At 37.2% G+C, this 144,179-nt stretch overlaps 6 protein-coding genes and 1 long non-coding RNA gene across 17 annotated transcripts; 1 reads left to right on the top strand and 6 right to left on the bottom strand.

Annotated features, from left to right (window-relative positions):
- Positions 1 to 4,728: 4,728 nt before the first annotated feature.
- On the bottom strand, positions 4,729 to 7,054 carry LOC132130609 (uncharacterized). The gene is made up of 3 exons (XR_009428744.1): positions 6,557 to 7,054; positions 5,400 to 5,843; positions 4,729 to 5,063 (listed from the first exon to the last, which is right to left on the bottom strand). It is a non-coding gene; the product is annotated as an uncharacterized LOC132130609 (long non-coding RNA).
- Positions 7,055 to 7,479: 425 nt separating this feature from the next.
- Positions 7,480 to 22,719, bottom strand: LOC132130970 (zinc finger protein 532-like). Of its 9 annotated transcripts, none has more exons than XM_059542871.1 (10): positions 22,654 to 22,719; positions 21,001 to 21,129; positions 13,466 to 15,716; positions 12,885 to 13,066; positions 12,046 to 12,222; positions 10,845 to 11,007; positions 10,371 to 10,676; positions 10,110 to 10,222; positions 9,828 to 9,969; positions 7,480 to 9,623 (listed from the first exon to the last, which is right to left on the bottom strand). In XM_059542871.1, the coding sequence occupies exons 2-10, from the start codon at positions 21,069 to 21,071 to the stop codon at positions 9,084 to 9,086; spliced, it is 3,945 nt and encodes a 1,314-aa protein (XP_059398854.1). In that variant the 5' UTR covers positions 21,072 to 21,129; positions 22,654 to 22,719; the 3' UTR covers positions 7,480 to 9,083. The 9 variants fall into 9 exon arrangements, with proteins under 9 accessions (XP_059398854.1, XP_059398852.1, XP_059398851.1 ...); XM_059542869.1 differs by lacking the exon at positions 22,654 to 22,719 and adding an exon at positions 18,715 to 18,967 and having other exon boundaries at positions 21,001 to 21,450; XM_059542868.1 differs by lacking the exons at positions 21,001 to 21,129; positions 22,654 to 22,719 and adding exons at positions 18,715 to 18,967; positions 19,063 to 19,229.
- Positions 18,565 to 28,944, top strand: LOC132130972 (gastrin-releasing peptide-like). Of its 2 annotated transcripts, none has more exons than XM_059542879.1 (3): positions 18,565 to 18,681; positions 27,653 to 27,936; positions 28,554 to 28,944. In XM_059542879.1, exons 2-3 carry the CDS (start codon positions 27,661 to 27,663, stop codon positions 28,605 to 28,607), a joined length of 330 nt encoding a protein of 109 aa, XP_059398862.1. In that variant the 5' UTR covers positions 18,565 to 18,681; positions 27,653 to 27,660; the 3' UTR covers positions 28,608 to 28,944. The 2 variants fall into 2 exon arrangements, with proteins under 2 accessions (XP_059398862.1, XP_059398861.1); XM_059542878.1 differs by lacking the exon at positions 18,565 to 18,681 and adding an exon at positions 26,153 to 26,486 and having other exon boundaries at positions 28,554 to 28,935.
- Positions 28,945 to 31,024: 2,080 nt separating this feature from the next.
- LOC132130425 (retinal homeobox protein Rx3) lies at positions 31,025 to 33,466 on the bottom strand. The gene is made up of 3 exons (XM_059542134.1): positions 33,117 to 33,466; positions 32,490 to 32,716; positions 31,025 to 31,696 (listed from the first exon to the last, which is right to left on the bottom strand). Exons 1-3 carry the CDS (start codon positions 33,340 to 33,342, stop codon positions 31,262 to 31,264), a joined length of 888 nt encoding a protein of 295 aa, XP_059398117.1. The 5' UTR covers positions 33,343 to 33,466; the 3' UTR covers positions 31,025 to 31,261.
- Positions 33,467 to 36,188: 2,722 nt separating this feature from the next.
- Positions 36,189 to 39,132, bottom strand: cplx4a (complexin 4a). Its single transcript, XM_059542239.1, has 3 exons — positions 38,638 to 39,132; positions 37,043 to 37,130; positions 36,189 to 36,477 (listed from the first exon to the last, which is right to left on the bottom strand). Exons 1-3 carry the CDS (start codon positions 38,799 to 38,801, stop codon positions 36,250 to 36,252), a joined length of 480 nt encoding a protein of 159 aa, XP_059398222.1. The 5' UTR covers positions 38,802 to 39,132; the 3' UTR covers positions 36,189 to 36,249.
- Positions 39,133 to 41,771: 2,639 nt separating this feature from the next.
- Positions 41,772 to 56,268, bottom strand: LOC132130370 (protein ERGIC-53-like). Its single transcript, XM_059542068.1, has 13 exons — positions 56,036 to 56,268; positions 53,186 to 53,340; positions 51,357 to 51,464; positions 50,667 to 50,728; positions 50,192 to 50,291; positions 49,806 to 49,929; positions 49,264 to 49,322; positions 48,960 to 49,092; positions 48,361 to 48,548; positions 47,926 to 47,996; positions 44,581 to 44,737; positions 42,701 to 42,822; positions 41,772 to 42,367 (listed from the first exon to the last, which is right to left on the bottom strand). Exons 1-13 carry the CDS (start codon positions 56,259 to 56,261, stop codon positions 42,331 to 42,333), a joined length of 1,542 nt encoding a protein of 513 aa, XP_059398051.1. The 5' UTR covers positions 56,262 to 56,268; the 3' UTR covers positions 41,772 to 42,330.
- Positions 56,269 to 65,855: 9,587 nt separating this feature from the next.
- On the bottom strand, positions 65,856 to 120,824 carry LOC132130047 (collagen and calcium-binding EGF domain-containing protein 1-like). 2 transcript variants are annotated; one of them, XM_059541664.1, is made up of 11 exons: positions 120,718 to 120,824; positions 120,502 to 120,582; positions 83,971 to 84,023; positions 83,000 to 83,134; positions 81,714 to 81,851; positions 78,713 to 78,819; positions 76,468 to 76,576; positions 76,239 to 76,378; positions 69,504 to 69,539; positions 67,548 to 67,583; positions 65,856 to 66,280 (listed from the first exon to the last, which is right to left on the bottom strand). In XM_059541664.1, exons 1-11 carry the CDS (start codon positions 120,807 to 120,809, stop codon positions 66,023 to 66,025), a joined length of 1,185 nt encoding a protein of 394 aa, XP_059397647.1. In that variant the 5' UTR covers positions 120,810 to 120,824; the 3' UTR covers positions 65,856 to 66,022. The 2 variants fall into 2 exon arrangements, with proteins under 2 accessions (XP_059397647.1, XP_059397646.1); XM_059541663.1 differs by lacking the exon at positions 120,718 to 120,824 and having other exon boundaries at positions 120,502 to 120,653.
- Between the last annotated feature and the right edge of the window lie 23,355 nt (positions 120,825 to 144,179).

The raw sequence follows: 144,179 nt of genomic DNA, 5'->3' as shown, positions 1-144,179 counted from the left end.
AATCCAAAGCTGAGTTCATCAAAGCATTTCATTGTCACGTTTAACATCTCCCACAGTTTACAAGTGTGTCTCTGGATGCAACAAATTTAACCAACATTCTCTGGCTTAGGGTTGGCACAGGTCGAGAAACCTTTAAGCTTTGCAGGCTGTTAAAATCACACTGAGGTTTCAGTCTTCAGAATGTGTTGCCTTATGATTGATCCCTGTGGGAACATAACGTCTTCACTCCTTCAGTGTCCTGCAAATCTCGAAGGGAATAAGCCCTTGACTCCAGTCTGTGTTCTGAGACCAGGTCATGAACCACACACACACACACACACACACACACACATTCCTATAAATGTGTCATTTGAGCAGACACCTCTCATACACTGAGTGCCATTACTTTACAAAAAAACATATATTATTGTAAACAGAGATAATTTGAGATATCGTGCAGTTTTAAAATGTGTTCAGCATTTAATATTCTTTCATTGATGGGTATTTTTAAAGTAGGTACCATAAAAAAAAAAAATTTATCTCACATCGTTATCATTAAAATGACTAGCACGGTCACATTTTCCACAGCAAGAGACATTACTGCTGACCTTCTAAATCTGAAGAGGTTGACAGCTTATGATCTGAGGTTTTGGCACCGCAAAAAAATAAAAATAAAATGCAAACGGACAATGTTACGTGATTCAATGTGTGTGTGGTGGATTATTTTATAACACTGATACATTGTGTTGGAAACAGGAACAGGTGTGGACAGGCAGTAGGTCTTCAACACAGCATGACCATTCGTGTGTGTGTGTAACAAGCCATGTTGATATTTTGTGTAAGTGTGTGTGTCTGGACAGTTGCTGGGCAGATACAGGCCAGAAAGACTAACAAACACACACGTCATGTTTTGAGGTGAAGACCCACCCAGTTATTTTACACTAATAAAATTCCAAGTGTCGCTTTGATCCCAAAACAGTTATGCAACCACACGCACCCTTCATCATAAACACTGATATGAGGACTTGTACGTCTTGTACTAATTTGTTTTCTTGGAGACTCGGCCTTGATGTTTTCACGGATCCTTCAAAATAGAATGTTGTACAGGTAGTTTATACTTTAAGCACTGTTATAGAAACTACGGTTTGTGATGGCATGCCACCATGGTATACTGATGGTATTAGATGGAAATACTATGGTACTTACATTATTTACAATGATAGTATGGTAATTCTATGTTACCATAATATCTATGTTGCATGCATATTCAAATGTTTTATTCTGATAAGGGATCATTTCATTTCGTAATCCCCATGTAGCACTGATATTGTGGTCTAAAACTGTATATGCTCTTGTATTCTTATCAAAGAACATAGTAGCACTTCACACTCAAAGCACTTCAGACACACACATGTTAAACAGTGTTAAAAACAGAATGTAAAGGGGTTGAGTGTAGACTTATGTGAATAGCCTTCAAATTTGTATCTAATCAAGGTTAATCTCACATCTAAAAGATTATGATGTTTTGTCATAAAAAGACAAAATATAAGCCATTTAAATATATATATATATTTTTTTTTTTTTATTTATAAAATTATAGTAAGTATTTACAAATTGCAGATCTGAAAAAATGTATCTGTTTTAATCTCTTTGGAGATATATAGATATAGATATGTGTGCTCTTGTTTTTGTGACATATCAGGACACAACTCTATAATGACATGGGTATGACACAGGTATTACAAGGAGAGGGTGACTTATGAGGACATAACCCTTGTCCCCATTATTCAAAACACTTATAAATCATACAGAATGAGTTTTTTGGAGAAAGTAAAAATGCACAAAGTTTCTTGTGAGGGTTAGGGTTAGGGTTAGGTGTAGGGTTGGTGTAGGGCCATAGAATATACAGTTTGTACAGTATAAAAACCATTATGACTATGGGATGTCCCCATTTTCACAAAAACAAACGTGTGTGTGTGTGTGTGTCTGTGTTTTTAAATACATCCATTCTTGGTGAGCAAACGAGACTTCTTTGAAAAACATTTGAAAAATTATGTACTAACCCCTAACTTTTGTTTCACATTCAAGTGGGCCTGAGGTATGTGCTTAATTTGATCATTTTCCCTACATACGTAAATGCAATCAGCACCCAGCATGGCAGCATTACACATGCTGAACACACAGACAGCCTTTCTATACTCTAAATGAAATCACTCATGAAAATCTGCTAGTTTAAAGGTTCAATTGTGCTGTTATTCCCAATCCAGATACATGCTTACAGATCTAGTCTTGTTTTGGCACAGAACCTTAAGCATTCGTGAGTGGAGATATGGAAAATGTCCAGAGTGTCAGCTTTCTGAAGTCAGTTAAATATAACCTCACTAGTATGTGCTGTTGCACGGGGCAACGTTACTTCTTGCTACACACTCTGAATAATTGTATATGCGATATACGTGCATGGTAGGGGGTTAAAAGAGGGCGAGAGGGGCTTCAACCGAAAGTAGGACAGCCTTTGACTTCATTCACAGGACGAAAACTTAGCAGACTCAAAGAAGGGACTCTTTGATGAAAAGCCACATCACAAATTGGCTTAAAAAATGTACTCACCCTCAGGCCATCCAAGATGTAGATGAGTTTATTTTAAAACAGATTTAAAGAAATGTAGCATTACACCTGCTAACCAATGGATCCTCTGCAGTGAATGGGTGCCATCAGAATGAGAGTCCAGATAAAAACATCACAATAATCCACAAGTAAATAATACAACTCCAGAAAATCAGTTTACATCTTTCGAAGTAAAAAATCTCTGTGTTTGTAATAAACAGATCAAAACATCATAATGATGGATTTGTTTATTACAAACATACAGTTTTTGCTTCACAAGATGGACTGGAGCCGTGTGGGTTACTTATGGATTGTTGTGATGTTTTTATCAGCTGTTTGTACCCATTCACTGCAGAGGATCCATTAGTGCACAAGTGATGTAATGCTAAATTTCTCCAGATTCTTTCCAATGAAAAAACAAACTCATCTGCATTTTGGATGGCCTGAGGGTGAGCAAATTTTTGTTTTGGAGTAAGAGTCTATCAAAATAATCTTCCCCTTTAAAAAACAACAAAAACAGCAACAAGAAAGCATATTCTATACTCTAATGACGTTTATATTGCTTGTAAAGTCAGAATGCATAGCTGGAAAGGCTATCAATGCAGATATTAAGTTTGTAAAGTTCTACCAGCAGGGGCTTACTGGATCAAACCTTGCTTTGAATTTGTCATTGGTCTATTCATTAATGCAACCACTAATTTTAATAGGAAAACTGGTCTAAAAAGCACCCATCAACAACTGGAAGACACTCGGACTAATAAAGTCGCCATGCAGACAGTTATAACTTTCTGCAGATAAGACAAATGACAACAGCATCTCAGCTCTCAAATAATGTTTAGGCTACTTAAGCATGACGTCATAACGTACAGTGCCAGTAAAGCATACTTTAGCAGCGGAGTCATGTCATGCTCATGACTAAAAGTGGTAATGCCTCCCTGATGATTCACTCACTCGTCATCATTCACACTTTCTGAATCAGTCATTATTTTAGTAACATGTCGCTATTCATTTTGTCCAAAAGGTGGCGCTATATTATAATTAAGACAAAACGTGGTGTTCTTAACAAACTCATTCAACATCAATAAACCTTTACTGAATCTAGAAATATCATATATTTTCATTAAGAGTCTCAAACAAGTACCTTTTAACCCTTTTAACGCGGGTAGTAAAGTTGGAGAGACGGATTCTTTGAAGCGAATGGTCGTTTTTAAATGAACCGGAAATTCATTCACCGATTGGTGTGAATAGTCGTTCATAAATGTCCCCAAGCGTAAATAATTATTTTATGATTCCAAGTGAGTTGGGAGAAATTCAAATCATAATAAGTGTAACAACTGATCTATATATGTTCTCTATTACAGAACAGTGAAGTGTAGCCTAACTCAGAATGAGTTGCATGAAGTTTTAAAGTAGTTCTGTAATTTCAAATAAAAAAAGATATAGGCTATCAAATAAATATTTATATATCAAATAGCTAATTGGTCTCTTGAAGAGTTGTTAGGCCTCGATGTTAATTGTCCTCTTATGATTCAGATTTTGTGACTTGCCTGATTACAGCAGGCACACAGGTGGGTAATAACATGTGTAACCACATATTTTAAGAATGTAGTATGGAGAGAATACATGGCAAACTCCAGTTATAACATACCTGTGTTTTAGACCATCTGGCAAGAATGTTTAGTGGCATCCCAAATAAAGATGATTAAAAATGTTTTAGGCAGTATTGTTACTTGAAAGCTTTTTTTGTGTTTTGAAATGACTAATGATTTGGGATTATTTTTTTTTACTTCAAAATGATGGATTGTTAAATGACTCATCTTTCACTTTCTGCATTTAAGATGTGGCCCTCTCAATTACACTTCAGATACTGATGTCTGGTAATTGTTTTATTGTTATGAGCTGTTATTTACGCTTGCGTGCGACATCAGCTCATCTCATGGATGACATTAATGTATTTATGCAGAGACCTTTGCATACCCTAAAAACAGGCTGTTGTAACATTAAGTACCATGGTGTTACCCTTAAATGCCATCATTATACTATGGTATCAATACAGTACATTGTTTTTAAGTTCTGTGAGTTACTAAAAACAGGCAGTGTCACTATATGACATCATACACTAATAAACTTTAGTTCATCTGTTAATTCTGTACATCAAATCATTTATTTAACGCATTCAAATAAGAACACCACAGGTCTGTTCACTCTTCATGAACAGCAATCTACAGCTTTCAAACAGAATGAAATGAGAAAACCGGGGAAAATGAATTAATAAATACACTGTACTTAAAATCTTCTTGTTTCTCTTAAATATATAAATATATTTCACTCTTCTTTTTAAATCTTCTCTTCATCTTCCAGTTTTAAGGTAAAGGAGCAGGACTCATCGTTTCGGCAGGAAGAGATACGGCTTTTCATTTAGCACAGTTAATATGTAACCAACAGACTGTCAACAGCAGGTGAACCAGAAACAGGTAGAGCTGAGGACAGAAAACAAGAGAAGACAGAAGGATAATTAAAAATGGCATTCAGAAGGAGAACATTTTTTAACTTAGCATTTACTGCCCACCCACAACACCCTAACAACTATATTAAAGTCTCAAAGCACCTTAGCAACTGCATTGCAATGCCCTTTAAACCACAAATACAACACTCTAGCACTGTGGCATGTACAAGTGCCATAAGTAAAAATAAGGGGCGTAAAAAAAATAAGCATGCAAGGAAAAAAATAATCTGTTTAATTAAACACCCATTGTAGGCTTGAACCCACATGTTTTGCACATGTGGTTGTAAGTATGTGTGTGCGTGTTACTCACAGGCAGACTATCAGAGACAGTTCTGCATGAGTGGAATCACTGAGGCAGTGATTTATGAATATGCAAAAGTGGAATTTGACATTAGGATTGAAGGCACAGAAGAAAGCAAAGAGATTTGTTTCTGCTCAAAGGCCTCTGCAGACATGAACACAAAAACATAGAAAGGTGAACATGATGTACATCCCACACAAATATTTTGAAGAAGCACTGTAGATTTAAATGTTTTGCTTTCAAATAAAATACACAAGGTTCAATAATTTGTCTAAAGCAATAACAAACATATTTTAAGGGCAGCGCAAGTTTTCAAAAACTGTTGGTTCTTTGTGTGGATCAGATAAATGTTAAACACAATGGTTTCACTCACCATAAAAAAACTAGCGTCTGGATTTCTGATTCTGTACAAGAGTCTGGAACACAAATACCCACAAAGTACTCCACCCTGTCCTGCATAACAGAATAATATCAGCAACACAAGCTTTCATCTCAACTTGAGACAGTGTATGGTTATTTAATCATAATAATTGCAATGCATAATTTGAAAATCAAAGATTAACACACACTGGCATAAGAAAAAAAATAAAAGAAAATGTACTAATGATGATCCCCCCCCCCCCCCCCAAGTTCTTAGTGGATCCAGGGCTCTTCACATTCCCTCCTTTAACATAAAAAATAAAAAAGCTAAAAATATCATTAAAAAAATTCAATATTGATAAATAAAACAATGCTAAAATAATAGTAATAATAATATTAATAATAAAGGAAAAATAAAGAAAAAAAATCAATAAATAATACAAAATATACACAACATTAAAAATAAATGTTAATAAACTGATAAACTATATATATATGTGTGTGTGTGTGTGTGTGTGTGTGTATATACACACAGTAGTCCTTTGAAGTGGATCAAAATCTTTCATCAAAGTTGTCCTAAAACCACTGCAAATGTTGACTACTATATACAAAAACAATTTAATAAAATTATATTATACACAATATTACAAATAAATAAACAGCTCTAAAATATTTTGAACAATATTTTACATATTGATAATATTGTTACAAATTTTTAATAAAAACTGAAACACAACTACAAAACATGACCCCCCCCCCCACTCCATTAAAAGTATGCTTTAGTAAAATCTGGCATTATTACTTACTCAAGACTGCATATTTGCTTGGAGTCTCTTTCTGTAATTCCATAAGGAATGCCGTTGTGTCCTCCTTGCATTTTAGCGACACATTCCAGGCACACGAGCCGTGGCAAACAAGCAGGTATATCAGTGCTGGCACTCCATGTTAACCCTAGCATCTTGTGCAGTGTTTCACAGGTTTAAATGTTATGAGATCAGGACACATGATGGGAGAAGAGGTGGACGTGTGACCTGTCGTACTCTCCCACCATCCAAAATGTCCATGCAAATCAAAACGCCACGCTCGCATGATTGTCTGGTCATCTCACTCAAACCAAACGCAGTCTGCCTTTTACCTCAGGGAGGCCACTGAACAACTCCACACAATTTTTGTTTTGATTAGGAAGTATTCTACTGTGTGATATCAAGATAGCTAAGTTTGAAAAACAAGAATAAATTATCTGTGCCATGCTATTCACATTGATTTTATAGTGCTATACTCTTACATAATGTCAACAGCCGTCCATTTAAGGACAAAGATGATATTTCAATGAAACCTAAGTAAAACCTCCATTAAGTCTAAGAAAGAGAAATATTTGCCAAGATATGAAGCAAAAAGATGAACATATATTAACATGAAGCACTGAGGAAACATGGACACTGAGAGGAAATTCTATAAAATGCTTAAAGATATTTTTTTCTAACATCCACCACCACCACAAAAGCCCCAGATTTAGAGTGAATAAATACAAATTTAAAGTCACTGTCTCCCTTGTCAACATGAAAGCACCAATCACATCGCTGCGTTCCACAGAGGTCCCTTATTCTGACTTTAAATTCCCTTGTAGCCATGGTGACCAGGCTGAAAGGAAATTGCTTTCAGGCTAATTAAAATGAAGCAAAGCGAGAGCTGAAGCACACAGACTTCAAACAAGTTTAGACATGTTAGATATTTTGTGTATGTATCATTTATTAATGATAATGTTGTTTGCACAGACATGGAACAAAGTCTACCGAACATCAGCAAGACATTCTATAAAACAGAACAACCACCCACCATGAATGGCTTCTTTCATGCAAAAACTGTATGCGTCCTCGAAGGTACTCATTTTCCAAAGGAAATGCAAAGCAAAATACGGAGTTGAGGACAAATGAAGATCTTAAACTAGTACTGAGCTCCTCGTGAAGTGAAACGTTGAAATTAAAAGCTGCAGCTGAGTTAGAGGGGAAAAAATGCAATTGTCCTAGAAAAACAAAAACAAAAAAAAAGATATTTTACAGTGCGTTCCACAATTTGACCAAAACATTCATTTATGGTGAAGCCCAAATTTGCTGCACTTTTTTTCCCCTTTTCACACTTAGCATGTGAGTCAGTGAAACACCAAACTAGAGACTTTTCCACGGTATGCTGCTCAAAAAAAAAAAAAAGACAAATTTACATTTTTAGTATACACTTTAGTACTTTAGTATACTAGCAAGACCGTGAAAACACGCAACTATTAGTGGGGCGTCCTACTTTGGAGATCATGTGTAAAAGAACTTTGGTTTTAAATAAATCAGGCTAAATGGACATATTCAGGATTCGTTTCAGTTGTATCTGCAGGGCAAAGTGGTTTTGCATTCAAATCACCAATAAAAGCTTCCCAAAGACCGTCAAAATCCAATGAGCATGAATCTGAAATGTGGTTCTTGATGAGTTGAGACACTGTAGTGTGATAATAATCCAAAACACAAATGCAATCAAACATAAGTTATGATTTGGAACAAGCTGCCCGAGAAGAAATGAAGTGAGGAGAATCGTCCGGCTGTGAAGTTAAAAATCACATATGTAATCAACACGACCTCTTGGCAGTGGCTGAGATAGGCTATATAAATTTAAATAACGACTTTCATGTCTTGTTCTTCCGTAGTGATAAATTATAGTAGTTTTGAATGGACGACTAATTCACAAAACAGAAATGCACGATAAAAAAAGCTTTCAGGCTCAATTCCACATCCAGTTCTTCAGTCAAACGCCATTCTCGGCTGCTTTAGGAGACGTTATTCCTGCTTGTGTTGTAGGTTGCGGACTGATTGTCCTTTTAGAGTGCAATATGTCTCACCGAGAGGTGTAACTGTGACATTCTGTGCACTTTGTTTTAGCAGCAGTTCGGAAACTGGGACCGAAAGCATCCCAAGACTGAGACAGCCGTTTGGACAGCATCTGTTCCCACGAGAAAACACAAGAACTCTCTAAAATAGAAAATAAAAAGGAATCTATAAAAAAGGTCTAGCCAACACGCATACAAACAACTATCATAAAGTATACAAAATGTTCTCATAGATAATTAAATACACATAAATCAGTTTTTTATATATTACACTTCTTTAAACACACATTCTGTGTATAGATTTATACATTTTGTATATATATATGTATATATTTATGTATATGTATGCACAACAAATGAGCATACAAAAAGGCCAGAATAAAGAAAAACAATGTAAAACGCTTCTATACGTTCTATATTACAACATACAGACAAATAAATAAAAAAATCCTTGCATCCATCCACTAGGGGGCACTACCTCGCTCTAACTTCTCAGCTGCACTCAGCCGTTTGGACTTAATGAAGGCCATTCCGTGTGTCCGCATGTGTGTGTTCACGGCTCCCTCTGTTTCAAACGTTTTTGAACATACTTTACATTGAGTATCTGGGATACCGTCGTTGGCATCCGGGTTGGGCGTGTTCTCTTGCTGCTCGTTGTGTCGCCCGAGTCCTTGGGGCTCCTTCAACTTGTGCACGATGAACAGGTGTCGGGCGAGGGAGTTGTGTGAGGTGTAGCACAGGCCACATTCGCGGCACTGGTAAGACGAAACGTCAGTCTTGTGCTGGGGAATGTGCTCGTGGAAATGCACAATGTCCTCTGTGGTGAAGCTACACACTGCGCATTTGTGTGTTTTGAAGACGTTGATCTTGAGCTTTTTTAGAGGTTGTGAGGATGAGCTCTTGGACCGCTGAGCAGAAGTCACCTCTCCTCTGGCCTCATCCACTTCCTCTTCCCTCTCAGCGTTGTCTTCTTCTGAGTGGAGCTTTCGTTTAGGACTGGGGACCTGAAGATACAAAATGCCATGTTTTATTCAAAGCTGCAATAAAGCGTTTATTAGACCTTTAAAAAATGTAGCTGCTAAATATTTTCAGACACTCGTAACTGATAATGACAGATATTATATTAAAAATCTTACTGACTGAATGGTTGTGTTATGCAACAGTCCCAGTCAATACAGATCCAAATGAGCAAGTCTGTTCACTGTTACCTGTTCTTTGTCTGGGGTGACCTCTGTGCCGCTGGAATCTGCCGGAAGCTTGGCCTCTGTGTCTTTGATGCCATGCATCAACTGAATGTGTTTCTCTAGCAGCAGTCTTTTGGTGAAAGTGCGACTTGGTTCTGGGCAGTGTCTGAGGAGACCCAAGAGAGATCTGTTTGACGCTCATAAGTGTTTGGGATTAGTTTTGAAGTAAAATGAAGTGCCTTAAGCTTGAACATGCAGAAGCACAGATGAAACTAATGGATGGGTCCGGAAACACATGATACTCACGGACATGAGTAGACCTTTCGTAGACCCTTGTGTTTGATTCGGTTGTGTCTACATAAACTGTGAGAGGAACTGAAAGACTTTTCACACTGTCGACACGGATGCTTTTTCAGTTGCTGGTGAAGCAGAAAGAAGAAAGATTCTTTATAATCATGCCGATATGTGTGCACTGATGTAAATTAATTCAGCATGGTGTCCTAAAGCCCTGAGTCTCAATCATGAGACTCACTTTTTTGAAACATTATTAAAAAAGCTGTATTTTACCTTCCCATGCTCTCTTTTCATGTGAGAGATGAAGACTTCTCTCTGTGTAAACAAGCGGTCACACTCCCTGCAGGTCCAGCCAGGGCAGGAGGTGGACAATGGGGCTTTTTTAGGAAGGTCTGTCCCATTACTATTCTTTTTTGTTGGGGATGTTGGCTTCCTCTCTCCCTTCTCAAGGCTGTCGATAGAGACGGTCTCTTTGTTGTTGTTATTCGGGCTCATGGAATTGGTAGGTTTGGAGCTGAGGGGAAGATTGATGCCCAGATTTGGAGGGCCCTCGATAGTCTTTAAGATGCCGTGCATGGACTTGAAAGGATAATAATAATAATAATAATAATAATAATTTTAAGATTAATAAATTGTTTTTTTTATATGTAATTTGATCATGTCATGAATAAATTTCAATGACCTGTTAATACAATATGTGATGGCATATGACAATTAATAATAATTTCCACTGATTTATTCCCTTACTTTAATATGATCCAACATGAGCTGCTTTTGGGCGTAGTGTAACGAACAGTCCGGACACTTGAAGACAGACACCTTCTGACTGGAAATGTGCTGGTCAAAGTGCGTGTAGAGCAAAGTCTGCTGGGTAAAAACGGTGTCACACATGGAACACTTGTAGATCAGCCTGCAAAACAACACATATCAGTGAAGAGACTACTTTCTAAAATGCTAGGTTGCTTGTTTTTGCTTGTGTAGGTGTTCATTCCTACTTCTCATTACAAGGTTCAACACTTCAGTCCGAACAAAACAAACAACATTTTCTCTCTCTCTAGAATAATTGTTGTGTTGAAGGAATTATGATTGTTGAAAGCGCCATACTGAACCTTGCATTAAAGGCTTGTGTTGTCAATAAGCCAGCTGATCAGGTTTCCAAAATGGTTATAGGTAACACTGGAAGTGCAAACAAACCATCTGGCCTTTTCATTAAAAAGTGCTGATGAACACAACAGGCCTTCTGAGGGCTGATGGGGTTCAAAGAGAGGACACAGCAAATTAAAGCCACTGTGCATAATTTCTTTCTGCTCCTGAAAAGGTCAGTAGCATTTGAGTTCTAAAGGAACTGATTTGACACACCTATTGAGTTTCCCTCCATTCTACTACTACTAAGAATTATTGCAAGCTTGTTTTGTCATGAAGATGGCAGTGTTTAGTGCCATGCATGCGTTTGCACCATAAGAAAATAACGTGGTAGATGGATAGTGTTTTATTTTAATCAAAAAAGCATAATCCACAAACCATAAATAGTTACCTATCAGTAACACCTGCAATGAACATTATTACACAGCTCTATTAAATACTTGATTCTAATTGATCAATCACTGCAGTCTGAGGTCAGACTGCTCTACTGTATAACTAACCATTTTCCAAGAAACAAAGCTGTGCAAGCTGCATGTCACAGTCTTTCATCTCACATAATACAATTACTTCAACTTAAATCAATATTTCATGTCTATATACTCATTTGATAAGTAATAAATAGAATATAAGATCTGATGATCCGGTTGGGATTATTTTGGTATAATGAAAGGCTATTTATACATTATCGCTAACTTAACCATCTGGTTTCTAAAATAAATTGGTTCCATCTTTGGATAAAGAAGAAGTCATTAATCACAAAGACACTATTTTATTAATTCTATGAATTTATAAAGAAAAGACTTACTTGGGCTCTCCAATTTTGACTCCTGGATGCTGGGTGTAGGCATGGGAATGTGTACCGGGGGCCGATTTAAAAGCCATGGGGCAGATGGGGCATTTGTAGAAGATTTCACAGTGGGATCCCTGAATGTGTGACTTGAGAGCAGCAACATCAGCAAAGATGACACTACAGTGAACACAGCTATAACCAAAAAAGAAAAAAGAAAGTGTTACTCTTGAATATAACCTGACCCTTTTTTTGTTTCCATAACCGATGGCAGTCACCTTTAATGCAGCATCAGTCATGGGCGAATGGCAGAATAATGACAGTGAATAGCTCCATGATTGCCGTTTTGAAAGCATGACAAATCTTCATTTCATGTTCCACTCAAAACCAATTAAACACTTAGGCACATTTTGTATTTCAGTGCACGTCTTATGCATAAATAGAAGCTTTTATGTCAACTCAGAAATAAGAACATAGACTGAGGTCAGTAGAGGTGGATACACTCATCTTAGAATTTGCTTCAATACTCAATACTTAGTTTGTGATTCGATACTCTCACAATATTTAGTTCTTGTAAAAGAATACCTGATATATCACAATACGTTTTTCATATCCACAATGCATGTTGTCACATTTTTTTTAAGTGTTTAAGTATTATAAGTAAACTGTGGCACGATGCATTGTTACACCCCTAGTGGTCAGTAAAGATAATTACACAGTTTTGCTGATCTCTGGTTATGGTAAAAATTCTCCAGTATTTAGCATTAAAAAAAATAAATGAACATTTCATTTACTTGCAAAGAGGTCATTTCTCAGAAGGTCATTCTTTTTATTTTAGAGAATCATACAATACTAACCGGTAGCCCACTCGACGTGTATAGTGCAGGCAGTTCTTGGTCACATGAGACTGAAAATGGACTGATCGACAGATAGCTCCACATTCAGGGCAGATATATGGAGACTTGTGCTGATGGATCCGCTGATGGGAAGCAAAGCTACACTGGTTTGGCAGTAGCATTTGGCAAATGGTGCAGGTTTTCTGTTTCAGTTGAAAGAAATGCACAAGCAAATTATTCAAAATGTCTTTAACACAACTTTTAACTACTTCTGTAAATAAAAGAAGACACCAGTATTGTACTCGAGACTGACCCTCTTCTGGGGCCAGTTGAAGAAACTGCTTAGACTTGTCTTAAAAAGTTAGCCATTTAATTTATTTTCTCCTAGACTGGTCATTACTGTTTAAAATCAGTAATAAATGTTGATTGGCCAAATGTTAATCAAAAAGGTAAGATTATCTCTTGGCCCCATGTCTTGGTCTTGACCTGAACTCAACCTGTCTCGACCTTGACTTAGAATCAAATAAACTGGTCTCGACTACAATGCTGATAAAGTTGATGACCATTTCAGCTCTTACATCACAATTAATCTGTGTACCCACCTGTCCACTGGATTCAGGAGCCTGCTGGTAATGCATTGCAAGAGATGACTCTTCTTGAAATGTCTCATTACATTCCAAGCACTTTAGACTCGATCTGCAGACCTTGGAGACATCCTTATCTAGGGGCATGGCAGCCACAACAGGGGCTGAAGAGGGTGCAGAGATCACCGTGGTTGGGTTTACTTTCCCTGGACTCCCCACTATGGAGGATCCAAGGTTAGCTGAAGAGGTGGGAGCACTGGAAGTTACTGATGGCGCAATGATCATCTGGTCAGCTGGAATTGGCTTCAGGATGAGATGAGAACACTGCATGACAACCCCTTTGTCTTTGTGGCCCCTAGCATGTGACAGAAGACTGCACTTGTTGTAGAAGACTAGGTTTTTGGCGCAGTGGTTGCAAGTGACCTCAATGCGGACACTTCTGCGGTCAAAATGTTGAGTGAGGCTTTTTTCCAGGGCAAAAGAATCACCACATTCCAAGCATTTGTATCCTCGGGATGGTAAAGATATACAGGCAGAAATCGGAGGGCTGAGATTTGGTACATAAACTGGCACAGGGTTAATGCTACTCAAAACTTTATTGAAGGCCTCTACTACTGAGCTCTGGGAGCTGGTTAGGACCTGGACCCGAGACACTTTCTTCTGTTGTTGCTGGGCCAACATGGCTTGCTTGATGGGTTGTTGGGGCTTGGTCAGAACCTGGTGGAGTTCAGCTGCTGATGCATTCTGAGGCAAGAGATTTAAGTTGGTTAGGTGGACAGTCTTTGGCACAAGTTTGGTGTTTGTTAGGCTGGAAGCAGGCACCATGACAGTTTGTTGCTGAATGGCAGTAGCAGCTTTAAGGATGGCACTGCTGGCACTCTGAACAGATGCCGCTGGTATGACAGTTGCCTTTACAGTCGTATTGTTGGCAAGTTTCAGGTTAATCACTTGGGAACCTGCGGTCTTAACGGCTGAGACAGGTAAGAAGGCAGTGGCTACGGGCTTGATGGTCATTTGTTTAGTTACCTCAATGGCAGAGCCTCCAGAAGTTGCCACTACTGTGGTCGGCAAAGTTCTCGTGGGAGAAGAGAAAACAGAAGGCGAGGTTGAGGAGGACAGCAGAGAAGAGACAACATTGGGTGAAGAATCAATACCTTTCTTTAAGACTTCAGGATCAAACTCGGGCAGAACTCTGGTAACTGTCCTCTTGATCTGCCCCGAAGATGTCTTGATCGTTTTAATGCGAACTTTGGGAATGACTGGTGTAGATCCTGCTGGAGATACAGGAGACTCTTTGCTGCTGCTTTCACTGGTAACACTGCAAGGACTCTCAGGCTGTTTAGAGATCACCTTCTTGCCAAGCTCCAGAGCTGACTCCTGCTCTGGTGATTTATCCGTATCCTTTGGGATCTCTTTAGCCTCTCTGGGTGAATCTCGAGATGTGGCTAGGGATTCTGGAGACATTGCTTCTGAGCTAGCTTTCTTTGCACTAAGTGCTGCAATTGCAGCAATGCAGGATGAGAGCTTTGCAGATGATTTGGCCTTGGCTTGGGAGAGGTTGGTCACATTCAACTCAACGACTGGTTCTTCAGGCTGTTTTGCTTGGGATCTTTCTTTGGAGTGCTCCTCAGTTTTTCTTGGTTTTTGAGATTCATAGCCATTTGCACTACTATTCTCAACTTTCATGTGATTGTAATTGCCATTTGTTTTTGGCCTAGATGGACCATCTGGTTTGGGGTGTTGAGAATGAGGCTCTTCCATTTTTGCACTCAGACCGGTTAGAGGGTTTGGTCTAATCTGTAAATTACTTTGTTTGTCAGCAGGGTCATCTACTTCAATCTTGTCATCATCATCAAACTCTTCTGCACTAGAGATGGGACTGAACTGGTTGAATGTGGAGAGATTTCCTGCCATCCCTTTTTGAAGCTTCTCACTCTCTTTGTTGTATCTGTTGGGTGACACGTGCAAAAAACCATTGTGCAGTCCATTTCCGACAGTGGGATGGACATCCTTTTCTGAGAGATGTTCAGTGGCATCAAAATTCCGGACGTTCTTAACAATAACACTAACCCCAACATCTGGACCAGAGGAGACATGTGAGTCCTCTTCATGGTGGGTATTATGTTTGAGTTGTGCCTCATGATCATCATGACCAGACTCAATGGCAGCCTTGGGATCAACCATATCAGGTATGTCAAAGGCCGCAAGCAGATCATCAAAATCTGGGGTTTTCATGTCACCCATGGTTTTATGAGAATGGGCTAAAGTCCTTTGAGAAACAAGGGAAAGACATTCCATATTACAATTCGCAAAGTAAAAAACTTCCTAATTAGATTGTATTGAAAGGACAGCAGCAAGAAGAGCTTAAAGCCTATAAAAATTATAACATTTAAGACAAGAAAGATATTATTGACAAAACTTACACAGTACTTATTACAGTATATATAAATCCAGGGTTTCCATTGTATTGATTTATTTGTGGCGGCCAATCACAATATCAACACGGACCACCACAAATAGATTTCCAAAATGCTTTGACTTTGTTGAATAAACATGAGCTCTGCATCTTTCAAAATCAAAACAAGGCATGGGTGTTTTTATATGAATTTATCATATTTGAAGAGAACTGATTAACTTTAGAAAAGTTTTGCTGTCATTTTCATTTCATCTTTCCTATAATGGCTGATAAAGTAGCATAGCTGCTTTGATTACAGCCGTCACTGGGGAAACCGCTATTTCTGCCACTCTTTAAGCACCTCCTGCTGGCAGAGAATGAATTTGCACTTTCAATAAGCCTGCTGTTTTATATCTACATTATATATTTCCCCCAGGGAAAGTGCCACCACACATGGGGTGCAAGTCTGTGGGAAACACTGAAATCCATTGCTCAGTGTCTTCAAGACACTACAATTTTGAATGTAAGAAGCTGCACAATGTTTAAAAAATTCTGTCAAACAGGCAGCATTTTAATGAAACTCCAGATGAAGGTAGCAAAACTCTTAAAACGCATCATCTGATCTACATATTCTTTTTCATCTGACTACATGTTCTTTATCATTCTCACTGATCTCCATCAAGCAATCAATCAATCAACATCCATCAATATGGTTTATATTAAGATTATAATTCACTTTGCATTAGAACCAAACATTTTTTTAAATGCCATTCAGAAATGTAGAAATCTCTTTATGTGAATGACTAATGTGTGCTATATTTAAACCTGCCTGTAGGTACCATAAAAAAGCACCTCATTGGAGACACAAATTTAATCAGTTGAATGCATGTAAATAAAAATAAAAATGTGAATTGTTTGGACATGGCATACTGTAAATAGTCTACCAGTAAATACATCTGTATATAAAAGGCTTGAAATGGAGAATGGCTCCAATACAACATGTAGAACATAAACTAAACATTAAAAAGGAGAGAAACAGAAAACTGTATCTTTGTTTTTATTTTTTTCCTAAAGAAAGTCAAAATGTTGAATTGATTAAGCCTGAGCATGTTTTGTCCTTTTTCTTTTGTTAATAAATTCATTAATTTGTATACTCTTAAAAGTATCAAATAAAGGATTTAAATATAGGAAATTAATAAAGGTTTTATTATATATATATAGTCTTATAGTCTTATATAATAAGACTATGTTGTGTGAGATATAATACATTTTGTAAAACATAATAATTTTTCCCCTGAATCATTTACTTTTGTGTTTATTTTTTACAGATTTGGTCCTCAGAGTTGATCCTACAATATTAATATTAACTAAAAACCCAATTACATATGAGCATCACTATTTTGCCATTTTTAAAATGAAATACTAAAGCACAAAGAAAATAAAGCTGTATCGTGTTAGTAAGGTTAGCCACCCCCCATTACTCCTGTTACTGCTGCTTTTATTGAAATGGAAGAGAGCACTGCAGTCCTGCCTCCATTACAGCTAATAACATCTGCACGCACAGGGTATGCAGGGCCAAGACGGCCTTCCCCACACACAATGGAGCCAATGGGGTAAGGCATGTAAGCAGAGAAGGAGCAGAAAACAAAAGACAGAAAAAGAAAGAAAGAAATAACACGGGGACAAACAGGACTTTAATGAAAGACATTAAGCTGTTGAAGCCAGTATGGGACCTAAACACATTTACAGCCGAGCAGCCTGGTTTCAAATCAGAGTATCGCTCTCAGGAAAACAACTGTGATTCTTGGGTCTCTATCCGAGGCCTTTAAAATTAGGCAACTGTATGACGCAGTAGTAATAAAAAAAGAACACACACGCACACACACACACACACACACACACACACATGCAAACATATAGAAGTTGAAACATGCAAATGAACCACTCCTCACCCTCTGTGTTCCGACAACTAGAGCAAACAATCTTGCTTTCCTTCCCTTCTTCCTTCCTTCCTTCCTCTCACCACCTCCACAACAAAACACCACCACCACCACCCTCCTCCTCCTCCTTTCTCCCTGACAGCAGAGGGAAAAAAAATCCACTTTTTGCACAAGGCAGGGCCCTTCAAGAAACAATCCACCAGGAGGAAAGGCACGCCAGAGACCATTCTAAATGGTGACCACCATGAATAACAGCACCTAGTGACCCACAGTCACCATATCTGCTCAGCTCCCATGGCTGCCTCCCGGCCCTGATGTGCATAACCGTCTGGAGGTGTGCAAAGACCGCCTCTCTAATGTCCCTGCTCTGGGCTGTATCACTCCTGAAGACCCCTTTGCCATTTTTGCTGCCATGAAGCAGTCAGCTATCTGCCTGTAGCACAGTAACTGTATTGTTTCCCAGGCTCCTCGTCTGCCTCAAACCGGTTTCAACCGGTTCCGGTCACCCTGCATAACGTGTGTGCTGCAGTGCAGCCACACTGGAGACACAGAAGCTGGCCGTTTCTTTATCAAATCTTCAATATTCCTGCAAAATATTCCTGTTTTGAGTGTGTGTTAATATTATCGAAGAGGTTTGTGTTCAGAATGCGTGTGCAGTTCACGTTGCCGAGCCGAATCAAATGCTAGGCCTGAAAAACACAAACTATGGAGGACATTTATGAAAAATACATGCACACCAGAGGCTGGTTTATATGGATGGATTGATGAATGAATTAGAGAAGGAAAAACTGAAAAGTCAAAAAGCAGATGCACATTCCAGAGGAACACCACAAGCACTGTGTAAACCAAAACCACAAGATGAGCACCGTTTCCTGACATAAGAAAACAAGACAGAGATAGTAAGTAGAATTTAAACAGGCTCGGTACCTGACCTCTTTTTGATTGTGCCTCTCGGTTTTACCCCATTCTGCAGCACTGGACTGCTTCTACTTCCTTCTCTGCCTCCCCTCTTCCTCTCTCTCTCTCTCTCCCTCACTCTCACACTCTCCATGGTCCCTGTTCCTCTCTTCTAGCCAGTGTCCCTGCTTCCTCCTCTCGCCTTTTCCCCAGAAACACGGATCTTTGTCAATTAAAATCGGCTGCTCGTCCCCTAATCCTCCAGCCCTGGGCAACCATGTCCGGTCTCTGCCAAGCGAGATAGAAAACAAAGGCCGTGACACATAGAAAAACACACACACACAGAGACACACAAACAGGGAAAAAGCAGGCTCTCGCCCTACCCCGCTTCGCCCCGGCTCTACTACCGGGAATCTTCGTGGAGAGGCTTATGCAAGACGTCAGTCCAGCCAGGCCCCATTCTGTATGAGTGTGATTTTTTTCCCCCTTCACTATGAGCCTGCTGGTTCCTGTTCTATAGGTCACTCTCTCCTCTGCAGATGCACAAGGCAGTGCAGGGAGGAAGGGGGCAGTGTTCTGACAAGCAGCCCTGGCCTTTTGTCTTTGCGTGCACTTGTTGGGGGGAGGGGGATGAGTCTCTGGCTCAAGACTGCAACCAGCTGCTGCGGCCAAAAAAGACAAGCAGATTCGAGTAGAGACAGACAGACAGAGAGAGAGAGAACCAGGCAGAAAGGAGAGATGGAGAAAAAAAAGGGAATATGAGACGGTACTGGAAGGAGGGGTGTAAGGGGAGAAGGGAATCTTCTGGAATGACGTTTGCAGAGAGACTGTGAGCAGGAAGAACAAAGGCCCACGATGGCATTGGCTAGCCTGCAGTCAAATCATGTATGTGTGTTGTTTTTTCATGCCGATGCATAGAGAATCATTCTATCCAATAGGCTCAGGCATATTTGTAGCATTTTTTAAGAACCTTTTTGAGACCAACAATAGCTTTAGCGACATTACAGTAATCATTCAATGCAGTGATGGTGTTGTTTTTTTAAATTATGGCCATGTGGTAATATTTACTATGCTGCAAATATAAAAATAAGCACTACATATTCTGGTTTCTGCAGTTTGGCTTTTGCCAAGCAAACAAACTAATCTGAGACACCCTAACAATGCAGAAAAATGCTAAAGTCAAGACCAATCAAATGCTAGACAAAACAGTCCATGAACTTATGAACTCACGTGTCACTTATCAGTACAAAGCAGATTGCATTTTTTAAGTCAATATGAATTGCTGTTGCTATTTTACTATTTTAAAAAGTCAAAACAAACTGCTGTTTGCAACCTTTTGCACTTCCCTTATCTGATGTGAAATGGAATATTTAATAAAATTTTATACATTGGTAATTGAGAGGACTGAAAGTATAAAACTGAAACGAATGCAAATTTACAAAACACAATGCCTCGATAGTTGTTTGGCTGTTGGTTAGCATTATTTACCTTTTTTTTTTTTGTGAAAAATCATTGATGATATGAAAAAAATATTGATAATCAAGATATAGGATCAATTTTGATTCCCTGCTGACTTGAAATAAAGAAAGCTGCATTTCAACAATTGGTAATTCAAATTTATACTCTAGGAAAATTTTAACAGACTATTCAATATTTAAGACTCAATTATTAAAAAACTGAGAAAAACAGGACTTGATCTTATCCAATCGGAATTGACTGCATTGTAAAAAAAAAAAGTAGGCAGCCAAACTGAATGCAAGTTTACAAAAACGTAGTTGTTTGGCTATTTGTCAAAAAATTATCCAATAGCGTTGCATGGCCTATGTGATGTCATCAACCGTAAAGTTGTTTCACAAGATAAGAAGGTTAAGGCATTTAGATTAAATATTAGATATAACAAACTACATATATTTTATGAATATACATTTATTATATATATATATATATATATATATATATATATATATATATATATATATATATATATATATATATATTAATTTTGGATGTTGTTCATCGTGGCCTACATGAGGCTTCTTTAGCCCTGGCCCCTGAACCATTTACAGGGCAGTGAGCGGTTCTGATAACTTCTGCAATGAGAAGAACATGAATGCATGTAGCTATTGCGCAACAAACTGACAGACTCAAAGTACAGTGAACGAAATCCCCCATTCAAACCAGAAAACCACAACGGCAGCAATGCTACGGACAATAAACGCATGTATGCTCTCCACTACACCCCATTATCAGCAACCCTCCTGGCCTTCCACAATGACAGCAGAAGGACCCATTCAAAGAGCAAAGAACAGATGCTGACCTACCTGTGGGTTATTGTAAGAAAGGGATGGGTCTCAATTCTCAGCAGGGCAGCAAAAGCAAATTTCAAAGACATGAAGGCCAGCCATGATTCTTGCTGCTGCACCACCAAATTCAGCTATGAACAGCACAACCTAGAATGACAGACATCATCAGTGTGCATGAAAGAGGGACTCAGGAATACATTGCAGTGCTGTCAAAAATAATTGCAAGACGTTGCTCATGGGTGCAAGCAGCCCTCATGACAGCACAGTACTAAAATGATCGAGAATGCATGGCTTTCCCCCTGCCGAACATAGCAGTAAGACATGGAGAGGGTGCTGCCCACCCCCCGAGATGTAAGCGCAGTCACATGACCGCCGGTGTCCTATTGATGCCATATATTGTGCCATGATACTGCCAGCTGCAACATTATTGTTACATTCGACTTTCAACACGTTCTATGACGTCACCACGGAGTTCTCGCAAAGCGCAGAGTATTTATCCGCTCTCATTAAAAGAACAAAGGTTTTTTTTTTTTAAATCGCTTTTGCTTTTCTTTCATTTCGGAAATGTTCTCTCAAAGATTGCACATGCATTTCTAAAATGTTTCGGTATGAAACAATTTACGTCATATAACCATGTGTTTTGTACTTGAATGCTTTAATACCTTGAGCTGAGATTTTTATTTATTTTTTTACTTTCAATCCCACAAACCCTTGCGATTGACACAGCGGCACGATTAAACGACTCAGTTCTTTCGAACAGCTCGTTTGTAAATTGATTCAGTGAATCTTTTACTACGCCACTGTATCGTGTGCTTCTGGCGTGGAATATAACGTGCTCAAAAAAAAAACTTCTGTGTAGTCATAAAGTGATGTTTTTTACGTTTTTATAAAGTTTTATTTTATGTGTCCTGGTGCATTTTGCTGCGGCCATGGTTTAAGTTTTCAAAAATAACTTAAATGTTCAAATTCATGGCTGAAAGGGATTTGGACGTTTTAATAAAATGTTAAATCCAACTCTATTTGTATTCATGCATCCAGCTGTAATCATATTTCCCTTATTTATTTAGAAATGTTATGTTGTTTGGCAATTTGGGAGTGATTTTTTACACGTATTATTCGCATCAATAGTCCAATTCTCTACCCATCACATCATCCATCGGTGGTTTGTTAGGAATTTAGAATTTAGTTAGGAAGTCAGTTTCAAACAATCTAAGCTACTTTTATTATTTGCACTGAACAAATATAATTACAATATGGCTGAGTCATACAACGATACATAAAATTTATTCCAAATAATCCGGACCACACAGTCCGATCGCGAATCGGACATGTCCGAAAGTTCTGTTCTCGGTTCTTTTGGACCACTGATTCGGGAACCATTCGTTCGGCCCGAACCGTGAAAGACCCGGAAAGACCGGTTATGTGAATCGGATCAACTGATTCATTGAAAAGATCCGACTCATAAGAACGATTCATTTTTCGCACTTGGAAAAGAAAATCTTCAGTTGGTATAAGATTTGAGATCAAACATCATTGATCGTTTTCTCAAAGCGAATCCGTACAATTAATTAACGTTCTCCCGTATTAACAACATTATTATGGCCAAATGATGGAACATTATTGACGATTCCCATGGAAATTAGTGGATTGTTGATATTGAGCCACACTTACCCATGAGTCACCGCGGTGATCCCTATTCCCTCCTTATAATCTTCAAAGTCCGAATGAATATCTAAACATGCTCCTATTAAAACTGTAAGCTGTAAAAATGTAAGATTTTTATTACAATATTCAGCTGTTTACATGTTTCTTAACCGCTTGTTACGTGTTTGTGGGGGGCAGCCATCCAGTTCAGCTCCTCATAAGACCAAACTTGATTCCCAGAAGTCTTTGCTGCACACATCAGCAATGTGCTGGTAAATAAACAGGAGTCTCTAGTAACATAAACAATCTAAACACATTATTTATATGTCTATAGGCCAAAATAATTGTGAATACCACGTTTGTGGACACAATCAATCAAAAATTAAAAAAATAAAACATTGAAAATGATATTACATATTGGTCATTTTTAGTCAAAATACAATATAGTAGCCTAAAACTTTGACAGAATTAAGGGAAACTTTACTTGGATGTCTTTAAGGCTAGAGATGTGTTGACCTCTTTTAATTTCTAACCATTTCATATTTGCATTTTTTTTACATGATGAAATTATTATAAATCATTAAACTGTGACTGAGCTTTTATTATTAAACGTTAAAGTGTCATATTTAAGTTTTTGTCCTTTTCTTGACATATCCTCTGGTCAACTGCAACCAGAGTTTGTGCAACAACCTTCAAACGAAACCAAATAGTTCCATCTAGTGGTGAAAGTCATGTTATGAATCATTTCAGGAATTACATTTTATTCCAGTTGCATGCGATTGAACACATACTACAGTTATGTCAAGTTTTAGACTAATTCTGACACTTTCAAGCTTTCTCGTTTATTGTTCTTGACAAAATTTCAGTTCATAAAGAAACAGACATTTTAAAGCAACATACTTTGCTTTGCAATGCTTTGATTATAATAATAATAATTATTTTTACTTGTTGCTATAAACTCATTTCTCTTTTGACATTCACACTTAATATCATGAAGAACTTTCGGTGATAATGAGGTAAACAGCAGCATGAGAAGCTCACCTCACCTGCCCTGCTTTGTGTTGTTCACAAAACTGACAGAACCTTCGAGGTTATGTCCATCATTTTCAGGCTTTGCTATCAGGGTCACATTATCTGGAAATAACATATCTTTAAATAGGATTACTCCAATAATATATCTTATGGATAATCATTACAGAAATTCACAGAAAGCCTCACATATTGCTTCATCTGCATGTGCCCATTGTTCACTTGTTGATTTTTCCATTCAGGTAAAACCAGAATCATCAAAGCCCATCTGTTCTTTCCGATTTACAGAACAAAACAAGCTTTTAGGAGGTTACCAGGGACTTTGCTTGCTGGGTGAGAGATGTGATAAATATAAAAATATGATGTGAAAAATATAACTTACTCTCCTATAGTTGCACATCTGCACCCAGCGCTTTACATTGACAGACAGAATTGTATGCTACTTCTTCTTTGTGGTTCAATCATATATTTTTTTAAGGGTGATTTTAAGCTTTCACTTCATTCATGTTCCTTTTTGATATTATTGCATGCTTGTTTTGCAGTCCTGAGAAATAACAGTAGATATAGATGTTCATGTTTGTGTCAAGTGTCAATAACAATAACAGTAAAACACCGCTCGGTACGAGGCTTTCGGTTCGGTACGCGGTACGCATTATGGACCGAACGGTTCGTTGGACTAATTAATTATATTTGGAAAATAAAAAAAATTGTGAAATATAATGATATGCGTTCAACAAGGTAGCCCAATAACCCAAACGACGTAGCAGGCAACGCCCCTGACACCCCCGAAGAAGAAAAAAACACCAACTTATATGTTTATGTTAGGCTACTCAGTCAGGCGCTCGCTCACTCAGTAATACACGCTGAAGGCTCGTTGCAAAATGGCCAATGCGTTTAACAGACCAGAAATAGAAGATCCTCCAATAACCAACAGGTCTGGTTTTTGGGTGCACTTTGGATTCCCTGTAAGCTATAATGGTGATGGCAAGAGAGTGGTGGATAAAAAAACAACAACGATATGTTGCATCTAGGGTACACCAGCTGAAAAAAAAAAAAAAAAAACCAGCGGGAATACTTGAAACATGTCAACTCATTTACGCCGACATCACCTTAGTGTGTCAGTATCTGGGAAAAGACGGAAAAAAGGAGAAACATACAAGCAACAAGCTATCCCCGCAGCATTTAGACAGACATTTCCAACGGATTCAAACAGATCAAAAACCTTACTATTTACCATTCATTCTATCATCACCATTATAGCTTACAGGGAATCCAAAGTGCACCCAAACACCAGAACTGTTGGTTATTGGAGGATCTTCTATTTCTGGTCTGTTAAACGCATTAGCCATTTTGCAACGAGCCTTCAGCGCGTACTGAGTGAGCGAGCGCCTAGGTTTTAAGAACATGCTTAATGTAATTGAGCCCCGTTACAATATTCCTTCACGAGCCCATTTCAGACAGACCGTAATTCCTGCTTTGTTCCAAAAAACATAAGCCCTATAGAGAACCAATTGAGTAAAAACACACTCAATATAAAGAGTTATAGAGTTCCATATAAAAAGTTACATCTTTGTATTTGTTCATAACTAATATAACATTTTCATTTTTTTTTATAAGGAGCTGTTTTTGTTTTATACAGTATGCTGCTAAGAAAACACCATAGAAGATGGGTAAAGAATAGCTCCATCATTGTTCAATGTAAAAAAAAAACATACTTTGTTAGTTTTAATAAATAAAACATTTTTTAAAAATCAAGGAAATTTATCTGCCAATTTTTTCTTTTTGCTGTATCTAAAACGTACCGAACCGTACCGAACCGAACCGTGACACCAGTGTATTGTATCGAACCGAACTGTGAATTTTGTGAACCGTTACATCCCTTATATATATATAATGAATATAGCATGCTATGGTTTCACACAAATTCTACGGCCATGAAATAATAAATAAACAAATAAAATAAAAAGAAGAAGAAGAAAATGATTTCTGGAGAACCAGCTTCTGTATGTATGTATAGTAGCTTATAATGTCAAAGTGCAACTTAAATCACTGGCTTTATGCTATCATCAGTGCCCATTACCAGAAACTTTATTATTCTTTTCCCTTCTGTAAAATAAAATAATAAAATATTTTTTGTCTTGATTCAAAGGAGTTTGGAGCATTATTTTAGCAGATCATGGACCACTTTAAATCAGTTAAGACCAGTCGCGAGACCTCTTTCTGTCCCTACTTTCCTGTGACATAAAGCAATTGGGCTCTATTACACCAACTGCACGAGATAACAATAACACTCTATTTTTTACCCCACATGTAATGAAATACTGATGACATTCCACATTGAATCTGTCTTGGGAAACACAATAGCCCGTGGCTGAGATAATGACAGGCTAGCTCAACATGACATTCTGTTTTTATGTCAAACCCACCAAGAGACTGACGCAGGACCCCTGGGAGGGGGCATTAAACTTTCAACGTCCCACCCCACACATCCAGACACTGGCACGACAGATTCTCTCTATAGCGCACGAAATTATCGCGTCATTTTCTTTCACTTTATAAGTGGCCGTCGTCACGGGAGTATATACATGAAGTGATTATCCATATGCAGCATTAAACGGGCCTCTACTAGCAATAACAGCCCTAGCACGAGCAATTACAGGAGTATCTATCAAAGAAGCTGAAGGGACTCGAGTCTCACCTAAGCGTTATGTGCCTCGTATGGAGATATAGATTAGTCGTTTCCATCATTCTGGTTGTGCTCTGTGATGTTTATGCATCAGACCCACAACCAATTGGAAAAGTTTATCCGCGCGGAAATCACTGGGCTGTTGGTGAGTTAAAATCAATTATTTAAATGTATTTTATTATTATTAAGCGGATATCCTGCATATTTTTATTTATTTTTTATTAAAAATGTATTCTTTATTAATTTTTTTAAAGAAACCTATAAAAATGTTTACAATATAACGAAAGTTGTACGATGTAAGTCAGTTTTATTTGTCAAATGTGCATCAACAATACTTGTTGACAAATGAAATGTATTATTCTACAAACTATAAAAAATACGTAGTACGTAGTATGTAGTACATGAACAGGCAGTAATAAAAAAATATTTAAAAAAGAAATAAAAATTAAATAAAATATCACATTTAAATTGATGTGTGCCTATACCATACATGAAAATTTTTTTTAGAAACTAATATGCTGGACTAAAGAACCTGAAATGTAACATCTAGAACTGTTGATCTCCATGAGAACCACAGAACTGGACAAACAGAGGGTTTGTTGCTGAACCTAAGGAGCTGTGAAGCATTAATGAGTATACATTAAATGAAATCAGTAACACTAGATATAAATCACTTGATTAAATGTAGGCTACCAGTGGTAGTTTATTTAGTACATTCATTAAGTATGTATCTGGAGTGCTTGCAAAACTCTCAAGTGTCACTTAAGCTTCAAGTCTGAAGAGGAAGTGGGAAGTGGATCCATGGGGTGAAATTAGCAGATTAACAAATTGGATAAAAATAGCATGCAACTGTTTGCATGACGAATTTGTTAATAAAAGGAAAATCTGGTAAAATATTATACTTTATTTTGATTTTAGAGATTGAGATTGAGTTCGGTGGGGCTAATGCTGTATTTTAAAAATTGCTCATAAAATTAATTGTGACATGGTGAATAGAAGGAATTGTGGATTATTTTGGCTTAGATTTGTATTTTGTTTGCACATTAATGCCAGACTAGATTCATCATTTGTTTAAATAACTAATATATATATGTGTGTGTGTGAGTGTGTGTGTGTGTTTGTGTGTGTGTGTTCTTGATTAGGTTGTACTATATACATCAATTGCATTGTTTTGACTTTGCACATGAAGTCTTATTTAAGTGTGGAGATGCTCTCCTACCTAACATAGGTTCAATTATATTTGTGTTAAATATATTCTTTTTACTTGAATCAGAACAAAAATCAGTCTATAATGATCTATATGTATTTTAGGGCATTTAATGGGCAAGAAAAGCACAGATGAGCGGGTAAGACCTGAGGATCCAGAAGGCAATGATGATACCTCTATGACGATTCTAGATCAGGATCAGCAGCTGGAAAGACACAACAAACATCTGCTGCTGCCAGTCCTGCATACGCTCGTGAGAGGACGGACGGCACCGGAGAGCATGCTGGAGGGCACAGAGGAGATCGATGCTCATAAACTACTCCAGCGCATGCTGGAAGAGAGACATCACTGGGAGGAAGTTCATGAGAGGGACAGACAAGTCAAACTGGTAAGAAACGGAAAGAATTCCTTAACATAATCATTATGATAATGCAAAAATGCATGCAAATTTATTTTAAGTACATATAGATGGATCTGATTTATTTTTTAATTACAAAACAGTTCTTCAATGTGTATAATATACAAAAAAGAAAACATTGTTGGACAAATAAAGAATCACTTTTGACCACAAAAAATACAAATGAGACACAGATAAACCTTTTGTAACCAGTGTTATTTTAGTGGCATTTTTATAGTTTTTTTTAATTAATATTTTGAATGTTTTTATTTTTATATTTTCAGATTTTTTATTTAAGTTAAAGTTTGTCTTTTTGTGTGTTTTTGTCTTTTTTTAATTTAATTTAATTTAATTTAATTTAATTTAGTGTTTTAATATGTCTATATAGTTTTTATTTTTATTCAGTTTTAGATGAATTTATTTAAGTACATCAAATTAAACTAATATTTAAACTATACTTAAACTAGGTTTTAATTTTAGTTAACTTTACTAGATTTAGTTAACCCTATTTGAAAAAAAAAATTAAGCTAACAATGATATTTTGTTTAAGGTCAGTTTCCTTTGATTCTTATATAATAATATTTCTCTTTTTTCTATTTCATATACAGGCTGAGGATGTCTTGTTACGGGCTTTATTAATGCAGGATGACAATGAAAGCTGAGGACCAACTGGACAAAAGACTATGGTTTGAAGTTCTTATGGTTTGAAGGCTTGATTGAATACAAATATCTTTATTTGACAACATATAAATAAGCATGTTATATTTTTTATGCCAATATCACTACAAAAAAAAATGCATAAACTGAGTGTCATTATTCTGTATATTTTATGTTATTGTTTTATAACTGAATTCATCTTCATGATAACTGACACCATAGTAACCATTGTTGTCACAGTTCAATTGATTAATATTTAATAAACTTAACTTGTTGAACTGTCTGCGGTTTATAAAAACAACAGTGTACTCACTTGCGCTTCATTTGAAATGTCTTAGCTAGAAAAAGACTATTAAAGGAATAGTTCACTCAAAAATGAAAATTTTGTGAAAATTTACTTACCCTCAAGTCATGCTAGATGAGTTTGTTTCATCGAGACAGATTTTGAGAAGTTTTAACCACTTGCTCATCAATGGATCCTCTACAGTGAATGGGTGCCTCAGAATGAGAGTCCAAACAGCTGATAAAAACATCATAATAATCCACATTAAATCCGGAAGCGTCAGTTTAAAGATAAATTGCCTTAATAATGGATTTGTTTCACACAACACACAACTTTTCAAATCACAAGGCATTAATTAATGGACTGGAGTCATGTGGATTATTGTGATGTTTTTATCAGTTGTGTGGCCTCTCATTCTGACGGCACCCATTCAATGCAAGAGGACCTATTTGTGAGCAAATAATGTTATGCTAAATTTCTCCAAATCTGTTCTGATGAAGAAACAAACTCATCTACATCTCAGATGGTCTGAGGGTGAATACATTTTCAGCAAACTTTCATTCTGTCCTTTTTCATTTGTGAGAGTTTAAAGACCCAGTCTCTTTCCAAAAGCTATTTGTTACAGGTTATGATCGATCTCTTGAGGGGGTTGGCCATAACCTGCTTATTAGTCAAGCAGTCACTTAACAGAGGCAGGCAGGTGACAGGAAAACTCTTCAGCGCACACTAATGACCATCTGAATAACTAAATCACAATCTCTGTATTGTCTGTGACAACTGGAATGGTTGACGGTCTAGCTATCTCACTGCTCTCAGCTGTCCGTGCACAATAATAGCTCCAATTATACACTCGGATGTTTCTAATAATGAAAGATGTCAACTGAAGCCACTTTCATTTACTTAAGCTCATCTAGTTCACACAGTTTCCATTCTGATGTTTGCTTTCCTCAACTGTCACAGATGAATATAATTGCATCATTGATAAAGTTACTGCATAAAAGGCGAACTTCAGATTTGGTGATAGTGGTGTGTTCATGTGAGATGACGGTTTTGGAAAAAGTGTACATGTTCCAACTGCTAATGCAAACAAGTATATGAAGGAATTTAGCTAAACTGATGATCTGCAATCTCAATCAAATAAAATTAATAAAATAATAATAATTATTATCTTTATAAAAGTATATCAGAAATATTTATAATATCACACCTATAGGCCTGGTTTCACACACAGGGCTTAGCTTAAGCCAGAACTAGACCTTAGTTAAATTAAGATATTAAAGCGACTATTACAAAAATGCCTTAGAAGAAAACATTACAGGTGTGCATCTTGACACAGAACAATGACACTGACATTTGTTAAGATATGTCAGAGCAAGATATTTTCAGCTGAGACAGTTCAAACATGCATTTTAGTCTGGGACTAGCTTAAGCCTTGTCTGTGAAACCGGGGGATTATGTATATATATATATATATATATATATATATATATATATATATATATATATATATATATATATATATATACATATATATAAGAAAAAAGTTGACATTGTATTTTACTTTGGCTTTGAAAATTTTTAGAATTCCTGACTCCAGATTTAGTTTAGTTTAGTGATGGTGAAATCATATTTCTAGATAGGAACACCCACAGAAACCTAAAAATACACCATTTGTAAAGATTGATTGTAAAGACTCAGGTCCAGAAAATAATGTTCCTGACGCAACCACTAGATGGCGGCGTAATCACGGAGAAGCGCCACACTGACGCTTCTTCCGCTGTGCGAACACAGTGCACGACAGTTTGATGATGACCTGTGAACCGGATCATCCTTTATTAATATGTTTAAATTATGCATTTAGAACTATTGGAGATAGGATGCAATTTATATTTTTCTGAGCTTGTTTTTATTATAAAATACAAAATTAATCAGTACAATGTGAAAGCACAGAACAAAATGTTATGGAAAGTGACCATCTGCATCATACAACAGGCTACTTCTAGCTTTGAATGGTCTTTTAAAGGTTCGATGGGGATTTGAAATTAGATGCATGCATTAATAATGCATTTTTTTATTTCTCTCTTTGAATGTTTTTCAATTTTTTTTCAATTTTTTAGAATTATGTCCAGTTGTGTTTGAATTAGCAAGGAATATTTATCAAATTAACTCATAATAAAGTAATAAAAATAAAAATGACAGAAATGTACAGTAAATTTGTTTTACAAAGCTTGTCATCCACAAAGAACAACTCTGGGAGGTTTCTGAACCACACGTGAAGATGGGAAAACCATTTCTCTTCAAAAAGAGTCAGATTTAGAAAGTTAAAGGGAGATGCAAACAAGTCTCTGAGTGTCTCAGTCCAGCATCATCCTCAGTTTACCATGTCTTCCCTATAAACTGGATGTGTTCCTTCGCTTTCATTCTTAGCGAGGCGATACTTGTGTTTCGTGGGTCTGACTCTTCTAGTGAAAATTTATCCATAAAGCCTGAGCACTGATAAGCCGGTGGAGGGGGGCACACCGCTCCTATATGGGGCAGAGGGTGGTTGAGTGTAGCTGAGCTGAGGAACTGTGGAGGGGTGTAGCTGGCTGGTACTCCCTGCTGAGGGGTGATGAAGCTGGGCAGGGACTGCAGGGGAGAGCTGGAGGAGGTGATCGGTCCAGTAAGCCAGGGATCTAATGGCAGACCGCTACCCAGAGACAGCGGCCCCGATCTGGGGATGGACAGCATGGAAGACTCCTGCAGCTTGATGGAGCTCACCTCCAGTTTCTCCTGACGTCGCCACTTTGCACGGCGGTTTTGGAACCACACCTGAAATTTGACATAGGAAGGATTTGATTTAGAATGCAAGAGTATCATATTCGCAAGTCCAACTGTGACGGAAGATGTTTTGTCAAAAACCCTTCAAATACATTTGCCAAAATAGCAAATAATTAAATAATTCAAATTGTAATAGTTTGCAAAAACCCTTCAAATACACTTGCAAAAAATTTGATATATATATATATATATGATTAAGTAGTCAAATATTTATATTATTTGTATATATTATACATAATGTTATATATTACAATATCATAAATTATTTTTGCCTGTTATGTACCAATTCCGTTCACATATTTAAAAACAAATTAGCCACATTTTATTAGCTGTCACTAAAATTACTTTCGAATATTTTCAATCAGAATAATAAAATCAAGAAGGCAGTGGTCAATTTTTATTTGGTAATACACAAGAAAAATCTCTTACCATCTATATTTGTCAAATTTGACTTTTAATGAATGGAATACAAGATAATTTATTTTTCTTCAAATTCACTTTAAATATTTCTAAAGATTTTAACATGATTTTTTAAAAGTAAATACCCAGTTGCTTTAAATAAACATTGCATTTTGTTTAAGTTTATTATATTTTATTATTTTTAAAACTAAAAATATGATTTCTTGCCTTAAATTTGAGCTTGAAATATTTGTTTAGCAACACTGCAAACTGAAGGGATGAACGTGCAAAATGAAAGGTTTTGAACAGTGGTGAAGTGATCCAATTGCTAGTAGTTGTCATCACTATACTCAAATACATGTAAATCCATCATGTGTGTGCTCACCTGAACTCGAACTTCTGGCAGGTTGACCTTGAGCGCGAGCTCCTCTCTGCTGTACACGTCAGGATAATGCGACTTCTCAAACGCTCTCTCGAGCTCGTGCAGCTGGAAGGTTGTGAACGTGGTCCGGTTCCGCCGGTGCTTTTTCTTGGGATTTTCATCATCCGATAATTTACCGCCATCCGCATCCAGCAGATCCGGACTGACCATGACGGCGGATCTACACACACCTGTAGAAGAAGAATACAGAGTTTTCATTGAGAAGGTGTTACGTGTATATAATATTTAAATAAAAATTCACGTATTTACATTTACATGAAAACAAGTTATTAAACTTTTAACATCGTCATAGCTGATTATTGAATTAGCCTATTTTAGACTTTTTCAAATAAAATGTATATATAATTTAACACTTCTGTTTTTTTTTCATTTCGTTTAAAAAGGTTTAATTAAAAAAAAACATTTCAGATTTCATATAGCCTTATATATCAATATTTTAATGTGTGTTATGTAGCTTAGCCTACTTGTAGATATTTATTTATGACTTAAAAAAAGGAAATGTAAAGTGCTGCCGAAACGTCTAGTTTTAAAACCAGATAAACATATCACTTTGCGAAGCTGTTAACTCACCTTCAAAGTTTTTGGAGTCCTTTTTGGGGGAAGACAGAAGCTCAGCGTCTTTGACCGGCTTCATATCTCGATAAGAAAAAGCCGTGTGGAAGATAGTCTCTCCTTTAAATCCCAAAATGGATTCAATGCTGTGGATCCTGGTTTGGGATCCAGGGTTGCGACCCAAGCGCGCGGACGGGGAGAGACGCTCTTCCATATCTTGGGACTGGGATCTAACAAGCCTCATCGAACGTTTTGTTTCAGAAGAAAAAGAGAGGAGAAGAAAGTACTAAGGATTTCCACTGTTTTCTAGGCTATTTCTTTCAGTACACTCTATTTCCAATAATCCAACAAAAATGTCCCAGCACAAGCAACTTGCAGTGGATGAGGATGCAGTGACCCTCAGGGGCCTTATATGGACCCCCTTCGACCGGGACTCTATTGTGTGAGTGACATCCCCTTCGACACGTCAAGACACGTCAGATTGGTCGGAATGAGGGATGTAGTATTGTTCCTGAGCATTTAACTCCTCCCAGAGATACTTGTGGGCATAATGGCAGCTTTATAAACCGCCTTACATAAATCTTAAATCATCTTTTCCCACTCCAGATGTCTCGATCCTGATGGCCTGTAGAAATAGGAGGAATTGGGGCTGGGATTACATCTCCGACACAAATCAAGATCTCTGCACGCGCAAAATGCCATTATAAATGTCAAGTTTGTAAAATGTTCTGTGGTACGCTACACTCGCGCCAAAATAATCACTTGTAGCGTACAGGACACTATTGTCATAAAAATAAATTAAAAATATAAAAAATAAAAATACAACGAGAAAGCTTTTTCTGACACTGTTGAATGAGATTTCATTTCATTTTATCATATCATGGTGAAATGAAATGAACACACACACACACACACACACACACACACACACACACATTCATATATATATATAGGCTATATATATATATATATATATATATATATATATATATATATGTGAGAGTGACCGACACACGTTTGGCCTATTTCTATAATTAACAAAATGCTTAAATTTTATTAGTAGGCCTCTTTATACTTGAAATTAGCTACTTTACACACTTTAGGTTGGAGATTTTAGACTAATTCGTTGCAGCTAAAATATAACACAATCGTTATAAAATATAAAACACAGCGTAAAGATAAAATAAAAAAAGTTATAAAATAAAATAAATACACTGAGTTACAGACATTTAGCCTAAACAAAATGTGTTAGCATAACACTCCGCGATTGGCAATGGTTAGCATTTTAAATGTTGTAGCCTAACTTAAAATGACTTAGTCTTAGCCAAAAAGAAATAAATGAAATATAAAAATAAAAATAAAGTAAAAAAAATGTCCTAATGTTATTGATAGTTTGTGAAGGACAAAACACTGAAATGAATTCAAATGTTACAAAACTGTTAATTGGTAAGGGTAGAATGAAATCATCCTGAGTTTTGGTGGTCAAACATTTAAGCAGCCTAACTAACTACTGTAATTACAACTCTGAAACACCGCTAAGAGCTAGGCTACTTCGAGCGTGGAGTGTTTTAGGGGATTTTGTTACACGAACAAAACGCGATCTCAAGCAGCAAGCGCGCGACCCCTGAGAGCGAGCCTACAATTGAGGTGCAGTTAATTGGAAGAATTTGCAGACTTCCTCAATATTGAATGGATACGTGTAATTAGCTCCGAACAAAGATTGACAGCAGTCTGATAATCCGCAGGACACACGCTGGTTTGAGGGGATTACACACTTTCCCCCTCTGTCCAAAACAGCACAATCCTTTCAACTGCTCGGCTTTTCCCTAATTACAACAGATAATGTTGGTATTTCCAGATTTATTCAAAGATACACACACACTCGAAAAACAAAAACACATCGCAAAATACAAGGATCGATGCTTTGAATGTGTTGATTAACGCTTTAAAATTTCATTAATTCGTTCGTTCGTTCATTCATTTAAATCTTATTTTAGCCTACTTTAATATACCGCTTTGTTCTCTAATTTTGATATAGGCCTATAACTATGATACAGTATTTTAGTGTTTGTTTTTTTAATTAGCTGTTTGTTTATTTTACTGTTAGCCTATTGGCGTGAAAAAAAAAGAAAAGAAAAAGAAAATTAAAAAAACAAAAGTTTTTTTTTATTATTGTGTTCTTGTGAAGCACCTTGGTCAGCATTAAGGTTGTTTCAAGGTGCTATATAAATAAAAATGACCTACAATGAGGTCACATAATGTGAAGGCACAACATTACAATGTTACTACAGTATGTCTAGTGAAGGCATTTAACTTCTCAAACATGAGCTTCTATTCATTTTATTTTCTCCTGTCATGCAGTAACACATTTTCTTAAAAAACAAAAACAAATGTTTTTCAGACCTTTTTTTTTATAGGATTTAGTCATTTTCTTGCTAATATAAATCTACATGGCATAAAACATTGACATAGTAAGATGTCATGGCCAAGAAAATCTCATAGACATGTACTTATTTTGATCACACATGCATGACAGACTCACAGTTTTTCAATCAAGTGTTTTATTCATGTGTTTAATCAGTTTACACATGAGACATCAATCCTATTCATGCCTACTTACCTCACATAAAAACTTCTGACTAAATAATCCTAATGTGCATTACAACATCATATGTCTCAATGTTAGATTGTCTGCTGTCAAAAAGTAAAAAAAGAAAAGAAAAGCAAAAAAAAAGAAGAAGAAATAACAGCATCACATTCATCTCATCCCTTGTGCAAAAAAGCAGGAGGGGGATTTAAACAGAGATTCTCCACCTCAGGCTCAAGTTAGATGTTTGTTAGATATATTTACAGGTAATATTGCATATTATACTATTACAGGTAATTAAAAAAAAAGGAAAGGGAAGGAATATACTACAATAATCCTTTATTCAAACAGATACAAAAGAAAAAGTCCAGCAGCAAAACTTGGAGCCAAGCAAGAGAATATCTTGCAGCTTTTGGGAACTAAAAACTTGGGTGACTTCGTTTTACATGCTTTCAAATGAAATTTCCTTTGAAGACATGTCAAAAACAAAGTCGCCTAAGTTTCTCAAAACTGTATTTCAAAAACCTGACGTGGTTTGTAGAGATGTGTGAATGTGTTAAACCACTACATGACGGAGCACTTCTCCTCAGCCTTGGACTTGATCTCTGTCAGTGTAGCACTGGCTTTCTCTTTTATCTGATCCATGTCCATGTTCTGTAAGTTCTGCATCTGTCCCAGGATGGAGTCCTTCTCCTCCTCCTCCGTGGCATCCTCATCCACCATCTTCAGCAGCTCTTCGGGGACATCCACGTCATCTCCTGCAATCTGGATCATGTTATCGTCCTGCTCACTCTGAGAGGTAAATACACACCATGTTATTTTCAAGCACAATTCCACTAATGTCTAAATGCTAAAAACAATGTGGACCAGTGGTGCATTGCACAGTTACATTGAACATCCTGACCAGCCTTACATCGGCCAATGAATTTGGGGTGGATCAGAAAGATCTGTACACTGTGTTACACAATAATAATAGACTCTACTATCTGTATGCTACTCTTTTGCAATATTGCATTACATTAAGGTTTTAAGAGAGATAACGAAGCTGTACAAAGGCAAAGAGATGTTAAGGAAAGCCAGTATGGTTGAAGGCTTGCACAGACCTCGGTTCACTCTCTTAATCTGGTTAGCTGATTTATCAGAAGTGCCAAGAACTCCGAGCCAAACAAAGCATCCCTATGGGAGAAGCTGCATTTGTGTATATGTGCGTGTGTGGAAGCCACAGCAAACTGGGCTTAGCAAACTAAATAATAACTGAAATCTTGAATGAAAAAATGAATCATTTGCCAACTGAAGAACATTTCCTTACTAAAATTGATTATTTTTGAATTTGAGAAGGGAGTAAGTAAGCTCTTACTTTAGGAAGTCTGTATTTTTCTCGTAGACAAACCCTCAGAGTCGCCCTCTCTGCTTTCTTGTGCAAGAAGTCTGCATCTCTTTCCATTCTGTGGATCAGAAATGATTTGACAACACTTTATCACATGCTAAGACAAATACAGCATATTAATCTATCTTAAAAAAAAATCTTGTGATTTTCATGTAAAAACAAAAAACAAAACATACCACCGTAAACATAATTCAGTGGAAAACATGCATTGCACAACGGGTTTGTTTAAAAATCCATGCGTGACAAAACAATGTAGCAGTCATATAAAATGATCTCTGGGGTTTATCTCTACAGCTTAATTCCAGTTGAAGTCTTTCAGGATGCTTATGGCATTGTTCAGGCAGTGCTATGGCTATACTTGAGGCAAAGCTCTTAGTTTACCAGCAACAACTAGATCATAAAATCCTATGGATGTTTGATCTGAAGCAACACAAACATCTTCAGATGTTTAGAAGTAATCTCACAGCAGGCATGTATGTTTACTGTAAGAATCATCTGTTTCTAGCCTAGGCATATTTCTACTTAAGTGAGCCTGTTGATGCGAGATGTTATCTCATCTCAGTTGAACATGAATAATAGCAAATCTTGGGATTAAACTTGCAATAGTTGCAATCATGCTTCAGATGTTTTTTGTCTGTAGCCTACTATTTGATCTTTACGATTGGTATATATATATATATATATATATATATATATATATATATATATATGAAATTGGGTTCAAAATGCATGTTAGTGCATATACTTTTTAGTACATATGCAAATGTTTTTATGACCGAAATAAATGCCATCATTCCATGTGTTAATCTAGTTATGTAGTCATGTTCCTTGTTTATAAGGAACTGTATACTACTGTATATACTGTATACTATACTATATACTGTATACTATACTATATACTGTATACTATAAACAAAATGGCTCCCAACTATGGCATGGTAAAATAAATATAAATAAATAAATAAATGTAGATTTTACATATGCAGAGGTCTAACATTATCCAATACTTTCATTACTCACTCTCTATCATGATTGCTTCTAAAAATAGCCTTATCCAGATCAACAAGGCCAGGATAACCCTTGCTAAGCCCGGCTCTTAGGACTGATTAGCAGCTAGCACCTGACGCTTACTTTCTGATACCAACATGGAGCCTGTTCATCTTTAATCACTGACATTATCAGTGTTTTATGTTTTTTACACTCGGAGATGGTGCAGATGTCCGCATGAATGCATCATAGAGGATAACATCAGATGTCTTTAAGATTTAAGTTTGCATCATGCTCTTGCTCTGATAACCTATGCAGCTCCCATTGCAATGGACAACAATGCAGTTTTTATTTTAATTACAGAATTTCTGTGATGTATCATAATCTTTAAGGATCCAGAACCAAACAGGCACCAGCTGGGATCAATAAAGCATTAATCTCACTAAGAGCAAAAATATCTCTAAAGAATACTGACTTAATATTCATGCTGGCATAGATTCTTCATTTACTTTGTCATGGTGATTAAATGCTAAGTATGTAAGCACAAATAGGACATGAGGAGCCCAAACCTTACTTACTTTTCCTCCACTACCTGTTTCTGGTACTCCTCATATTCTTCTCTAGTCATACCAGCGGCCGCTGCGGGGTCTTTGGGGGTCTCCTCCTCAGCCTTCTCCTCTCCTCCTCCAAATCCCATTCCCTTCAGTGGGTTCCCCACCATGCTTTTAATTAAAAAAGCCATTTTTTTACTATGTCGGAGTCTTTAGATTGATGTCAAGTTACGATTTTACTAAAATCTTTTGGTGAAATTCCTTAGTTTCCAGCAGAGAGGTCCCTCAGATGGATTGTTGGTGGTCTAATTGGAGCTAGGCTAACTGACCTGCCTGTCTGTTATCAAGGACACACTGTTGAAAAAAAAAAAAAAAACACGTTTATGCTGCAGCCATAATCTGGATTAAGATGCGGCCGTCTACACAGAGACAGATGGCTGTGGCTTTCTATTCCACACAATAAAAGTGAAAGAACTCAAATGCATGTATCAGTCAAAAGCTCTAACTAGAGGAAAATATTAATAGTAGGAAAATATTAATAGTAGACAACAATCAGAGAGAAAACTTGAAAACTATGAATTCTGTGTTTTGCAGACTAGGTCAGCCTCCGCTGTTGACGTCATGTTTGTTGCATCCACCCACTGACTGACCGCTAATCACATTACTTAAGGGACTGACCAATGCAACGTAACCAACCGTTACTAGATTTACTCATTTGTGAGCCCAGAGAAGATACGGGATTACAAACCTATTTATCTGTTTCCGCTGATGAAGACCTACAAATTCAAACACTGTATTTACCTGCAAACACCTAGGAGATTCTTCTGCAGTTCTTCAATTCTAGTCTGCTGAGAAAACTACAGAAAAACTGATAATAGTTACTAAACATGAAACTTCACTTGCCATGGATTTCTGATGGTTTAAAACAGTTAGCTGGTCTTCCAGTGTGACCAAACTGGTCTTCAGGTGGTGTAGTTATTCTCTCAATCTGGCAAAGATGGTGTTTGGCTGGTTTAGCTGGTCAGTGACTAGTCTTTCAGGCTATCTAGCTAACAAGTGCTCAAAACGTTTCTAAACTTGACCAGCCTGGTTCCCAGCTAAAATCAGCAAACCACCTTGGACTATTTTTACCAATATTTACAACGTCTAATTAACACTGCTTTAACAAGGAATGACTTAATTTGCCAATACGCATAGCATGTAGCATAGCATTCACACATGGAGCAGCATAAACTGTGAGTAATTACTAAAAGGTCGACTGAAATGTTTTCCATTCATACCTCTTGTGAGCCCAGGAAAAGCACATCCACAGGATTACAAACCACTGGATGTGAAGATGATGATGATGAGGTGGTACGATTTTATACACCATATTTACTTGCCAACTTCCAGGAGATCCAGCAGTTTCCAGTAGTTGTCAGCAGAGATGATTTAAAATAGACAGATAGTAATTATTAAACATGATGTAAAATATTGCCTGAAAAGAACATCACTCCTGAACAAGCTCACCATGGATTTCTGGTCATCACTGGTTTAAAACAGATGGTCTCTTAACCTGAACAAACTGGTCTTCAAGTATCCTAGTTGGTTTTCCAGGCTGGGGGTTGACTGATGTGGTGTGAGGTACCCTTGGATCCGTTCGCAAGAAGGGTGGGTGTCAGGGTGAGAGGTTTGTCCCCCTCGGTCCGTTCGCCGCAGTGCCCTCTCAAAATGCGATGTTAAAACCATCCTAAACCAGTCGAAGGTAGTGTACCTACGAACTCCCGCGACCCTTGTAAAAAAAAAAAACGAATTACCGAAAGGTCTCTTTTTATTCGCTGTTGACAAGTACCTCAGGTCAATTCATATTGTAGTCCGACTATTGTCCAACAAAACTCATTTTGTGAGTCTGTTATCTCCTATTAAAGCTCTGACACAGTCAAAACTGAAGGTGACAATGCCTGTCCAAGGTGAAGACACAGCAGAAAGGACATCATTGTGTCCCCACAGTCCCATAATTGTTCAATTATGGGCCTATTGGACACATAAATATGCTGAAAACTATTATACCTGAGGGGAAGGTCATTTTAAGAGTGAATTGTTGTGGACAGGGTTCTTAAAATTTGAATTTATCTTGGGTGACAATATGGTTGCCTTGAAAGGGCGCAACTACTATTCATACAGGAAGTGCGATGAAATGAGTCACAGACACAAATACACCAAAAAAAAAAAAAAAAACTGCCTATCATTCAAAGCACTAGGAATAATTAAAGTGTCCTTAAAATTGAAATGGTTGACAACTGCATCTCCTGTTAGGGCCAGTGAGCTCAGCATGGTGGGATGGAGTGACTGATGTGTTAAATGGACAGGACATCTCTCAGTGTAATCCCCTGAAGAGAGAGAGAGAGAAGAGGGGGTGGGGGAGAGAGTGAGAGTACACAATCAAGCCGGAGCAGAGAGCAGTGATTGAGAGCGAAGAGAGAAAGCGGGACGGAACCGCAGGTGGATTATCAGTGCTAAGAATCATCAGCATATCCCAGGATTCCCAGTGCAATACTTTGGGGGAGTCGTGGTCTAGTGGTTAGAGAGTTTGACTCCTAACCCTAGGGTTGTGGGTTTGAGTCTCAGGCCGGCAATACCACAACTTAGGTGCCCTTGAGCAAGGCACCGTACCCCCAACTGCTCCCCGGGCGCCGCAGCATAAATGGCTGCCCACTGCTCCGGGTGTGTGTTCACAGTGTGTGTGTTCACTGCTTTGTGTGTGTGTGCACTTTGGATGGGTTAAATGCAGAGCACAAATTCTGAGTATGGGTCACCATACTTGGCTGAATGTCACGTCACTTAATGTCACAAATGGATGATAGTGACAAGGACACCAATGGCCTGTAGCATCTAAGCAGTCATTCAGATCATAACAGTGGTAACTTCCTGTGTAATGGATCATTAATATAGAACATTTTAAATCATAAGCATAGACGCTTCAGAGCAGCGCTATGCCTCATGGCTGGGGCTCTTACATTACCCCCTGCATGAGACAGTTACATCTGCATCCAGGAGCTCAAAACCTCCAGCCGCACTTCTGCTACTCATTTAAACAGAGTGAGCTGACAATACACTACAGCAACAGGCAACATATAGAACATATACAAGATTTTAAAATAAAAATGAGACAACACGAAAAGTTTTTGATTTGTGTTTTATGTAAATTGTTTGAGAAGAAAAACATTTTAGTTTTTAAAGATTCAAAACACACATTCACAACTTCAGGTTCCTACTTTTACCAATACAATAAAGCTTTAACACTTTTGGATGAAAAATCTGCCTTATTGTAGAGGCATTACCAAAGGGCATGCGTTAAAATATTTGATCGTATTGGGATTACTTTTTTTTTTACCACAGCTCAGAACGCTCCTGGGACAGTGATTGAGTTTATGAAATGATTCCTGGACCAGTATTGAACAGTAAATATAATGTCAGACCTCTTAAGAATATATTACATCATATTCAGGAATCTTCCACTGCAAATGCCACACACACTTGGAAAATAGCAGCCATTCAAACACTGTACAACTCTGATCAAATTAAAAATCAAGAATTAAAAAAAAAATCTCAAACAAAATACTAAAGTTTTCAAGTATAATAATTTACAGTTTGCAAACAGAAAACAAACAATCTTGAAATTAACAAAAAAAAAAAAAACACAGGACATGTTGTGCTGTGTTTACCAAGAGCTAAGTATCATCAAAAAAACTTCTTAGCTGCTGCTTCCTGCTGACTCCTGGAAGGAGAAGAAATCGAATTAAAACACCGTCTATGACAAAATAAATATTTTAAAATGGTCTTCATTTTTGTTCTGTTCATACAAAATGTCTATCTTGACTGATATCTGACCGTCTTTCTTTTTCATTATGTGAACAAGATAACTTTTAATTTAAAGACAATGGGAGAGATTTCAGTACTTTAACTACCAAAGCATCTGAGGAAGCCATCACAAGAATCCAAAAACTGAAGCTTAATGAAGCACCCAATCAGAAAGGAACAAAACACTTTTTCCATTTACATACCTCTTAAAGAGCCTTGCACGAATGCTGCAACATTAAAATTCACTCACTTGTACATAATGTAGCTGAAGAAGAGGAGGGATTGAATGACGATGAAGATCACAAAGTGTGTGGTAGAGAGGCAGGTGGGTAAAGGAGGAAGTTCAGGACACTTCACCTTCTCCGCAGGATTCTAAGGATCGTGACCAAAAAAGGAGTTATTGGCACTTTTTTCCCCCAGTTTTTTATTAATTAATTAAAACATAGACAATTTAAAACAAGGCAGAAACCACACAGAGAAGTGAAGGGGGAGGGGGGGCTGGTAAATGATAGGGCTGTCCAAAAAAATCGAATGTGATTTTCATGCGCATCTCATCAGTAAAGGTGCTCCTGTAATTAGTAGTATATCTCCAGCACATGCGTTCAGATCAGGGTTGCCAGGTTTTCACAACAATGCCTGCCCAGTTGCTTCTCAAAACTAGCCCAATCGCGTTTCCAGAGGGTTCCCCGATAAAAAATTCGTCCCGGGGTTAAAATATACCTTTTTTTGGTGGGGTTGCCTTGGTAATTCGCGTTTTAAGGGGCTAAATATCACGTTATTGGGATTGGGGTTTCTTTGACCTGCGGACACGAAAAACAACCACAGACTTGGCAACACTGGCTCAGGTGGAGCGGCATTTACTACACAGAGCCGTAGTTCACGGACAAGCTACACAAAATCACTTTCAAAATCGACAAAGAATCGCCTGCGATTTTAAAATTTATTTTGTGTAGATTGTCAGTGAACAACGACTCTGTGTAGTAAAGGCCAACCAGTGTTGCCAAGTCTGCGGTTGTTTTTCATGTCCACGGGTTGAAGCGACCCCAATCCCAATAATTTGATATTTAGCCCCTAAAATGCGAATTTTACCAAGGCAACCCTGCCAAAAAAAATGTGTATTTTATCGCCCCGGAACAAAACGCGATTGGGCTAGTTTTGAGAAGCAATTGGGCAGGTTTTGTTTTGAAAACCTTGCAATCCTGACCTGAACGCACGTGCTGGAGAGATACCAATAATTACAGGAGTGCCTTTACTGACTACTGTAGATGCACATGAAAATAGTCTTCGAATTTTTTGCACAGCCCTAGTAAATATCTAGAGATTCTAGAATGTAATGTAAAATATATTAAGTAATATATATATTTATATATATATATATATATATAAATAAACTCTTACAATATACGCAAGTAACAGTGTTATTTTACAATAATATAATATGTAACATGTCATATTACATCATATAATAAATAAATAAAAAATAGCATTTTCAAAGTTAACTAAAAAACTTAATACAAGTGCAATACAAGTATCAGTGTTATTTTAGTATCACTGAGATACTATTATAATTTTTATTTGTATTTTAATTAGTCTATTTTAATACTTCTGTTTTCTTTTCATTTTAAAGTAATCAGTAATCAGTTTCAGTAATTTTGTTGTGCATTTTCTTCCATTTTTATTATTATTTAATAGAAGTGGATCAAAAGAGTTCAGTAAAGCTGTAAAAAGACAACAACACATTTTGGTTTTAGGTTTCAGGACAACTTTGATGAAAAGTTTTGATTGACTTCAAACGTTAACTACTGTATATCGTTTTCATTTTTTTTAGTTATTTTAGTACATCATGTTAAAAAATAAAATGAGAAAGGTTGAGAAAGGTTAGCTTTATTTCACTTGGCTACAAGTGAAATAAAACAAGTACAATTTATTTTATATTTGACCTCAGTAAAAGTTTATTTTATTTAAAATAATTTATGGTTTTAGTTTACGATGATAATCCTGAAAGGCATACCAATAAAATGCATCATGTCATCAAAAATGAAAAGAAGTTGGTTTGACTATTTGATTATGACTATATGGTTATTTGTCAGATAAGCCCATATCAGAAATGCTGGTTTATTTTTAACTTACCAGATTTTTCTGAATTATGTGTTCTATGTTCCTCTTGACGACATGCAAATGCTCCTTGATGTCATTGAAGTGCTGGACTGTCTCATATGATCCTAGTCCGGCTGCGTTACCATGCTGCTGACCCACTGTCAACTGCTTGAAGTCTGACAATGAAGTCCTACAGACCACAACACAACATTACAACAACATTAGTGCAAAGCAGAACAAAAACATACATGAGTCAGAGTGCATGTAAAATACTATTAATTATTCAAGAAGAAAAGTTAACATTTTCAAATTGTGCATGCCAGACGGTTCCAGATGCTGACTGTTTGCATACAACAGTTTGTCATACAAGAGGATCTTATCAAGCAATCAATTCCTCTGAGACAGAGAGTCACAAGACTTCATCTATGTTTTAAATGTATAAAACGATTCTTAAGACAAAGCTCATGTTTTTCGGATTTCATGACATTATTTCAATTGTAGACATGACCATGCAAAAATATAATTTCCACTCCCTCCCTACTTATTGGTATGTAATGGTCTCCAAAAAATTCAACGAGTTTCATGGGTAATTCAACTTTAGAGAAATAGATTAATACAATATTTTTTCAATACAACTTATGGCATCTTTTTCCCCAAGGCACCGATTTTAAAATGGCAAGATATTTTTAGTTTAACAAACATCTAATCTCAATAAGACTGTAAAACCTAACAAATCAAATATCATCTACACTTGCTGTTCAGCTCTGTCAGGTCTAAAGGTTTTGAGCCTTTCTCACACCTCTAATGACATCTTGATAGAACTGCATGTAAACGCTGCTGTCCCTGATTACACTGGCAAATGACTGCTGTGCCCAAGGTCCTCGGCCAACAAAATCTTAATCTTAATATTACAGTGAATTGTCCCAATCTAATCTTTTAAGCCTCCTCTTAACTCTCACCAAAAGGCCATATATCCTTCAGCCTCATAGAAAAAATGAAATTACCCTGCAGCTCAAGCAGCAATGATTGCTAAATTAATCTTCCTAAAAAACATGGTCCGTTTCCCAAACATATTTCAGATGATTAATAAATACCCATTCAGGCCATGCCACAGCTTTCCTCACTTTCATTTGGCTAGAAGCAGTATGCTTAAAATGGAATAATAAACAAATCTTACATGAATAAATAAAATAATTATCCATTTATATCTGTTATGAGTATAAGACAAACAATCTAGAAAACACTTCAATGATGTATTAAAAAGAAATTAGACAAACACTCTGTATATCTAATTATTTTATGATACACACACACAAAAAAAGGAATGTTAACGTAAATTAAATTATTATTATTATTTGTTTTTTGTTTTACTTTTTTTCTTTTAATACATAATTATTTTTTTTTTATCAAAATAAGGTCAAATTTATGGTCAGCATATTATAAAAGAGCAGCACACAGTTTAAACTTTTAATCAGGAACACATCTCGAAATTTAAGATAATTTCTCTGCGTGACACGCATTTTTTACTGATCATGTATTATCCTGTGCCTGAACCCCATTTCTTTGGATATCGTCTTCAGAATTCTAGGATGATTACTAGGATAAAAAAATATGAGGGGATGGGCAAAATGAAAGCGTTTGGTAAGTCATAAGCACAGTCTCCTTGGGGAATTACAAAGACAAGAAAGCAATCAGAAGCAGACCGTGTATTTGCTGGTGTATGATGGATATATTTAAAGATTTGCATATAATCCTTCAAACAGAGGCCCATAAGGAGCCTAAAGAAAATCAAATTTGTTTCTTAAGGGAGAAAAAAAATAATAATTAGACTCTAATCTCCCTTGAGGCAAAAAGTGAACATTTAGTAACCCTCCCAAGTAATCTTTATCCACTTCAAATGAACTATATGCCAGAGGAATTCGCTTTTCCCCATCAGATAAGTCATTTTGTTGGGCCAAGACGAGTAAAATGAAATTATGATAAAAAAAAAGAAAAGGTCAAGATCTTAATATGTACATAATCTAGAAGATGAACTCGATCAATGGAGCATTTGTTTGTTGCAGACCAAATGCTGTTTAAATACGCGTGCCAATAGGATTAGCCTAAATTAACAATTGACTCAGATTACTGATCTTTTTGACGTCTTTCCGCCAATATGGCAACAATGTGGCATTGATTCTGCCCTTTTGATGAAGACTGCTGCATTATGTTTAGCTAATAGCAATATTAAAAGTAACAATATTTGCATATGCTCCAAATAGCAAACCTTTTATACGTAATATACGTACAAATTATTTAAACGCGTAGATAAGGATAAAGCTTTTGCCGTTGCAGTTAAATTCAGTTTTAATAAAATATAAGATGTAATTAGGTTATTAAAGGTTTCAAACAATGCTCTTCTGCAGCCAATCTCTTTATCTAAATGCACAAACAAATCTCTTACTTAAATCCCTAACAAAGCCATCGGTAAGTGTTTTTCTAAAAACCGGTTTAACAATCAGTATAGTTTGGATACATCCGAGTTGTTGTAAAAACAGTCTATTGTGGGCTAATCCTCTCCTTGCACAGTTAAAAGAGTTTTAAAAGCTGTATTTTGGGGTCTAATCCCAAAGCCTTATTATTCGATTTCATTTTTGGGCTTTAATCCTTGTTTCATCTACACCTCACTTCAAAAACACCTGGAGAAAAACAAACAACCGTCCGCTAACAAAACAAAAAAACAATGCTGACATTACAGAGGCCAAAACTGAATAACAAACAAATGTATTTAATCTGGATTATACAATGAACATCTTTAGATCTTTATGTAAAGACACAACAAACAGGATGTTTACAGACAAAACCTAATCTGTTGCATTGTTCAGCCTTTTGCAAAGGCATGTAATGCGCTAAGGCCTGTAAGTAGTTGACTCACTCAGAGATTGTTTTTGACTTAACACTTAATTGGCTAGGAATTTCGAGAGGTATATCATATTAATTTTTAGTAGTTAGTTTCAATTTAAATAAATGTGTTGAGGCTTGGCATTTATAATACATTTTACTGATAATTAATGCCACTATAATGCATGTTTGTATTGTTTTTATCCATTTCAGTTCTGTTCTAAATACTGTTAAAAGTAAAGGATTTGTTGTGGTGTGAGGGAAAATAAAATATGCTTTTAATGTCTGTAAAGGTTTTGTTTTATATACTGGTATTTTATATTATTTCTGAATGTAATAATAAAATGTGACTTACATATATACCGATGCAACTTGTATGCTTTTCTTCTATCAACAATGCAATTTAGAGTTAAAATCAGGTGTGACTTATTTTTCATAAAATATGGTAATATAACAGTTGTTTTGGACAGGAGAACAATATTTTCCTTAGGCACTTACCTTACTTCATTAAGGTTCCTCAAAACCTCTTGTTGTGTATTGATTATGGTGTCCATTTCATGATTGGGAGCCTAAATAAAGCATGCCAACTTTTAGTTAGACTCAAGGATAGTTTAGATCATAAATTAAATAAATCACTTGTGAGTATTAAAAGCAATTATATAATTTTGGCGCTTCACAAACTGATAAAGCAACAGGTTTTAAAAGATGTCAGACTAGATCTAAAAACATGGATCTGAGATGACGTGTCACAGCATTCAGTATGAAAATCTGGTCAACATTAAATTAAATTAAATTAATGCATTTAGCAGACGCTTTTATCCATAAGCGACTTACAGTGCATTCAGGCTAACATTTTTTAGATTAGCATTTAATGTTTTAATACACTGTTAGATGTATGTTTGCCATATTTCAAACGCATTTTTCAAGTCTTACCTGTCCTGACTGTGCTTGTGACGAACGTTTGGAGATCTCCTCTGTGATGACTGACACATAACGGCGTTGTTCGTCCAGAATCATGGCCAGCTGTCTGTTTAGCTGCTTGATTTCCAGGTGTATTCGATTCTGCCCCTCAAACACCTGACGGATTTCCCGGTCGTTAACACTTTCAAACATGTCCTCAACTGCCAGAAGAGAAACACTGAACCGATGTTTTTCTACAAATATGGGTTTTCATTTTTAAGCAACCCAGGTAGTAAAGAAATTAATCAGTCGAAACCGAATGTGTTGTTTAAATAAATAATAAATAATAAATAAACAAACAAATAAAATACAAATTTGCGGCTTAAATGCCCTTGGATGGATAATAAAATGAACAAAATAAATATAAGATCTTTTATAAATAAAGTTGTGGCTCGTCCAATCAGATCTAAGATTAGAACAGGGTTTATAAAAAGTGTACAGGTTTTTATTCATAACATTTCATCATTCTATTTCTGTGTTTTTATATCAGTGTCTCATGTCTTTTGACAATGAACATCATAAAAACCTGAAGCTGAGTGGTCAAACCTTCAGACAGAATGAGAGCAACTCACTGGGCTGCCCCTGGACATCAGGGTGCTCTTTCTGAAACTCCTCTTTCCTTTTGTCCAGCTCTTGTTGGAAATTCTCAAATTCCTCCTGGTACTTGTCCTTCTCCTCTTTGGGAATCTCTTTTTCTGGGGGAGGCTTTATAGAAGGACACAAAACACACATTCAAACCCACTCACACACATAGACACACTTACGCATCCTCCAATTATAATGAACAAGAGGAATGAAGTAAGAGGTAGACACTTATGAAACAAGTATGGCCGATCCTTTTTAATCATAATCATGAGTGGGGAGGAAAATGTGTACCAGATTCTGCCCAGGCTCGGTAAGTCTGAACAGCAAAAACGACAGAACGTCATGGTCATCTGTCAAAAAAGAAATTGTTTAGCCATATTTTTAAAGCTGCAGCGTGCAATTTCAGTAACACCAGCAACATCAAACATGTTTTAAACTCTTTCTTTCAGCTTTCTTTCTTCCCCTATGAAAATTCTTTAATTTACCCTCAAGTTGTTCCAAACCTACATGAGTTTCTCTCTTCTGTTGAGCACAAAAGAAGATATTTTTTTGGTGGTATTATCAATAAGAATGTTGGTAACCAAACAGCTGACGGTAGCCATTGACTTTCGTAGTATGGGAAAAAATACTATGGATGTTATTGGCTACCAGTTTGGTTACCAACATTCTAAAAAATATCTTGTGTGTTCTTGAGGGTGAGTAAATGATGATAGAACTTTCATTTTAGGTAGAACTATGTCTTTAATGGTTCAAAGCCAACTATTTTCTCGTAAGCTGATCCAGCCGAAGCATAACAAAGAAAATCTTTGCATTTGGTTACTTTTAAACCATACCTGCAAGTCCTCCGGTGGCCGCAGAGATGCCAAAATAGCCATTCTCAGGAATGATCATGTTTTCTACTTTGGTGCAGAACTCATAATCATCTTTATCAGGAGTGAACCCGTTATTGATGAAAACCTGAAACCATTGAGAATATTCAGACGTTATATTATATTCCGATTTTAATTTGAAATCTCAAAGATGAATTTAGGTAAGGTAATGACCAGTTACATGGCTCTATTGTTTTGACATACAATACAAAATTTACAGAAAGAAAAACCTACAGTAGTAATTATTTTGTAATAATAATGACCAAATAAGGTAAAATTATAGTTGGTTTTTCAGAATGAATGTATGTTGAATCTTATTATTGGTTTATGGTGATATAAACTTGACCTACCGATAAAGTTTTCTTGTAGTAGACGATTTTGGCACGTACAGGGTAAGGTTTGTTTCTGAAGTCTCTAAGACATGTACCCAGAGACTGGGTTGTGCCATCACTGGAGGAAAAATATGGTTTATCATATATGTAAACACAAAAACAACAACAACAAGCGATTCCTTTCCCATATCAATTAGAAAAAACTAAATTTGTTTCTATTAAAATTTCCTTAAATGAAATGAATCAACAAAAACATATCAAGAATATGAAGGGCTATGGGTATTTCTCAGTGTGTTTGCACAGTCTAGCACATATGCTGCTGACAGCTCTCCCCCGCTGGCTCACAAATCTAATTTAATCTGAGTGCACTAACAGTGAAAGCATTAAGACAGACAGAGGATTAGACTCTCTCATAAATCATCATATTTCCTAATCTCCGTTCAAATGTAAAAATGAGAGCACCGATGTCCGCAAGGAGGATCGGTTTACTTACTTTTGATGGTCATAAATAAGTTTTCCATTGTTACCCACCACCAGGACAGCAGGGTTGTTTTTCTACAATAGCAAGGTCACAAAGAAGAGAGACAGAATCCTTATTTAGTACAGAGGAGGCACAAAACAAATCCACTGAGGAACTTTGGTGTTTGCTCCTGAGGCAAACGCAAAACACATAATCATAATCCTTTGACAAATATATATTTAGCTTTACCTTAAGTTGTTTTGACTGAAAAATGCGCATCGTTCAAAAACAAACATTATTGGGTAAATTTTTCTGATACAATCAAGTGTTAAAAAACATACGTTTTTCAATGAACTAATAATTACAAATTCTAGGGCTGAAAAATGATTAAAAACAATCATGCAGATGAATAAATTTTTACAAGTATGATATCTTTAAAATGTTATATTATGGAGTCAGATGAGAAAAAAAAATTAATATAAAAATGCCCTTTAAAAGTAACTATATTGCTCTTTTTCATTTTTTTATATTAGTTTTATTTAGCAAAAATGCAACTTGAGCTACTTGAGCGTAACTTATTAGTTCTGAATAACAACAATTCTGAATAACATTCGATACAGCTATAATCATAATGTATTTTCATACATTTAAATAAACAAATCTGAAATGAAACTATAATAATGAAAACGCATTTGTTTAAAAATTATACTTGTGTCCAATCACCTTTCCATCATTATCAAAAGAGTCAAAGAATATTCCCACGCCATTCCACTGATCAGCCGCTCCGTACACAGGACCCTCCAGACCTTGACTGGCTGTGAACCATATGGCCTACAGAAACACACACACACACACACACACACACACACACACACACACACACACACACACACACACACACACACACACACACACACAAACAAACACAAACACACACACACACACACACACACACACACACACACACACACACACACACTTTCTTCAGTGAGCATGGGTAATTTGGTAAGTGGTGCTTGAGCTCAGTGTGGTCTGCTCCACCAGACTGTGGGACAATTCAAAGAAAGCACATGTTAGTTGTACAACACTACATTTAATTGCTCATTCTACACTGCAAATGCCGAACAGCGTACGTGAATTTATCAAGGCAGACAAATGGACGCTTTTCCTGAGAAAATGGTTTATTCTATGCAAAAAGAAATGCATGTGGTAAGATGAAATATTTAAACCTAATGACTTTTAACAATTTTAGAAAAGCATATTTTGTGCAAGTTAATTCTGTATAGCACCCAGTAACACAGTCACACAAAATAAGCTCATGATGAATCATAATGAACTTGAAATGCAAACCTACAATTTAATGGTTTGTGAAAAGAAATAATAGTAACATTTAACTAAATGCGACTGTTGTTTGCTCATGCAAAACTGCTGGCACAATGCTAGGGTGTTCCGGGTGGTTGCCCGGTCATGACTATGCAGGTGTTCTGAGTAGCTGTTAGCTTATTTCTATGCTGTTAGTAAAACGTTTCCACCATCAAGTCTCTATGATTTTCTGATTTCTAGACATGACTTCACAGGAAGTAGACACACTGCCCTTCTGCTTGACTGTTTCACAGCTTCTGTTTTACATAACGTTTGCTGTTTCATATACGTGTCCTTCACACGTCAGTTAAAGGTTTTGCACTTGTGACATGTACAAGTTATAAATGTCATGTTTATTAGCAAAATGCAGAGATTAAAAGAATCCTGAAAAAAGCATGGTTTCCGAAAAAATCTGTTCTCAACAGAATATGAAATGTTTCTTGAGCAGCAAAAGAACTTATTAGAATGATTTCTGAATGATCATGGTCTGAAAATTCAGCTTTGTATCAAAGTAATAAATAACATTTTAAATGATCTTTTTTTTTGTAATTTAAGTGCTTTAACTTCAATTAAATACAAATGAGAAATCTTGCCTTGGCAGCTACCTAAAATAATTAATAATAATAAATTAATAATAATTTTCATTAAATGTTTATTTTTAATTTGATTTAAATTAACAAACATGTTTTAACAGTTTTAGTTAATGGTTTAGGTTGGTGATGTCATGAAATTGCTCATGAATATTAATTAGTTCATAGTAATATCCAACTGAGGTGGTAAATAGAATGTTTTACATTTTTAATATAATATAGAATTATAGAATTAAAATGGAATTACTACTACAGTAATTCTTACAGTAAGTCTTAGTATTTTCTTAGTATTAATTAATCATTTTAGTGATCAGAATGATACCTTATTGAATAAAGATAATTATCTTACAACAGAAGACAGTTATTTTAAGTTGTAATAATATTTTACAATAACAAGATTTTACCGTAGAGTAAAAAAAATCTGAACTGTGTTAAAGTGTCAACATGACCCTCCACTGTCATCAACAATTTATGTCTGTGCTTCTATATGTTTACAACTGCCTATAGCCACAAATGTAGAAATGAGGCTCACATATACACAAAATAAACAGTTCTTTTATATTATATTTATTAGAATAATATTAATAATAATATTTTTACCAATCCATCAGCTCCCATTCGTCCTCGTCCGGACACACGGAATGTCACTTCAGCTTCCCAGTGTTCAAAACCTACAGGGTTTTTTGTCCATACCGAACCCTTCTGGCTTCGCAGAGAGGGGGTGATTCGGATCTGATCTGAACTAGGAATGGCATCTGGAGAGAAGATGGAAATGGGAAAATGCATGAATAGAAAATTATCTAATATTTATTATTTAATAATAATAATATTAAGAATATACTGATCATTGAGCAACCTGATCTGATGTAAAGAAGTTTTCCCAATTTATTTTAAAAAAATTATTAAAGGGTTGTTTCTCAAAACCAGGAAGAGCTGAGGTAAGAAAGCTGGTTTCTGAGCATGTGTCAGTTACCAAAGCTATCAGTATATCTTACATTATAAAACGGATAGTTCCGGTCCTTGATTCTGATTCTAAAACCCGAGCGGCAACCTCCCGCTCTCTCTCATGAAGCCAACAAGGAAGTGACTTAAACTGTAATTCATCGACTAGCCGCTAGAGGCAGGCTTCAAAAGGCAGTCAGTCCCATAGACTCCCCATGTTAAAATGGACAACTTTACAGCAGAAAAATAAGTTTCAGCTTGGTTCAAAAAAATGATTTTGATCTATGAAGCAAATGTTGACCTTCATGGTAACTGTGAGGGGTTTGAATTTTTTTATAACTCATCCGTTTAAATTATATTCGACCTTAAATTTCTGCATAATTAAGGGCGTGGCCACTTGAGTGAAAGGTGGATTGCCGCTGCTGACGGATACCAAAAATGGGCAAAAAGGTGGGGAGCTGGTTGCCGAAACCACGCACACTTAGCACGACGGCGGTGACAGCAGCAGCAATCCACCGGTAACTCAAGTGGCCGAGCAAATTAATTATGCATAACTTAATATAATTTAAATGGATGAGTTATAAAATAAATAAATAAATCAACCCCCCCTCACAGTCGTCATGAAGTGCAAAATTAGTTATATAGACCAAAAATGTTTTCTATGGGATTGACTCCCTTTTGAAGCCAGCCCCTAGCAGCCAAGTCAATGAATTACAGTTTAAGTCACTTCCTTGTTGGCTTCACAAGAGAGAGCGGGAGGTTGCCGCACGTTTGAAGCTGTTGTAAATTACACTACAAACATACTTGTCAGTGTTGCCAGATTGGAAATGTCCAAGTATCGTACCAGAAGTTCAAAATTATCGTATCTGGAAGAAAATTATCGTACACGAGTCAAAAGAGTTATTTATCTATTCTAAACCAACAACATTTTGACACGACCTGCAAATTACCACAATAGATAACAAGGCGTATTGTTTGACGGAAGCAGTGAGACAAAATACTATCCTATTATTTTCAGTGATTGTCTGCGTCGTGGCGCATATTAAATCATATTAAAATTATTTTTAACACTTCCTTTGTCGCGTCCAGTGAAGAAGGAATTTAGTTGTTGCTGCGTGGTGCAGTTGACTCCACATCTTAGCCGCTTTCATTGGAATCCTGCGTGTTGCCAGATGTTGAAGGGGTTCTTGCTATCATGGACCGCAACTAGTGCTCGTTGGCTTTAAAGCAGGGCACTCTCCTACAGTCTTAACACACCCTGAGGTGCACACGAATGCATTTAGAGTGTCGATAATGAGCCGATTTCGTGTATGAGAAAATAAGCCCTATGACTGCAACAACCCTCATTTAAATTTTCATAGAATTCTGAAATTATCGTACATTAAGGGATTTTTTTCATTATTGATCGTACATCGTACAGAGGTAAAAATTATCGTACAAATACGATAATTATCGTACATCTGGCAACACTGATACTTGTTTACTTCTGTGTGTTGCTCGGCAACCACTTTGTTAGAATCACAACTGAGGAAGTACATAGCAAGTACATGTTTGGTAAAAATACAGTTTTATTTATATCATTACACTTTATTTGCCATTTTATTTGGTGGAACGTTATTATATATATGAAATAACAGTTTTATAAAAGCAATAAGCCCCGTGAAGCCATCGTTCAAAGTAAATGAATAACAGCTAAGGGGGTTTTCTAACATCACCCCTTACCTTAGGTGTTATAAATTCAATGTAAACCATGGCGTCTTGGGGCTTATTGCTTTATTAGAGAATACAGAAAATAATTACGTTATATAATTTTATCATCACACATCCGTGTAATATCTGGCAAAATACCAGGTTTATGAGCACATTCTTCCCTGACAGCATACTTCTCCGTTGAGATAAATCGATTTAAACAGAACAACAGGACATAAATCACAACATTAAATCTATTGACTACGTAAACAGTAGATTTATTGCTCCTTCAGGCTAATATGTGCAGTGTATTTGAGATTTGGGAAGTGTTGCAAAACAGAACTTTGCTCTCCGCACATGCTGAGACAGATTTGTTTAACCCTTTAGGAAAACTAGTGCCATGTCAGCTGTGAAACTTCATGTCTACGTTTACTAATAATTTAATTATGCATAAAAGATCATTATGTGAATCTGAAGACCAATCAAAATGTCATTTTATTAAAAAGTAGCTGTTGTTTTCTCAACACACCATAAAAACACAGCTGGCAGTGCACCAAACATATCAGAACTGAGTGTGCACATAGTTTACTTTAAGATATGTTACAAAATATCATAATTTGCATTATTACAAAACAAAAACATGCAAAAGCAATGTAATCTATTATTCATTAATTAATTAATTCAATAATGATTGCACCACTGGTTCATTTATTTTAATGCAACTTTACATAAATTTAATGGGGAATTTAAACTACAAGTATGTACATGGACTAAACATACTGACAGAGAACAGTTATACAGATGGATGGATAAACTTACTTCCAGTGTGAATCCAGAATGGGATTCTTCCATCACTCTGTGTCAGATGTGGCCCTTTGAAACTATATTTATACTCAAAGCGCCGGTGCGGCGAATCCTCGGCAGCACTGTCGGCGAAAGCGTATGGAAATATTAAAAATATTAGTAATAAATAGGGATAAGCTGCCAGGCACTTCGCTATGGACACCGCCATGTTTGAGTCAGAGTGCTGACGTAGCGCAGTCATAGAGCGCAGTGAGGGGCGGGACGACTGGAAACGCTGAAGGGCCAACAGGGCGCTCTTTCATTGGCTGAAGCGCTTGATTGACAGGTGGGGAATTAAAAGGAGAACCGCTTTGAGTCTCGTTTTCAGGTACTGATGATGACTTGTACTAGACGTGTCATAGCATACTAGTAAGCTACTTAAGTAACCCCAACATTTCTTTTTGCCAAAGAGGTGTTAACAAATATTCTTGACCGGCAAGATTAAATTTATATGAGCTTTTTTCAGACTGTTTAGACTGGCTAATACAGTACATGTTTTTGATATAGCATTTAGCACACACACAAGAATATAATCCATGCTAAATATATTACATCATAAAATACACTCTAAAATATATATTATATTGTGCATTATAAATATATAGATAGATAGATAGATAGATAGATAGATAGATAGATAGATAGATAGATAGATAGAGAGAGAGAGAGATTTGTGTGTGTAAATATGTACATCTATATTTAGTGTTACGTATATACAGTTTTCATAGTCAAAGTTTTTTTATGTTTTTTTTTATAATATATTATATGGTACAGCTGTCATGCACAATTTACACATTCACAGGTCTGTACAGTATACTATATCAAAGCATTCAACAGGAACAGGAAGCTATGTGCTATAAAGCTTCGGATAACAAAACACACAGTACACACACCATGAGTGACAGAACAAGAGACTCTCAGCACGTCCTCTTATCCTGCTGAACCTGTAATGAAGGTCTTGAATGAGTGCTATCTTTATGAGATTGCACGATTGGCGTGATCTGTCACTGTGGACTGCATCAGGCAGATGCCACCCTGTCATTCAGCCCAATGATCGACCCTCCGCTCTCAGGTCAGTGGTAATGCAGCACTAGCACAGTGTGGAAGGGATCAGACCCGAATGGAGAGCAGAGGCTCCTGATGTTTCTTTTTCATAGGGGCGTCCCAAACCCTCGGCAGGACATGATGGGGGTCTGTTATAATCCCACACCATTCACTTTCTATGCTAATAGCGGAGGGCTAATGAGGCGATGACGTCACTCTAAGGTTAACATCAGTTGACCCTGACACAGCTAAAGGAAATGGAGGGGGGGGGGGGGTGTTGAAAAGATTACACGCAATTTCATTTGTGTTTTGTTATGAGTAGAAAAATATTTTTTGTGTTGATCAAAAGTGGATAATTTACACTGACATACACACAGCTGACACAGCAAAGTGGAGCGACATGCTAAACTCCATCTAAAACTATTTTAAACTGCATTTTTTAAACAAATTGTGCTTTTGTTCATTATTTTGCATACATAAGGATTATATATTTGAATGAACCCAAAACTATGTGTGTCAAATGTCCGTATGTAACTTGTCCTGTACCATTTGTGCTACAATCATGTATTATACACTCTCTCACAACACATGGCTTGTTGAAAACAGAAGTACTACTATTAATTTGACAAGAGATCAGTGCACTTTTAACTGGCAAAATATCCCATAGTCTTGCATTGATAGAGAGAGATGACAGAGTTGCCATATTTGACAAATAATGTGTATGTGATAAATAAACAACCATGAACCTTAAAATCAGAACACCATATTAACCACATGGTAACTCCCTGGCAACCATCCACAACACCTTTATTGGTTATTTCATATTTATTATTATACATGCATTAAATAACAATAATAAATCTTTGCAGGGCTGTAATTAAACTTCAAAAAGAAATATAATAGGGGATTAAAAATTGTGTAAATATATTTAATAATAATTATAATAATAGAAAACTAAAAATATATTTTTTTCTTATAAATTTGAACCTTTAAATGCAAAAAGTAGTGAAAAAGTAGATAAGTGTCAAACATTTTATAATAATATTAAATGGCATAAGATGATGATGATAATAGAAAACAATATTTTACAATACAAATCAGTATATAATAATAATTAAAAAAAGGATAAAGGATCATGAAATTTTTATGCCAACTACCTGTAAACATTTTGTTAAATGTTGTCAAAATCAATTTTTTTTTGACTCCTCTCTTGCCTGAAAAACCATGTCATGTTGCCTTTTCCCAAAACTCTCTCTTCAACCTTAGACAGATTAAATGTCATGCCTTGTTACTCAAAGGCTGTTGGAATCCTTGCTTGTGAGTAATCCATCAGCATTACTCCGGCTGATCTTCCTGTGGCCTATTCTCCGGCTCACGATACTCCCCTAATCATGACAAGTGTCTCTCTTGTTCGAATCATTACTTTAGCCTGAGGAGAGAGTTTGTAATTGAGGTCCCTTCTCTTTTGTGTGAAGTTCATTATAAAGTTAATTCTCACAGTTTGGAGGAAATGTACGATTTAAATAACAAGGGAAATGCAAATGGCTCTTTTGGATTGGAGACAAAGGCACCTGATGGGAGCTAATGGATTACACATCAGGAGAATACTTCAACAAATTAGTCAGTACAAATATTTGGCCAGCTAATTATGCAGCCAAAGAAATGTTATTTTTGGAAAGCAGATGCAGATAGACCACCGTTTTAATGGGTAAAATAAAGCAGCATGGCAAGATATGGAAGAAAAACTCAATTGTGACAGCAAGTGTTTCCTAACTGGGCTCATTGTGTGCATTATAAAAAGGCCTTTTTCAGGTCATAAGGGACACAGAGCAGCTGAGCATGGCTTCCCACCTCTCAGTTGGGTTCCCTTTTCTGTATTCAGTGTCTTTTGCATTGAATTCACAAACTAAAGCAAAAAAAAAAAAAAAAAACGATTTTGAAAAACAATTCCCACAACAAAACCTAGTAAATAACAGTGGTGTGGAAGAAAAGCAGCATGCAGCATTTTATTATCCATCACCTGCAGGGAATTCACTTCACTATGGTGAGAACTTCAGCCCTAGATGGTCCATTCATCGACTTAAGATTTGAGCCCTTTTTGGATGGCAAGCTTATGGTTTAAATCAACTAATGAATAGGTCAATAATCAGGGACGTGTTTGTTTATTGACTTATCTGAGTGTTAACCTATTAAAAGACCATAAAATAAAAAGTATTGTATGATTCTATGAAATGTCTGTGCCTGTTGGTATTATATTTAATATATAATATGCATTATGTTATTTATTATTATTATTTACACTACCAGTCAAAAGTTAGGAATAATAATTTTTTTTTTTACTATATTTGAAAGAAGACTGTTATGCTCAGCAAGACTGCATAAAAAAAACCCAGTAACAACCGAAATATTGTGAAATATTATTGCCATGTAAAATAACTTTTCTATTTGAATATATTTAAAATATAATTTATTTATGTGATGGTAAAGCTGAATTTCTTCAGTGTCACATGATCCTTCAGAAATAATTAATATAATATGCTAATTTGCTGCTTAGTTATTATCAGCTGTTATTGGCAATGAATAATGGTTCTATTACTATCAATGTTTTTTTTTTTTTTACTTTTTGCTGCTTAATATGTTTGTGGAAACCATGGTACAAAATTTTTTTTTCAGGATTCTTTGATGAAATGAATGTTAATTTATTCAGCATTTATTTGCAATAGATTTTTTAAACATTCTATATAATATTAATATAGAAATATATAATATTTAAGTTTGTATTTTTTATTTTAGATTAGAAAATATAGATGATAAAATTAAATATAAAGTAAATGTAAATAAAAGAATCAATTAGAAAAAGTACTTTCAAATATGTGCCAATTAACATCTTGTGGCACCTATTTTATATGCAAGTGTGTTTTAGAGTGTGTGTCTACATAAAGCAGTGGTGCCCTTTGTGTGTGCTTGTGTGTGGTGTTCTGAGCACTCAAACATTACCTTAAAGTGGCTCAACACGGTCCTGTGTGTGTGTATGTAGAGTGTTCTCTCATTATCTGTCCGAACTAAAGAGCATTCACCGAAGAGACAGTGCCCTACTCTTATTTACCGACACACGAAAACCAAAGGTTCCAAACAATATCGAATGGATTCCTTTATCCTCACAAGTGCTCGCCATCTCGCCATCCACCTTTGAATATCCCCCCTTTTCAGATACCTGCACGAAAAAGGAGAGGAGAAATTTACAACAAAAGGATATCCTCAACTTTCCTTGCAAACATGGAAGCCTAGTTTAAAGACCTTTATTTGTATAAAACCTCTCATTAACTCTGCTCATGCTGTCTCCCTCGGCCTGCCGTGGCTTAAGTAGTGAGCTTTGTAAAAAAGCTACCAATTAGTCACCCATCAGCTTCAATTAGAAGAGACAAAACCTGTGTAAAGATAACTCAACGAGAGCGGGAGGGAGGCTGCGCCCCAACAGCGAGCGCCTGCTTCACTGGGGCCCTTTCAGTGCCGAACATACCCTCCTCACCTTGTTTCTCCTTCCCTACCTCTCTAAGAGCCCAGTGTTGTGGAGATGGGAAGCCAGGCCTTCCAGGAGTCTCAGAAGGAGGGCTATTCAGTCCCTATACCTGTTTATGGATTCTAAAGCATTCGGCTTGCACACAATCGCCCTTTGTCCTGTCGGTGCTTCCTTTAACTTAGGCCTCAACAACAGCAAGCTTTCACTAGCGCTTTCTTTCTTTCTGTGGATTGAAGAAGGGAAAAAAAAGAGCTGAAGGAGTGGCTTTCGCATCATTAAAATTGAATTTGCACTGTCCTGTAATTACATGGGAGGGCAACAATGTATTTCTTCCCCTCAATGAAGGTTTTTGGGGCAGTTAATTTGGTGCTTGCATTTAATCTCTTAAAGGCATTAATTAGTGTGGAGTGAAACCCTAATTTTCACTGTTGTCGCTGATGTTCGCCTGGAACTTTTCCCCTCCTGTTCTTAAATACCGACGAGGCCGGGCAAGCAAGCACAGTTAATAAAATTTCCTCATTAATGACTTTTATTCCAGCACAGTGACTCATTCAGGATCTGCCATTAAGCATTAGCTTGATGATGTTTGAATGAGGCCTGGGCAGGGGCCGCATTCACTTTCACTTGTGTTTTTTCCTTCATAGTGGGCAGTTCTAAATAATGAGGGAGGCAGCCAGTGAGATATAATTAGGAACAAGGGGCACCTCAGCAAATATTTGAAATATTTAAAGGATGGCTCTTGTACACTGTCCATTAATTACTTCCAGATGGGATTTTGGGGAATATTTCTGGCTGAAAAATGTCCCGTTTACCTCCTACCCCTCCAGCCCCTCTTCTTCTAACCTTAAAGGGTTAGTTCACCCAAAAATGAAAATTATGTCATTAATGACGCACCCTCATGTTGTTCCAAACCCGTAAGACCTCCGTTCATCTTGGGAACGTGGTTTAAGATATTTTAGATTTAGTCCAAGAGCTCTCAGTCCCTCCATTGAAAGTGTGTGTACGATATACTGTCCATGTCCAGAAAGGTAAGAAAAACATCAAAGTAGTCCATGTGACTCGTTATCGAGTCAAGAACCATTTCTGTCAGACGTGTCCAATTTGAGAATTGAGGAGCTGATGATACTGCACATGTGTGATTCAGCGTGAAGCAGAATGACACAGCGCATCTGAACTGAACTGGTTCTTTTGATGATTGATTCTTAACTGATTCTGTGCTAATGTTATGAGTGTGAAAGGTAAAAGTAACTCCAGAAAGGTAATAAAAACATCTTCAAAGTAGTCCATGTGACATCAGAGGGTCAGTTAGAATTTTTAGAAGCATCGAAAATACATTTTGGTCCAAAAATAACAAAAACTACGACTTTATTCAGCATTGTCATCTCTTACGGTCTGTTGTGAGCGAGTTCAAAACACTGCAGTTTTGTGATACCTTTCTGGACATGGACAGTATACCGTACACAGTTTCAATGGAGGGACTGAGAGCTCTCGGACTAAATCTAAAGTATCTTAAACTGTGTTCCCAAGATGAACGGAGGTCTTAGGTGTTTGGAACGACATGAGGGTGAGTCATTAATTACATAATTTTCATTTTTGGGTGAACTATCACTTTAAGAGCTTCTTGGTTGTTTCATGCCGCTTTTTTTTCTTTTTGGGTTAATAACGTTAATGCGTTAAATGTCATTGGCCCAAAATTAACTTGATGACAGCACTTATTGTATTAGAGAATAACTTTCATATCCATCTAAGCTGGACATTCTGTCACATTACATGGTGTTAAAAGGTCAATCAATTTTCCTGACAATTAGTGGTGAAAATGTTAATAATGTTTGTTAAACCAAAAAAGTGAAAAATATATTCACTGCAATTAAAAAATGACAACTGATATACCATGCTACTGAAAGATTCCCATATTACACAAATATAAACACAAATGTTCACATGTTCATGGACTGTAATCAAATACATGCATGTTAGAATAGTTTCTGTGGCTCAGCATTTGCAGTGCAAAAGGTCCTGGGTTCAATTCCCAGGGAACACACATTCTGGTTAAAAAAGGTTTGGCTGAATGCAATGTAAGTCGCTTTGTAAGTCACATTATTCCAGCAGCACAGGTGGCTTGATTTCTTCAGGAGAAACAGATCTAAACAGGGATGGACTTTAATTACAGCCTGGGCAACTGGGGCGCAAAACCTTTTAAAAGAGACAGGGTGTCAGGATTTTGAGAGGAGATAACTGAGACCAGAGCTGAACATGGATTGATTTTTGGGGATCGTGCCACTCAGAAAGCAAGCCAAGGCAGTCCTGAATGAGCTTCACTGTGCCAAGTAGCCCTTGTGAACGGGGTGAGATAAAAAGGGGGAGTTGATGTCAGCTACATCTCCATCCAAAATAAACAGAGGCTGTGAAATGTAAACTTAAGAGCCCATTATTAAGCATTATTAAGAGCCATCATTATTAAGCAATTATTGCATCTTTTGGCTTTTTTTAGAATTAGGCCTAAAACAAAACAAATTAAGTAAATAGTTTCAGTCTGACTGAATGTGTTTGGAAAGGTGGCATGAGAGACTAAACACTAATTCAAGCTGTCTCCATTGTCTATTTTAAATTTATTAGATTAAATTGAGTGAGTGAAGTGCTTACGAAAAGCATTTTGTGTTTACACTATCCACCTGATTATTTATCTTATTAGCAGGTGGGAAATGAAGACACAAACTATAATGGCACTCAGTGACCTGTGGGGACGGGACAAAGTCTGGAGCTTGTGTGTTGTTGCCATCTTGTGGAACACTCACCTCACAGCATTATATGCAATATTTTACGATTATAATACACCTCTGCTGCAATCTAGTGGTTAAATAGCCACACAACAAAGAGTCTGCAATAAAAAAGACAATAAAATGAAACCAAATCAAACCCAGGCAGAGTATATAAACACACTTGTAAAATAAAGAAAAATAAAATAAAACTAAGTCTAAAATCTATAGCTAATTATAAACGCAATAAAATGAAATCAAATAAAAACCAAGCAGAGAACATAACATAAATTAACTCTCAGGGGAACGCACACAACTGTTCCGTTTATATGAGAGCGATGTCACTCGTTGTGATTATTTTGAATAAAGAGTACAGTAAGAGTACTTTTTTTTTCTCTGTAGGTTTTCTGTAGGTTAAATTTAGTCTGACTTTCTAATTCAATTTCTACCATTTTATATCCTTATATATTTTATGTATATATATATATATATATATATATATATATATATATATATATATATATAGTATTTCAAATTAATGTGCAAAATGTCTCAAATGTTTCAAAGGACCTCAAGTTTCAGCTATATATATACACCATGAATTACTGTATACTGTAAGACAAAATGGCATGGGACCACAAAAATAACCATCTAATTCTTCTTATGCGTCATTCTTTAATAACAGGTAATGTAAACTTACTGGCTTTTTCCGAACTTTCATATTAATCATTTCACTTAGTCAAATCAAAATATTGTCTTTGCATTCACACAGTACTCACAGCTCAAAATGATGTTTTGATGAAGTCTGTATAAATGGCCTGCAGGGTGAACTGGCTGCAGTTGTTTGCTGGTTACTTCAGACAGTTTCTCTTCATGGGCCATTACTGTGCGGCTCTCACGCGGATCAGTATGATTTAACCATGAAATGTGGAGGGGAAAACAGTGTCAGAATCAAACGGGTGCCCGCCGGTGGGAATAAAGGTAAGAGTCCAGTCAAGCATGTTTGGATCCGATTCCAAGCTTCAACTGGAAGAATTAACGAGTTTAGTTAACCTCATCTATGATAAATGTTCACAGGACAAACAGATTTGACATTATATACAGGTTATGTTTGAAATATTAACCCATAATTCAATGTCCTTGACCTGACCTTGCATTTCCAGTGTGATGGGTGGCATAACTGCAAAACTGTTTTAAACACTGCTGCTCAAGAAACAATTCTTCTTATAATCAAAGCAGCATATTATAATGATTTCTGAAGGATCATGTGACTTTGGAAACTAGAGTAATGTGCTGTTGAAAATTCAGCTTTGTCATCACAGGAATAAAATAAATTTTATTTACAATATTACTGTATTTTTGATCAAATAAATGCATCAATGGTGAGCATAAATAGTTTCCAAAAATATTAAAACATTTTACAGACCCAAAATTTTGAACTGTAGTGTATATTATATGATTTATTTTTGTATAAAAATGTCATAACTAATAAGCCCAGTTAAATTAAGGATCAAAAAAGATATTATGGCAAATATTGCCTCTAAATCATTTGTCACACTGGAAATGGAAGATCAAGGTGAAATCACCAAGTACTCGGAGGTATTCTGCAGGGATTGGTATTCGGCCCACTTTTATTTTACCTCATGTTCCAGTTTTACAAGGCTTGCAGAGCGTTAACAGACAGTCACTCCTGGAGTTCGTTAGTCATGTCAACACCTATGGAAAACAGATCCTATAGAAAATGCAGAAGCAGCTACCTATGATCTTGTTTTCCTCCGAGATAAATGAGTATACAGGAAGGTCAAATGGCAATGACGTTCCATAGCTGTGAACCGCTTCATGAACTGTGAGGGGAAAATACAAAGAAGAGAGACGTTGAGAGAGAGGGCAAGGTGTTTAATAGGTGAGGACAACAGAGCTGTTGAAAACTCACACTCATGGTCCTCTATTATTGCTAAACCTTGGGTTTAAACTCAGTGTAATATTGTATAGTGCCTGTTTTATACATTGTTTTCAGGATTCTTTAATGAATAGAGAAGAACAGTATTTATTTAAATCAGATTTTTTTTTATCTGATCAATTTAATGCACACTTGCTGAATTAAAATATTTAATATTAATATAATAATATTTCAAATAATAACAATAATAAAATATGACTGACCCCAAAATTTTGAACGGTAGCATGTTGCACATTCTATATTATATATATATATATAAATAATTTGAATAAAATAGTTTTAAAGGATTTTATTTCTTATTAAGTGTCATCTTAAGAAACCTTACAAATATTTTTAGAAATATTTTTGGAACTACAAAATATACGCAACTATTTCTTAAGCTAGAAAATAAGAAATCAGCGGTTAAGAGGAATTTGATTCTTAATGTTCCGTGAATCTGGCCCTAACAAGAGAACCTTGGTATATGTAACCTGTTAGTTATTTTGTAGACAAATGACACATTCAAAATGCCCAAAATACAAAATGCACATCCTTTATATTATAAAAATAGAAATTTCATACAATGAAATACATTCAGCCTTTTTTCAGCATACAGTTAAATAGTCGTTCTGTGATATTTACACTCCTCATTCTCTCTACAATCAGTTATTTCTTTCAGTTCTGCCACTCTTTGAGGGCAATCTTTAAATTGGCCAATCTGGATTATTCAAGGTTCGGGGCAATTTCCTCTTCCTGTTGCTCTTAGGCGGGATCTTGGGTTTGAAGTCTTCACCAGAGCCAAAGTCCAGGCTTTCCTGGGTGTCCCTCCAATTGTCCGGGGCAGATGGGAAATCCTCTACAGAGTGCAACGGTCTGCTGAACACTTTGTTCTGCAACTCTGCGATGTCGTTACGAATGTCAGCCATCATGAGTAACAGGAAGTCAAAGGATCCTGGTGGGCCCTGAAAACATAAGCACACTAATCATCACATTAAATTCCATTTTCACATGCAAATATTCTGTACATTTTGTGTAAATCTGCTTTGTATTTTATATTGTGATTTATTGTCTTGCAACTTATGATTGAACTATGGGACTTTTCCTGTTTAAATAAAGGTTTTATATATATATATATATATACTCTGATGTTGCACCATAACAGCTTGCAGTTGTCTACACTGCCATCAAATAGGCTTAATTAGGCAAAATAAATAAAACATAACATAGAATTTATAGCTATTTAAATGGTGAGACTTAAAAATATTCACCCATTATGATTTTGCAGAACCTTTTTTTAACAAGTCATACCATTTTAATTAATATTAATTTTTAATTTTTATTAATTTATTTTTTATTTTGAGCATTCTACAGATTTTGATAAAATAATGCATACAAAAACACTAAAAATAGAAAAATGAAAATATTTACCCATTATTTTACATTTTGTTGTTTGCTTCCTATTTCCAGTTTTTTTTAATTTAGAATTTATTTAAAATTAAATAGAATTTATAATAATTTAAATGGTACATGATTCTGCATGTATTCTTTTAGAACAGCAAAATATTTTCATAATTCATTTCAAATATAACAACTGCAAAGACATATGAACATGTTTTTTTTTATTAAAATAAAAAAAATAATTCATAATACTGAAATCACGTACGTGTTAATAAATTATACTTTTTACTTGTACTATTAATAGATATTGTTTTTATTATTAATTTTATTATATATATATATATATATATATATATATATATATATATATATATATATATATATATATATATATATATATATATATATATATATATATATATATATATATATATATATATATATATATATATAAAAGGTACACATCCATAAATATAAAAATTACAATATAGCTCAATTACCCATTTTCCCCCAATTTTTTTTATTATTTGAATTTAAATTGAGATATAATGTATTTGTAAAATAAATATATACTTTTCCAGTAAAGTATAAAAAGGCAAAGCAAATTTCACAAGGTGGTAGAAGAGTTTTTGGGTCTGTTTTCAAGAAAAATAAATATTTTAAACTTGATTTTGTGAATGATCACAATAGGATATCTGCTTTTGTACTTTGAAAGAGAGACAGACAGAAAGACAGATGAAGTGTGATCAAGGATAAGAGCGAGAGAGACGAACACAGACAAATATATTTCAGACATAAGAACCATGAGAGAGAGTGCCATGATGTTCTTACAGGCGGTCCGGAAGGGCCGGGGACCCCTCTCTCTCCCTGGAGAAACCAAACAAATATTTGGGTTAGCAGGATTACAGTAAAGAAGCCATGAGAAGTCCAATGGGACAGTTATTGCCTGCTATCTCTCAGTAGCATGATCACACATGAGAAAACAAGCCATCACTGGCCACATCACAATCAGACATCTCTTCTCCCGTCATTCAGCAAATGAATCACTGCACAATGCAATTTAGCTTGCATGTAAAACCAAAAGACAGAAACAAGTTTATTCAGCATCTGAGTGTATATATAAATGTTATCTTAGCAGTGTTTCTGCGCACCATTTAGAGCTGGTCTCTAGTTCATTTGGGCTGAGGTATGGCAGTAGGTACCACACAGAAAGACGTTGTGAGATATCAACCCCTCTGTGGGGATTATGTAGGGTCAGGGTTCACGGAGAGGTAGTAAGTGGCCCAGATGTTTTTGATTTGTGAATATAAAGCCAAAAAAACCTATACAAACATGTAACAGAAGTCTACACACTATACATGGATCAACCTTGAACCTCTGCATGCACACGCATGTCAGAAAACAAACAAAACATTGGAAAAGCATGCTTAGGCCTAAATATGTGAAGGTGAATGCTTAAGGCTAAGCTTGCTAGGTTTAGTTGTGTTCTGAAATGTCTAAAAGGGAAATTCATGAAGCGACACGGTACATTAGTGTGAAGAGTTTACTTTTACAGCCAGTTTCAATTATAATCAAGGGACAATCAATCTGGTTAAAGTTAGTTAAACTGTTGTCTTATTTATTGCTTGCTACCTGAATAATAACATCTAGTTTATTGCACTGACTAGGGGTGACAATACACTCATGTCACGATTCAGTTCAATACACAATACTGATCTCACAATAAGCTGAAATGGTTTTAAACAATATATAATTACTTCTAAGACTTAGATAAACAGTTAGAAAAAGTACTGTTCATTAAAATGCTAAATTTACATCAGGAATGGACTACATGTGTCAAAGATCGTGTTTTATTAAATTTTGTTTTTATAATTTAGATAACACTTTGTTTTACAGTGTCCTTGTTACATGTAGTTACTACAGTAAAAACTATAAATGATGGATAATTACATGCAACTAACCCTAAACCAATCCTTAATCCTAACCCTATAGTAAGTACATGTAATAGGGACACCTTAAAAAAAAAGTGTAACCTTAATTTACTACTAATAATTAATAAACACGAAAGCCCAAATGTGTGATCAGCTGAGTTTACGTTATTTTATGTTGATTTAAATCCATCTAAAATTTCATTTTGAGTGAACACAATACGTATTGTCGCTATGCTATATATAGACATTTAAAGGCAGCTTTTTAATACCACAGTAATGCAAAAATTCACATTATATTTCTACAACATTAAGTGCTCTTGCAATATCTTGAACATTTGCAAAGACATTTGTGTAATTGTGAACAGAATGTTTCTGGTTTCTTTTTGAGAATAGTCTTGTTGACTTTAAAATACCTGCCTCAATTCTTGAACAAATTTTGATATAATATTAAAAAAAATAATAATAATTTTTAGTATTGTTTTACATTTGTTTTTAGACCATGAGCAAGCAGATCACTTGTAACCGTTATCTACGGTGCATGTGAAATCCCTCCGTGTATTTTTACTCAATATCTGGACTAATCATAATTCATTTCAAAAACTTAATAATGGTGTTTTGACATTCTGAAATATGTGCAATTCGTCCTGCCATCTATGATGTCATATTTGAATATTTTGCTCTTTGGCCATCGACCCAACGCCATCCAAGAGATTATTACGTTAGTGATCGGTCACCATTGACCTTAAATTTCTTTATCCTCTTTTTTCCAAATCTTTGGACTCCAGACATGAAAACCAGACCATGGCCACAGCATTGAAAAGTAGTGGACGGAGATAAAGATAGATAGAAAACATACCTTCATGCCATCTCTCCCTGGAGCCCCGGGTGGACCCTATGAACACAAAACACAGAAACATCCTAATTAAACACACAACCATACATATCTACTAAAAACACCCACGGCACAAATATATAGGTTTAATTTTGTATGACTGCACAAGGGAATGGTTTATTACTTTATTAAAAATGCTTTATTAAAAATTAAAAAAATTAAAAATAAAAAATTTATTGAAAATGCGGTTTATAATTTTTTTTTACTGTTAAAAGTCTTCATGCAGTAACATTTTTTATAAACGAAACTTGCAACTTTAGAACTGTGCTCTATAAATAAATATTTATAAATTAAAAGCATAACTAAAATATACAATTGTTCATGTTTAAAAGTTCAGTTTAGAAATGTTAACTGCTAAAAAAAAAAAAAAAAGTCAATCATACTGTAAAAATATTGATTGTAAATGCATTGATTGTAAATATTTTTAAAAGAATGATTGAATAAATAAATAAAAACATCTATGTTTAAAAGTTCATCTCTGAGAAGGCTTCATAAAATAGATTTTATCTGACCAAAACCATTTGACCGCAAAAGGCCAAACAAAGGACCCTTGGCATATTTATATTCATTGAATTAAATATTTGATGGTCCTATTAATTCAACTCTTAAATATTTTCACACATCAAATCATGCCTGTCAAGATCTCTAGGGCAGATCTGAGCCATATTTGTACCAGAATGGAAAACATGATTCATCGATCTAAAAATACTTCATTGAACTCTGGGTTTTTATGTGGGCGATTAGAGAGAGCTGGCAGTTCTTGAGTAAAGACACAGAGTGAATGTGTTCATGGATGGAGCGGTTGTGACAGACAGGGGAGGCCCATGAGTACACATGTTCAGGTTTTGGACTTGTATTTATGCGCATACAAAACACACCTCACAGACGCAACTGGAGGCAGCACCTTAGACCGTGTTTTCCAAGAACACTGTTCCAAACTGCATAACTTCTTCTAACAGACTGAAACTGTGAGCACTCTAGAACTAAATTCATGTTATGAGCTACGACTCCAGAGCATTGAAAGGCTCATGTTTCTACATATAGGATTCATAAATTATTACAATATTTCAGAAGTATATTTCTTCACCGACGACTCTTGCTTCAGTGATTAGGTCCAGTGCATTAAAAAGGTTGATTATCAGAAAGGGTTAACAGTCGGCCTCGAGACGCACACTGGCCAAAGAAAGCAAACCATGTGAAGTAACGCAGTCAGCCTTTTCCCTGTTACTGCCATTATCATTTGTCAACATCCAGAGGTAGGATGAATGTTGTGCTTCGGAATCTTGAAAAATGTATTGTTTCTATACGCAAACTATAAAAAAAGGCTTGGCTCACAACCAGCTTTCTGGTAGGAAATATATCAAGCAACAATCAAAAAGAACAGGGGGATCAAACGTGATAAAGGAGGACAGCTCTTGTAAGAAAAAAAAGAAAAAGGACTCCACCTGCAAAGACGCCCCCCTTCAGAGAGTCAGAGGTCATCCAGCTGAAGGTCAGGGGGTTTAGGGGACACGTGTTAAAACGCTGGCCCAGACGGTGACCCAGCTAGGCTTGAGCTGATAGAATGATCTGAAAATCTGGAGAGCTGAATATCTGCTGCTTTACTGCAGCTAAACACTTTGACAAATGGAATTCACATTTCTACTTAAATAAAATAAAAAAATAACATTTAATCATTTATAATGTTATTGGTAAAATGTGTTAATTAAAATATCAAAACTATTTAATAAAATATAACAATAGTAAATAAAACATTTTATTTTAATACATTTTAATATTAATGTTACAAATTAAATATTAATATTTAATTTTTATTTACATTTTTAAATTTAAAAATAATGTTAGTTTAGATTATGAAAAATGTCTGGATGTTAAAGTGACATTTTGCAACTTAAAACAACATCCCTAATTTATTTGAATAAAAAAAAAATGCAAATGGGCTGCAGAGAGGAAATGGCAGAAATCAAGAAACTCAGTGTGTATCAGTCTCTCCTCGCTTCCTTCTCTGCAAATGTCTTCACGGCTAAAACATCCTACTACCACAACAAAATTAACAGCTGTTGTGACGCTCGGACACTCTTCAAGACTTTCTCTTCTCTTCTTAATCCACCTCGTCCATCGACTCTTACAGCGGACGACTTTGCAGTTTTCTTCACAAATAAGACAAGATCCATCAGTGACCAATTCTCCACACCACAGACTGAGGACAACTTCACAATGACCGACGCACACTCCTTCTCCTCCTTCTCCCCACTCTCAGAGATGGATGTCTCCAAACTTCTCCTGTCCAATCATCCTACTACTTGTCCACTTGATCCGATCCCCACTCACCTCCTTCAAGCGATCTCTTCTTCAGTCATACCTTCGCTTACTCACGTTATCAACTCCTCTCTTCACTCTGGAACATTTCCCTCAGCATTCAAGCAGGCTCGGGTAAGCCCACTGCTCAAGAAACCATCTCTAAATCCAGCACTTCTTGAAAACTTCAGACCGGTATCCCTTCTTCCATTCATTGCAAAGACACTTGAGCAAGCTGTGTTCAACCAGTTTTCTATGTTCCTTGTACAGAACAACCTCCTGGACAGCAACCAATCTGGCTTCAAAAGTGGCCACTCAACTGAGACTGCTCTGCTCTCGGTTACTGAAGCCCTGCGACTAGCAAGAGCAGCTTCTAAATCCTCGGTACTCATCTTACTGGACCTTTCTGCTGCTTTTGACACTGTTAATCACCAGATTCTCCTGTCCACCCTCAGAAAGATGGGCATCTCTGGAACAGCACTCCTGTGGGTTAAGTCCTACCTCTCTGACAGATCCTTCAGTGTGTCTTGGAGGGGTGATGTTTCGAAGTCACACCACCTTGCTACTGGGGTTCCTCAAGGCTCAGTACTTGGACCACTTCTCTTCTCCATCTACATGACATCATTAGGATCTGTCATTCAGAAGCATGGCTTTTCTTATCACTGCTACGCTGATGACACCCAACTCTACATCTCATTCCAACCAGATGACCCGACGGTAGCTGCTTGCATTTCAGCCTGTCTGAGTGACATCTCTAGCTGGATGAATGACCATCACCTTCAGCTTAACCTTATGAAGACAGAACTCCTGGTGATTCCAGCTAACCCATTGCTTCATCACAACTTCTCTATACAGCTGGGCTCATCAACCATTACTCCTTCGAGGACAGCTAGAAACCTAGGAGTTGTGATGGATCATCAGTTAAGCTTCACAGACCACATTGCTACAACTACCCGGTCCTGCAGGTTTGCCTTGTACAACATTAGGAAGATTAGATCCTTCCTGTCAGAGCAAGCAACCCAACTTCTTGTCCACGCTCTTGTTCTCTCCAGACTGGACTATTGTAATGCTCTCCTGGCGGGCCTTCCTGCATGTACTGTCAAGCCTCTGCAATTGATCCAGAATGCAGCAGCGAGGGTTGTCTTCAATGAGCCAAAAAAAGCTCACGTTACTCCTCTCCTCATCAGGTTACACTGGCTACCAGTAGCTGCTCGCATCAAATTCAAGGTACTGATGCTAGCCTACAAGACGACCACTGCCACGGCACCAACTTACCTAAACTCATTGGTTAAATCTTATGTGCCCTCCAGAAGTTTGCATTCTGCAAGTGAACGACGCCTTGTGGTGCCATCCCAAAGAAGTTCAAAATCACTCTCACTGACCTTTGTCTGGACTGTGCCTAGCTGGTGGAATGACCTCCCAATCTCAATTCGTACAGCTGAGTCTTTACTCATTTTCAAGAAACATCTAAAGACTCATCTTTTACGCCTGCACTTAACCAACTAACTTTTCCTTTACTTGTCTTTTCATTTTATATAGAAAAAAAAAAAAAAACCTGCCTATGCGTTCTATACTAGACTAACTGAGACTTGTCATGGCACTTGTATACTGTTGTTGTTCTCTTGTTGACCTGACTGCTTCTATTGTTCTCATTTGTAAGTCGCTTTGGATAAAAGCGTCTGCTAAATGATTAAATGTAAATGTAAATGCATATTATATAAATTAATAATGTTAATATTAAAATATATTAAAATAATATCAAAATAATTGAACAATATTAATGTATTACATTATATTACATTATAATCCATGATTTAAAGTAAAAATGTAAATAAAATAAATATTTAGTAGTCAAATTTCTATGAAATATTACAATTAATAATAATAAATGTATAATTTGAGAGTATATTTACAATCAATTCAGTAGTGTTGTTGTTGTATTTTTTTATATCAGTCACAAACATTGCTGTATATGTGTGAAAAGAAACAAACAAATGTGTTGCACTGAATTTTTTTATCATTTTAAATTTGGCCAACTTGCGGGTGTGGTCCTAAATGAAACATCAGATGTTCTGATTGGCCCATCACAACCAATCATAACAACACAGAATCTGCATAGCAATGCCCTGGCAACCACTCCTCCACACCACGGCATCATGGTGCAACTGTAGGCTAAATCAATCACCACTGACATTTCTTTAAGAACATACAATGGCATTGATTTGTACTCTAACAATACACTTTGCATGGATGATGGGATATTATGTGAGCAATATTTTGAAATTGGGACTACACGTATAATAAAGAATTTAATTGGTTTTGTCAGTTTGATATGGCACAAGGATTAACAAAATCATTTTAATGGTACTTCATGTCCAAAAAAAATAAATAAATAAATCACTGGCTTAGTGTGTGTTTATAAAAAAGTAAACCCAGTCGGTGATGTCTTAAGTGAATGTAAATGATCAAGACATAAAAACATGTGTCAAAATATTGGATCAGTCCATTAAGCCTTGCAGTGTAACTGTGTGATAAATTGACACAATCTCTTTACATAAATCTACAGACACAATCGTGAGAGGCAGGATATTTTGTTGCAATCTCTTGGTCCAAAAGCCAACAACCACATATGCTGGAAGTGCGAAGACTCTTCAAATGATTTGAGTACAAATGAAACTGATCCTGTACCTTCTGATCCAGTTTCAGTATTACAAGTCTGCTGAAACTATTAAGAGCCCGTAAAAGCAAACATGAAGTGGAACTGCATCCAAAAACAAAGAATTCCATGGCTATGAGAGCTCAAAACTGACTATGTCCCAAATGAGACCAGACATTACAGACTTACTCACCATTCATGACCTTAGAGTAGAAATATTTCAAGTACAAATGTATCTGAAGTGTTTAAAAGAAAACATTCAGTGACATATCCACCATCAACAACATAACAATTTGCTCAGTATATCTACAAATATCCACGGCCGTGAACTTACTGTCAGACATTGGTTCACAGCACTTGTGATTTGAGTGCGAAAAAGTGTGTGTGAGATGATTATTCATTATGTCTGTTAGTGTGGGGAAGAATGTGTGAAGAGTAATGAGGGTTAACAGTCCGTAACAGGAAGTGTAAAGCATGTCACTGTCGAAAGCAACCAAAGGTCAGCGAGCTATAAAACCTTCATGCTGTGTCTAAAATGAAGCTTGGCTCAATAAATCTGCAAATGCTTAAAGTAAAGAACGAAGGTGCTGTGCAACAATGAAGATCAAGTGCAACTAACAATTAGGAAGTTACTCAACATCTTAAGAATGTAAGTATAATGTGATGTTTATAATCTTTTACAGCAGGGGTGCTCAATGCTACTCCTGGAGGCCTGACTTCCAGCAGAGGTTATGTCTAAATGCCTGATCCCAGCAAGTCTAGATTTACAATACTAAGAACATGCGTTTTCAAGTTTTCAAACACAACAATACTTCTATATTAACTATTTGATCCACTTCTGAAATATTGTACTATGATAATCTGCCATTTTTAGCCAAAGGCTTAGTCTATTTTAATAATTTTTTGAAGGTTGAACCATTCATTTTGTTATCCAAACATAATTAGTGCTATTAAAATATTTTAAAGATTTGAAATAAAGCTGATATATATATATATAATATAATACTAATTCATAATAAAAGAACACTGATTATATTAGTTTTATATAACATTCTTCTAAAATTGCCCAAAAATTATGAATTATTATATTATGAATTATTATTATTAATTTTTTTAACTATTTTAACTTACATGCTCCCAACCCACCCCCCATCCAATCGGTTCGAAAGCAGCTAAAACATTGTCTTAGTTCCCCCAGTGAGGCGACTGTTACAAGAAAACAATTCTATTTTGCAAACATTGTTTACTTTCATGTCATTTAGCTCCTTCAGGTTTGAACAGGTCTTTATTTAAGGTTTGAAGGGCCATTTGACAGTAACAGGTCTGTGTGTTTTAGGAGGACTAGTACTAAACCTTAGCAGTAAAGGCAGATTTCCAGGTGTAGAATTAAGCTACCCCTGCATTACATCCTTGAACCTGCTTTAGCACATTCTTTAGTGAGTCATAATAAATATGGTCACCAATCAAGACTCAGATACACAATACACAATAGATGCTGAGCCAAAGTGAGTTATCGTCATAGAGCTTAATGGTGCAGCAGAATCAAAGGGCACTGGAAAACAACACCAATGCAGTGTGTCCCAAGCGAAACATCAAGAATTAATGGAGAAGTGCAATTAGATTATGTGCTAATGTTAGACTAAATATTTTAATTATTACAGATGCAGGAGAATTAACTAGAGCACATTAGATTACAGTTGATAATACATGGAGCTTATAGGTTACTTGTAAAGACTGATATGTACCACTGGGCCACGGCGTCCCTGTTTGATATGCGACAGGTCCGGTGAGGGTCCCATGGGCCCCATGTCGCCTCTGGGACCAGGCATGCCTGGTGGCCCCATTTGTCCTGGAGGACCAGGGGAGCCTTTGGGCCCTGGGCTCCCTGAGAGAGACATAAAAAGTGACAGGTTTACAGAAGAATGGTATCAGGAAAAGAATGGCAAAAATAAACAGCATATTAACAAAGCTCACCTGCAGGCCCAGGTGGCCCTGTAGGTCCAGGTAAAAATGGATGTGTCATCATCATCTTTTCATTGGTCATCTGTTTATTGACCTCTGTGTTGCTTGGCAATACGGCAATCTGAGGAAAGGAGAGTTACACAAAACCCACAGATCATCCAGAGTCTCACTGTTTCTTGCACTTCAGGACTGGAAAAGACTGAACAGAAACATGACAAACTGTTTTTTTGGTTCGGAAGCTTTATATAACCAAAAACGCAAGATTAACAGTCAGTTTTACAAGAATAGTAATCCATAGATGAATATAAATGTCATTATTTGCTCCCTCTTATGCTGATCCAACCCCAGTGTGCTGTTATTTATTTTCTGTGGTAAGAATCTTCAAGAAAGAATCTTCATGCTGCTCTAAAAAAATAAAAATAAAAATAAAATAAATAAAAGATAATATAAGAAATAATTTTTATAAAAAAGAATAATAATAATAAAAAAAAGAATAAATAAATGGCTTGGGAATAAAGAGCACAAGCTCATAACTTTTTAGAAACGCTTGCATTATATCATAGCTTGGTCCAACTCGAATCCGTTGATCTGACTTTTACCCCTTCGCTAACTGCTAGTTGGTCTAACTAGTTCTTAAGACACCATCATAACAGTGGCGAATTTTAAGCAATTAACCCTTAAATATTTAGAGACATAACAGTGATTAAATTTGGCTAAATTATTCCTTTGAGAAAAGGTATAAGGACATTACTGTCACATTACTGTAATAGCAACTAATCTGACAGGAGGGAATGGCTAAAATATATAATATTACAAGGTAAATAAGAGAATTATAATTTAAACCAAAGTAACGTGAGCATGTAATATGATCGATAAACTGTAACATCTGTGTACATGCTGTTCGCAAAAACAGGAAATCTCTGAACTGAGATCAGTGCCTGTCTTTTACAAGCGTTCTTCGGAGAGTATTTCACTTCAAAGGACTCATTGGAAGTATCCATTACCTTCTAACCTATGAGCTCTGGAGATCAGTACACACACACACACAGTAGATACAGCCCTAGGCCTAGTGCATAAATCTGTGTAAGTGTCTGTGTCCAGCCCTTTGCAGTCAATTTAAATCTCATTTGTCATGGTTTCTGGTTTCGATTTGTGTCGGACTGCTCATATTTCGATTCCTATGTTGCACCCAGTGCCAATGTCAACCACTTATGATGCTGCGAGAGATTAGCAGAATTATGTGCTGTGAACAGCAGTCCATTTTGAATAAAAGATCTGCAGTTGAACTAAAACACTATAGTTCTGTTCCAAAACCTAGTAAACATTGCAGTCAAATGCCTACATAGTAAGCTACCTTCTAAAGCACAATCCTAACAGTTATTAAACCCCAAAAATGACCGATTTAGTACCAACGCAATAGTTTTTACACTAAAATGGTTCACAATGAATTTTACTTACATTTTTATATTTTATTAATTTTGATATAATAATGTTTTCTCATCAAGGGATAATTTTAACTGAACTTGTAACATTGCATTCTGAACTGCATTCTCCAAAAAGGCATCTTAAAAGGCTAAAATAATTTCACAGTTAATTTATCATATCATATATTTTTTAAACTGAAAAGGAAAAAAAAAATCCATGAATAAATCTAAAAATACATTAATAATAAATAAAACGAGCAAGCCAATATAACTTTTTCCTAACAAAGCAATAGGCAGGAAATTAAAACAAATGGAGGAAAAAAAAACCTTTTAAAGCAAACATATCAATGTTTTTGTGTCACCTTCTCACAGAACCATAAGTCTAGCCTCACTCTCACTAGTTCATCACATATTTTACTCTCAGTATTTTTCCCCTCACAGTCTGCTGGAACACATGCACAAGAGCTATATATCATGCCGTGACCATGAGGGTGCTGAGTGGATTTGCTGACAGTCTCACTTTGTCTACAGCCCGTCTAAACTGCATCCCTGTGCTCAACGTGATTTACTAGCCTGCAGCAAGGACAGATATAAGTCACACCACCAGACTGCTCAGCTGTTCAGCCCGTGTTTTATCACTTTTTATTTTGCCTATAAAGTCACCAACACATCCCTGAAGACTTGTATAACCTAAATCCGACTTGCTTGTGAAACATAGGCAGGCAGGTTCTTGTTAGGTCGGCTCATGTCTATGGCTGAGAACATGCATATAAAAGGAAATCTGCGGCTTGTTTTAGCAAATAAGCCTTTCAGGTGAAACTGGTAAAGGGCACCTTCTGTTTGAGTTGGAGAACGGTCATCTTCATCTGATGGAAGTCTTCACATGTGGCCGAGCATGTTCCTTCTTTCATGACATTGTCTGATTTCTCAAACAGTGGAGCTGCAAAAAACAACAACATGAATGTGGAGCTTAAGGAAGTTTGTTGGACAAAACCAAATCAAAGCTAAGTGAAAAAGTCAATCCATGATGGCAAATGTTAAGAGAACGTTATTAAATTATAAATACACATAACTGATGCAATAAAAAAATTCACAATTAAAGCATTTCAAACTCATTAAAAATGGACCATGTGTTTGATTTTTATGCATAGTGTGTTTTATCTTAACTTAGCAATATGCTAAAATCTAATTTCAACTAATTCAAATAAATAAAGAAGTACATTTTAGCATTATTTTAAAAAGAGAAATAATATACTTTAAAACAAAAGTGAAAAGAAAAAAAAAGTGAGTAGAACGTAATGTTTTTGGATATTTAATTGCATATTATTTATAATCAAGTTAAAATATCAGTTCGAATTTATATTAAATGCAATTAGTTAAGAGTGCTTTTTGACCCACTAAGGTATGTAATTTCAATTAATTTCTTATATCGTCTATGAAATATTATGTGCGCACTGCCAAATTTACTGACACACATTTATGGTAAACTAAAATATTAATGTAATTTCTACTAAAACTTGCGTGTCATGTATTTAAATATATTTGAAATGACACATTGTCAATGAAATTGCAATTTAGTACATTTAAAATATGAACTTTAAATGCAATATCAAACAACACAATGTGCTTTAGTAAGTTTGTCAACATCAAAATAAGTGTACTTTAAAGCACTTTATAAAGGTGTGCTGTTTGAGTTAACGGGTGTTTTTTTACATTTCTTTCATATTATATCTGCAAGTACATAAAAACACACTTTTAAGATTGGAAATTCGAACGCACATTGAAATACAATTAAGTGCACTTCAAAAGGTGAATATCAAATATATGGTGTGTTTAGCTGTTGCCTCTGAAGAGTGTTCTAAATCAAAAGCTTATGAGACTCCATTTCAGTTAGTGTACTCAAGGCAGCTCACTAGGTTTTGGAACCGAGCTAAAGTTTTCATTAAAATGTGTCATCAACTTATAACATGGATCTTAAGGTCACAATGGAAGCTCATTCCATACATGAATCATCAGAAACATACTACCTCCTCATCAGAATGTACTAACTACTGTCATTCCTGTCAAAAGTCTGCAGAGTTCAGAAGCTCTTTTAAACTCCTACAGCTTAGTTTGACTAATAGCCGATAACCTCATTTAATCTACACACTGTAATCTCAGTGGTCTGGAATTCCCAGAATTCCTTTTTTGTACATCTGGATTGTTGCAAGCCCAAATGCCCTGAAAGGTCATCTTATTTTGCACTCAAATTGACCCAAAAGAGAGGAAACAGCAGACAGAAAACTCTGAATGACTGATAAGCTCCACAAGAAAGCCTAAAAGTAGATGGTGTGTAGAGGAGTGGAGAGGAAGGAGTGATTGATGCTAATGCTAACCGCTAGCTGGTGTCCCAAGTCATTAACTGCGAGGGGTCAGTGAACTTCCTGCATGGAGACAGGAAGTAATGTCTTATAAATGTGTCAAACCAGAAGAGGCTGCAGAATGTTTTTCTTGGAAACAGTGAGGAGATTAAGAGCAAAACCATATCGGACATGAAATTAACGGCCCTAAAAGTTGTATAATTTTTAATAATTCTAATAGTAATAGTATCTGCAAAATGTTAATTATTTTACCTAAAAAAGAGGGATCATACAAAATGCATGTTATTTTTTATTTAGTACTGACCTGAATAAGATATTTCCCATAAAATACATTTACAAATAGTCCATAAGAGAAAATAGTTGAATTTATAACAATGACTCTGTTCAAAAGTTTCCATACACTTGATTCTTAATACTGTGTTGTTACCTGGATGATTCACAGCTGAGTTTTGTTTTGTGCCTGCTGTTCTTCAGAAAACTCCTTCAAGTCCCACAAATTCTTTGGTTTTCCAGCATCTTTTACATATTTGAACCCTTTCCAACAATGACTGGAGCATCAGTGACCATTTGAACCATTTCTAAAACTCGCTCAGTTGTCCTCAGTGTGAAAAAGATGGATCTCAAAATCATACATTCATTGTCGGCAAGGGTTCAAATATGCAATAGATCCAGGAAAACCAAAGAATTTGTGGGACCTAAAAGATTTTTCTGAAGAGTTTTTTTTGTTTGGACATTGGAATTACTCAAATACAAAAAAGGTAATTTAAATTTCATATCCACTCTTATCCACTTGGCTTATTTTCTGCCCATCTTTCTTTGTGTTTGCATTGCTTTAACTAGATTATGCATCCATGACCTGTCAAGGCATTTAGACCTCACTCAATCCTTTCCACACCTGCTTGATGGAGAGATCTGTGGATAGACAGGTCCAGACAGGAAAATGAATATCTCTGGTTCTCTGTGCTCTATGTAAAATCTTAAAAACTTGCAAAAGCAGCTCCTAAATGGGAAAGTGGCTCTCAAACTAAAAAATCTCACAGAAAAACGGTGGAAATTAACTAGAATCCCATGAAGCACTGCGAATTACGTGAAAAAACCCCCCCATTGCTATTCAGTATAAAATTACTGACTAAAATCCACTGAAACAGAGTATAAATACAGAAAATTCTAAGTTTGACAAAATTCTTTACAAAAACATATTACTGCCAAGTTGATTCATTAACTTTTATATGTTAACAATGATTTCTCTGGATCTCACTACAGCAATTATTTCATCAGTTAAAATTTGAACGTCTGAAAGAGGTGTTAGTGCACAGTTTCAGGTCATGAACCGCTTTGTTGGCCCACAAACGTCTGGGAAACTCCAAACTACAGAAGAAAAGAAGACAGACCAAAAAGAAAGCAAGCAAGCTAAAGTAAAAGAACAAAGAGTGTTGCTGAGACAGACAAACAAAGATCCAGAGAGTACACTCACCTCGCTCGCCCTTGGTGCATGTTTTCCCATCATCCTCTAGGTAGAAGCCCTTCTCACACTCACACCGGTAGCTGCCAGGGGTGTTCACACAGATCTGTGAGCACACCGTCTCGTTATTGTTGGCACATTCATCAATGTCTAACGCAAGAACAGAGAGTGAAAGTGTGAGGGACGGAAAGTTGGCAAAGTGCAAAAGACGTGATGTTTGCTCCTGGGGCGGTATGGAGCGCTTCTGTCAGATCAGCCTGAGAAACAATATTTGACTCCCATCAAATCCATTTAACACTTCAGCAGTCTGGGAGGTCAGGCCCTTTAAGAAACATTATTAACCCTTGTGTGATGTTCATATTTTTGTTACTCAGCCAGTGTTCGTAGGTCTGATGGACCAGCTGCAGTTTTGGGTTTTTAATTCAACACAATCAAAAATTATTTTCAAATACTCAACAGATGTTTACTTAATCCCAATAACAAGCAATATAAACAGCATATATGGTCAAAAATTGCCCTTTACCTTTTTTTAGATTACATTTATGAATTAAAGCGCTACAACCTTATACAGGAATGGCAGGGGCAGAAACAAAACTCACACTTACACTCACACTCTTATAGACTCTCTCTCTCTCTCTCACACACACACACACACACACACACTAATTGAGTGAAGGTACACAGGACCTAAAATTTCCACTCCTTTATTAATAGTATAATTTTTCTTTTGATAAAAAGTGAAAACCGTGAACACCGTACAAGGGTTAAAGAGGCATTGACAAACCAACCCTGTGAATTAAAAACAACCCATAGAGGGCGGTAATATATCCATTCTGTTAAATATTCCTGATGCTTTGAACGAGTCCAATTTAATGTTAATGTTCTTTTTGAGAAGCAAAAATTTTTTTTTACAAAAATGCTTCCATGGTAACCACAGTTTCAGGAAAACTAAATTTAAACAAACAGTTTATAAATAAATATTCAAGTAAATATAAGAATTTAATTATATTCACAATTATATATTTATATAAACTAATATTTTATGAACTATGATTTTACATAAAACAAAATAAAATGGGTAAATGTACATTTTGAGCATCACAAACAATGTATACACATTGCAATGTTTGTGTTGTGTACATTGCATACACCATTATGCTGAGGACCAAAAGCAAATGGTCTTAACTTTTTCTTGTATTTGATTAATGGTTTCATACCTGTACTGCACATTTGTTGTGTGAAAACTGATTTTTTTTTTTGCACTCTGTATTATATATAAAGTAAGTTCAAAATCTTACCCAGACAGTATGGTGTCTCACGGTTTCTATGTCGTTCCCGGTCATAGCGATATCCAGAATAACAGGTGCATACCACACGGCCGAAATGATCGGTACACTGCTGTTCACACGGGGCGCCAGCGCACACATCATAGTCTGTGTATACAAACAAACAAACATCAACACAGCAAGAGAGGAAAGCACAAGAATACAAAAACCAAAAGCTTTAAAGCACTTGCATCAAAACCCACAATATAAAATAAATTAAAAAAAGTATTTTCACTTTTCACAGCAAAACCAAAAAGAGGTTTGGGCCAAAGAGCCAAACCATCTCAGGGACAGCATGGAATGCCGTATGAGTCAGGGAAGTATGTGTCCATTCTCAACCAGTACTGTATGTGTTTCTCATCAGCAGAGAGAGGGCAGGTAAGGACACCAGAGAACACAAACAGCATAGAAACAGAAAAAAGGCTTTAAAAACAAGCTGTAGACAGTCTCAAAGGGTTCCAGGGACCACTATACAACCTCTCAATGTGGCATGGCGAACCGCAAAACACAGACAATTTAGTTGCACATTTTTATTTGACAGTTACGAGTAAAAACTCGTTAGCGGTTTGAAACCCTCAACCAAAGATCGAGAAGTATATTACTGCATTCAAAATCTAATATACAGGCCTGTTCCCACTATAAAAATACACACGAGGTAATCAAGCTATCGTTACTGGTGGGGAAACTCTGCCAAGCTGTTTAAGGTGTGCTGGAAATGTTAAAACAACATGAAAAAGCTCTAGCTGAGTGGTTTCCAAAAGGAATGATTTTGTTTAGAACGCTAATGGGAGACGAGGGAAAACACTTCCAGAAATATCAGAGCAAATTCAACCCAGAGGAGTCTAATCTGGGTAGGGAGAGAGGGAGAGAGGGAGAGAGGGAGAGAGGGAGAGAGCGAGAGAGCGAGAGAGAGAGAGAGAGAGAGAGAGTGAAAGAGGTCTTACCTTCTGGAATACACTGTCCCAGTACAAACTTAAAACCTTCACAGCACTTCTTTCTGAAAGAGAGACGAAGTGAAAGAGATACATAATACTTTCTTTAAAAAATGTATTAAGTCTTACCCTTGATAGGGTGTCATGGATGGTTGCCAGGATGTTGCTACACTACCATAAAAAAAAAACTGGGGTCAGTAAGATTAATAAATAAATAAATATTTTTATTCAGTGAGGACACATTAAATTTATCAAAAGTGACAGAAAAGACTTATGATGTTACAAAATGATGTTTCCATTTCAGATAAACATAATTCTTTTAAAATTTCTATCAAAAAATCCTGATTAAGAAAAAAAAAAAAAAAAAACAAGACTGTGTCTAACATTGATATTAATCAGAAATGTTTCTTGATCTCGAAATTATATTTACATAACATATCAGAATGATTTCTGATGAATCATGTGACACTGAAGACTGGAGTAATGGCAGCTGAAAATTCAGCTTTGAATCAGAGGAGTAAATTACATAAAGTTCACAATATGAAGTGACATGAGTGAAGTGACATTCAGCCAAGTATGGTGACCCATACTCAGAATTTGTGCTCTGCATTTAACCCATCCGAAATGCACACACACAGAGCAGTGAACACACACACACACACTGTGAGCACACACCCGGAGCAGTTGGCAGCCATTTATGCTGCGGCCCCCGGGGAGCAGTTGGGGGTACGGTGCCTTGCTCAAGGGCACCTAAGTCATGGTATTGAAGGTGGAGAGAGAACTGTACATGCACTCCCCCCACCTACAATTCCTGCCAGATCCCAACCTTTCGATTGGGAGTCCGACTCTCTAACCATTAGGCCACGACTTTAGGCCATGAGACAAAGTGAAGATCCAAAGGGGAAAAAAAAAAAGTATTTATATAATAAATAAAATACAAAAGGGGGGAAATGTGGATATTAAGTAATGGTGAAATCCTTTTTTTAACAGTATTACTCACACATTTTGTGGAACTATTTAGTCTTGTCTGCAGAGGAAGCAAACTGATCAACAATGCTTAAATGGTGCATATTAAAAAAAGGCTATCACCATGTTAAACAATTAAATGCATTGGTTTACAAGATAAGAACATAAACAGCTAATATATTTTCACATAATTGCTTTTACAGCCACAGAAGAAATAAGGGGTCTGAGTTGGGCTATGGCTGGCTGGTATGGTTTGAATCATGGGAGCTGTTTAGGTGGTCTGATTCACACAGGAAAACTTTATTGGTTTGTTTCAAGTACGAGATGAAAATATCAAGAACTACAATCACTTACAAATCTCTCTCACACACAAACCTAAAACCCAAACACAATATAATATACACAAACAAACTCCCAATATTAAGGGGCACTATCTATATCTTGATGTCCTGAAAAAAAATTATAAATGCACATAATAACAGACTTCAACTGCATAAACCATATGAAATTCCTTAACGGAAATGACAATGCAAGATAAAAATATTTACAATAATGAGTGGAGAAATCAATGATAATAAAAAAAAAAAAATCATCATAAGCCACAACTTGGCATTGAACTTTACTACATTAGCTTGTTTACAGACAGACTTGCAGTATTTCCACTCCACACCATTTTTTTACCTGCTGTATGTTGCCCAGAACTAATGGGTGTCTTCGGAGTTCCCTTCAAAATAAAGAATTTTCCCACGCTTAAAAGAAACCTGAAGCATTCAGGCTACAGAGACTCTGGGTATATGTCCCTACAGAGACCCAGAGGCTACAGAGACTCTGGGTATAAGTCCCTTTTCTAGACTCTAAATGAAGGATTCAAAAGTATTTGAAAAGTCTGATTCCATAGCAATACATTTTTAAGCTCTGTGATGTCATAGGAGAACCTTTTGAAGTTATGATGCGATAGAATTAGAACTGTGATGAGATAAGAGAACCCTTTGAATTTTTTTGTGAAGGCATAGGAAAACCTTTATTAAAAGGTAGCCCAACTATGATTCCATAAAAAAAAAAAAAAAAAACATTTTACCTTTTAAAGGTTGTTTATCTATGTGCTAATGCTTCAAAAGAACAAATACATGTATAAATATTTTTTTTGTGCTAAAGAAGTTTTATTTTTACACTCTTACATAAGAACCTATAAGTATTAAACAAAATAATTTTTGTAGTATAATGTGAAGAAAATTAATTTAAGGATTGAATATGGCTATGTCCACATGAAGCCAGAGCTTTCCCTAATCGGATATAACAAACATGGAACTATACATTTATTAATCTGTGTTAATGTTAGTTAATAAAAAGACAATCGTTCAGTGGGTGTTCATGTTTTTGTTGCTGTTACGTAACGTAGATGTGTCTGACTAGGGGCGAAACACGGGCTGATGACATCGTCGTTTCAGAAAATATACGGATTTGCTGTCCACACGAAAATGCAAAGGCGGCATTTTCAAATTTATCCACTCTGGGACCCGGTTTCAAAAAATATCGGTTTCACTCTCCCAAAATACCAGATATACAGCGAAACGCGTCTCTGTGTGGACAAGGCCTAAGAGAGCTCAGGGTAGAAAAACTCAAATTCTGAACTCAAGACCAATGCTAAAACGCTGTAACTCAAATTTATATGGTGAAAAACATCAGAAACAGAGAGAATCCATGGAAGTGCTTAGAACACACTGAAACACAAATCTCCTGCTGTGGGAGGTGGTGATGGGTGGGAGGGCAGAATGAGGTGGAGGTGATTTTCACGCATGTTTACAGTCATGTACACACAGACTGGGGTCACATTCACTCTACCAAAATAAAATCACACATTCATATGCACACCACTGCACTACAGAAACAAAAAAACATGTTACAATACAGCTGTAAATTTGCAACATGTGCAAATGATCTCAACCTTATCTCCTCGACACCAATCAAATAGATTAAATTAAGTGCACATGGAGACTTTAAGCAAGTCTCTTGCTTCTTGCATATTTCACTTAAAACAAAGGTAAGTGGAGGGAGGTCGTGGCCTAATGGTTAGAGAGTCTGACTCATAATCCAAAGGTGGCAAGGCACCGAACCCCCAACTGCTCCCCAGGCGCCACAGCATAAATGGCTGCCCACTGCTCTGGGTGTGTGTTCATGGTGTGTGTGTGTGCACTGCTGTGTGTGTGCACTTGAGATGGGTTAAATACTTTCACTTTGAAGAATTTCTAGCAAACTCACATATCTCAACCATGTCTCAAACTGTGCTCAGGATAATCAAGTCTGTAATTAAAAAATAAAGCACTTCAGCAAAAACATACAGCAGGATAGGAAGGATGCAGGTTTATATACACGGAGATGCAAAAGAGAAAATCTCTTGTGTTTCTGGTATGCTGATACCAAAGCCACCCTGATCTTCCACAAATACACAAACTCTGATATGTCCCTATCTTAACTAGGGCTGAAACGATTCCTCAAGTAACTCGATTACAAAAAATGATCGAGACAAATTCCTCTGCCTCGAAGCCTCTTTTAATTTATTTTAAATCTCACGTCAGGTTCTTTCCAAATGATTTCTTTTATGTGACACAACGCGTTTACGTCACCCACAAAGCGGAAGGAGACACAAGCTGCTTCTGAAATCGCATACTGCAAGGAGATTTGTTTTGATTTGAGTGCGCGGGCAAACGTAAAGAGAACGTAGTGGCATGTGTCCATTGCAAGATAGAGCTGGCATACCACAACTAGGGCCCTATGATTTCCGCGATGCAGAAAACGCGGACGGAATCGCAGAATCCAGTCATAAAAACATAATTTATAGTTAAACGCGGAATGGCACGGAATTTTCCAAATTTTGAATTAATCAAAAATAGGTCATTGGACTTGCATCAAATCACGATATGGACTAATATCTGTAAATATTAAGCCGGAACAGACTATTTAAATATGAATCTTGCATGTTCTGCGTGTCTGTGTTAATGAATGGAGCAGAAGCGCGACTTCCTTTATTTACACACACTGAAGCGCGCGTGACGCTCCAGTAATTTCAGCATCTGCTGTCTCACTAAATAAGGACGTGAACACATGAACAACATCTCCAGAACTGCTCTGACAGTCTCTTCATGAGCATTTGACCGTTTGATTTGAGTTAAACTAGCTTCACAGAACTGTAAACATCAACCAGTCAAAATAAAAGTCCGGTTAAAGACTATTGATCAGCAGAATGTACATAGCCTACCACTTAAAAAAAAAATAAAAAACATTATTTTTTTTTTAAGGTTTAATCACACAACATTTCTTCCATGTTTTATTTTTATTAGTAAATCCCCTTTGTTTACCAAAAAAGTTAAGTTAATTTTCAATAATTAAAAGATAAATTAAATTAATGTTTTATGTGTTTCATGTTTAATGTGCATCTCAGAAAATGCTTTATTTAAAATCCCAACTGAATGGCACTTTAATACACTTAATTAATCTGTCAACTTTCTTGTCATTGTTCACAGTACAAGTACAGACAGAGAAACAATGGGTAATAAATGTTTATTTTTGATGTATGCATTGCATTCTATGCTTTTAAAAAATAAAAATATTTTTTTTCTAAAAAAGGAAACTTAGTTGTTCATTTTAAGAGGCCTGTGACGGTCACGGAGGGACCGCACGTTCAGCATTGACGTAATACGCACAAACACACACCGAGACTGTTTGGTGATACAAGAGTTTATTGTAATTATTGACAAAGTCCTTTCAGGCAAGTCGTGCCACTTTGCTGCCATCTTGGCAACGCCTCCGGGCAGCTATTTCAGAATAACAAGACCAGCTCCTATCTAAATGAATGGGCAGAGAGTCAGAACTGCACTTTCACTGGTCACCGGGACATAAAAACAGCATGTATAGAAACAGCAGTGAAATATGATAAAAAAAATTGCTGAAAAATGTTGATGACTTTGCCTCAAAATAAGGTTTAAAACGCCTTTTTCCCCACAGGTTATACCTTTACTACGCATGCGCAAGGGTTCCTCAACTGTGCGCATACGTCAGTGGAACCAGACGATAGGCTTAAATGTTTTCCCGGCTGTTAAAAGCAGATGATTGGCTTTCCAGCAGGAGGGGCGGGACATGTGCACACAATCGCCATCTTTGCAGTTACGGCTTTTCCTTATATAGTTGTATTGAGGATTGAGTAAGTGGCATGTCTCTTATAAACGGTCTCGGTTATTGATCAGAGGGTGAATAAAATACCTGCAACCCTCAGGCCACACTCTCCACTGCAGAAACAAACAGACTACCGTCCATTACAAAGACATTCACATTTATACTGGTGGCCAGCACCATTACCACATGTGGAGGGACAAACTCACAGAAAACACTTTAAACATGTTCCCTTAAATATACAGAGTCTGAAAGAAACAAATTGGCATGATGTTCTACTTAATAAGTTTACTTTGATGTTATTAATTCGTTCACATTAAACAGGAAATAACAACGAACAACTCGGCCACGTTGCCCCTGAAACCCCCACGCTCAATTAATACATGGTAGATTGTCACCCTAAGCGGAACCAATAATTCCTGCCATTGTTTCTTACCAGGACTCTAAAAATCAAGCGACAAACGCTACACGGGAACAATACACATAGTTTGCAGGTATTTCATTCACTCTCTGATCAATATTTACAACAAACTCTTGTATCACCAAACAGTCTCAGTGTGTGTTTGTGCGTATGTGTGCGTATTAACGTCCATGTTGAATGTGCGGTCCCTCCGTGACCGTCACAAGACCCAGGAGTCTTATTTTCTCTTGCATAATAAATATTGCACTTTAAGCTAAAACACATTTTATCCGATTACTCGATAAATCGATGGAATTTTTAGTACAATACTCGATTACTAAAATATTCGATAGCTACAGCCCTAATCTTAACACACAACACTCAGAGAGAAGAACAGCCAGAACTGACCCTGGACCTGTGTCTGCCAGGGTAAGCATACCAAAAATATTTTTTAAGATTTGTTTATTGACTCTGTGGTGTTTACACTCAGGTTTCCATCTGGTGCTGGTGCTTTCACAAATATTCATACTTTGAGGATTTGACTTTTCATTTAATTTTTTAAGATCGACTTTATAAAGACACATAAAACCCAAACTTTGAAATATATAATGAGTTCATTTTTGCAATTATTACAATACAATTAGCTTTTTTATATTGTAAACATCTTTATACAACCTCAAACTAAAGGGTAATTTAGCTATTTATTGGATGTGATGCAGTATGAAGCATGCAAATACCCATGAATTTTAGGAACTAAATCTGCACTGCATGACAGTATTAATATGTGCATCATTAACATGAAAAACTATACAGGCTTAATGGATAGGAGAACATGAAATCCAGCTGGACCAAATCCCATAATGACCTAAACAGAGCCTGAAGTGTTCAAACACGGAATCAACCTATAATGTATACATCACACAATTCAGAATGTAAATATACAAAACTTCACAAAGGCTACAATATTTTGTCTTGAGCAACCCCAGATGTTCTGTGCTGAGGTCTTATATAGACTATGGCTACTTACACTGATTAATATTATCTGTGTGACACAGCACTGGTTTAATCTCAGAAGCTTGAAAACACTACACTGTGTTCAGACCTGTCTCTTTCTAAATAAAATGCACTCTACAGATGTAAATTACAAAATCAGAGAAAAGAAGCAAGACATTTTTTCTAAAGATAAGGTCAGTGGCACTAATGTTTTAAAACATGACATGTTATTGTGAAGGCTTTGTCAGTGTGGCCAGAATTAGTTTTCCTGATGACCATTTCTCATGCAGGACCTGTGAGAGACACTCCAGTCTTCATAAATAAAAACACAAAATAGTGGAGATTCAGAGCAATATTCAGAGCAAATGATCTTTTTAAACTGGAAAGAAGTTTATTTTTTTTTATTTTATTTTTTTTTTTTTTACATCAAACTCATTTCAAAAATATCAAGAACTATTTAATTTCTCGTTATATGACACATTAAAGGGTTCCTCCTAATAAACTCAATAAACCAAAAATACTAAACTAATATCCATTCCTCCTTGGAAATCCACCAAAAAGATAAAGAAACTTAATTCATTTGCGCATTGAACCTGATGAACTGGGAGGGAAACAGTATTTCAAAAAAATTTACTTTGAATATTTTGTAGGACCTTCTGTCATACAGATGTTTTCATCCAGCAGATTAATATTCCAGAATTCCATGCAACTGCATGCCGTTACATCATTTACTCTTTAAAATCCTCTTGGGGCCAGATTGCAATAATAAGATCACACTGAATAGCAGAAGAGGATGTTTTGCGGCCCGATTGCTCTGATGGTCTGACGTCTCCAGAGGGGAGGATCCAGATGTGAACCAAGCCTCGGGAGGATTAAAACGGGATGAAATGGATTAGTTCAGGTTTGGTCACTCAGACACAACCAGACTTTTAACCAAATATTTGTTATGTAAGAGAGAAAAAGAGAAAGCGACCGAATTTGCATGCAGTGACACATGAAATGTCTTATTAAATTTATTCACTATCATTTATTGATAATTCATTAAGAAAAGTCAGCTTAAGCCCTTTTTACTCACTTAAGCACCTGATTTCGACTTCAGGTGTATTTGCTTGTAGATGAAAAGGAAAGGTTTAGTTATTCTGGCACGTTAAAAGAGCTTAAAACATGTCAGACATGTTTTCTTCAGCCTCTGTTAAATGATAGATGGAAATTATGGAAAATATGAATAAGCGGTGATATTCCAGTACCATGTCCAAACAAAAACAGGTGCATTAACACAGACACATTCACTTTTAAACAGGGCTTTCACTTGACTTGTCAGGCATTATTAGTGGGTAGAGAAGCACCTGTGCTTTTCTAATGTTGTGTTTATTTAATTTCCCACGCTGATGGGTGTCCAGTTACCAGGAGAAAATCAGGTCTGGATTAGTGTGACCTCAGCAACACTCGCTGGGCTCTGAAAGATCTTGAATTACTTAAACAAACTGAGCACAGACTTGCAGTAACCACAGACACTTGCAGTGCACATGGAGGAAAAAACATTACATTCTGGCTACACTGAGAAATTTACCATGGAATGCATGGTACCATGGAAAGTCTGTGAGCAAACACTATTAAAATTTTAAGGCTCTAAATAAACATTCCTAAAATAAAAGTGATTATGAGATTCTTATAATGCCATTTAAAAACAATTTTAATGTCCTCTGATGTCATAAGATAACTTCAATTATTCTATAATGTTATGACAATTTCTCTGATAATAAATTCTGAATGAATGTTCTGAATTCAAAACAAATTTCATTCAAATTAAAACATTGTACAAGGAGCTCTACAAAGAATTGTACCTTGCACAATTAAAACTGAATTGCTAAAAGAGCGCTGTGATAATGCTAAATCAAGAACGCTAAAATCAACATGAAGCAGCATACACAAGCCATTTTAATTTTGTAATGCAGCATTTCTAATTACAATATCACTAACAAATGGAAAGGTATGAGTAAGAAAAAAAACAACAGAACAAAAGATAGAATACATGATAGAACAAACAAAAGGTAGACAGAATAATAGATAGATAGATAGATAGATAGATAGATAGATAGATAGATAGATAGATAGATAGATAGATCGATCAAATAATAGATGAGTGAACAACAGTCAGAATGATGGACAGAAAGACAGGACAGTACTGTAGATAGAGCAATCAACAGATTAGTATATGATGCATTTTTCTATGTATACCAGTAACCATTTACAAAGTCGACAAGTATGATGTCTAACGCTTGAAAATCTGTTCATATTCTAAAAGTAGCTGGTGTATTCCAGCCTGACAAGTAAGGTTATTTAAAGTCCAGGAATGTGTATTAAAAAATTAATTGGGAGCATTTCAAAACCATGATGACTTTAAGATTATCATACCACTTGAACTTTTTAAATACCCTGTATTTAATATTCACAGATAAATATTCCAGACTGTCTAGCCAAGCACAGCACAAGGAGTCATCAACGATCACAGCTGGAAATCACAGGCTAACAAATGCAAAACAAAAATCTCAATTTCCTTTATAATTAACATCCACATAATTGGCCAGAAGCCAAAGCCATTAGCAGCTGCATAAAGAGAGCAGTCTTATTATTTCATGAATTTGCGGCGGTCATCTTTCTCCTCTATTCCTGAACAAAAACCTGTACAGCTGGAAACTGTAAATTACACAGACCTGTTAGAAGTTTCAGTATTACACATGTAAGGATCTTATTAGAGCCTGGATCTCATTGTCTAGATCTCATCTTATACTGCATGTCAGTAAACACCCTTCGCTCGAGTTGGGCCTCTGAAAACTGATTTGATCTTGTTGCTTTTGTGCCAAGTGTGTGTGTGCGCGTGTGTGTTCAGGGAGTTCTAATTGTATTGCTGGTGCTCTGACGCAGAAGGCCACATCACCTTCTCTGCTTTTACGCTTAGAAGAATCTTGATGTGGCACAGATCAAGAACCTGAAACACATTTAGACACAAACTCTACATTTCTCCACACTGGCCTCCCCCAGATGTGGCCAGTTTTTCTTTTCGTTTTTCTTGTCTTCTCTCTTTGCACACTGTAACCCCACCCACAGGTCTTTTATGAGTCGGTGTGCCTCCAGTAACCCACTAGGCTGAATTTGTTCCCCCGCACTTTAACGTTCACATTAAATCACAGAAGTGCTGGTGCTTGTTTAGGTGTAACTGCTTGGAATGGGGCCTGACAGAACCAGCCAGCCAATGCAAAGATCTGCCTGTCAACATTTCAGACATGATGAGGTGATGAGAAACTGAAATTAATTCAGACTGATGCTTTAATGGGCATTTAGTTCATCTGGAGACCTATGCTGGCATGGGCACCATGTAATCCATGGGCGTTTCACAGTTATAGTTCACATTTAAGTTGAATTTAAAGTATGCTTGTCAGTTACTACGACATACACACTGCTGATAAAGCTGATAAACATTGAGCATCTGTGAAACTTTAAATGTAGAGTGTTATAAAAACTGAATATCAATTTAATGTTATGTGAGAGGAGATAGGTGATAAAATTAAAATAGTAACACTTAAAGTCTTTATGTACAATGCATTACAAAGCTGTTAATAATGTACACAATGTAGTGCATTATATCTTTTAATTAATAATCTTAACCAAAAGTTAATATGCACTATAATATTTGAAGGTTTGTTTGTCACCTGTTTTAATGCGTAATACCTTGTAAAGGTGTAACAATTAACATCTAAGTACTATAATTTATTATAACAATTATTCCTGAGATCATGCAATGCATAAGGCTATAAGGTAAATTACAAGGCATGATTAATGCATTAAATAAGCTTTTATAATGCATTAAGGCTTTAAGAAAAGTGTTACCATTAAATAAAATTTAAGTGGGCGATAAAAAAAACAAAACTTTATTTTCTTAAATACTGTTTAATAAATAAATAAAATATTATATCTCACATCTCATAATTTGAACAGCTAACCAACCAAATTTTAAAGAACAGATATATTAATATTTCACAGTTTTAACTGGTATATTGGTCGCATATAGGATGGAAATCAATTATTTTAAGAAACTCAAGTCCAAGAAAATCCCTGAGTAAGACTGGAAAAGTTTCAGGAAAACTCAGATATTTGAGAAATATAATCTATGTGTTGAGTTGTTGCGTTGGCAAATCTTCCTTCTTTGTCACTCTGCCTCTTGCTCTCCCACTATTGTTTTCACATCACTCCAATTTACAATCAACAGTTCGAGAGAGGAGAGGAGCTGGCCAACTTTAGAACAGAAATCACTTACGGACAGCCAAATTTCATTCTGTGGAAGCATGCGATGACTGGATCTGTCTACTCTAATGTTTAAAAAAAATGCCTTGTTGGATTCATCTATCCAATGTTTACTTTATGATATGTGATCAGAAACTGCTTCATAGTCAAGAACTGGAAGTAAACACATGGGATCAGCATGGGGAATTATTTGGAAGCTGTGTAGCATACAGTCTATGAGAAATGCGAAACAGTGATCAAGCGCTACTATTCCAACAATCATCCAGAATTTTATTTATTACATGATACCTCACATTACAGACATTTTCTTGAAGATTGTATGAAACCCCTAAGCATATGATATTGCAATATTTAGGGAATCACCAAATCTTTCAAAAACAGCAGTTTAACATCCACTACAGTCCGCCGTGGTTCTCAGTGTCCTTCAAATATCAAAACCTGGGGTCAGAAAATAATATCAAGCCCCATGTGTTATAATAAAGCCAACGTTTGGGCGATCTGATCACTTTATGTAACTCACTTTATGCAATCTGTAGCAAGTTCTGTCAAAACACACACTTGGGTGGGGAGGGGGGGGGCATCACTTTAACTTGTAAAACTTTTATGTATAAACTTTTCATCGATGCAGGGTTGAACCAAATGTCTGTCATGGTGCGATGGTTACTCAAGTGAGCAATAAGAATGAAAGGACTCACCAGAAAGTTCAAGAGAGGAGAACGGCTGTGGGAAAATACTAGTCTTATGTCTCCAAAACACTTTACCTTTTGGGAATACAGTTACAGGAAGGCATACATTACAAAGAACAGTTACCTCTGAAAAGTGCTTGGATATATTTTTGTTCTCAGTATTTTGTCACTTATTTTTTGTATTTCTTCTTCCACACATCATATTTGGTGGAACTTCCTACCCCTGCTAAAAACATCATGAAAAGTCACAGGATGCTTTGCAGACCTGATAAAAGTACCTTTTGTATCTTGTCTTTTTGTTACTGGTGTAAAATGTTTTTCCTTTTATGTTCACTTCTTTAATTTCTTCTCCCCTCCATAGTCCAATTTCAGCCAGTACAGTTGCCTTGAGACTATAACACACTGTAAACATAATAGCCTGAATTGACATTGGCGTTTATTATATAATTGCACTAGGTACTTCCAGGACAAGGCAATTTGTCTTGAAAAAGGATATTACTCTATAGACGTGCTGTGCACAGGTCAGCGCCTGTGACCCTCTCTGATCAAGCAGTGTTTCTGTCAGAGAATAATTCTGGATCAAATCTTTAAGCTCCTGAACTGTCTAGTCATCTCAGCGTTGACCAGCCAAAGTTTAGTTAGTCTCCATGGCGCACTTTACAGAGGTCATGCACAAACCAAGGAAAAAAGCAGTTGTGTAAAGAAATGATAATTCAAGAACACTACAGGGACTTATTAGTTATGCGGTCTCAAAAGCATCTGCCATACAAGACAGCAATAAGTGTCTTCAAACTAATGAATTGCATTTTGCATTGCAGAATTATCAGTTTTCAATCAAATGTTTAAAGCTGTCATTTTTGATGCATCTTATCAAAACACCAAACCTAATTCATATAGCACTTAACATACTTAAAATAACATTACGCACTTAGCAGTGGCAGCTCCTGACAGTAAGTCTGGTGGGTCAGATTCTGGGTGGTAAAGCGTTAATATATATAAAACATTTTGTAAGCTTTATATTCTAATCTCTGAACAACACATGGGGACAAAATTTTGGCAGAGATGTCCTTGCGTTATCCTGTGGTTAGCTAATGTTGATTGACAGGCTTGAAGTAATGTTGCATGCATAAAATGCTGTATAATAATTGCCTTAGTATTTATCACCTCTAAATGTTGATTTAGAATGTTAAAAATTGTGGAGCAATTCGGGTGAAGAAAGACGATCATGTCTATTCTCAGAATAAACAACAAAAACACAACAGAACCATGTAAAGGCTATTTATGTGAGCACATTTAAACTAAAGGATTTAACTTATAGTCTACTTTGTTAATTTGATCCACTGATCTGTTGCAGACACATTGCTGAAGTGGATTGATGTTGTCTTAGTGGAGTGAGGTTTATGTAAATTAACGTGAAAATAAGCAGGGCAGTCTCAAATCTGCCCCATTGGCTCTTAGAGCGCGCTGCAGTTCCCCTTTTCACCACAGATTTACGTTACAAAATTGTGTATGTGTGATGCTCATGGTGATTTCAGCGTCTGTCATCTCACTAAATAAGGACGTAAACACATGAACAACATCTCCAGAACTGCTCTGAGAGTCACTTCATGAGCATTTGACCATTTGATTTGAGTAAAACAAGCGTCATATTATCACATGCACAGAACTGTAAAGGTATTAAGTAGTGCCTATTACTACTTAATTAATTAGACATACTTTTTGATAAATTCAATTTAATTTAACTATTAAAAGAGAGTCAAAAAAACTCAACAAAAACAATCCAGAAAAAAAACTGAAAAAAAAAATGGATTTTGGAAAAAAATAAAACTGATTTCATAAGGCCCTATGAATGTTTGTGTAGCATTTACATTTACATTTACATTTATTCATTTAGCTGACGCTTTTATCCAAAGCGACTTACAATTGCTATATATGTCAGAGGTCGCACGCCTCTGGAGCAACTAGGGGTTAAGTGTCTTGCTCAGGGACACACTGGCGGTTCACAGTGGATTCGAACCCGGGTCTCCCACACCACAGGCATGCGTCTTATCCACTGCGCTAACACCACACCATTTGGTGTAGCATACATCAAATCTGCGTGAACTACGTGGTTTGCTTAATTCAATATTGTTCACTTTTCACACAGTTCTGCATTCCCAACTGAAGTGTTTTCAGAGGTTTTGAAAATATTAAATCAGTTGCCATGCTGTCAAATCACAACACTTTTCACAGTGTAAATGTGCATATGGTCTGACACATTGGCCAACATTCACCCCCAAAAACACGATACTCACAAAACATCACTGAACAGCAAAAATAAGACTGTTTCGATAACAATTTTTAGCCCAATATTTAGCCCTATTTCACTATTGTGTGTGGTCCATCATATTTAAAATTCCCAACCTGAGTCACACATGTGAAGTCACGTCTTTTGTTGTTGCACGTGCTCACTGGCATTAGAAATTGCCGACTTCTTTGTTGTCCTGACAACAGATGGAGGGTTCTAGAAAAGACCCCCCAAAGCACATATGGTTGTGTTTAGATGCAGTTCTGTCTCCTTTTGGCCAGTAATCACATGTGGAACAATCTCTGTCCTCATCTCCATCTCTCTCTTTCTCCCTCCCTCTCTCTCACACACACACACACACACACACACACACACACACATATACACACACTCAGTGACCAGTTTCTCTATCTGCACCATCTAAATATCTCACAATATTCCTCTTTAGCCTGTAAGCGATAAGGTTAATTAAACCAAACAAGGAAAAGATGTGCATCGTCTCAGATACACAAACACAAAGCGCTGAACAACCAAGAAATCAGTCTGAAATCTGCAACGTCTGGCTTCAATATACTGCAGGCGGAGGAAGTCAAGGTATCTTTAGAAGCATGTTAAGGAGGACTGGCACTGAATTTAACTGGTGTGATGTCTCTCACCCTGACAACCCGGAAATTACAGAGAACATGCCGGTCCATAAGTTGTTATACAGAATCCACGTTTATGGACGTGCTTTCTTTACATTATACTCTCTTAACTCGAACCATACTACACCCCTGGCCTTGGGCCAGATCAACTAAGAAAGGGCTTCGACTACTGGAACCCTCAACAGACCGACTATTTGCATGGTAACGGGAGGTTTTTCCAGGAAAATGTCAAGTGCATGGACTGACCACTTGGGCCGCTTCATAAACAGTGACACGTTTACTGCTGAAGGACATGAATGAATGATGGGATGAATGAATGAACACGTCCCTCGTTTCTGAAAAATCGATCCTGGAGGTACTGACCTCTGGAAAGAGGTTTACAAAAACACCAAATCAGGACAAAGAGGTGTTGCTTGGAAACAAATGATTCAGTTAAGGGGAAAATATATTATATAAGTCAACAAAGCGATTTTAACGATAGCTGCGGTTAAAGTATTCTCAGACAAAGGTTTTTTTTCTTTCACATCCAATTTGTTGGAGAGTAAAAGGCTTATGGGGTATCAAATGACCAAGTTTTTCCCTGCGATTTAGCAAGAAAACAGAGCGGGTACAATTTGCATGTCTTGAACTGAAAGCAGTGTGTCTAAGTGACTTTAAGATTTATGTATGACCATCCATTTGACTGACAAAAATATGTTAAAATTCAGAAGCACAAAATACTATAATAATGGTACAATGTCAAAATGCGATAAAAAAGAGGTCTGGCATCCAAATGCTTGAATATCCAGCTGACTGAAAAATGACTGGCACTGTAGCACTTAAACAGTCCAGAACATTTCCTTTTACTAATTAAAATCCTAGCAGTATGATAAATTATCGTCTCTTCTCCTAATGGGATAATAAAATAAGAGTTAAATGACCACAAATTGTGTCTAAAGCAAGACAGCAAAACAGAAATTAAATATTCTGCCAGTAAAATATACATTAAAAATCCCAAAACAGACTAAAAGGAGGAAAAAACAGAGACTGCGGTTTTGCTGAACCACGTACAATGTCCTATGCAAACCTTAAGCCACATAAACAGTTTCTTGACAATCCATGGTTAACTTCATTATCCACTACACATCAGTCATGCAGTTTAACACATTTAAATGTCTTTCCATAAAAATGAAGAATTAAAATTTACACAATTTAGCCATGCTTGGAATTTATAGCTTTGCTGGGAAAAGTCTTAAAATCAAACAGATCCTGCATGATGTATAATCTCCCAGCACCAAAATGAACCAAATTCATTAATTCTTAAAGGAAAATTGAGTTTTAAAAGGTACAAAATAAATAAAACTACTGCTACTATAATTTTTTTTTTCTTCGAAGAATACAAATCAGAATTATTGGAAAATACTATTTCAGTCTGTCTACTTCAAAATGTCACACTTAACGTGTTACTAGCAATTTATTTGAAATTATTTGTGAAATTTTTAGCAATTTCTGAGTAAAATTTGTTTCTACACCAACTTCAGTGTACCACAAAATGAATGATACAAAAACACTTATTTGAAAACTTTCAGTTAGAATGTTTAGAATTTATAAAGAAAGGTCAGTTCCACAACAATATGGTGGAAAATTAATAAAACCATCCATACTGTACAGCATAATAATAATAATAATAATAAGAAGAAGAAGAATTTTTACAGCTCAAGTTTTAAATTTTAATGCTTTAATTCAAGTATGGAAACCACATTTGTACACACGGAGTATACACACAGGGGTCATGTTGATGCAAAATGTAGTGCCACTCTTGTATTCCCCTTTTAAATAATCATTAATTTAGCCCCATAGTAGTAATTCCATTTGAACACACTTAACAGGTTAAACGCATGGGTGTACACACACACACACACCCCATGTTGACACAGTACAAAGCCCTATACATCATCAACCTGTGTCTCGACCATCCTGCTTTAATTCAGGCCAATGCTAACATCTGTTTCTCTTTAGGAAGCCAAATCCTCAGTAGTCTGCATTCAAACTACTGGCACCTATTCAACAACACATAGCCCCCTGAAACCATGGCAGGCGCAAATGAATATTGTCAAAATTATGCTTGAGTGTAGGGCTGGCCGATATCACGATATATATTAGATGGACGAAATGAAAAGTCTTTTGTTTTCATGTTACGCTCTATCGTTTATTTCGTGGTGCCACAAAATACATTGTTTACGGCAATACTTTTTCATAATTTGAATGACATACATGCATTACAAGGGGATGCAGGCAGACATGTGAAAAACAGCATGCGCGCGTGCTCACGTCACAATGCTGTGTGCGTGGTCACAAAAACGTAATGTTTGTGTTCAACGTAATGCTGTCTGTGTTCAAGCCGTGCATCAGCTGCTAATAGAGCCTGTGAGCATTTTTGCCGCTTTATTGGCTTTGAATGATTGCATAAACACTTATATGCGTTCAAATTCAAGTATTCTCATAGACACAGTCATTTAGGTCTTAAAGGAATGTAAAAAGTTGCGAGAGAAAGCGCATATGTAACAGTAGATTGGCTCTGGACTTCTGTCTTAAAGGGGAAGCTGTCTAATATTCGTCCTGTCTGCCATTCATATAAACAACAGTGAGAGAAACTCTCCCACTGATCTTGACTAAATCACTTTTGTAACTAGAAAAAGAAATTATAGGCGGCTGCATATATGAAAATAAAACACCTAACCATAAAAAAAATTCTAACAAAAGGTTTCTCAGCTGTTTTTGTAGTATTAGGTGTCCTTAATAACATACTAAAAGTATACCAAAGTTTGACCACTAGAAAGGTGTAATTTTCAAGATGGTGTCCAAGATGGGCAGGGAGCCCTTAAAATATCCTAACTCCTTCATTATTTGACTTAGTCAAATAATCTTGGTGTCTAACCCCATGTTTTCTGGGTCTATGAATCCACTGGACTTGTCTAAATTGCACTGACATGATTACATACTTATGGAATACATGATTTTGTGAGAATACTGTAAGGTTTTATCATTGTTTGGGGTGAACCAGAGATGTAAACAATTTAGCCTATGTCATGTAACTCCTACTCAGTACCTGTTTTTTTTTTTTTTTTTTTTTGCTAAAACAGACTTTACATTCAATGTAAAAGGTATTGCACCCAAAAGTAACTTAAACTGGAGTTGTATAAATTTGATCATAAACAACTCCGTATTAGCCCCGAAAAGAGGGACTGTGTGTGAAACCTCTAAAATGGTCACTCATTTCAATTTTAATAAGGTAATACATATGTAATGCATCCTCTATTGATGTTTTTGAGTATAAAGGTGGCATTATACTAAACCCAACAAAACTAAATTCACAATTTTCAGCAATTCAGAAGATGGTAGAAGAGAATACGGACATTTGATATTGCTTGACTCATTGTAATGTTGTTGGCAGCACAGTGTATACCATTTTGCTCAAACAAAATTCATCCTTGAATACTTAAAAAAAAAAAAAAAAAAAAAAAAAGTTCTTTATTTTTTGTAATTTAATTAAAAAAAGTAAACTTTTGTATATTCTAGATTCATTGTACACAAACTATATTTCAAGTAGTGTTGTCACGGTACCAAAATTTCAGTATTCGGTACCGATACCAGTGAAAATCCACGGTTCTCGGTACCAATTTCGGTACCAAAGCAAAACACAAAAATATTCTAATAAAAAAAAAAAAAAAAAAAAAAAAAAAAAAAAACATTTTATCACTAAAAATAAAACCAATACCATTCTTTATACTTATTTACAATTATGTTTAAAGTCTTTCTACAAGTAATATAATTATGAAAAACAGTAAACAAGTTTCACCCAAATTTAATTGGTCTTTTAATTAATGAAATGTAAACATTTAAATTTTAAACATGGAAAAAAATTGTGTGATTTCTTTAAAAAACTAAAGTTTTATTAATTTTTTTCCACAGTAGTAGCAGTATCACATACATTCTACTAAATAATAATAGTAATATCTAGCACAATGCCTTTATGTAAAAATGAACTTTTATTTTGACACTGGTTTTACTCAGAAGAAACGGTAAAATGCTTGTGAAGTGACTCAGAACAGTTCTTGTGATGTAGTTTATGTATTTATGTCCTCATTGAGATGGCAGATGCTGAAATTACTGCAAGCATCACGCGCTTCAGTCTTTGTAGTAAACAAACCCGCACGACTCTGCCATTCATTCATTCACACAGAGACGCACAGAACATGCAGGATTCATATTTCACCATCTTTTGCGGCTTAACATTTAAAGAATGGTCCAAACGGAGATTTGATTTGATTAATTTATGCTAACTTTGACAAATTCCGTGATTGTCCATATTAAAATGTAAAGTTTCATTTTCATGACTGGATTTTGCGTTTTCTGCTTCGCGGAAATCATAGCGCTGTTTGCATCAAGAACCGGGTTGAGCGGGTCCTCGGTACCACCGGTACTTAAAGAAACCTGCTACAGTCACATTTTCATTTGTTTAGTACCGACTTGGTACCGAAGTACCGGGTCTTTTGACAACACTAATTTCAAGAGTTTTTTGCTGTTTGTTACGACGAAAATAAAAAATTCAGTATCTCAAAAATTTTGAATATTCCATTTTGAACTTGATTAGTTTTATTAATTATTAGTACAAATACTGGGTACCTCCTGGGCTAGTTCAGAACGTGCAACCACAATTATGGGAAAGACTACTGACTTGAAAGTTGTCAAGAAGACAATCATCAAAACCCTCCACAGGGAGGGTAAGCCACAGAAGGTCATTGCTGAAAGGACTATCTGTTCATAGAGTGCTGTATCAAAATATATTTATAGAAAGTTGACTGGAAGGAAAAAGTGTGGTAGGAAAAGGTGCACAAGCAACAGGGATGACCACAGACTTGGGAAGATTGTCAGGAAAAGCAGATTCAAGAACTTGGGAGAGCTTCATAAGGAGTGGACTGAAGCCGGAGTCAGCGCATCAAGAGTCATCACACTCAGACATCTTCAAGAAAAGGGCTACAGCCGTCACATTCCTAAAACCAAGCCACTCCTGAACCAGAAAAAAAAAACATCAGAAGCATTTCACCTGGGGTAAGGAGGAAAAGAACTAGACTGTTGCTCAGTGGTCCACAGTCCTCTTTTCAGATGAAAGTAAATTTTGCATTTAATTTGGAAATCAAGGTCTGCAGTCTGGAGAGGTACAGAATCCAAAGTCGTGTGTGAAGTTTCTGAAGTCAGTGATGATTTGAGTGCCGTGACGTCTGCTGGTGTTGGTTCATTATGTTTTATCAAGACCAAAGTCAATGCAGCATCTACCAGGAGATTTGGAGCACTTCTGCTGACAAGCTTAATGGAGATGCAGATTTAATTTTGCAGCAAGAATTTAGCACATATGTCAGGGATCTAGGAAGGAGGGCCCAATTGTAGTGTGAGGTAATAAGGTTTTATTGACAAAACAGACCACAATGGATACAACAGGAAAACAGTAAACAGGAACAGCTAGGGGAGGCCACTGGGAAAGCTTCAGGAAACAACTGGCAGAATACTTGGCAACAGAGGGGGCAGCAAGACCAGGCTGATAGAGAAGACCACACAAGGCACCATAGAGCAGAGCGCAGACACTTGTTGACCAATGACTCTGAGACAGACCAAGTGCCAGGTAGGTAGATCCAGGGCAGGACACACGGGGACAGGTCAGGAACTCGAATACAAGACTAGACAGGGCAAAGCTCCACAAAAAAACACAGATTAAACTCAAGACAAGGAAAGATATAAGCCAGTGAACTAATAAAATGTTAAGTAACAAAAATAGAAATCATCAATTTAACTAACTTAGAATAATCAAACAAAACCAAGAATCAAGACTAGAAAAACGAAATAAATCGTTTATTTAGCAAGAACAAACAAATTACTAAAATAAGGAGCAAGACAAAAACATAGAACTACAAGGACTAGACAAGGGCACAAGACCAACCAGAAAGGAGACACAGGCACATATTCAGCCACATGCAGAGACAGAGGGGGTGAGAATGACCATGAACCAGCAAACACAAAAGGGTTAGGGGCACTATAAATAGGGAGGAAAATACATGAGGGACAGGTGAGCACAATAAGATTAACCAGGCTAACAAGAGGGTGTGGTAAAAAGGAAACAAGGAAGAGGGGCTTAAGGAGCACATGGCCGAGAAAACAATTAAGGCCATGTGCTGACACTAGACACAAGAAACAAAACATAAAACAAATTGACAGTGCAAAACCCTGACAACCTACCCACTTCCAAGTGATTTGCTGACCATTATATTACTGAGCTTGATTGGCCAGCCAACTCACCTGACCTGAACCTCACAGAGAATCTATGGGGTATTATGAAGACGAAGATAAGTAACATCTGAAAAACAATACAGAGGAGCTGAAGGCCTCTATCAAAGCAACCTGCAGTGCCACAGACAGTAATTGCAAAAGGAGCCCCAACCAAGTATTGAGTGCATAATTAAACCTACTTTGGAGTTCTTGAACATTTCTGATTTGTAAATCTTTTTTTGATTGATCTTTGAGAAAATATTCTATCTTTTTGAGATACTGAAGCTGTAAGTCATAACCATCAGAACTCAAACAAAAAACTCTTTAAATACAAGTTTTTTAAATTAAAATTACAAAAAAATAAAGAACTTTTCCATGATATTCTATTTTTTCATGTACCTGTACTTAAGGGAAATTGTACATATTTTCCCCATAAATATGCTTGTAACCAATTGCTTTAATATATAATTGTACTTGTAATCACTTATCTATCATGCAAATATGCTAATTAGAATATTACATGGCCAAAACATGTATCAGGCACCAATATTTCTGGTCTAGGAGGAATACAAAGGAGTAATGGCCATTTTAAGGACCTGGCGGCTGCCATTTTGAAAACGGGGCCTTTCTTGGAGTCAAATTTTGGTAAACTTTTAGTATGTTTTTAAGTACATTTGATACTACTGTAAACCACTGAGAAACGTTTTGTTAAAAAATGTTTGGGGTGAAGACATTTGCAGCTGACTATTAAATAAATAAATGATAATGCTAATAATTATGCATGTGTATAGATAGATAGATAGATAGATAGATAGATAGATAGATAGATAGATATAACTTACACAGTGAAGACTAATTCATTTACACAATGTATTTCTTATAGCTTTTGTCCTACTGCTTGTAATTAATTTCTTGTTCTTATTTACATTTACATTTATTCATTTAGCAGATGCTTTTATCCAAAGCGACTTACAGATGAGGACAGTGGAAGCAATCAAAAACAACAAAAAGAGCAATGATATATAAGTGCTATAACAAGTCTCAGTTAGGTTAACAGTACACGTAGCATGGGATTTTAAATAATATAATAAATAAAAAGAAAACAGATAGAATAAAAAAAAAAAAAGAATAGAGCAAGCTACAGTAGTTAGAGGTCTTTACACACACACACACACACACACACACACACACACAAAGTTGCATAATAAAAAGAAAATAGAATCCAAAAAGATTAGAAAGGTAGTTTAAAATTTTTTTTTTTTAAGAATAGAATTAGAATAGTGAGTGTTAAAGTTAAAGGGTCAAATAAAGATGGAAGAGATGTGTTTTAAGTCGATTCTTGAAGATGACTAAGGACTGCTCGGATTGAGTTGGGGAGGTCATTCCACCAAGAGGGAACATTTAATTTAAAAGTCCGTAAAAGTGACTTTGTGCTTCTTTGGGATGGCACAATCAAGCGACGTTCACTTCCAGAACGCAAGCTTCTAGAGGGCACATAAGTCTGAAGTAACAAATTTAGGTAAATGGGTGCAGAGCCAGTGGTAGTTTTTTAGGCAAACATCAATGCCTTGAATTTTATGCGAGCAGCTATTGGAAGCCAGTGCAAATTGATAAATAGAGGTGTGACGTGTATTCTTTTTGGCTCATTAAAAATTAATCTTGCTGCTGCGTTCTGGATTAATTGTAGAGGTTTGATAGAATTGGCTGGAAGACCTGCCAAGAGGGCATTGCAATAGTCCAGCCTGGACCGAACAAGAGCTTGAACAAGGAGTTGTGCAGCATGTTCTGAAAGAAAGGGCTTGATCTTCTTGATGTTGAATAAAGCAAATCTGCAGGATCGGACAGTTTTAGCAATGTGGTCTGAGAATGTCAGCTGATCATCAATCATAACTCCAAGGCTTCTAGCTGTTTTTGAAGGAGTTGTGGTTGATGTGCCTAACTTGATGGTGAAATTGTGATGGAAAGATGGGTTTGCTGGAACCACAAGCAGTTCTGTCTTGGCAAGGTTGAGTTGAAGGTGATGGTCCATCATCCAGGAAGAAATGTCTGTTAGACAAGCTGAGTTGCGAATAGCTACCGTCGGATCATCAGGATGGAATGAGAGGTAGATTTGAGTGTCATCAGCATAGTAGTGGTATGAAAAGCCATGTTTCTGAATGACAGAACCTAATGATGCCATGTAGACAGAGAGGAGAAGTGGTCCAAGAACTGAGCCTATCTGATAGGTAAGACTCAAACCATTGAAGTGTGGTTCCTGAGATGCCATTTGCCAGTAGGGTTGATAGGAGGATCTGGTGGTTAACAGTGTCAAAAGCAGCGGACAGATCAAGCAGGATAAGTACTGAAGATTTGGATTCTATTTAATCTCTGACTTTGTTTTATATAATCAGGGGTGCACATAAGTGGTCTGCAGGTCCGCATGCGGGACCAAAATAAAAAATGCGTTATATAAATATGTTCTGACAGCGCATTTGCGTACCAACATGGTTGACAGCTGTTAATACACAATTACCATTTTAGATCACAGACTGTAGTATATAAGTTTTATTTTCAACCTGAAAGCATAAATCCAGGCTATGCCTACCGTTTCAAAGCACAATGCAGAACTGTCTGTGACACTCTTTAATCAGCAGCGCTAAATCCGGAAGCGCGTATACTTACTTGCCGGCTACCCGCCAAAATAAAAGCATGCTGATTTAAGTTTGAATATGATGATGATGATAAATGCTTTTAATGTATTTATTTTCAGACTCTTTTATCCAAAGCGACTTAAAATTGGAAATTACATAAAGCGATTCTTCTTAAAGAGGCAAACAAAGAAATTAATAGTAAATATTAGCATTTTATTATTAAATTTACTGTAAAATAAATGTATTTGTATTAAATACTAGGACTGCCTTTTATTTTTAATATTATCACACACTATTATTTAGTTTATTTACTATTATTTTTTTTGAAAAAAATTAAATAAAGTGCAATAATATTATACCTATTATTAAATCATTTTTTTTATAGTTATATTTAATGGGTGACGCTATATGCAGTGTGAGGACCAAACCAAATCTCCAGGTTCTCTTATGAGAACCAGGCTGAAAAAGTTATGTGCACCCCTGAATATAATTACTATTTTGTTGTATTAGTTTGATATCAACATTGGTGACAAGGATTATTAAAATCCTATTATCTCAAAGATCCTTATATCATAAAAAAAACTAATTAAAAGAAAAAATAACTACATCAAGATATATATCGTTATTGGGATATAAAATTTCTCACATTGTGATATAAGATTTCGGTCATACACACCCTACTTGAGTGTGTGGCAAAGACAGAGTGACAGCACTATTTTTCATGCAGTTGGAAAGAGCTAAGAGTTCGTCAGTACTGCAGGGACTGAAACAGTTAGAGCGCAGGCTATTTTCAGTGATGACTAAACTCATTCTCACATGGGGGTCTGTTGTCCTAACAAGGTCAAATGTGACATGAGTCATGGTGAAAAGGTTAATACATGTGCTCTTACATTGAGCTGTGGAGTTCAAATGTATAATTTATCAGTCAAAAATTCCAGATACGGTCTTATTAAATTAGTATTTATAGATATTTGTATGCAACAATTGCATATACTTTTTGCTATTCTTTTTATATAAAAGCATTATAGATTGCTTTTAAAACATTAAACTATCTACGCACACTTCCATTCAAGAGTTTGTATTTTTAAACTCCTCAAAAGTGACAGTAAATATGTAAGGTTACAAAATATTTGTTAAATAAACAGTTCTTTTGAACATTTTTATTCAAAGCATCATGAAAAAAATTAAATTGTACACAAAAATACAGAGAAGCACAACTGTTATCAACATTTATAATAATAATAATAATATAAATATTTTTCGAGTACAAAATTAACATATTACAATGATTTCTGAAGGATGATGTGGCACTGAAACCTGGAGTAATGATCAAATAAGTGCAGCCTTGGTGAAAATATTTCTTTAAAAATAAAATAAAAAAAACAAACACTTTAAACAATACCTATTTTAAATCATTATAAACCCTTTACAAATATTTGTACAGTTACATTTTACTATTTAAATAGTATAATAGTTATATCTGAGGTAAATGTTTCAACTAATTGCATTCAATGCCATCACATTTATGCCACTGATTAAATACAATAAAGTCAACATAATAATTCCATTTATTCATTCAATATTCTATGAACCTACAGTAAGATCTTGAGTTAGTTTTTAATATGAAATATTCACCACATTTTATACACAATGCCCTGATTACTACTCATCATATTGCCTGCATGGTCCCATTCTTGCCTTCTTCCTCTCATTTCCTGTACACTCGCTAATAAAACTTGAAAAATAAAAGAAAACAAACATCAATTATACGCTAAAGATCTGTTTACAACTCACAAACAAAGTGATTTTCAGGTAAATGGTAATTAACACACAAAGCTCTGTGCAACATACACAATGAAGATGCTGCCAAGTAATTAATCAGTATTTTTACTAAGTTAGAAGTGTAGCTTTTCCAAGCAGTGCACAAATTATTGGTAAAGCAGGACGATTCTGTCACACTTTTACAAGTAATCTGAACATGAACAAACAAACTTATAGCATTGTGCAAATGAAACTAGTTTATAGAAACATATGCCATTCATAACAGCAAATAATGAGCAATAAACAAATCACCTAAGACTTCACCCATGATTGACAGAAGCTTGGAACTTTGCTGCAAACATGTAGACAGGATGAGTGGACCTCTGCCAAGCCAAAACCTTGAGGCTAATCCACAGCAAAGAGAGACGTGGATCAAACTCTTCAATTTTTTGGCAAGTATGTCAACATTACTTTTTAGCTATACCAACATGCTCAGTCACATTCTATTTGACCTGATTGTTAAAACACATGAATTACAAGATGTTTCAGTGCCCAACTAACAGGTCTGGACAGCTAGTAATACTGTAAGTCTGGCAGAAAATAAAATAATGCTAACACCCATTTGCACAGATTTTGTGTCAAACTACTTCACCTTTAATTATACACAGCTCATCATATGTGATGTCTGACATTATCAATGCAAACATAAAACGTTAATATAAATTCTAGGTAGGTAGATTCTAAATTCTTAAAAAAAAAAAAAAAAAAAAAAAAAAAAAATCACAGCCCCAAAGCAAAGATGCAAAGAGAGATAATTATCCAAGCCTAAATTTGGATAAAGGTCTGTTTTTGTAGTACTGAAACCTGATCACAGAAGAGGAAACAAAGGGGAACGGGAGCACTTATAAAAGGATCACAAAAGGTCATTACTATCATTTTGATAAAACGACCGTCGCAAACAAATTTAACTATGGCAACTAGGCTACATTCAATGTAATGAACAATATCAAATCAGAAAATAAAATAAAAGATTATACACAATCTTTAAATTTTTTTCTTTACATTTTTAGGATAATTCTCAACACCAAGAGAAATGCAACTAGTAAATGAAAAACTGAAACAAAATGCAACTCTGGACCATGTTCAGCATTAAAATAGATAATGGTTTGACTAATTTTAATTAATTATTACTCATTTTGCTAGTTCTGCGTTTGTGTCCAAATAAAATAGTTCATCATTTGAATGTGTGCCAGGTTGACCATGTAAATCAAACAATTCTGATAAATTTAAAATATAAAAATCACTTAAAGTGATAATCTTACTTGTCCTTCCAGTTACTTTCATCAAATAAACAAATATTTAATATTACATGTATATAGATGTTTTGTTTACATTTTATTTATATGAATATAAATTATATTTGTAGAATTGTATTTGCATTTACAAAAGGCCTATAATTCACTTAAAACTCTATAGAGTATGTGTCATATTTACACACCACTAAGGGACACAAAAGGCTACTGGTTTCATAGAATGATCAATGAATCTTGCAGAGAGCACTTCACAAATGAATTACAATCTAACAGAATGACATTTTACTGTAATTCACTTCAATGGCCTAGTGCATTGCCCTGGCACATAATGCCACAAAGAGGAAAGATTCTTAAAGCTTGGCACTCATACACAGAGACAATCAGGAAAGGACAACCCACAGAGAGCTTTCAAGACAAAAAAGGAATTCAAAGCCATCCAAAAATTGTATTGAGTCCTTTGTACTAATAAACAACAGAACTAAATATTTAATGCATTATGTAACAGTGAAATGCAAGTTCACTTGACCTGGTGAGACCAGAAAGACATCAGGAAAATGAACAGGAAACTGCACATCTTGCTTAAATTGTTTTTTTTTTATGAATATATCTATAAATACCACAAACTTCCAAACGTGGCATAAAACACAGTACCTAGGCCTATAAAAACGTCATTTTTTCCCTTTAGTACACACTGAGGAATCCACAAACACAAAGAAGTGAAATGAATTGAATCAAATAATTTCATATTGAACTCAGAACTGGTTTATTACAAAAAGTCACGCAACGGTATAATACTGCAAATAAAATAAAGACTGCCTATAGATTTGGTTTATGGCTGCCTCTGAGAATGAGAAGAATTCTCACCAAGCATGCTCATGGTGATATATGAGACTTAACAGATATACATGACATTTATAGTGCTTATTTGCCAATGCTCTGGCATATCACAAGATATCCTGCTGTGATACTCCTATACCAGTGTACTTTGTTACATATCATGAGCCTAAGAAGAAAGCCAGCACTATCCGCTGGTTGAGATTTAAGACCGCTCTATACATTGAATATTAAACCCATTAATTTGGGTTTGTTTAGAGCCACCCGTCAAATGTAATATTCATCCAAACTCTCTAATCGGAAAACTGCTCACACTGGCTTTGCCTCAGGCTCTTTCTAGTTGGAAAACATAAGTAATTAAATTCAGAGAACATCAGTCAATGCCTCAGTGTCTCAAATAACCACTGCTTGACATCATCTGAAATGAGCTGAATAACATGGCAAAGAATGTGTTATGCAGAAATGTAGTTTTTAATTTACAAAGCGTCAATAAATCCAGTGGATATTTCTAGATAAAAGCAAATTATGTCTTCCTATCCTTCATAACTTTAACTACGTGCTTTGTTAACATGGTTAACTCAAAAATGGCTTTGGGGAGAGAAATACTATATAATTTTTCTGTTTCTCAAAACAATGGAGAAATTATTGAAGACCACCCAAAATAAATGACAAGGAAAATTTCACTTATTTACAGCTCTGTCAAAAGGCACTTAGAACCTTTACAGCCTTGAAAGTGCAAGGAAAATAGGTTCATGCAGAATGCAAGCTGCAACATATGGTTTCACAATCTGCAACTTATGCAATAATTTTATCATAGAACAAAAATTTGATTAACAGTTTCCTTTCTCTTGTGATTGGCCATCATTTACATACAGCTGAAGACCTCTAACAAAAACGTCAAGTTGCTCTGGTCACAAAGTGTTTTAGTTAACTGCATCTGCTCTAAATTGTTCTCAAAATGACTGACATGAGAACAATAAAAACAACAACATTCAACGCAGGCAGATATCAATCTACACCCAATGCAATTGCTTACAGGTGGATCAAAACACCTGCCAAGATGGAAATCATCATGGATGACATGGAAATTTCATCAAAGATTTCTGTTTTTTAAGACTGATGCTACATTGTTTCCCTTTTGTGTTATGTGGTAGGGTACAGATAGTGCTAGCTCTGATAAAGAATTAGCTCATGAATATTTAAAGGATAGTTCACCCAAACCTCCTGTATGAGTTTCTTTCTTGTGTGGGAAACAAAAGAAGATATTTTGAAGAATGTTGGTAACCTAACAGTGGCTGGTAGTCATTGACTTACAAGACATTTAGGGTTCCAACCTGCCCTAAACAATTTTAGATTTTAATAAGCCAAAATTGCAGCTGTACCACAGTAGATGTATATCAGCAATGGGAACACATTTGTTTGCATTTTGATTTGTGATTTCACTGGAACAGACAGTGAACCACATAAAAGCAAAAGGGCGGTAGAGCACACAGCTGTGTGTTGTAGAAAACATGGCCGCTCTACGCCATCTGTGACAAATGCAACAATAACACAGTAAACAAGTTACAAAATTCCAGCAGACTGCCACACTTTACTAAAAATACAAAAAAAATGCAAAAGTCTAAGAACCAGAGATGTCAAAGACCCCACCGTCCCTTCTTTAAATGACGATAAAAAACAGAGGTGTGATAACTTTGGGATGGATAGCAGGAAATAGTGATGCACCATCAGCAAACGAGAATGAGAGCAAGACCAGAGATCCAAGGCATTCATACATCACTGAGGAATGCAACACAACAAAAACAACACGTCCTCTCCCCCGCACGCCTGCCAAGATATCCCAAACAGCACTACAAACTCCCTCTTGACTGTTCTCTCAGATAGTGCCAAAAATAGGTCTTCATTTTCAGGCAACTACTGGAAAAAATGGTCCTTAAATGACAAGATTCCCAAGTCTGTCTGATGTCTAGATGGAGAGAGATACATTTTACATTCACTTTAGCCGAGAGGTTTCTCAATGAGCTGAGGCATTGACTTATTTATTCTCAATGACTGGCAGAACCTAAGCAGGGAAGGCTCTGCCAAATGGCAATGTCTCTGGGGGTTGAGATTCACCAGTTATACATGCAACTCATCCCGAAACAAGAAAAGTGCTTGTAAACAGTGCCATAAGTAGGTGCTCCATGACTAGACAATTAGTTATGTATTACATGACTTCAGTTGCACTTGTTCTCTTCACAAAGTACATAAGTGAACTGTGACTTAAAGGGTTAGTTCACCCAATAATCAAAATTATGTAATTAATAACTCACCCTCATGTCGTTCCAAATCAGTGAGACCTCCGTTTATCTTCAGAACACAGTTTAAGATACTTTAGATTTAGTCAGAGAAGCATCGAAAATACATTTTGGTCCAAAAATAGCAAAAACTATGACTTTATTCATCATTGTCTTCTCTTCCGTGTCTGTTGTGAGAGAGTTCAAAACAAAGCAGTTTGTGATATCCGGTTAACAAAAGAATCATTCGATGTAAACGGATCTTTTTGAACCAGTTCACCAAAGAGAACTGAATCGTTTTAAATGGTTCGCGCCTCCAATACGCATTAATCCACAAATGACTTAAGCTGTTAACTTGTTTAATGTGGCTGACACTCCCTCTGAGTTCAAACAAACCAACATCCCGGAGTAATGCATGCACTCAAACAGTACACTGACTGAACTGCTGTGAAGAGAGAACTGAAGATGAACACCGAGCCGAGTCATATAACGAACAAAAGTCTGACTCGTTCTCGAGTTAAGAACCGTTTCTGTCAGACGTGTCTGATTTGAGAACCGAGGAGCTGATGATACTGCACGTGTTGTGTGATTCAGCGTGAAGCAGACTGACACACAGAGCATCTGAACCGAACTGATTCGTTTGGTGATTGATTCTGAACTGATTCTGTAAACCGAAGGCTTGAATCAGGGGCAATCATCGCCAATGACGCCATTACGTCGAGCGTAAAAGAACCGGTGAACCATTTTCTTCAACCGGATTATTGAATCGAACTGTCCGAAAGAAGTACTAGTGATCCGAAAACCGATGCAACCGGTTCTTGACTCTTGAACGAGTCATTGTTTCGCTCATTATCTGGCTTGGCTCGGTGTTTATCTTCAGTTCTCTCTTCACAGCAGTTCAGTCAGTGTACTGTTTGAGTGCATGCATTACTCCGGGATATTGGTTTGTTTGAACTCAGAGGGAGTGTCAGCCACATTAAAAAAAGTTAACAGCTTAAGTCATTTGTGGATTAATGAGTATTGGAGATGCGAACCGTTTAAAACGATTCAGTTTCGATTTGGTGAACTGGTTCAAAAAGATCCGGTTACATCGAATGATTCATTCGCGAACCGTATATCACAAACGGCTTTGTTTTGAACTCTCTCACAACAGACACGGAAGAGAAGACAATGCTGAATAAAGTCGTAGTTTTTGCTATTTTTGGACCAAAATGTATTTTCGATGTTTCAAAAAATTCTAACTGACCCTCTGATGTCACATGGACTACTTTGATGATGTTTTTCTTACCTTTCTGGACATGGACAGTATACCGTACACACAGCTTCAATGGAGGGACTGAGAGCTCTCGGACTAAATCTAAAATATTTTAAACTGTGTTCCGAAGATAAACGGAGGTCTCACGGGTTTGGAACGACATGAGGGTGAGTTATTAATTACATAATTTTGTTTATTCGGTGAACTAACCCTTTAAGTGCTGTGGATATCCGAGATTGAGATATATTTGGGATAGGTAAAATACACTATTTTCAAGTGTATAATCACTTATATCAATTTACTCCACAATCAAAAGCATATAACAATTGTGTTACTAATATAAAGGGAATTGTAGCTGACTGGTCATGGGATTTCAATATAGGGGCAGCTCACCTACTGTAAACAAAAACTTAGTTTTTTAAAAACTAAAGGGACTGTACTCTTTATATTATGCAAATACACAGTATACAAAAAAAGTTATACATTAACTCTAGCATTCAAGTTTGAGTATTTAGTAAGGATGCATTAATTTGATCAAAAGCAGTAAATACATTTATAATGTTACAAAAGATTTTTTTTGTCAAATAAATTCTGTTTTCTTATTATCAAAGAAAAAAATGTATCACAGTTACTACAAAAATATTAAGCAGACTAATGGCTACTGAAAATTCAGATGATTCGATAAAGGAATAAAATTACTTTTTAGAAAATATTAAATAATAATAATAATAATTCACAGTATTATTGTATTGGAGTTCAAAACATTAGGTTTTAATAAACAAAGAAATTAGGTAATGGGAATTGGTTAAACAGCAACAGGGTTGACTAAATTCACTACATCAGGCCCCAGTTATTCAGGTTGTTGCCCTTCGACCTTCTAATTGCGTGAGCAAACCATTACCGGCCTAACCATGAATCTGTATAATTTTGATTAGTGAGACAAAACAGACCACCATTGCTTAATTACAGCAAGAATTTGGCAATTAATAACAAAATTACGTAAACTTGCTGTCTGGAAATTATTATATTATCGAGTAGCTGTTTATTAAGCCATTCAGTTTCCCTCCTAGCTAATTTTGGAGCCATTCATAGCAATTTATATGATTTTTTGATCTACTTTACAGATCAATATCCTAACATTTCATTATAGTCCTAAAATCACATGAGCAAATCTGTCTGAGGTTGACGTAATTTGTTTAGTTGTCAATAGGGCATCACAATTTTCACCTTGGATGATTTCTGGTATTTTGAAGAAAGTTCACAAACACATCTGAATTCATAGCTTACAGCTGTGTACACACAGCAACACAGCATCACCAACCAGACCTGCATTGAAAGAAACAGAATCCATGACAAGATGTGGAAAACAGAGAGAGAAAAATATAAAAGGAGAGTGCTAGAAAACAAATGCCTTTTTCCACTGCCACTACTTTCATCGGAATTATCACAGAATCCATCAGGGACTTGTGTAAATTCCAGAGGTTGTTGGGTAACGCATTCAGTTTTCTCCATGCTTTGACTAGCTTGGCTCAACTGATCCCAAATAAACTTTGGCTGTGTCCCAACTAGAATTAGTCACTCGATCTAGCACGTTCTGAGCAGGCTAAAGATGTTCTTCAGTGGACATTCATTAACTTTTTTGGTTTTTGGAGAGGACAATGAGGGTCATCTCTGTCATAAATAGCAGCCGGTTAAAAAGCTTATAAATCAGCTTTAGTGGTGTTGACTTGGTGGTCAGTGGTCCATTTGATTTAAGCATCTACAGAACTCATGACTCACTTGTGCTTTAAAAACATACACATTCAGATGGAATCGCAGCCCCTGCTTGAAATAATTGTGGCTATAAAAACACCCCATATTACTGAGACTATAACCAGAGCTTTGTATGAGGAAACAAGAAGGAATTTGTATGATATTCAAAAAAACAATACAACAAACAAAAGACACTGACCACTGTTTGATCTACTGCCATTGATCCCCACAGTCATCGTAAAGACACAACAGAGAACAATGCAAAAGATTTCCTGTTACAGTAAAATCATCCTTTTCGTTTCATGGGTCAACAATACCAAGAACCGATTCCCTGGAATTTAACGAGCTGGTGGTCAAGACGCTTTGTTTGACAGCATTTGGCCTGATGAGCACTTTCACTGATTCAAACCATCTGGTTAGCTTAACCAAGGAGGGCATTAATCACTATAAAAATGCATAATATTTCTGCTTAAGTCATAAAATTAAATGTACAGGAATCCTGAAGGGCAGATGCTCTGAGAGTTATTTGCATCAAATACTTCCAGCTTGTGTCTATTGAGTATTAAAAAGATGGACAAACCCTTCATGAAATGTTCGTTTGAAATAAATCATGCTTAAATAATTTTGCAATTAGCAGACATATTACATCTTCAGGCTGCGCATGTGTTGCCTTTAAATTAAATTTGTTCCACATTTCATAAGTGTTAATCTAGAAGACAGAGTTCAAGCTCATAAAAATAGTTTAGGTAAACTGTTTCTGATTAAATATGAACCCTGGCAAAGTCTAAATCAATTAAAAGTTATGGATTTTAAAAATCCAAACAACTGCAAATAGCCTTGCACAATTCTAACTTTTTTTAATTGCTATTTTGAGTTTACGTCTCGCAATGCAAGCTATAAGCTATATATATCTTTCAATTCTGGCTTTACAGAAGTTCAGTTTACATCTGACAATTAAATTTTTTTTCCCACAATGGATTTAAAGAAAATCAAAAAAGGTAATTATGATTTTCTTATCTGATAATTTATCTGAACATCTTGCAAAATCAGAGTTTTCTTCAGAATTTCTTCAGAGTCCGCTTCAATTATCTTCTCCTCAGTACAGTCCTTCGACAAAAGAAAAAAAAGAAAATCCTTGCCTAAAGGCAACATTTGAAGCAAAAAAAAAAAAAAAAAAATCTAAAAAAATCTAGACATCACACTGAAGAACAATGTTTTAGCATAACTATGAATTTCAACTTCTGGTTATTCCACAGAGTATGTTATCGGGCTACTGTTTGTCCATACAATGAATTTTCAGTTAGAAGAGATTATAGAAGTATTTTGGAAAACCTTTGTCCTTCAGCTTTAAGTCCCAAATCTCATAGTACTTCAACAATCAATCCTGGAGCTGTTCAGTGGTAGGTAACCAGTACCCTTGTGAAGCCATGCTACAGGTTTCAGTTTACCGTGCTTATGCCAGACACATCTGCATTTGCTCAAAAGAGCTTTTAGACATGTCTGGGTTGAAAAACCCCAATTATATCTTGTTTCTTTTAATAGACACTTCTGGAAATAAACTCCCTTGATACCAGTGGACATTAAAGATGAACTAGAGGGACAAGAAAGACATGCGACTGGACTCTAGAGACTTCCCAGTTTGTCTAAAGCTTCAGCCAATAATTAAAAAGCTTTCTTCTGGCGACAAACAAGTGCTTGTGGTCAGATGAACTTCATGTTTAAGTTCATGGCTGGTTTTCAGTCCTAGAGGAGTTAGTGAGAGGAAAACAAACGTGAGGTTTATATGATATGGCCTTTGTATGTTTGATTCCCTTTGCCTTTTGGCCTGGAATGCTTCAAGAGTGTAGAAACAGGCCTGAAACCACCAGAAATATTTGGAAGGACAACCAAGAACCAAGTTCTCCAGAAACACCTTCAGTATGTTCTGGAAAGGCCCGTTCTGATCCAATTTGATTTGGCTTCACAATGTTGTCCCTGATCCCAGTCCTGAGAAACAATACATCTATTAATCCAAAACTACAGTACTAACTATATGCTGCAGTTCATTTAAGATGAAGACCTATAAATTCTATGGCACAGTATCAACAACTGCACAGCAGACTTTCAGAATACACTTCTTTCCCTTGTAAAGCTATTTTATTAAATTATATTAACTTATAAAATAAGATAAATAAAATATAAAAAATTATTTAAATTGTGGGTTGTTTTCATAAAGGATGCAATTAATTTGATAAAAAAAAATTAGAACATGCAGTATAATTCAAAATTTTAACAACTGACTGCCCTTATTCGGATACAAAAGTTATCCATTAGCCACAATTATAGATATTTTCTGCCAATATTTTAAGCCAATAAGAGCTATAAAATGAACACCCAATGAGAGGCAGAACAATTTAGCGCTACATCCTTGGCCAGTTTTGCAACCATCCAACTCCAGGATGGATCACAACCAAAGAAAATGTCACACTGTGATGCATCAATGTTCTCCTCTGTTTGACATTATGATATTCAAGAGACAAACCCTGGCTTGCAGGCATGTTTTTAGCACAAGAACAGATGCACAGATCATCAGATCAGATCAGAAGCATCAACTGAATAATCACAGACAAATATTTCCTCATCACATCATGAGTTTGAGAGCCGCCAAGCCACAAACGCAAAGAGGTGTGGTGGCTTAGGCCTGTTAATTTACAATGAGCTCATATCAAATCTCCGTCATTTTAGTGATCTGCATATGAGCAAATGGTAATGGCAAGCCTGCTCACATGAAACCCAGTGTGCAAATATTCACACTTGAGAGACTCAGGGACTCCACAGGTCACCGGTGTTGGTGCACCACACACGCCAAGAATTCACAAGGACAGGCTTAACAGCAATTTTGGCAAGTCTTTCAAAGCATCGCACATCAACGCCTGCTGAAATAAAAATCCTGTAGTAGCTTGTGCTTTAAGTTGCTACTTCCAGCATGCAGGTGGAATGAAATGCACAAAAGGGTGACAACTAAGAAGTAATGCAAAACAGAGAAAAAAAATCCTTAATCTAATAGAATTAATCTTAATTCTATTCTACATAAAAAAATTAATAATTAATTCCGAAAATGAAAACGGTCTTCCATGGACCAAAAGAGAAATGTTGAAACAAAAAAGTAGACCAGTGACTCAACCCGTATCCTTGTTAACTTGGATGGCAAGTACATTCATAAAAACTTCTCCTTTTGTGTTAAACATAGGAAAGTCAGATGGTATTGAGGGCAAGTCAAGTTACCACGGTAAAGCTGAGGAGTCTAGGTCTGCTTTGCATTGGGAGCCAGCTTAAAGTTCCAGCATCATAATGAACACAGGATTATTTTACATGCCCATGCCACTTTATGGGAACAAAAACAGCACTCTCAAGGAAACACTTAATCAAATGATAATCTGCCATATTTAAAAGTCTGTTTTAATCTACAAAAAAATATGAGTGTCATATATATGTCACGTATATATATCATGATGACTGAGTCAACAAATCAATCATTTACAATTTAAAAATTTGGCTCTCATTTTCTATCTCTAAACTCAGTTCGTTCCTCCATTGCCACATCAGAAATGCATAAAGCACAGCTAGAGTCTGTGTGTATTGCTGGTGATGTAGTTTACCATGGTACATTAAAAACGGGCTGCCTTCAAAAATAAAGTCAGTTGTACAATTTCAAACTCAAATCATAAAACAACTAAACATATTTCTTGGCAGCCTACCTGCAAACTAAATTTTCAAAAAAACTTCGTGCAAAACATCGCATAAAAAATGTAAAATAATCATGATAGACATAAGATAGACAAACAGGACACTTTATTTGTCCCATATGGGAAATCAGCCCGCTTCAATAAAAACAAAATGTTCACATTACGTACATACATTAGAAGAGACAACATATATACATAATCATGCACAAGAACCTACACAATGCTAAGAAAGAAAAGTAAACAGTCCCTTACCTGTAGCATGTGGTCACCTCTCCTGTGGATTTTACGCACGGGTATTCCGTCGTTGCGATTTTGTTCTCTGAACACACTTCTCTGTAAGACAAAGGAGCCGTCAGCTGTTTCTTTTTACGTAAACAAATCTGCCTCATGCGCAATAATTAAACTTTCAGTCCTCTGAGCTCGTGTAAAGAGCGAGCTGACAGCACGCGCACTGCACGGGTACTTTACCTGTCCACATCCTCCTTCCACGGCGTTCCCAAGGAGAACAGTATCACCACCACAGCAAGTCTGAGAGGAGTTCCTCTGCCCGTGTAGCTCATTTCAGACACTCTGAGGTGCTAAAAAAAAAGATACTTCTCCGTTTCAACTCGGCGTCTTGGAGTTCAGCGTTTCTTTGAGGAATTGAGAGAGTATTGATTGGTTACCTCCTGCGAAGCTCCACGCGCAGATTCCCAGCGGCCCCTCCCACTTGATCAACTTCCATAGGTTCAGAAAAGCAAGTTATGAATTTAATATTTAATAACTGCAACAGGTATCCTAACATTAAAAAACGTTCTTGTGGGGGAATCCTTATGATGTGGGATTTTAGATAAATATTATTTAATAATATTAATATTAAATACTATTATTATAATAGGCTACGTAAAATAAACTATATCAGTGCACAGTCATATATAAATGTATGCATATATCTGTGCTAAAAAAATGGTGTAGAAATAATTTTCAAACAGAAATGATAAAGAAACAGCAATTTACACATTGAATTAAAGGAAAAATTTTGAAGAAAAAACTGAAATAGTATTTTTTTGTAAAACATGCTCCAGTAATCTTTTTTTTTTTTTTTACATTGTACATACATATTTACTTATTGTACAGTACATGCATAAGTATTTATTTAGTTACACTTTTTATAACTACTTAAGGACACAGATCAAATATGTGTGTGTGTGTGTGTGTGTGTGTGTGTGTGTGTGTGTGTGTGTATATATATATATATATATATATATATATATATATATATATATATATATATGTGTGTGTGTGTGTGTGTGTGTGTGTGTGTGTGTGTGTTTGCTAATATGTTAAACAAACATATGTCTCTCAATGAATTATAATAAAAATTACATGTATAATAATTCTAAAATAATTTGAAAAAGTCTAGCAGAAAGGCTGTCAAAGATAGTTGACAAAGTAGTTGACATTTAACCTATCCTAATTAAATTATTATTTTTTATATATGTGAAATAGTAAATATAGAATTATTAAATTATAAAATAAAATAAATACCCTGCAATCACTTGATTTTAAGCTCTCACATTGATTGCTCTCTAAGGTTAAACTAAGTAAATGAGACCGTGTTGGCAAACTGAATCCTTGTTTTGCTACAAATCTTCATCCTTGACCTCTGAATGATATGTAAGTTGTTTAGGTACCCAAGTATCCCTCAAGGCCAGGGGACTTATATTGTGTTGAAACTTAAAGTTATTTCTATGCTAGAGCTATGACATCCTGAACTTTTGAATTTTAGTTGTGGCCTCTAATGAACTGAAGAGACTTATTGAAAGTCTCGCCCCCTAGTGGCTAACAAACAGCAGCTGTTTCTTGTTTGTAGTCCTCACAAAAAATGATCTCCAAACCCAACCATCTGATGAGCAATAAATTAAGATGTTCTAGCCAGCAAACCTTTCTGATGACTAATCTCCCATGTCTCATGAGTAAGCAACTCCAAATATACAGACAGTGTTGATCTCAAGTGCTTGAAAGCCCAGATAAATGATCTGCCTTCAAAAGGACGTGCTTCCATAGAGCTGTTTGCATGATGCTGCTGATGAATCTTGGCTGAGATTACTTTCGTGCCTTGTTTTTTTGTAGTAATAAACCCTCCTTGTCTTTTTGTTTTCACACTTCCATTGCAATCCAAGCAACAGATGATTTAAGACACATGGTTGACGTCATCAGAGCCATTGTCTATGGAGACTTTAAAGGAACACTTCACTTTTTTTGAAAATAGGCTTATTTTCCAACTCAGAAATGACCAAAGAGTTACCCATGGTAAGGCAGCAAAGTTTATAGTTCATAGACATATCGGACTAGAAAGATCACAGCTTTTCATTTTCTGTTGGTCTTAGTACATGATGTAACTACAGAAGAGTTAAGTTTTAAATAAGAAAAATATAGAAAGTCTTTGGTCATTTTTGATGCTTAAGGTCTAATCAGATTCAATGATCTATGCTAAGCTAAAGCTGAAGTGCTACCTTTAGACTCAGAGATTGGCTGAATGGATTCGAAAATGGTAAAGCTCAACTGTTTAACTCTAGGGGAGTTGGAAAATGAGTGTTCCTTTAAGACAAGTATTAAAAGTTCACTCTTTTTTTCGATCTTATAAAAAAGAACTATGGCTGAATGTGAATAAATTATCCTACAATCCTATTAAGATCAAAATTATCCCTATTATTTGCACAAAAACTCTCCTTTATCATGTTTTCTTATCACAGCATGATTGTGGAAACAACATTTTAAATTTCATTGACCAGGGATTTGTTTTCAAATTCTGTCCAGCTGTTTTCATTCAATTTTTTTGTCTCAAGTGGTTGCATAATTCATGCTATGCTATTCGAACACCCCAAAACTATACAGAACAAGTAAACAGAGCAAATGAACAGAGTTTTCAAACATAGAACACCTGCTCTTTTAAGAATATTACCCCTAATCAAACAGCTATGAGTGATTTGTTTTTAATGTTTAACTAAGAGTTTTATCCAGTGTAACAGGACTGCATTAGCAATAAGATATCAGTTTAACAATTCCTGTGCTTCGTAAGGGTGGTCTCATTTACATAAAAATTAAGAACTGCTTTTACAGTATTATGAGTCAGACAAATTCAAAATTATGCTAATGAGAATGCAAGTTTTGTTTTTAATTAAGGCATAGGAAATATATCAGCCTGAGCACTGTAAAAGCTGGAAAATGTGCACATCTTTTAAAATAGTTGAATGTCAATGGTATATGCAAATATTTGCAGTTGGGATGAAACAGGTCTGTTTTTTTTTTTGTTGTGCAGTGTATGTATAGTTTCTGAGTTCCAAGGAACAATGATTTGCTTCAATGTACAGTATAGTAACTACAAAGTTATGAGTCAAAAGTCAGTTACAAAAGTGGTTTTGTACACTTCATTCAATAAAAAAAAACAAAGTTAATATTTTTATACAGCAAGAATGCATTAAATTGATAAAAAAAGTGTGACTACAGCTTTTACATTGTCACAATCTATTTCAAGTGACAACATTTCAAACTATTAACGTTTTTACTGTAAGTATACCAACCCCAAACATTCAAATGGCAGTGTTTAAAAAATCGAATTCAAAATCTTACAACTCTTACAAAATACAACATAACCACTAATATATTCACCAGTAGTTTTGATATTATACCTAATGTATCGAATTAAGATAGGAAGTGTGTGGCATAAATATTGATATTTAGGAATCTAAAATGTTCATTTTTTTTCCTAAACCGTTTTTTGACTGATTGGTTTTCAGACCAGTGCCATTTTTCTTTTCGCAAAGTGAGAATCGTCTGAGGTACGTGTGATAAAGACATTTCCATGTGTGTATTTGGTCCGTGAAAACAGGAAAAATTTACCATGCTAACCTCTGGGTCACCCAAATGGTCCATAATCAAGGTCATCCTGGGTACTGCACTGTTATTTTTTCTCCTTCCCTTTCTCATTTAAGTTGATAGCTGACATATTAGTAATCTCGATCTGTTTTTTTAAATCTGTGTGAAAATATCTGAGAACAGAAAATTAAGTGTTGGGCTTTTTCAGTCAGTGGCCAGGAGGAAACCTATGATTTATATGTAGCATGTCATGTGCTTGAAGACACACACACAAACGAAGGAAAACCTTTTTGCAGCCTGTCGGATTTTCAACCTCACATGACCTGCCTGGACACTAATCTGAGATCCAAGATTAATTCACTGTCCAGTCTTTGTGTCCTTACAGCAAGTCATTTTGGATTAAAATGTTCATCCTGTCATGCATGTGCACTTTATCATATGTGATCAGTTTTATTATTACCTCTTATTGCTGTCAATGCTGGTATATGGGCAGAAGGCCTGTCTGATCAGACGCTGATCCACTGCAGTTGTAGTACCGCTGTTGACCGCTAGATGACTCTTGAACTCCAGCATAGCGCTGCACACTTTCGTGAACAAAATGGATGAGCAGTGTTATAAATACCGGGGTGCGTCACGACTAGGGAGGGTGCCTGCTGTGCCATTTAAGTTTCTGCAGTTTTGATGGCTCAGCAGAGAGGAGGAAAAAGGATGATAGATAAATAGAGAGAGCAGGGTCATTATGTCTCCAGGTGCAAACATCCCTCACACAGCCGGTCTTAAAGAAAAGAAGCATTTTCCTGGGGTAGAAGTAAAATCACACAATGCAATGTGTGAATGTTAATAACAAATAAAGAAGAGGAATATATGATTCACTGCTTCTACACTGTATTTATTTGACTTTCAAAAATATGAGATTTCAATATGACATTTTTTCTTGCAATTCTGAGTTTTTAGGCTAAGTTTAAAGCTCACAAAGAGAGTTTATCTTGCAACTCTGATCATTTTCTCAAAATTGTGCTTATATCTTGCGATATTTCGAAAAAAAGTCCAAATTGTGTTTTTTTATTTTATTATTTTTATTTATTTTTTAAGTCATTTGTAGATATAAACACAATTCTGAGAAGCAAAGTCTGAATTCTGAGCTATAGACTCACAACTGCATGAAAAAAGCTTTTTTTTAAATATCTTTTATTCTGTGGCAGGGTGAGGGGAAACTGAACTGAACTGCGAGATGCAAACTCAGAATTCTGGGGGGAAAAGCTACGAGGTTTAGGCTACATCTCGCAATTCTGACTTTTTTTTCCGCTCAGAATTATGAGTTTATATTGTGCAATTCTATTTTTTTTTCTGTGAGGAACAAAGACCAAATTGTGAGACTGTGAGAACTGTGAAAAACTATTCTGATTTGTAAGGAAAAAAGTCTAAATTGAGAGGTAAAAAGTAAATTAATATTTGTATTATTTTATTCCAAGGTATAAACTGGCTTCCACAGACTTAAAAGCTTATTTAAACCTGGAAACAGACCTGTCCCAAGCTGGTGCGGGGCCCAGTACAAGGTAAAGAGTGGGGCTAACCTCGGTCCATTTGCAATCATGAACGAACTCCCTCAGTTCATTGGATCGGATCGCGAAAAGAACTCCCTCGGGCTGTACCAGTTGCACCGCCCTGCCTGGAAATAAACGTAAAGATTAAGAAAATTACCATTTTTGAAATGTATATAGAGTAACATTAATATATTAATGTTATATATTAATATAACATAAAAAATGCAGTATATACTGGACAGCATGACAAACAGTTTTGGAGATTGTGGTCCTTCCCCATTCAAGCAGAAGCTGTGCTTGCATGATTAGAAAAAAAGCTGCCAGGGGGTTTCGTCAGTATGGCTGCCAAGAGAACAAACTTGCTCCAATGAGGATTTCAGTTAAGAGGAGGGCAGATGGGGAGCGAGAGGGGAGAATGAGATCTGGAAATGCCATAAGCTGGATTAAAATTTAGGACGTCTTAATGAGCTCCACTGCTCAATGCATCAGAGCATGTGCTCTAACTACTAGGCCACAGCTCCAAAAAAAATGCATGCAATCATTTAACAAGCTAATTATTTTCATTTAATGGTATAAACCATGTTATCCAAAACCCAACAGAGGATCCTGTACACCACTTTTGTTTGTCCCCCTTTATATTTTCTTCTTTTTTACTCTCCATTTTCAGGGACAAAGACATTTTCAATCACGTATTTCCTTGCCTGAGCACAGGGAAGATTCTCTGTGGCTGGCATAAGGTGATTACACAACGCCTCGCACATCAACCACAGAGGAGCACCATGCTGACTCCTGGATACACATTTGGCCAAACTAATGTCTCTTTCTCAATTCATCCTTCTGTTCCATTTACCAGCTCCTTGATTTAATTTTCTACCTTATCTATCATTTCATTTTTAGGTATCCCTGCGATTTCAAGCAGTTTTGAAAATGGATGGGTATTTTAAAATGTATAGGGTCATGTGTCATGGTTTTTAAAACTATTAAGCAGCACAACTGTTTCGATTATAACAAGAAATGTTTCCTGAGCAGCAAATCAGCGTACTAGAATGATTTCTGAAGGATCATTTGAAACTGAAAACATCACATTACTCCTGAAAATTCAGCTTTGTATCACAGGAATAAATTACATTTTAAAATATATTCAAATAGAAAACAGTTCTTTTAAATTGCAATAATATTTCACTATTTTACTGTTTCTTTGGTGAATTTTTCCTGAAAAAATTTAAAAAATCTTAGTGACCCCTAAGATTTTTACTTTATCATCTACAAAGAACTACATATTAGTCATTACATTTTCACTGAGATATATCTAAAGCTTACTTGAATTTTAGATTATGATGATATGATGCATTAGAAGGTAGAAAACCTTCATACAAAATCGCTGCATGGCAAGCCATTGACTATCGGTGCAACGAGGCAGCAAGGCAGCCTTCGGTTTCAGATACAGCCTTGGAAAGCATTGCAGCTGAGAGGAAATATTGCAAGGAATTCTGGGATAAGTAGAGAGCAAGAGCTGCAGTGCAGCCATCATAATCTGTTTACGGTGTCTGTCTGTACAGATGCCAGCTTCTCTTCTCCTCTCCACAATTTGTACTCTAAGCTAGAGCACTACACAGTGCAGTCATAGCAAATGGAGACTGTCATAGCATCAGCATCCATCACTGTCAGACAGGCACCTGTCAGCTGTCCATAGTGCCACATAGCTTCAGACAAACACCCAGTCCCGGGGGAATGCAAACCAAACGCAGATAAACCAGCAGTCTGCCTAACCAGCTGAAGAGAGGTGGTGTACGGTGCTTGTGCTTTATTGTTGTGGTACATTTTAATCTTGTATTTTATTATATTTCATTATTATATTATGCATATAGTTGTATTTATTTGCAAAAATGTTATTATGATGTCAACGTGTCAATATTATGCAGTTAGAGTATTCAGAATGGGTTATAGTGTCTTGCTGTGCAGATGCTAGGGTATAGCTCACACATACACATATAACTTTATATTCATATAATAAGGTACACAATGAAAACAGTCATTATTGGATTAAATAATAAATAAAAAATAACAAATATCTTTAAATAAACACACACACACACACACACACACACACACACACACACACACACACACACACACACACACACACACACACACACACACACACACACACATGCATACATACATACATACATACATAAAGCTATTTCCTGCTATAAATGCCATAACTGCTGCATAATGCAGGTAAAAAAGCATGAGTGAGTGATGAGAGTCTGCAGGTAAGGTGACACCGCTCTTGTGTAACTCCAGACACAGTGTCTCCACCTGAGCACACCGGCCGCATCAGACCTGCTGTCCTCTGGCTGCAGTCCACAGGGAGCTGCTGTCACTGTCTAGCCGACAGGTCTGATAAGACAAATGGTTATGTAAATTGTATTATGAGCTATTTAAAGCTATATGAAAGTGTAGAAAAGTTAAAGAGTTACACTTTTGAAGAGTTGGATTCTTATGCTAAACATTGCCAAATTAAAATAAAATAAAATAAATGAGTTGTACATTGTACAGAAAGATGGAGTATTTCTGGAGTATTGCCACATTCATTACTTCCGGGTTCGTATAAGTTTCAGAGTATGGCTCTGTATGACTTCATAAAGGTTGGAATTCCTTGTATGGGCACTTCTCCAGGAAAAGCGCATGCACACAGCAACCAGAGTGAGAGCACATCAACGTGCTACATTTAGGTATGGTAGTCTATTGAACATTACAAATTTTGGGGTCACTAAGATTTTTAAATTGTTTCAGAAAAACATTCACCAAGACTTCTTTTTTTATTATTGTTAAAAATGTAATATTATTGCAATTTAAAATAACTGTTTTCTATTTGAATATATTTTAAAATGTAATATAGTCCTGTGATGCAAAGCTGAATTTTCAGCATCATTCTGGAGTAATGTGATGTTTTCAGTGTCAAATGATCCTTCAGAAATCATTCTGATATGCTGATTTGCTGCTCAGGAAACATTTCTTGTTATAATTGATGATGAAAACAGTTGTGCTGCTTAATATTTTTAAAAACCATGACACATGACCCTAAACGTTTAAACAGTACGGTATATAATACATTTTACAATATCCATCCATTCTCAAAACTGCTTGAAATCGCAGGGATACCTATTTTAACAAAATTAATTACATTCAACATATTAATTTATACATATACTATATACTATATATATATATATATGTCACACCCAGGGGCTGGCTATGCTTTAACTAAGCCACACCCCTTCTCAACTTCCACCTCGAGGAGGTCCCCAAACCCGACCCAATGGCCAAGCAACACGAGAACAAGTAAGTGATAAAACAATCTTTATTTAAATATTTAAAAATAGCTTAGGGAATAGGGAAAGGGCAATTAAAACTAAACTCTGACTCGGCCCTCCAGATGGGCTATGGCCGGGAAGAGGTCAGGGAGCAAGGGGGCCACGGGGATCCGGGGCGTGGGGCTCGGGCCCCGGCCTGAGTCTTAGGTATCCGTAGCGCCCTCCTTCTTCCTCCTCTTCGCTGAATACAGCTCACGGTAAGTACTGGTTCACTCAGTTCGTTCTCGAGGTGCCCACTCTCTTTCTCTTCCTCCACAGGCAGCGGCTCTTCGCTGATTACAGCTCACAGTAAGTACTGATTCACCCAGTTCGTTCCTTGGGTGCTCACGCTCTTTCTCTTTCTCCACAGGCAGCGGCTGGGACACACAGGCACAGTTAGTTCAGCTTGGTTTTGCTCTCACCTCTTCGCTGATTACAGCTCACAGTAAGTACTGGTTCACACAGTTCGTTCCTTGGGTGCTCACTCGCTTTCTCTTTCTCCACAGGCAGCGGCGTAAGTACAGGTTCCCTCAGTCTCTCCTCGTGTTACCCACTCTCTCTCCTTTTCTCTCCACAGGTATCAACTTGGGCACAATAGCACAGTTAGTTTGCTTTGAATGGCTCTCACCTCTGGGCTGGACACAGCGTACTGTAAGTACAGGGTTCGCTCTATTCCTCCTCGTGTTATTCACTCTCTCTCTCCTTTCCTCTCCACAGGTATCAACTTGGGCACAATAGCACAGTTAGTTTGCTTTGAATGGCTCTCACCTCTGGGCTGGACACAGCGTACTGTAAGTACAGGGTTCGCTCTATTCCTCCTCGTGTTATTCACTCTCTCTCCTTTTCTCTCCACAGGTATCAACTTGGGCACAATAGCACAGTTAGTTTGCTTTGAATGGCTCTCACCTCTGGGCTGGACACAGCGTACTGTAAGTACAGGGTTCGCTCTATTCCTCCTCGTGTTATTCCCTCTCTCTCCTTTTCTCTCCACAGATATCAACTTGGGCACAATAGCACCGTTAGTTTGCTTTGAATGGCTCTCACCTCTGGGCTGAACACAGCGCACTGTAAGTACAGGTTTCCTCTGTTTCTCCTTGTGTTACTCACTCTCTTTCCTTTCCTCTCCACAGGTATCAACTTAGACACAAAACACAGTTACTCTGCTTTGGATGGCTTTCACCTCTGGGCTGGACACAGCGTACCGTGCTATCTCCGGAGATCTGAAGCACGCTCACAACATATACTGTACTGAACTAGGCCAGGACCAGCAATCTCCTTGTCCTCCCACGCCGAAGTGCGTGAAGGCGGGGGTTTATCTGACAGGACACACGGCAATACACAGCAGCCCACAGCAATATACAACACCACGTCAAAATTATAGGTTTTCACAGCACGAAGACTCACCCACCACACTCAGTGTACGGAAAGGACACCCGTCTTCCTTCACTTCGCTTGGTTCGGATCTGGCGATGGAATATGCGGCCTAGCTAGTGATGTCGTCGTTGCGACTACTTCAATAAGTATTCCTTCGGCTCTCCCACCACACTATATTAGGGGTAGGGCCACCCTCCTCCTCCTGGAGAGATCTACACAACGCCAGGTCAATATACAGGGCACTTTCGACTGGCTCTTAGTACTCACATCAATGCCACTTCCAATCCCCTTTTTCACGTCGTCTCAGTTCGCCGTATAATCTGTTCACTTCTCAACCTTTAAGGTTCGCGATGTCTTCACAATCATACAATTCCAGCCTGAGGGAGAGAGAGAGTTAGACAGCTACCAGCAGCGTACCAAGACGGGCACAACCCAGTGCTTCACACACACCAAAGAGAGCTTCCCAGACTGTAAAATAACTTGGCCTTAAGTACTGCCTTGTCCAGCGTATCCTCCAATCACCAACCGCTGTCCCTAACTAGGCACAGGTGCATCGAATTCCCTGATTTTCCTTCTTACGGCGCTACCGGAAGTTCCGGTGTTCTGTTTTTCCGGTCCGGGCGGAAACACTTCCGGGCGGAACCAAACTTCCCGAATTTTGGTTCCGCCCCTAAAGATCGTCACCTTGTGACATCCTCCCCCGCCAATCCGTTCTAGTCCCTAGAACGTCCTCGGGCTGTCCACTCCCCATAGCGGGCAGGGGGTCGGCCTCGGTTCTCTCGCTGGGATCGTCTCACTGGTGAATCGGGCTCAGCTTGTTCAGGGGCTGCTTCTGGTTCTCTCGGGGCGATCGGGGGTGGTGCCACCACGGGTCTCCCTGGTACCACAGCCCAACCTTCAATCCAGGGGGCCGCTGGTACAGGTTCCGTGGGGACTTCTTCCACGGCTTCAGGGTAGTTAGGGCATGGGCGAATCATGTTCCGGTGCACCACACGGTCGGGGCCTGACTTCCCTTCTGGCCGGATGGTATAGACCGGCTGCCCCGGCCTCTGCTGCCGGCAGACTACATAAGGGGTGGCCTCCCAACGGTCACTCAGTTTCCCCTTCCCCTGCCGCCGATTATCTCTCACCAACACCCTCTCTCCTGGCAGTAGAGGGGCTTCTCTAGCAGTCCGATCATACAACCGCTTACTTTTCTCTCCTGCCGTCTGTATCCTTTTCGACACCTGCTCGTAGGCGAAATGCAAGCGCTGGTGATGGCGCCCCACCCACTCCGTTACACTTGCTTCCTCTTGGTCGGCTATCACTCCTAGGACCAGGTCAGTAGGCATTCGTATGTGTCTGCCAAACATCAGGTAAGTGGGAGCGTAACCCGTAGTACTATGTATACTGTTGTTATAGGCCTGTAGGAGGTTTGGCAAGGCACTCACCCAATCGTCCTGCCGTTGTTGGTCCAAGGTCCCCAGCAGCCCCAATAGGGTCTGATTGAATCTCTCACAGCCGCCGTTCCCCTGAGGATGATACGAAGTGGTGTGAGTTTTCGTGCAACCGTACAACTGGCATAGTTCTCTAATTACCCTGGACTCAAAGTTGGCTCCTTGATCGGAGTGCAGAAACTCCGGGCATCCGAACGTCTGGAAGACGGCCCGCCATAAAACTGTAGCGGTGGTGGTTGCAGTCTGGTCGAGGGTGGGGATAGCCCAAGCGTACTTTGTGAACAAATCCGTTATTACCAAGATGTTCTGGTAGCGATCTCGTGGTCGGCCCAGTGTCAAGAAGTCCATAGCCATGATATGAAGGGGGGCCTTCGCATGGATGGGTACCATTGGCGCTCGGACCTCCCGTCTGGACTTAAACAATATGCATCTCGGGCAAGCTTGAATTAGGGCGTGCACCGATGCCTCTAGCCCGGGCCAAAAGAAGAATCTCCTAAGCAGGGACACGGTCCTCTCCTGTCCCTGATGCCCCAACTGGTTGTGGTATGCCGAAACTAAAGCCGTTACCTCATCTGCGGGTACCACGATCTGGCGTACTTCTTCGCCCAACTTCGGGTCACTGACCCTTCTGCACAAAACGCCATCTCTCAGCTCCAGCCTGTCCCATTGCCCCAGCAGCCTCCTCCCAGTATCCGTCTGGGCTAACCTCTCCGCTGGCGTCAGCCGTCGGCCCTGTTCCAGCCATTCTCTTACCAGCCGCACATCTTGATCCCTGGCCTGTCTCTCCCTCCACCGACGGGGATCCCATCCCCAGTTCTCAGGCACGGCCTCTTGTCTGCTGCCTGGTGCCTCTACTGCTCCTACCATATAGCCCTCCTCCGGGCTGGCCCCTCCGGGGCTTTCCGCTTCGGGCAGCCTTGAGAGGACGTCCGCGTTCATGTGTTCACGCCCTGGTCGGTACTGTAGTTGATAGTCAAAGTTGGCCAGTTGGGCCACCCACCGCTGCTCCACGGCTCCCAGCTTCGCCGTCTGTAAGTGTACTAATGGGTTATTGTCTGTAATGATCGTCACCTTGGCACCCCAGAGGTAGTCTTTAAATTTCTCACTTAGGGCCCACTTCAACGCCAGCAGCTCCAATTTGAAAGAACTATAGTTCGCATCGTTCCTCTCGGCTGGGTGGAGGCTCCGGCTGGCGTACGCGATGACCCTCTCAACTCCGTCCTGCCGTTGAGCCAACACCGCTCCCAGCCCGAGATTGCTGGCATCTGTATACAAAAGGAATGGTTTTGTGAAATCTGCGTATGCCAAGATAGGGGCCTGTAGCAGCTCCTGCTTCAATGTCTGGAACGCCGACTCACAATTTGCATCCCAGTCTACGTTGGGCGACCCCCGGCCCCGGTTACGACCTGTGCCAACCAGCAACTGATTAAGGGGTTTAGCAATTTTTGAAAAGTCCTTTATGAAACGCCTATAGTATCCCACAAATCCTAAAAAGGATCGCACTTGCCTCACTGTCCTCGGGGCCTTCCAGTCCTTCACGGCCGATACCTTTCCAGGATCTACGGACACTCCAGCCGCACTGACCACGTGGCCCAGAAAGTTGACTTCTCTCCGTAGTAAGTGACACTTATTGGGCTGTAGTTTCAATCCGTACTTCTCCATGGCCCGAAAGACTTCCTCGAGGTGCCTCAGGTGTGAATCAAAATCTGGGGAGTAGACAATCACATCATCCAGGTAAACTAATACTGACTCCATTAACTGACCTCCCAAGCACCGCTGCATCAGCCGCTGGAAGGTGGCCGGAGCGTTACAGAGCCCGAAAGGCATCCGGTCCCATTCAAATAGTCCAAACGGGGTTGTAAAGGCAGTCTTCTCCCGGTCTGCTTCGGCCACCTGCACCTGCCAGTAGCCACTGGCCAAATCTAGGGTAGAGTACCATGCCGACTGCGTGAGGCTGGCAAGCGAATCTTCGATCCGTGGCAAAGGGAAAGCGTCTTTCTTAGTCACGAGGTTCAGCTTACGGTAGTCCACGCAGAATCTCCAAGCCCCCGTCTTCTTTTGCACCAGCACTATGGGGGCCGCCCACGGGCTGCTGCTTTCCCTAACAACTCCTTGCTTCAGCATGCCTTGCAGGAGTGTACGTACCTCGGTATACAAAGTGGGCGGAATTGGGCGATACCTCTCCCGGCTGGGCCCTGCATCCCCGGTAGGTATATGATGTTGTACCACCTGGGTGCATCCGTAGTCTTCATCGTGGGTGGCGAACACATGCTGCCATCTCCGAAGGAGGGCCTGTAACTTCTGTGTCTGTGCCTGCTCTAAATCCTCCCCTTGTAACGACTCACCCGCCAGGTGGCTCGGCACACTCCTCTCCATACCACCCCATGGGGTGTCTACTTGTGTCAGGGCCACCTCGATGACAGTGGGGCACACCTGACGAAAACTAATATCCCTCTCTTCCCTTACTTGGTGGGATGTAACCGTTGTCAGACGGGCTAATCGTTGGTGCCGATGTAGTTGCACCGCGTATGGATGTACATTCCGTATCCTCACGGGGACTCTCCCCCGCCGGACCGTCGATAGTCCTCGTGCCACTTCCACTTGTGGACAATCCACATGGGGCTCCACCAGCACCCACTCTTCTGGGCCCGCTCTTCGGGGCGGTACTCGCGCCCACACAACAGCCTCACTTTTTGCGGGGACAGACAAAGCAAAACGACACATCACTCTTCCTACCTCTTCCTGTTCCCTGCGGACTTGGCTCATTTGCACCCTTCGACAGTCAACTACCACACACTCCCACTTGGGCCTCTCTGCAGGTGGTATCTTCGATACGGGCCTAGCCCGAAATAGCTCTTCCCAGCAATCAGCGAGGACATTCATGCCCAACAGGGCTCGATGTGCACCCAGACAATGGTCTTGCACGATAATCACACCTTTCTGGGGGACCATCACTCCGTGAACCTCTAGGTCCGTCAATCGGTAGCCAATATATGGGATGTCGAGGCCGTTTGCGCCCTTCAGAGTAAGCCAGGGGGCCTCCGCCCCTGGTGCCCCTTGTTTCCCAAACACTTCTTCGGATAAACTCTCAGCAAACAACGTCACTTGGGAGCCTGTGTCTACCAGGCATTGAATCTCCTTGCCGCACACTCTCACCTTCGCCACGGGGCTACGCCCAATCATCTGGCTCCTAGAGCCATATCCTCTTCCAGGGTCTTCTCGAGGGGTCCCGGCCACACGACCCACAGTGGCCGGCCGACCTAAAAACCCCCTTCTGACGCCCTGCGGGGCCCACACTGGCGGCTATAGTGACCTGGTTTGCCACAGCGGTTGCAGATGGGTCGCCCTTGCTCGTCCCATTCGAAACGGGGCCGGTTAAAGTGGTTCGGGCGCCTGAACGGCTCTCGGCCTCCCTCTGAGTACACTCGGTCTCGGGGCGCCGGCCGTGGTTCCTCCCGCGCCCGTCCTTGGCGCAATTCTCCTACGAGGGCTTTAGACAGTTCAGACATCTGATCGCGGACATCTTTCAAAAGTTCAGCCTTCAGTGCTTGCTTCCAGTCAGGGCCTCCGGGTTGTGCTGGTGCTACTTCACTGACAACCGCACACACTGGGGAACCACTCACCTCAGTCTCATCACCTTCCAGGGCCAGTGCCTCTTTCTTCAGATCTTCGAACGTAAGACCCGGGTCCCTTCGAAACTGGATACGTAGGCTCTGTCTCACCGGACCCTCCTTCAACCCCAGAAGAAACTGGTCCCGCAATAGAGTCTCTCCATCTCCCAACCCGTGGTCCCGACGGGTCTGTAGTCGGGCGAATTGCTCTCGCAACCTCAGGGCGAAAGCTCTAATCGGTTGGCGGGGGCCCTGCTTACAATTGAAGAACTGGGAGCGAAGGACAGCTACGGGGGTGTGGTCACCATACTGTTCAGTGAGGAACTGGAACACGGTTTGGGCGTTGGCTCTAACGGCTTCGGGGGCGGCATGCACCTCTCGCCGCGCTTCTCCATCCAGGGAGTTTAACACAAATTGAAGCCGCTGGGCTGCACTAAGGCCCTGTAGGTCGGCCAAGTACTCTAGTTGAGCCTTCCATTCAGACAATCGTACCTCGGATTCTGTCCCCCCATATTTTTGAATCCAGGGGCTCCCCATAAAAACGGGCATGGCACGGGGTTGGGCTGAAAGCCCCGCGTTGTCGGTCATTGGACGACCTTGGTTACTCAACTCGAGGTGGAAATCCTGCTGACTACGCCAAATCTGTCACACCCAGGGGCTGGCTATGCTTTAACTAAGCCACACCCCTTCTCAACTTCCACCTCGAGGAGGTCCCCAAACCCGACCCAATGGCCAAGCAACACGAGAACAAGTAAGTGATAAAACAATCTTTATTTAAATATTTAAAAATAGCTTAGGGAATAGGGAAAGGGCAATTAAAACTAAACTCTGACTCGGCCCTCCAGATGGGCTATGGCCGGGAAGAGGTCAGGGAGCAAGGGGGCCACGGGGATCCGGGGCGTGGGGCTCGGGCCCCGGCCTGAGTCTTAGGTATCCGTAGCGCCCTCCTTCTTCCTCCTCTTCGCTGAATACAGCTCACGGTAAGTACTGGTTCACTCAGTTCGTTCTCGAGGTGCCCACTCTCTTTCTCTTCCTCCACAGGCAGCGGCTCTTCGCTGATTACAGCTCACAGTAAGTACTGATTCACCCAGTTCGTTCCTTGGGTGCTCACGCTCTTTCTCTTTCTCCACAGGCAGCGGCTGGGACACACAGGCACAGTTAGTTCAGCTTGGTTTTGCTCTCACCTCTTCGCTGATTACAGCTCACAGTAAGTACTGGTTCACACAGTTCGTTCCTTGGGTGCTCACTCGCTTTCTCTTTCTCCACAGGCAGCGGCGTAAGTACAGGTTCCCTCAGTCTCTCCTCGTGTTACCCACTCTCTCTCCTTTTCTCTCCACAGGTATCAACTTGGGCACAATAGCACAGTTAGTTTGCTTTGAATGGCTCTCACCTCTGGGCTGGACACAGCGTACTGTAAGTACAGGGTTCGCTCTATTCCTCCTCGTGTTATTCACTCTCTCTCTCCTTTCCTCTCCACAGGTATCAACTTGGGCACAATAGCACAGTTAGTTTGCTTTGAATGGCTCTCACCTCTGGGCTGGACACAGCGTACTGTAAGTACAGGGTTCGCTCTATTCCTCCTCGTGTTATTCACTCTCTCTCCTTTTCTCTCCACAGGTATCAACTTGGGCACAATAGCACAGTTAGTTTGCTTTGAATGGCTCTCACCTCTGGGCTGGACACAGCGTACTGTAAGTACAGGGTTCGCTCTATTCCTCCTCGTGTTATTCCCTCTCTCTCCTTTTCTCTCCACAGATATCAACTTGGGCACAATAGCACCGTTAGTTTGCTTTGAATGGCTCTCACCTCTGGGCTGAACACAGCGCACTGTAAGTACAGGTTTCCTCTGTTTCTCCTTGTGTTACTCACTCTCTTTCCTTTCCTCTCCACAGGTATCAACTTAGACACAAAACACAGTTACTCTGCTTTGGATGGCTTTCACCTCTGGGCTGGACACAGCGTACCGTGCTATCTCCGGAGATCTGAAGCACGCTCACAACATATACTGTACTGAACTAGGCCAGGACCAGCAATCTCCTTGTCCTCCCACGCCGAAGTGCGTGAAGGCGGGGGTTTATCTGACAGGACACACGGCAATACACAGCAGCCCACAGCAATATACAACACCACGTCAAAATTATAGGTTTTCACAGCACGAAGACTCACCCACCACACTCAGTGTACGGAAAGGACACCCGTCTTCCTTCACTTCGCTTGGTTCGGATCTGGCGATGGAATATGCGGCCTAGCTAGTGATGTCGTCGTTGCGACTACTTCAATAAGTATTCCTTCGGCTCTCCCACCACACTATATTAGGGGTAGGGCCACCCTCCTCCTCCTGGAGAGATCTACACAACGCCAGGTCAATATACAGGGCACTTTCGACTGGCTCTTAGTACTCACATCAATGCCACTTCCAATCCCCTTTTTCACGTCGTCTCAGTTCGCCGTATAATCTGTTCACTTCTCAACCTTTAAGGTTCGCGATGTCTTCACAATCATACAATTCCAGCCTGAGGGAGAGAGAGAGTTAGACAGCTACCAGCAGCGTACCAAGACGGGCACAACCCAGTGCTTCACACACACCAAAGAGAGCTTCCCAGACTGTAAAATAACTTGGCCTTAAGTACTGCCTTGTCCAGCGTATCCTCCAATCACCAACCGCTGTCCCTAACTAGGCACAGGTGCATCGAATTCCCTGATTTTCCTTCTTACGGCGCTACCGGAAGTTCCGGTGTTCTGTTTTTCCGGTCCGGGCGGAAACACTTCCGGGCGGAACCAAACTTCCCGAATTTTGGTTCCGCCCCTAAAGATCGTCACCTTGTGACATCTATATATATATATTATCTAACACACACACACACACACACACACACACACACACACACACACACACACACACACACATATATATAAATCTGACAATGTAATGTCTACCATCTACCAGAGGGTAACAACTCATACACTGTATGTGTATTACTTTTAGAAGTGACTTAGGTTCCCAAACATTAATAATAATCAATTACTTCAATTCCATCCACTTGAACTTCAACCAAAGAACCGAGGAGGAAAAAAAAGCTTAAAAATCTGTGAAGACTTGAAGCCAAGAGTGTTAGCAGGTCTCCAACATTTAACAAATGTAAATCTAATTGATTCAGGCAGCATTAGAGATCATTAAATATCCACATAGAACCCCTGAACACATCTGAATAACTAATCTGGATTATAATAGACAGTAGTGACCTTTCCATCTGACCCCAATCAATATACAGTACCTTACTGCGAATCTGTAAATCTCTTCCTTGATAATCACACCAAAATGGCTTTTATCCATTTTCATCAAATCAGATCCATTCTGAAGAAATGTAAAATTCTATGATTATATACTGCTTGCATATGAAATATCCTGTAAGCATGCCAGAGCAGTTTGCTCTAATTTGTCAATGCTTGAAGGAATGTTACATTCTCAGGTTAGATACTCTTTTAAATGCATTTCAGAGATTAATGTCTAAGTAAAGAAATTGTTAAATAAAATCTTTATGAATTAATTCATTTATTTGTTAATTTCTGTATTATATTTACACATAAAAAACACTATTGTGACCTAAGAAAATTAAGGTTGAAACAATGATGTCTTTACGAATCTGGGACTTGACTGAGGTAGTTGTGCAGGCTGTCAGTGGAGGGACAGAAACCTCTCAGATTTCATTATAAATATCTTCACTTGTGTTCCAAAGATTAAAGTTGTACAGGTTTGGAACAACATGAGGGTGAGTAATTAATGACAGAATTTTCATTTTGGGGTGAACTACCCCTTAAAATGGATTACTGTCTGTAAAAAAAGAAAATGTATTTGCTTATCATTTCACTTTCAAATATTTATGAACATCATTGAATTTATGACTGTATTTCCCTCTCTGTATCTCTGTATGTCTCTATCTCCTGTGTTGCCTTAATAGTTCCTTAAATGTCACATCTTAAAATAACAGAGGCTCTGATTGGCCCCAGAGCAAACGTCCTGCTCAGCCTCTCAGCCTGAAGCTAACATCTTCATCTCAGGGATGAGTACATGCACTGAGGAAGATGTCTTGGAGTACATTGACTGCCTGCATTCTTACGTCTGCTTAATTAAGTGCAGGAACAGTGTACACTACACGCCTGTAGCTTAATGAATCAGTGACACTCAGCTGAGATTGATTCCTTCAGGACAGCTGCAACACCACAGTGTCAGCTCATGTCAGTGGCTTTAGTACATCACACATTTTGGCTGTGGTAATATCATAGATTTTTTTATTTTATTTTATTTTATTATTTGAAATTCAAGGCTGGAAATGAGTTTCACATAAGCATTTTCCATATTTGCTTTCACACTTTGAATAAAGCAGGCTTTGAGCATGCAGGTTGTGAGTTTTCTGCCAGCTCTAAAATGAGGGCTATGTTGTTTACATTACAATTTGCAAATGTAACATGAATGCAAAATAAATTAAATTAGGTATCATAAATGAATTATTATTATTTTTTTAAATCTTTTATTACTCATGTTACTTCATAATTTTTGTATTTGTATTTTTATTTTTTGCAATTGTGCCACCCCGTCAGCCGTCTGTCTCCCTGACTGAACATTTCTACCTTACGCAACATGAAATTGAAAGCCAGTTCTTCTGTTTTGTCCCTCAGAAATTTATCAGCTTTTGGAGAGAAAATGAAACACCTTGTAGTTGCATCCTAACCAGAGCGACAGAAATAGAGAAGCTTTTGCGCCCATATCAACCACGTTCTCATCACAAAGGCTTCCTGCAAGACAGCTACACTTCTACTAGCTGTAAGAATGGGCATATGGCAACTCACCTTTCAGACAAAGGACATATACACTTGAGATATCCCATAATCCTCTTCAGACAAGACTGTACTGTTGCTACATCAATGGCCTGAAATTTCAGTCCTTCCAACTCTCAGAGATCTTAGTTAGCCATGCATTTCTGCACACACAGAAGCCCTGGAGGTCACTGCATTTTCCTATCAGCTTTATGTAAAACTGCTCTTCAGAAATGTTCAGCTGGCGACATCAGTGCAGTGAACAGCTGATTCTGTAACAAAAAGGACAGAAATGTGTTAGAATATTGCCTTATGCAATAACAACAAATCAATTAAATTGTAAACAATGCAGATCAATATAAATGACAAATAATTTGATGGGTCTGTAACATATAAGGTGTGAGAACTTGTATTATATGCATGTTTTTTTCTGTCACAACAAATAGTCACAATAAGCTATAAATGAATGAATCAATAAATAAATAAATGAAAATACTATTAATATTATAATATTATCAAATAAAATATTAGTAATGAAATCAATAAATAAATAGGGTTAGGTTTTTTTGTCTGTAATAATAAATAATAATAACAATAAAGTTATAAACAACAAATGAACAAATACATTCAGAACAACATGTCTCAATGCAATGCTGAAAATAAGATTAGCCTAAAAACTAGGTTCATTTGATCATTTACCACAAAACAAGCAATTATTAAAAGTTATTCACTCAATAAATACCAAAAATGTACTGAGCATAAATTGAATTGATTAAATTAACTTTTCAATACAATGATGGAAAAAAGATTAGCCTTTTAAAAAATCTTTAAAATAATTACATAATTCATTACAAAATCTGAAAAAAATAATTCTCAATAAATGCTAAAGATTTATAGAGAATAAATTGTATCAGAACTTGTATTATTAGTATGTTCTGTCTGTAATAATTAATCAATCAATGTTTTTAAATAATGCTGGAAATAAAACTTAAAAAAACCTTTAAAAAAATCAATTTAATCATTTATCACAAAATCAGAAGTTAATAAAATAGATGCAGTTATAGCAAAGGAACATTTTTCTCCTAATAAATGCAAAAAATGTCCTTTTCCTGCGATATGTGTGTTTTTACATCGCTGCTTGGACATAGCCGTGTGGAAAATGTCAGAGGTGTTGGTTTCGTAAGATGGAATAGCATGTCCTTGGTGTATTTTCTCTGATGGGTCCTCTCTCAGGCCCCATTGCACTGGAATAAGTGACTGCTCACACCATTCTGAATTTTTCATTGGCCCCTGCAGTTCGAGACTCACATAGTCTCACAGGTGTCTGTGTGTGTAAGAGAGAGACAGGTCACCTGATCTCTACCCAAATCAGTTAGACAGTCATTCTAGACTTTAATCGGATCAGGTCAAGAAGTTTTGACCGACAAGGGCAAGTGTGGGAACCAGAGACAGAGTATTTGTGTGAGTGACTCTTGTGTTTTTATATGCCATCCGTTCATTCGTCCATCCATCCGTCCATCTATCTATCTATCTATCTATCTATCTATCTATCTATCTATCTATCTATCTATCTATCTATCTATCTATCTATCTATCTATCTATCTATCTATCTATCTATCTATCTATCTATCTATCTATCTATCTATCTATCTATCTATCTATCTATCTATCTATCTATCTACCTACCTACCTACCTACCTACCTACCTACCTACCTACCTACCTACCTACCTACCTACCTATCTATCTATCTATCTATCTATCTATCTATCTATCTATCTATCTATCTATCTATCTATCTATCCCTTTTCTAGTAAATAAGTGGTTAAGTGAATGTCTCTTTTCTGTATGTATTTCATGGTATGAGTTTGTGTTTGAGGAAGTTATTTGTTTGAACAGCATTATGTCTTGTAGTGTTTCAGAGCCTGATGTTGTGGATGCAGGTGACTGTCAATCATGTGTCTCTTTCACATCAATCTGACTTCCCAGACTGGAAGACCAGACAACATATCGTTGTCAATGTTTGTGTATTTGGGTCGGTTGTTGTATTAACACACTAATAACATATCTCAAAATCCAAGTCTCAATTCGTATAATGTAAAAACTACCTTCTAAGGTGATGGTAAATGCTATGAGCAGTTAGTCAAATCACGTAAGGGCTGATCCATGAACTGATAAGTATGGTTTCTCTTGTGCCCTACAGCTGTTTTTTTTGCACTGATGAAAGATGTATCACTAATTTCTAATAAATTATTATTTTGGTTTGCATCTATGAAGTTACAAATAAAAATAGAAATTAGTTTACTTAAAAGCAATTCATTTAATTTGTATTTACAAAGTATTTACAGTTTTTCTCAGTCACTTTGGTGCATTTCTCAAATCAGAAATGAAATTCTCAAAACTACTTATACAACCTCCACATCATCTAGTCATTTATACACATCATTAAACCAGTTTCTCATTCTTTTGAACAAGTTGCGATTGCTTTTGTACATTCATGCAATTTATTATGCACATTTATTATCAGTTGTTAATGTCATGTTGCTCAAAATGTATTATATAGTTTTCTGTGCAATAGTCTTACCCCTCAAACATCTAGTCTTTAGTTCATCGTATAGGTCATTAAATGCAAAATGGTTCATCTAGTTGTCATTGTCAATCAATTTTTTTTGCACATTGTGATTAGACTTTTTTGTAAATTTGGCATGAATTGTGCAAGTGAACCTTGACTAATGAAGAGAATCTAGATCAATGTAGATTAAAATATATTCATTACATCATATTGGAACTGAAAGTAGCATAAACTGGATGCAAAAAAAAAAGAAAAGAAAAGAAAAAAAAGACCACGTGTTAGCAGCAAAAAACACTTTTCTATATGATATCATCTGTTACATGACAAATCTCTGTCATATAGAATTTCCAAATCAACATAAAGAATATTTTAAAGTAAATAATAATTTTATTGATTTAAACAGATCCCTGTTGAAAAAACAAACAAACAACAACAACAAAAACACAGCACATGCTGGTAGTATGTTTTGAAGCATGCCAGCTGTTTTTAGCTGGTTTAAGCAAGTCCTAGTTGGTCATGAGCTGTCAACCATCTCAAATGAGCTGCCATATTTCAAAACATACCTAACCAGCATATGTGTTTTTTCCCCGCAACATGGCTATCCTATAATAATAAATATATATATATTTCAAAAGAAAAACCACATTCAAAGCATGCTTCACAGTGAAAAAAACTTTGGCATTAAGGGTTCAAGAGCAGTTTTAGGCTCTAAAGATGAAGTTCTTAATCTAACTACTCAGATCTGAGGGGTTTTACACAGTCAAAGCACTAATAACTTTACACAGAGTGCTACTGTAGCTATATACAGTATGATTGCAAAAGAGTCTTTCATCTACTTCCCTCAGGTTACAAATGGAAAAATGTATAGACTCAGGCAAATAGATTTCTTTTACAGATCTTGATAGATTTTTGACCTCAGTCTGAAGGTGCATTATTCAGACAAACACATACATAATTTATGGTCTGTCCATCTGCCACTCTCTCTGACTCTCTTGTTTCTGGCTTTCAACCCGTTTCTTCCAGGTATTGACCAATCGTTGATAAAATTGCCCACTTCTGTAATCTAGCCTCAGGAAACCGCATCACTCCGTCCCTCTGTCCAGTCCAGCATTATGCAACATCTGCTGAACAGTGGTTTGATTTCTCCATATAATCATCTGTGATTAAATGACAACTAAACATGAAGGGCATCCGTGTCTGTTTCATAGTGCCCACTCTCTTTTTATCCGGAATCATTTTGCATTCTTGGTAATCATGAACATCTGGTGATTCCCATCTGCTGCAATGACGTGTGGATGGAACACAGAGATTATAAGACTAAAAAATAAATTAATGTTGTGGTTCAGTCTGGCAGGGTTATT

Source organism: Carassius carassius, chromosome 47 (genome assembly GCF_963082965.1).
Source record: "Carassius carassius chromosome 47, fCarCar2.1, whole genome shotgun sequence".
Classification (NCBI taxonomy): domain Eukaryota; kingdom Metazoa; phylum Chordata; class Actinopteri; order Cypriniformes; family Cyprinidae; genus Carassius; species Carassius carassius.
The sequence above is the reverse complement of the archived record's forward strand: the minus strand, read 5'-3'. Positions and strand labels throughout refer to the sequence as shown.

Coding starts and splice junctions, on each gene's coding strand:
- LOC132130970 (XM_059542869.1), bottom strand. CDS start 18,833: ATGGAGAGTGTGAGAGTGAGGGAGAGAGAGAGAGAGAGGAAGAGGGGA. Junction 13,067..13,465: donor CTCCTGAATCCAGTGGACAG/GTGGGTACACAG, acceptor CAACTGAAACAG/AAAACCTGCACCATTTGCCA. Junction 12,223..12,884: donor ACACGTCGAGTGGGCTACCG/GTTAGTATTGTA, acceptor TTTTGGTTATAG/CTGTGTTCACTGTAGTGTCA.
- LOC132130972 (XM_059542878.1), top strand. CDS start 26,363: ATGTGCCTCGTATGGAGATATAGATTAGTCGTTTCCATCATTCTGGTT. Junction 26,487..27,652: donor CGGAAATCACTGGGCTGTTG/GTGAGTTAAAAT, acceptor TATGTATTTTAG/GGCATTTAATGGGCAAGAAA. Junction 27,937..28,553: donor GGGACAGACAAGTCAAACTG/GTAAGAAACGGA, acceptor TTTCATATACAG/GCTGAGGATGTCTTGTTACG.
- LOC132130425 (XM_059542134.1), bottom strand. CDS start 33,342: ATGAGGCTTGTTAGATCCCAGTCCCAAGATATGGAAGAGCGTCTCTCC. Junction 32,717..33,116: donor GGACTCCAAAAACTTTGAAG/GTGAGTTAACAG, acceptor CTTCTTCTACAG/GTGTGTGTAGATCCGCCGTC. Junction 31,697..32,489: donor TGCCAGAAGTTCGAGTTCAG/GTGAGCACACAC, acceptor GTCAAATTTCAG/GTGTGGTTCCAAAACCGCCG.
- cplx4a (XM_059542239.1), bottom strand. CDS start 38,801: ATGGCTTTTTTAATTAAAAGCATGGTGGGGAACCCACTGAAGGGAATG. Junction 37,131..38,637: donor AAACAGGTAGTGGAGGAAAA/GTAAGTAAGGTT, acceptor TCTGATCCACAG/AATGGAAAGAGATGCAGACT. Junction 36,478..37,042: donor AAAAATACAGACTTCCTAAA/GTAAGAGCTTAC, acceptor TTTACCTCTCAG/AGTGAGCAGGACGATAACAT.
- LOC132130370 (XM_059542068.1), bottom strand. CDS start 56,261: ATGACTGCGCTACGTCAGCACTCTGACTCAAACATGGCGGTGTCCATA. Junction 50,729..51,356: donor CTTTTGATAATGATGGAAAG/GTGATTGGACAC, acceptor TTGCTATTGTAG/AAAAACAACCCTGCTGTCCT. Junction 47,997..48,360: donor CACAAGCACAGTCAGGACAG/GTAAGACTTGAA, acceptor TGCTTTATTTAG/GCTCCCAATCATGAAATGGA.
- LOC132130047 (XM_059541664.1), bottom strand. CDS start 120,809: ATGAGCTACACGGGCAGAGGAACTCCTCTCAGACTTGCTGTGGTGGTG. Junction 81,852..82,999: donor TGAGACACCATACTGTCTGG/GTAAGATTTTGA, acceptor TTCTTGCGTTAG/ACATTGATGAATGTGCCAAC. Junction 76,379..76,467: donor AGGGCCACCTGGGCCTGCAG/GTGAGCTTTGTT, acceptor TGTCTCTCTCAG/GGAGCCCAGGGCCCAAAGGC.